General features: G+C 40.9%; 3 protein-coding genes across 3 annotated transcripts; 1 reads left to right on the top strand and 2 right to left on the bottom strand.

Annotated features, from left to right (window-relative positions):
* Positions 1 to 2,479: 2,479 nt before the first annotated feature.
* Positions 2,480 to 91,040, top strand: LOC308105759 (general transcription factor IIF subunit 2-like; the record flags this gene model as incomplete). Its single annotated transcript, XM_080456686.1, has 8 exons — positions 2,480 to 2,548; positions 4,340 to 4,410; positions 4,991 to 5,009; positions 12,206 to 12,353; positions 79,666 to 79,747; positions 83,975 to 84,074; positions 85,671 to 85,814; positions 90,882 to 91,040. The coding sequence occupies 8 exons, from the start codon at positions 2,480 to 2,482 to the stop codon at positions 91,038 to 91,040; spliced, it is 792 nt and encodes a 263-aa protein (XP_080312812.1).
* On the bottom strand, positions 54,519 to 56,390 carry kctd4 (potassium channel tetramerization domain containing 4; the record flags this gene model as incomplete). The annotated part of the gene is made up of 2 exons (XM_080412721.1): positions 56,253 to 56,390; positions 54,519 to 55,202 (listed from the first exon to the last, which is right to left on the bottom strand). Exons 1-2 carry the CDS (start codon positions 56,343 to 56,345, stop codon positions 54,519 to 54,521), a joined length of 777 nt encoding a protein of 258 aa, XP_080268847.1. The 5' UTR covers positions 56,346 to 56,390.
* Positions 91,041 to 93,594: 2,554 nt separating the features above from the next.
* Positions 93,595 to 98,815, bottom strand: LOC308105922 (claudin-14-like; the record flags this gene model as incomplete). The annotated part of the gene is made up of 3 exons (XM_080456888.1): positions 93,595 to 93,898; positions 94,852 to 95,078; positions 98,582 to 98,815. 3 exons carry the CDS (start codon positions 98,813 to 98,815, stop codon positions 93,595 to 93,597), a joined length of 765 nt encoding a protein of 254 aa, XP_080313014.1.
* Positions 98,816 to 102,406: the final 3,591 nt, after the last annotated feature.

Below are 102,406 nucleotides of genomic sequence, written 5' to 3' on the forward strand. Positions count from 1 at the left end.
CAAATATGGCAGCAGAAACAGCACTATACTTTGCCCCCCCCCATATAGTATTGTATATTTATTTGTCTGTCATTAAATGTTTCGATGAATTGAGTATGTAGGACCCCAATGGAAACAAGCCATAGGCTTTCTTTTAAATCCTCTTTTGAACTGTACTTTCCTGTTCCTTTTTTTCCCCACACACACACACACACTCCGACCCCAACCCCTAAACCTGACCTCTAAATGTCTAATCCTAACCTTAAGGCATGTCTCTTGTGAGGACCCAGAGAATTGTCCTCACCATGTCTATTACCCACATTCTACTAAACTTTGGGTACAGTTTGGCCCTCACAAATGCATACTGTAGTTGTTAATCACACTTACTACACTTACTACACGCACGCATACGCACACGCACACACGCACACACGCACACACACACACACACACACACACACACACACACACACACACACACACACACACACAGTGGTGTAAAAAGTACTCAAATTCTTTACTTAAGTAAAAGTACCAATACTGCAATATAAAAATACTCCGTAAAAGTCCAGAATTCAAAATTGACTTGAGTAAAAGTACAAAAGTATTGGCATCAAAATGTACTTAAAGTACCAAAAGTAAAAGTACAAAATATTTGAAAATAGCAGATCTACAAGCTCACAACGCGTCGCGATGCGACGCGTTGTGAGCTTGTAGATCGGCTATTTTCAAATAGCCTAGGTATAAAATAGGGCTAAAGTGGTTAATGTATGTTTCATAATGTAATAATTTATATCTGAAAAGTAACTAGTAACTAAAATCAGTTGAGTTTGTTTTTGTTGCAATTAGTGGGAGGTCAAGTGCCAATATTACTGGACTACTAGTGTAACAGAGTGGTTCACTACCTCAGCCTGATGGCCTGAAAGCGTGTGTGCGTGCGTGCGCTCAGTGGTGGAAAAAGTACTCTACCATTTTGTACACTCTCAGAGTATTTAACAAATAAACAGTGTGAGGAGTCTTTAACTTTTCACTGTAATTGCAATCAGATGCTGAACTGTCTTATACTATAATGTGACAAAGACAAATGTACAGGAATATGTTGTAGAATTGAATAGACATTTCTAAACTACAATATTACAGAATATATAATAAAAGTTATATCCCTGGCCTGGGCTGTAGCATGATGGTCCAGGCACCCTGGGCTGCAATGCCAAGCTGACAGCGTGCTGCGGGTTTGACTCCAGTTCCCGATGACCTTTACTGCGTGTCACCCTTATATTATACCTCTATGGTGTCACCCCCCCCCCCCCCCCCATCTCTCTCCCTGTTTCCTGTCGGCCTACTTTCCATATCCCTCTCTAAATAAAGGCATAAAAAGCCCCCCCCCCCCCAAAAAAAGTTTAAGTCTGCAGAACCTGATCCTAATACATACAGCCACACAGTATGAAGAAGACAGCAGGACTTTACATGCAAAAGCACAGTGTACACACATAGACAGTAGATCATGTATTTAAATGTATACTACAGTAAACATTCAAGTACTTTCACACATCATAGCACGATATAGATGCTATGCAGAAGCAGCTTCATTTCATCACTTTACAGGTGTACAGAAGTTGGTGAAATATTTGTTGTGTGCTCCATCATTTTGTAGTGCTCCAGGCCTATTTGTTGAGTCATGTTGCATGTTGACTCTTATGCTCAATTGACAATACTCTTGGACTAGAACATTGGTTCTCAAAGGGGTACTTGAGGGGGTTCCAGGGGGTCCCCAACTAAATGATGAATAGGAACCAAATGGACCCTTATGTGTCTGTAACTCTCAGAATTAAATTAACATTGATTTTACGATATGAATTGGGGTCCCAGAGATAGAAATGCCATTAAATGGGGGTCCGTAGCCTAATGCATGTCAAACCGGGGGTCCTTGAAATTAAAATGGTTGAGAATCACTGCTAGAGCCGTAAAAAATCTTCTCTTATGGGGTCCCTGGCTTATCTTTTCAAATGGGGGTCCGCGGGCTAAAAAGTGTCAATTTGGGGGTCCTTGACATGAAAAAGTTTGAGAACCACTGGACTAGAATAATAAGCCCTGGGTGACTTTTCGCCACTGGGTGGCAGTGTGAGCTGAACATTCTTTAATTGCCATGGACACAATCTACACACAGAGCTGTAGGAGGAGAGCACAGAGCGTCCTTAAGTAGGCTACATTTTGATACCAATACTTTTGTACTTTTACTACCGTACATTTTTAAATTCCGGACTTCTACTTCAAACAGAGTATTTCTTCATTGCAGTATTGATAAGTTTACTTATTAAGTAAAAAGTGTGAGTACTTTTTCCACCACAGCACAGAGTCGTCGTTAATGTAATTAGTTGCAGCTGTCTTGCGATAAGGGGTCACAGAATTCAACACGTCACCATTGTTGTGTAACACCTGCACGTCGTAGAGAAAGAGGAGAAAGGTCTTTCCCAAAGTGTGTAAACAAACCTATGTAAAAATGTCCAACAACAAGGCGGAGATTGATTTGAGTGGAATCAAACAAAGCACAGGTGTTTGGCTGGTGAAGGTTAGTATGAAGTAGAATTAAACAAACAAACAAACAAACACATTTTTATCAAAAAATATTGTTAAAGCCAGTGTTGGAAAAAGTACTCAATATGTTTTACTTGAGTAAAAGTATCAATACCGTAGCTACTCTGGAACAAGTAAAAGCCAGTATTCAAAATTCACTTGAGCAAAAGTACAAAAGTATTGGCATCAAAATGTACTTAAAGTACCAAAAGTAAAAGTACTAGTTGTGCAGAATATTCCCCCTCTAAAATGTGTAAGTCTTTTGAAAATAGCAGATCTACAAGCTCACAACATGTATCTGCTATTTTCAAATAGCCAAAGTTTAAATTGTGACTGAAAGTGGGTAATGTATGTTTTGTAATAATACAATTAAAATATATTATTTTAAAAATAAAATAGTTAAAATCTACAAAGTAACTAGTAACTAAAGTTTTCATATAATTGCAGTAGAGTAAAAAAGCATATTTGTCTCTGAGATGTAGTGGAGTAGAAGTAAAAGTATAGAAAAATGGAAATGCTCCAGTAAAGTAAAAAAAAATCCTCAAATTTGTAAATACAGTACTTGAGTACATGTACTTACACCACTGGTTCTCAAACATTATTTTTCATGTCAAGGACCCTCAAATTGATGTGTAGGCCTATTTGGCACAAATTAATTTACATAACACTGATGTTAGTGCTGTCAAACAAGTCTATGAAGCTATCTATGAAATCTATGAAAAAGTTTAACCTGCAACACAATTTTATACAATATGTATCTCTGTGGGAGTCCCTGCTTCAGGGGTCAATACTAGTGGCATGAGGGCATATTTTATATGGCCCTGTAGTATTATAATAAAATGTATTATTTATGGCTCTGGGCAGACAGGCAGAGAGGCTACTCAGTAGAATTAATAAAGCTTCCCAACTGCTTGTTCCTTATGTCAGTGGTTCTCAAACTTTTTCATGTCAAGGACCCCCAAATTGACAATGGGGGTCATTGACACTAAATGACCCCCATTTAATTGCATTTCTATCTCTGGGACCGCAATTTATGTTGTAAAGTCAATGTTAATTTAACTCTGAGAGTGTACAAATGGAACCGTTCCATTTGCACACTCTCTTGAGTTACAGACCCATAAGGGTCCATTTGGTTCCATTTGTACACATTACATTACATTACATTACATTACATTACAGTCATTTAGCAGACGCTTTTATCCAAAGCGACACTCTCTGAGTTACAGACCCATAAGGGTCTATTTGGTTCCTAACTATCCATCATTTAGCTGGGGACCCCCTGGAACTCCCTCAAGGACCCCTGGGGGTCCCCGGACCCAACTTTGAGAACCAATGCCTTGTATAGTCTCATTCTCAAGATGTAAAAGAAATGCTATTTTTTATTTTATTGTACAGTATATAGGCTACATTTTTGTAGAGACCGTCTCACACCTGGTTTGAACAAAAAGCAATTTATTGGAGTGTAAATATAATAGCAATGCAGTGCATGCACGTGAAATATAGACTGACTTGTTTTATTGTTCACAGTACAGATGAGCTACACTTGGCTACACTGCCAACAAAAGACTATGATATTGCACTGTAATTTAATAACATTGTTTGTAATGTGATGCATTTGTATATGACTTTGTTATGGTCCAAAGGTACAGTATGACAGGAGATACAGTCTGCCCTAATGTATTTTCATATTTACAAACATGACCTCCTTTTGGAAAAGGTTTGGACTCACCTGCTATAACCTCTCTCCATGTTTCACTTCTCTCTCTCTCTCTCTCATTCTCATCAGGTTCCCAAGTATCTCTCCCAGCAATGGACCAAATCTGCCGAGAGAGAAGTGGGGAAACTGAAAATTGGAAAGTAAGCATTGTCTTTACTCCTTTGTAGGCCTGTCCCCGACTAAGGATTTGTATTGTCAAATCTGATTGGCGACTAATTGCCAATAGTCGACTGGCAGTCCACTAAGGACACCCCCCCCCCCCCCCCAAAAAAAAAAGATTAGACTGAGATTGGCTGTCGAATCAGTCTGATTCGATGCCAATCTCTCAGTCAAATCATGCAAAAAATATGTTATGCAATAGAGGAACATTCCATTTGGGCTGTAGGGGTGCTTAGTGTCTGATTTAACATATACTATTGGTTTCTCCCAATAAATCATGATGTATATCCTATTTTTGGCAAACTATTAGTTAATTAATAAAAACTAGGCCAATCTCTCAGTCGAATAATAATAATAATAATATTTTTTATTTTTTTAAATAATTCGACTAAGAGATAATAATAAGTCTCAGACACCCCTCGACTAATTAGTCGACTATTCGACTACCAGAGGTCAGGCCTACTCCTTTGGATATTAAATCTTTGGTATAACATATAAATATGTTCATTTCAATGTATGGTTATGGTGGAAATGTAATGGCATTTCTTATTTTCTTCCCAGGAAAAATGGGAGAACAGAGGTGAGTCTTAATGATTACAGTTTTGTTGTGTTAAGTTAATATCATTTATATAGATATAAGAAGTGTTCAGGAGTGCTTTAATGCAGTGGTTCTCAACCTCTAGTCCGCTAGGCCGGCTAGGGTATCGTAAGTGGGCCCCCCAAATAATTGGCAAACACTATTTTATATATGTAACACAATGACAAAAATAGTTTTCATTGTGTTGCATATAAATAGCAACTTAAATGATACTATGTTCGTTCCATCGATCCAAGCCGGAACACAATCAATTGAATTATTATTCAAATAAAGAGGCTCTGAAAAAGCACACAGCCCACCCATCTGACCACTGGTCAAGTTGGTGGGCCGTGAACACTTTAAAGATGTTCAATTGGGCGCTGATCCAGAACCAAACCAATGCTTTAATACAGGGGTCTTCAACAGGGGGTCCGGGACCCCTAGGGGGTCCTCAGAGTTACTACAGGGGGTCCGACAAATCTTTGTGTGATATGATATATATTTTTTTACCTTAACCACTTGAACCCTAGCATCCCTATTCTGAGGAGAACTTTAGCCAAAAAATAGCAGATCTACAAGCTCACAACGCCTCGCAGCGCGAGGTGTTGTGAGCTTGTAGATCTGCTATTTTTTGTCAAAGAGGTGTTTGGTGTAGAGGGAAAAAAGAGCAGACCAATTTATACAATATAGAGGGGGGCCCTGCTTCATCTCTCTCTTAGCTAGGGGGTCCTTGGCCTGAACACGTTGAAGACCCCTGCTTTAAAGATTTTCAATTGGGCCCTGATCCAGAACCAAACCAATGCTTTAATACAACAGTGTACTGTATGCAGTATTTGAGTTCAGTTTCACCAACCAGTGAGACAAGATCACTGACATGGACTTTAAAACGGCTCACTTTGTTGACTGGGATGACAACTCCTAAAACATAGTCACCACTAGGTGTCACTGTAAACCTAAAATGACTGTAGATGCAATCTATGTACACCTAGAACACACACAACTCTCTCTCTCACTCACTCACTCACTCACTCACTCACTCACTCACTCACTCACTCACTCACTCACTCACTCACTCACTCACTCACTCACTCAAATGAATGACTCGTTATAGCTGCCAGGAATATGATTTGGTTTATTTGTGTCTGAAAATATGACCAGTCTGTACAGTTTTAAGAGGCCCCATCTAAAATAGCATCGTTCAACAGTATAGACTTTTAGTTTTTACGTGTTACAACACTATCTGATGAGATACGGCCAGCAGTAGGAATGTGCTGGGTTGTATCCTGACTGAGATGCAGGGTTTGATTTGTAGCCACTTAAGCCGTATGTACTCCTTCGTATGAGAAATATCGAAAATAACCGATCTACAAACTCATAACGCATAGTGACGTGTTGTGAGCTTGTAGGTCGGGCAGCGAATCCAACCCTGCTGAGATATATGATCAGATGACACTTATACTGCTATACGTCCCTCAGGGGAAATTAGCTGAGGTTACTGTAGCTTGCCAGGAACAGAGTGACCGTCCACAGTCAAGCCAGTAGTGATGTGTCGTTCATGATCGATTCGTTCAAAATAACTAGTTCATTTGCCATGAACGTGAACGAGCTCGTTCACTTTCTGAAACTGTTGCGTTCACTTAGTTGTGACATAAAAAAACGCCCCCGTGATGGTGTTTTACACACATTATAAAACATACATTAACCACTTTAGCCCTTTTTTATACCTAGGCTATTTGAAAATAGCAGATCTACAAGCTCACAACGCGTCGCATCGCGACGCGTTGTGAGCTTGTAGATCTGCTATTTTCAAATATGTTAGTACTTTTACTTTTGGTACTTTAAGTGTATATTTTGTGGCCAATACTTTTGTACTTTTACTCGAGTACATTTTGAACACTAGAAAATAGCGTTACTGAACGAGAACGTGAACGAATCATTTGAACGAATCATTGCCGCGAACGTGAACAAAATCATTCGTTCACTGAAATGAACTTTTTTTTCCCACCACTGCAAGCCAGTCTGTCAAAATGGCCATATGTCTGGAGTATGTGCAGAGTAGCCTGTATACAGTGACAGCATTATTTAGAGTGTTACAGTACAGTGTATGGAGTGCAGGTACTTTAGATCGGCCACAAGCTTCGGTGCCAAGAAAATAAAAGCTACTGGCATTCAACGCGGAGGACAGAACCGTTGCTTACTGCCAGTCAGTGGTGTAAAGTAACTAAGTACATTTACTCAAGTACTGTACCTAAGTACAATTTTGAGGTACTTTTACTTCCAGTTCAGTTGTCTATACTTTTACTTCTACTCAACTACATCTCAGAGGCAAATACTGCACTTTTACTCCACAATTTTCTTTTGAAAACTTTAGTTACTAGTTACTTTGCAGATATAAATTATGACGTTGTAAAACATACATTAACCACTCTAGCCTCATTTTATACCTAGGCTATTTTCAAACATTTTAGTACTTTTACTTTTGGTACTTTAAGTCCATTTTGATACCAATATTTTTGTTCTATTACTCAAGTCAATTTTTAATTCCGGACTTTTATTTGTAACAGAGTACTTCTACAGAGCAGTATTGATACTTTTACTTAAGTAAAACATTTGAGTACTTTTTCCACCACTGCTTACAGCCAGTGGTGCTCGAGGTTGTCTGCCTCGATGGAACAGGATCAGAAGGGCTCCGGAGGGCACTTGCCTGGAATACTTTATAGAGCTGTGGTTCTCAAAGTGGTGTCCGGGGACCCCCAGGGGTCCTTGGCTGTTTGCGAGCAAACTGACACTGTGGAAGAGGCACTCCGCCGTCTTACATAGACGCACTACGTTGTGGCAGCGGAGCTAACAACACTGCAGTGCCCCGCCCGAACCCCTGATGCTGGATAGGAGGGTGTGGTGGAGGGCAGCGATCCATAGGAGTCCCCCACTTGGCGTCGGCTAGTCCGTATCGCATCTCATCGCATCGTATACCAGTGGCCCTTAATATTAACCCATTAAGACCTGAAGCCGATTTCTACAAAATGTCTTCTAAATTCCAACAGTTTTCTGAAAAACCTATGTTTCTATATCAGTGGTGCTCAAACTTTTTCATGTCAAGGACCCCCAAAATGATATGTATTTGACCGCGGACCCCCATCTAAAATGTGTTGTTCCAGGGACCCCCCAGAAGCAAAGATTTGAGTTAAAAATGTTCGCTTTAAAATAATATAAATATATTAATTTACACACATTTTCTCGATTTAAAAAAAATAGCAGATCTACAAGCTCATAGCGCGGCACTCGGTGCCGCGCTATGAGCTTGTATATCTGCTATTTTTTAATAGCCAAAGTGTAAAATAATGCTTTTTAGCTCAAATGAAAAAGTGACACAGATACTTCTTCAGGTCTTAATGGGTTAAAGTGTGGGAGGGGGGGGGGGGTTCCAGGGGGTCCCCAGCTAAATGTGTTAATACAGCATCACAACCATTTTAACCACTTTATCCATATTTTGTACGTTGGCTATTTAAAAATAGCAGATGTACACGCTCTCAGCGCGTGACTTCGTGCCGCGCTTCAAGCTTGTCTGCTATTTAAAAAAAAAGAAAGTATTGGAAAAGTTTGAATAAATTTCCCTTATGTTTTAACACAAATCTTCTCTTCTGGGGGTCCCTGGCACAAAACATTTTCAGATATCAATTTGGTGGTCCTTGACATGAAAAGGTTGGAGAACCGCCGTTGTACACAGTTAACTTATTGGTGCAAATAGCGTAAATGTAATTGCAAGATTGTTAGTGTAGTGGAAGATATGACCCAACATAGGATACAGTATGTAGTAACCTCGCGTCACCAGTCTTTCCACCTCGGAGGAAAGCCTGGTATGCGTTACTAAAGACCCATATGATCCGGTCTAGGCCACGCCTACTGAAAAAAGAAAAAAAAATCTCTTTCCGGATTTTGCCCATCCGGTTTTGCGGTGCCGCTTTGTTTTGGTTCCCCAATTCCTATTTAAATGGAATAGAATTTCCCCTTGGGATAATACAGATGCTAAATAGTCTCCGGAAAGTTGGCAACCCTAACCTTGCCCTACCTTAGCTTTTGCTGAACTGATGCCACTGGACATACACACAAAATAAACAGGTACAGTGAAAAGAATATGAAAATGTACATTTTCTTATAACAATAACAATGTGTAGTGTGTGTTACAAAATCCAAAAATCCAAAATAGGACCGTCATTTTTAGCTTGCGGCCCTTGGACTTTTGGTATTTTGCTGAGTGGCCCCTGAGCCATCTTAAGTTGAGTAGCCCTGATGTAGTGGATATGTTACAGGGTGAATGGAGAACCAGGTAGATTGAAGAAGGCGCGCTCGTTTTTACCACCCACCCAGCAATTCTGTAGAAGCAACACTAGAGAGCCAGGCTTGTGCACAACATATATGGCCGCGAGCACACACACACACACACACACACACACACACACACACACACACACACACACACACACACACACACACGCGAGCGCGCACACGCTCATGCTTTCAATTTGTTTTAGTTTCTCCCTGACACACACACACACACACACACACACACACACACACACAGTGATCCATGAAAAGAACTATTCTGTCCCTATCGGTTTACAACTCAAACGGCGCTGAGTCGACTAGTAGAGCATCGGCCGGTCAGCGCGGGCACTCGCGCGCGCTTCCTCGGCCTCAAGCTCTACTGAGTCGGCGCGCCTCCGTCATGGACAAGCGTGTGCGTGTGAACGCGTGTTCAGCATTCCCCTAATAAACCCCCGCCTCGCAGCGCCGCGTCCTCCTTCTCGCGAGCCTCGCTAATAAACCCTGTCTCGAAAAGCCCCGCCTCGCACCGAAGCCCCGTGCCTAAAAACGAGCGCTCTGTCTTCAATCTACCTGGTTCTCCATTCACCCTGTGACAGATGTACAACAGAAACACACTGAAGCGGCATAGTGTATATATTGTGGCTGTAGCTTAGTGGGTAGAGAGGTGGTCTGGTCATCAGAAGGTCACCGGTTGGCTTCCCAGTCTGACCACTATACGTGTCATAATGTCACAGAGCAAGACACTTAACCCCTAACAGCTCTGCCGCCCCCAAGAGCCTCTGAGCAGCCAGTAGAACTCATGACTGACATTGTGGTCTACACCAGTGTTTCCCAAACTATGGGCTGGGACCCATCTTTGGGTCACAGACCCATTGTTATGGGTTGTGAGTAAATATCCCTTTTTTATGTTTCCTACAAAAGAAAATACATTCAAAAGCATTGATCAAAAATAATTTAAGGCACATTCCCCTATATCTTGGACTTGGTGCCTGGTCAAATAGCACAAACAGTGAAGTCATGTAGAAAGAAGGGCTCGCAACTCACTTTTATAATGCTCAAAACTTTATTATGGTGACAGCTAATATAATGAAGTTTGGACTGGAGCATTATAAAAGTGAGTTGCGAGCCCTTAGTTCTTTCTAAAGGAACTGGCAACAATGACTACATTTGGGAGAGTAGTCTCATAAACCAGCCCAAGAACTTTGAATATAAACTGGTGAAGCCCAAAGCTAAAACAATACCTTTTTAATATTACATCTGATCACTGCTCGCATTGCAAGCAGCTCAAAGACACTATAAAAATGAAATAATATTCCTTTAGCTGCTAAGAGATGTACGGTACCTACTAGCCGTAAGGTAGTCAAAGGAGACGAGATGGACTATAACAATTTACAGTGGTGGAAAGTAACTTAAGTACATTTACTCAAGTACTGTACTTAACTAAAATGTTGAGGTACTTTTACTTTACTGGAGTATTTCCGATTTTCAATACTTTTACTTCTACTCCACTACATCTCAGAGGCAAATATTTTATCCACTATTATTTGAAAACTTTAGTTACTTTTTAGTTTTTGATTATTATTACAAAACATACATAAACCACTTCAACCCTATACATTTCGGCCATTTGAAAATAGCCGATCTACAAGCTCACAATGCGTCGCGATGCGACGCATTGTGAGCTTGTAGATCGGCTATTTTCAAAATATTTTTTATACATTTGAAAACTAGTGAAATGGGCCATTCTGAACAATGAGTACTTCTGCTTTTGTACTTTTAAGTATATTTTAATACCAATACTTTTGTTCTTTGAGTCAAGTACATTTTGAATTCTGGACTTTTACTAACAGAGTATATTCTACATTGCAGTATTGATACTTTTACCTCATGTACTACAAATGTGAGTACTTTTTCCACCACTGACAATTTATACATTTTCAAAAGTTTAAACTGTGATAAAAAGAAAAAAAATATATATATATAGTATCTAGAACCAAATTGGTATTCCTGTTGTTTTTATTGTTGCAGGAAGAGCTTCTTACTCATCTAGGAATAATAATTCTCTACATCACTTAGCAGGCTTTTTTGATCCCTTGCCAGAGGCTTGTTTCCATGGTAACATGTTTACAAAGTTGTGTCATTTAGTCTTTAGTATATGGTGGTTGTCGGGCAGAATCTCAGTGGATCTCAGTGGACGCCTGATGGTGGACGACCATTGGCCAAATGAATGCCCTGTATGTACATCACTGCACAACAGTGTTGCACAAAAGTTGTGAAAACAGCTGATCTACAAGCTCACAATGCGTTGAAGATTTTTGAACATGAAAGTGATTAACCCTTTGAGACCGGGAACGCATCTGTGTCATTTTAAGATTTCTTTGGCTATATAAAAAATAGCAGATCTACAAGCTCATAGCGCGGCTGTAGATCTGCTTTTTTTATTTTATTGTGAAAATGTGTGCAAATCTTTAGGTTGAATTTATATATACTTTTTTAAAGTGGTTCAAGTGGTTAATGTAAAAAAGAAAATCATATCACACAAAGATTTGGCGGACCCCCTGTAGTAACTCTGACTGAGGACCCCCTAGGGGTCCCGGACCCCCTGTTGAAGACCCCTGAAGTAGGGCATTAATTTACGAAAAAACTAAAAAAGTTAGAATATGGAGATAAGAGGTTTCTGCCCGACGGCAAACATATATCATTTGGCCTCAAAGCTTCAGTACAAAATGGCATCAAACAAATGTTTTTTTTCTCTTTCTCATTTTTTAGCAAGGTGTGTTGAACATCATAGTGTCGTCCATATAAGAGCTCGTGTCTTGTCTTTAAGTGGATCAATGAAACGTTTTGTTCTGCTGTGTGTGTGTTTGCCATAGGAGGTGTCCTTCACCTTGAGCAAGGCATTGTCCACACTGAGCTCCCCGGGGGAGAAGAGCGAGACCCTGCAGGTTCCCAGAGACTACCCCTTCACCATGCACACCGCCCCCGGACAGAACCTGGCTGTCTTCACGCAGTCTCACACAGGTCAGTTACACTTTACAGTTTAGGCATTTAGCAGACGCTCTTAAAGGGACATTTCGCCGATCAAACCCCTATTTATATCTAGGTCTATGACCCATAAACATGATCCTGGTGTGTTTTTTGTGTTTTATCTGTGTTTTTTTATTTGTATCCATATCCTCAGAGACTATGAGTCATTTGACTCATAGTCTCTTTATCTCACCTTATTTCCTGACTACAATGTAGACTACACCCCCACGCAGCCTCCCCTCCCCACAAGGAAGGGCAGTGCCCCAAAGCATTATGGTCATTGTAGTAATGCAGCAGTCCAGTCAAACCACAGTCAAACACACAGACTTCTATATTTTTCTGGCCATAGTTTGCAAATTTCAAATTTTGCTACTGTTATCTACTACAAATATTATTAAAGGGATTGTAGGCGATTCAGAGATAAACAAAGAAAAAAACTCCAGCAGTTCGTTTCCCCGACCACCAGGGGTTGACGCATGGAGGACTTCCATAGAGTTAAGGGGACTTCTAAACGGACCATGCCGAATATAGGTTGCTTTATTCGGATACAATTCGCGGAACTGCCCGCCCCTGCCGGTTGTCTGAATTTTTATTTTTAAATAGGCTCTTTCATGACAAATTGACCACATATATGAAGTTACACAACTAAATTCTATCCAAACGCTTTTTGAAAAGTAAATTATGTGCCTCAAAAACGAAGTTTGAGAGCGTTTTCAAACTGAAAGTAAAAAGTTCACACGGACACGGACGCGCACGGTTGCGCACATGCGTGCGTTAATTTACGGCCCGACACAAACATAAACAGTAGGGAAATACGGATTTCAGAAAGAGGACTGTGTTTCAATGCAGGAAAACACCCCAGCATCATTATATAGTGGCTGATAGAGGGGAAAAAATGCAAAATATATATATATTTTTTTAATTTAGGCTTAATGTTGCCAACAATCCCTTTAACATTGAGTGACTGTAAGTTCTTCCAGGGGTGAAATGCTCCTTTAATCCAGAGCGATTTACAGTAAGCAACGACACAAGATAATACATCATAATACATCAATAATACATCAAATGCATAGAAATAGTAATCTGATAATAAAGTAATACATAAGTAAACCAATAATCTAATGATAACGAATACATGCGTAAACCAAGAACCTATCATCAGCCTGTACATTGAAACTAAACACACTATACTATAGGATGCCAGGTCAACAATGACCTGGCATCTGTCTACATAACATGCTATCTTAAGTTACATTTGAGCCTTTGCATAATCCTGCAAGGTCGTCAAGGCTAGGGCAAGTGCTACGGGCTGAGATGGAGTCTGAAGAGGTGAGTCCTCAGATTACAGCAGAAGATTGGGAGTGAGTCTGTGGTTCTAATTGCAAAGGGGATTTCATTCCATAGTTTGGGAGCCAGAAGGGAGAAGAGTCTGCGACGCATGGAGCGTTAACTTGTCCCGGATGTTTTAGGAAGGTTCTGACCGCTTCCCTGTGTTAGCTGATCTGAGAGAGCGGGAGGGGTTTTAGGGTTGGATCAGGCTTTGAAGATACGGGGGTGCCTTACCTTTGGTTGCTTTGTAGGCCAACATCAGTGTTTTGTATGTGTGGGCAGTAACTGCATGGGAGCCAATGGAGGGAGCGGAGAAGGGGGGTGTGTCAGTCTACACCTGTGAAGTTCTGTGATAGTTTTTTTTATTTTTATGTTATGTTATATACATCACAACCAGAGGGGAGAGGTATGTCATGAAACCTATGAAGAAAAGTGAAAATAGCTGATCTATAAGCTCACAGCGTGTTAGGTTGAGCTGTGTTGTGAGCTTGTAGATCACATTTGTAACTATTTTTTACATTCATGGTCCAAACAGGTTCTACATCAGAGGTGCCATATATCAGTGGTTCTCAAACTTTTTCATGCCAAGGACCCCCTAAATTGATATGTATTTGGCCGCGGACCCCCATCTGAAAAGGTTTTGTGCCAGGGAGAAGAGATGATTTGTGTAAAAAAAAAAGTTTTAATTAATATTTTTCAAATTTTCAAAAAATAGCAGATGTACAAGCTGCAGCGCGGCATGAAGTGATGCGCTGTGAGCTTGTAGATCTGCTATTTTTGAATAGCCAACATATGAATGGATAAAGTGGTTAAGAAGATTGTGATGCTATGTTAACTTCCTTTGCTGGGGACCCCCCCCCCCCCCCAAGGACCCCTGGGGGTCCCAGTCGGATCCCACTTTGAGAACCAATGCTATAGCACCTCAACCACCCCAAAGAACCACTGAAGAACCACCATTTTGTGTTTCTACTGGTGCTTTCGGCCACTGCTGCTTGTCAAGCTGTTGGCTGCCTGCCAGTTGTCATGTTTGCCAGGTTGACGGTGGGGATGTGATAATTAATTGGTTGCATGTTTTTACTGGTGTACTTGTCAAAGCATCGCCACAGCTCATCAAAACGACTGAAATAATGTTTTCATAAGTGAATCAGACAGTTTCAGCAAACAAAGATGGTGACTCACGAGTTGACTCACAAGTCACAGTAAGTGACTCGTGAATCTGTGACTCTGTGACTGAAATGAAACCGTATTGAATCAGAAAGCCTATAAGCAAAGCCTCACCATGTTTCGTTGCTAATGGAGAATATGCCATGTTTTCTCTACAGAGTACTTGACATTAGAGATGAGATTAAGACCCTTGTCCTGTATTAAACTGAAGTGAAATCTACCAGTAATAACATATTTTTTTATAAGATCATCTACAAAATGTAGTTTTGTCTACTACACTGTAGCTGTCATTGCGAACGCGGAAGGAGGCGCGGCAAAGCCACGCCTCCGACCAAGTGGAGCTTACTATGGGTGCGTTCGAAAATACAGCACTGAGCGCACTGGCCAATACAAACTAATAGGCGAGTGTGCTCCGGTGCGTAATTTTCGAACGCGCCCTATGACACCGTGCTCGGCTTGTGTCTCTGTGTGAGGCTCTGTGTGCACTGCCTGTGTGCAGCCGCGCCCCCATGTGACTCGCGCTTTCATTGGCTGCTGACAGAGTGGTATGAAACCAACCCGATCGCCCCCCAAACACGGTGAAATAGCACGGATTGCCAAACGCCAATTCCGTGCATAGATGACTAGGAACTCCGAAACTCTGTGCATAGGAGAACCATATCCCCCCCATTAACTTCAATACGAGGCGGAGGCAGTCACGTGACTTTCTCTCTACGCTCTCCCCATCACGGTGAAAGTCCGCAAATACACAACATAACAATTTCAAAAAGACAAAAAAATAAATAGGGCTGCGTTCGCTTCCAGCGTTCGCGCGTCTTACTTGTAATGTATAAACTCCTCTCTTATGCCTAAAGATCTCTTCTCCACTAGTCCCTCCCTGACATTTTTGTCATGTTTTTATTTGTTGACGAACTTGTGAACATATTTAGCTTAATTAGTTTTGATGTAGTTTTCATCAGTGAAAAGAAGTAGTTAAAAAAAAAATTGTTCTGTCCTTGGACCATGAATGGTGTGTCCTTTTCAGAAGCTGATGTAAGTCCTATGAAAGTGGGCTGATGTAAGTGACGCGTTCCAGTGTTTCATGTTGGATTTGTCCTTCAAGACAAGTCGTTATGCGTCATACATGCTGCTGCTGAGTGTGAGTGTGCCAGAACTGACTAGAGGAATTTCCACATCATTTGCCAGACATTAAAATGGCTGTTGTGCTTTAGCATAATAACAATAGAATTGCACTAAGCCTCTGTGCATTCTGTCTGAGACAGCATCTTTGTTTGGAACAGTGGTGGAAGAAGTACTTAAGCTGTCAAATAATTGCAGTGGAGTAAAAAGCACTTTGCTGCAAATTTGCCACTTGAGATGTATTGACACACACACACACACACACACACACACACACACACACACACACACACACACACACACACACACACACACACACACACACACACACACACACACACACACACACACACACACACACACACACACACGCACGCTCCATTCCAGTATTTCAGACATGTCATCACAGATTGATACATTCCTCCCTGGAATGTGAGCTCTGCTGTAGTAAGAACTGTTGGGAACATTGACACAGATTGTTTAGGTTTAGATGCAACAACTCATGTTATTATGTTTACTGAACACTGTATGGAAGTTATACAGTATTACAACTCTGTCCTATTTGTTCACATTAAGTATAGTCTAGATGGAAAGAGGGGTCCACCCGCATGGGGTGCATTTGAAGATTCTGCCAGGTACCAGGCTGAAATAATGTTCCATGGGGTTCATTTCTAACCCTTTGTTACACATATCCTGACCCCAAACCCGAAAATGAAAAAAGTAGAAAACTATTGAAATAAAAATTATACAGAGACAAATGAACACATTTCCCACACAATGTTGATCCAGGGAATTAATCAAAATGGTCATTATTAAGATTAAAGCACACCATGACACTATTTCAGGACAAACTGCAGGTAAAAGGGTTAAACAATGTCCCATGGGGTTAATGTGAACCCTTTCTCATATCCTGCAAACAAAACAAGCAGAACATGTTTAGATCACTCTAAATGTCTCCTTTTTTTTTTTACTAAATACTAGTTGAAGATACATTTGAAGTTATTAATTACAATAATAATCTAAACAAGCTGATGCCCCAAATATGTTATATGTGTTAAACTAGTCATTCCTAGTCAAACTAGTCAGTTTAAACATACACACATGAACACATTTTCCGCAGTAAAATGTTAATTGTGTATTGAAAAAAAAAATCACAAAAAGGGTGCAACACAATTATGTTTACGTTATACTCGGCTGACACACCATTCAAATCCTAACCTTTAATTTGATGAAACGATGTGCCCTAATTTCTCTAAACTACTACAACTAGAATAGAGATGCTGGGGTTTTAAGTGTTTTCTTAACCCATTTCATCCGGAAATGAATCTGTCATTTTAGATTTCTTTGGCTATTCAAAAATAGCTCCAAAGTATAAAATATCGCCGGGCTATGAGCTTGTAGATCAGATTTTTGGAAAATCTTGAATTTTTTTTGCAAATCTTTGAATATATGTTTTTTAATTTGTAACTCAAGTATTGCTTGAGTTGTCCCTGGAACAAAATATTTGACAATGTTCGCTTTATAAATATATATATTCAAAGATTTGCAGATTCTGCACACATTTTCACGATTTTTGAAATCGCACAAGCTCGAGCTTGTACATCTGCTATTTTTGAATAGCCAAAGAAATCTAAAAATGACAGTGATGGCGTTCCCGGTTTGAAAGGGTTATGTGCTGCTCTGCTCCATCAGGAAGCAAGGAGTTTAACCGAGGAGAACTCTACTTACAAAATGAGTGGAAATCTACAAGTGGCTTTTCAGCCATTTGCAAAAGACACACTGCTTAAACGCATGCATGTCTCCAGACTGCACTGAATGGCCAAATCGAATTAATTAGAGATAACAAAGTCATGCAAATAAGGAACTTATTAGATGGAAATTGAATATGAGCCGAGTTAACCCATTATGACCTGGAACTGTGTCATTTTTAGATTTGAGCTAAAAAGCATTATTTTACACTTTGGGCTATTTAAAAATAGCAGATATACAAGCTCATAGCGCGCTACGAGCTTGTAGATCTGCTATTTTTTAAAAATCGTGAAAATGTGTGCAAATCTTTGAATGTATATATTTTTAAAGCGAACATTTTTAACTCAAATCGCTGCTTCTGGGGGGTCCCTGGAACAACATATTTTGATGGGGGTCCGCGGCCAAATACATATAGTTTTGGGGGTCCTTGACATGAAAAAGATTGAGCACCACTGATATAGAAGCATACGTTTTTCAGAATACTGTTGAGATTTAGGAGACATGTAGAATTGGCTTCAGTTCTCAATGGGTTAACAGAGACGTCAATTAGAGACGGTGGAGGCAGCCAGGGCCATCTGAGTAGAGAAGGATTTCTGCTGGCGACACAGAGGCTCAGGAAATACATGCAGCTGAGACGCATTTAACATCTTCGTCTCTGTCGGGTGGAAACCTCATATGTACCAAACTGTTACTTTTTCAGGATTCAAATTCAAAAGTGTCAAAACACTGCCCGACAGCAACAATATGGTCACTGGGCAGAAACCTTGCATCTCCATATTGCATCTTTTTTTTTTATTCTATATTTTACATTTTGTCGTACGACAGTGTTGTGCAAAAATCGTCCAAAATAACAGAACTACAAGCTTGTAGATCAGGTAGATCTGCTATTTTATTTATTCACATTTTGTTAAAAATAATCATATTTGCCTATAATGACATGCCCAAAACAGGGAAGCCAAGTCTGTGGGTTTTATAAATATTTGACCAATGAGGGTTTTATAAATATTTTACCAATGAAAAGTATTAACAAAAAAAGGAAAAAATTAAAATTAGGTATTAACACATTCAATGCCAGAGGGTTTTTTTTTTTTTACTTCCCCCACTGCCAGCATTGTTTGCAATGTTAAAAAAACATTTTTTAAGTAGTCACAAAATATTTTCCGTGATCACCGTCCTCACGGTGATCCCCTCATTACACACACACAGGAGTCTCGTAGAATCGTGGAAAAAAATAATCCGATTGCGGTAATGTTATTACTGTCATAATTGCAGCCAGTTGAAAATAGCATGTTTTTCCCAAAATAACATGGTAAAAAAAAAAGTACACAGGAGCCGAGATACAGGGTTTTAAAGTAATAAGTTAACCAAGGAGTGAATGGAGCTAGAAATCTTTGGATCGTGATATCTCTGGTTCTGTGTGGATAAATTGAAAAAAAAAAGAAAAAAAGAAAACCTTAATTTTTTTTAACGGTTATACTCGTTGTTGGCAATAGCGGGTGTATTTTTCAACAACGGTTATACTCGTGTTTGGCAGGTAATGTGTAACAAGAACTTGTGACTAAATAAAAACCACATTGGATCCACTGGAACGCAGGTTTTTTTTTATTTCCTGGAAAAGTACTGGTTTTGGACATACCCCCGACAGAGACAATATGCAGAGGAAGTCATTACAGCAGTGTGTGAGTGCTGTCCAAACAACAAGGCGTTCCACTGGATATGAGCACATCCACAAATCTAATCAGGATCTTTCACACCATTATTATTGGTCTGCTCTGCTGCAGAGTGCAGAGTGCTGCTGTCATAAACACTTCCCCCGAACAACTCATACAAATATCCTTGCTGTCGGGCAGAAACCTTGTATCTCCGTATTTGTTTTTGTGAATTAATGTCCTATACTATGCCGTCGTACAACGGTGTTGCACAAAAGTATAGCGGAAGTAGCCAATCTACAAGCTCACAACACGTCGTTGTGTAGCTTGTAGATTGTACTGTATTTTGACTAGTGATGTGTCGTTCATGATTGATTCGTTCAAAAGAACTAGTTCATTTGTAAAACACCATCGCGCGACGAAAAAAAAAACGCTCCCGCGATGGTGTTTTACACACATTATAAAACATACATTAACCACTTTAGCCCTATTTTATACCTAGGCTATTTGAAAATAGCAGATCTACAAGCTCACAACGCGTCGCATCGCGACGCGTTGTGAGCTTGTAGATCGTCTATTTTCAAATATATTAGTACTTTTACTTTTGGTACTTTAAGTATATTTTGATGCCAATACTTTTGTACTTTTACTCGAGTACATTTTGAACACTAGAAAATAGCGCTACTGAACGAGAATGTGAACGAATCATTTGAACGAATCATTGCCGTGAACGTGAACGAAATCGTTCGTTCACTGAAATGAACGTTTTTTCCCACCACTAATTTTGACAAGTGAGCTTGTAGCCTACATTGTATTTACGTTTTTTTTTAGGGATGATTTTGAAAGTGGTTAAAAGGGAATACCACTCATTTTCAACATTGAACCACCATGTCATAATATATCTTGGAGCTGTTGTGTGGAAATAAGAAAAAAAGTCCCCCCCCTTCTATGTCACCTAGAACTGGAGAATTGATGGTTGGGGTCATGTGATCAGTGACATACGGAAGGTGTACTCTTTGGCCCGCCCTCTTGGCTGCCTCATTCACTAGAATAGACCATATTCACTCGGCGGCCATATTGCCATTAAGTCAATGAAATGCCACCCCAGTTGCCACTGCAACGCAATGTTAAATTCCAAAATGGCCGCCGTGTGAATATGGACTATGGGGAATCTCACTTCCAGTTCTCTAGTTCTAGGCGACATAGAAGGGGGAGGACTTTTTTCTTATTTCCACACAACAGCTCTAAGGTATATTATGACATGGTTCAATGCTGAAAAATTAGTGGTTTCTCCCTTTAAGCCTGTCTGTGGGTTTCATAACATTTATATTGAACCAATGAAAAGCATTAACAAGAGTTTGTGACTAAATAATGACTACATTGGATCCATTTGGAAGACAGAAGTAAGGGTTCAAGAGTTCCACCCGACGGTGACAAAATATATTTGTATTATAATAATATTATGTCCCTTCTTGTTTTGCATCACATTGTTTTGGTCCTCTTGTAGCAAATTGCATCTACAGTATAAAGGACAGTGTGAATGCTAATGTTCTGCTCTGTTGTTCTGGCTGTATTGAACACACACACACACACACACTGTTTACTCTCTAGTCTCTCTCTCATGTATGTACTGTATGCTGTGTACACCCACGCATGCATGCTGCATTAACCACATGAACTCTACTACCCTAGCATCCCTTTTCTGGGAATGTTGTCATAGTAGGCCAGCATTCGTTGAAAATAGCCGAGGCACAAGCTTTGTGAGCCTGTAGATTGGCAATTGTCAGCAAAGAGATTTTTTGTAGAGGGGGTAAAAAGGAGAGGACCGAGTACAGACCCCTTGTAGATCCCGGTCAACGAAGTATATAGGGTTGTTAATAACACCTTCTGTGTGTGTGTGTGTGTGTGTGTGTGTGTGTGTCTCGTTTTATTACAGTCAAAATCAAATAGAATTTTGAAATGTTGCTGGCTGTGATCAATTGAGCTGATCAAAAACAACCATCATTAACCATTACTGAGACAAAACATTTCTTCCCACATACTGTAGTGAGAATGATCTTTTATTCATCACGTCTTTTTCTTTGTTGGGTTTTATTTTTTTTAAATTATTGGCAATTTGGTTGCTTATGTCTTTTGGACACCGGACAATAATTTGTCTGCGACAGGTGCGTTGGTGGAGCATAAATGTATACAATTTATTTACAATTTAGGCCAGGGGGTCCGGGACCCCTTGGGGGTCCTCAGAGTTACTACAGGGTTCCAACAAATCTTTGTGTGATAGGATATATACTGTATATGTATTTACATTAACCACTTGAACCCTAGCATCCCTATTCTAAGGAGAACTTTAGCCCAAAATAGCAGATCTACAAGCTCACAATGCCTCGAGCTGCGAGGCTATTTTCGGCAAAGAGGTTTGGTGTAGAGGGAAAGAAGAGCAGACCTAAAACAGAACAGACCCCTGATTTAGGCATTTAGCAATGTTCTTATCTAGAGCGACTTACAAGGGCGACATCAAAATAAGCAGAATAAGGATGAACAATAGTCGATAACCAAGGCAAAACATCACATTATTAGAGAGAACAACAGCGCCTCAAAAAACTAAACAAAACAAAAAATAGGATGCCAGGTAAACGATGAACCGAGCATCAGACTAAACGACATGCTATCTAAATGACATTCTGTACATTTGTGGTCGAGAAATGCAAATCTAAGAAACGGGGAACAAGAAGTGACAAGAAGCCATATCTTGGTTAATCGCTGGAATCCATTGAAAGATCAAAGTATACAAGATGAAATTATGCAAGTCAATGAATAGAATCACCCAGACACCGTCTTCACTTGCTCAATAGAGAAAAGAATATTTACTGTCTGGGATGAAACCTTTCAGTCAAGGACCTTCTTCAGGCATCCTGAGCTTCTGTGCTTTTGTGTGACGCTGTAATTTGATTCATTATGATTAGTTAAAATATGGAGGCGGTCCTTGAAAGGAAAGTTTCAGAACCACAAGGCCAGTCCACACCAATGCAACTAGTCGCAACACATTTTTTCAAAAGATAAAAAATAACATTTATTTTAATGATGTCCATATACTGTAGGCCTATTTAAAATAGCTAATCTACAAGCTCTAAAGGCGTCGCATCTTAAGCTTAGTAGATTGGCTATTTTCACTAGTTTTTGTAAGTTTTGGGTCCCTGAGGAGGAAATTCTCTTCTGGGTCTTCTTGAGTGTGAAAGGTTAGAGAAGCACTGATCTAAATCAATGTGTGGAGATGTGAATGTTAAAGATCCACAGTGCAGAAACCTCTTATCTCCATATTCTATAACTTTGATGTGTTTTTTTCATAAATTAACACATTTAGATTTGAGCTATAACCATTATTTTGTACTTTGGCTGTTCAAAAATAGCAGATATACAAGCTCGTAGCGCGGCACCCGGTACCGTGCTATGAGCAAAAAACTCAAATCTTTGATTCTATGTATTCTTTTAAAGCGAAATTTTTTTAATCAAATCTTTGGTTCTGGGGGTCGTCCCTGGAACTAAATATTTTGAGATGGGGGTCTGCGGCCAAATACCTAACATTTTTGTTGATTGGTTGCTATCTCAGTGGTGCTCACACTTTTTCCATGTCAAGGACCCCCAAAATTATGTTCGCGGACCCCCATCTCAAAATATTTTGTCCCAGGGACCCCCATAAGCAAATATTGGAGTTAAAAATATTCGCTTTAAAAATGATACATATTCAAAGATTTGCACAAATTTAAGATATAAAGGAAAAAAAAGCAGATCTACAAGCTCATAGTGCGGCTACGGTGCCGTGCTATGAGCTTGTAGATCTGCTACTTTTGATGCTTTTGAATTTGAATCCTGAAAAGTAACCGTTTTGGACAGGTTTCCACCTCTGACAGTATATCAATGACTCAATGTCTGCATTCTATAGTGAGTGTGTGTCATGGTGTCTGGGTCGATGTGTGTGTGTGTGTGTGTGTGTGTGTGTGTGTGTGTGTGTGCTTGGAAGCATTATGTACTGTACATTCATGATTCATAGACTCTGTCTGCTGAGCTGTATAGGTCACTGCTCTCACTCTGAATCTGCGTCATGCCGTCAAAGTTCTAAGAACGGTAATGCAGAGTCCATAGAAGTGAAGGAGAACTGCAAATATGAAGGGTGAAAATAAATGACACATAGAATTGCGGGGTGAAATAAGCATTTGGGGTGCGTGTGTGTGAGTGCGTGCGTGTGTGTGAGTGCGTGCGTGTGTGTGAGTGTGGGTGTGGGTGTGGGTGTCGAGTATAATGGTGGACAAAGTACTCAACTCGAGTACTTGAGTAGAAGTATAGCTAGTACTGGTCAAATTTTTTAATTTCACTCGACTACAAGTGAACGTTTCTCTGTGAAATACTGAGAAACTGGAGTACTTGCTTTTAAAAAGGCTTAAAGGAGTAGTTCACCCAAAACATGACTGTTTGACTGAAAATGTTTTAGACATTGTCTTTCAAATGTTGTAGAATCAAAGTCCTAAGTATCCCAAAATACAAATACTCAGGTAAAGTACATATCGTCTCTGTCAGGTGGAAACCTCATACAGTATGTCCAAAACCTTTAACTTTTTTAAGGATTCAAATTCAAAAATAGCAAAAGTAGCAGATTTACAAGCTCAAAACACGTCGCTTCATGCTGCGTTTAGAGCTTGTAGATCTGCTACTTTAGATGCTTTTGTGTGACGCTGTAGTATGGTAGGGCGTTACTTTACGAAAAAACACAAAGAGTTAAAATATGGAGATGAGAGGTTTCTGCTCGACAGCAACGAGATACTCAAGTAAATGTACTTAGTTACTACTGTCCACCACTGGTCACGTGTAAATTTACAGTGCAAGTGAAGTGTGTGTGTGTGTGTGTGTGTGTGTGTGTGTGTGTGTGTGTGTGTGTGTGTGTGTGTGTGTGTGTGTGTGTGTGTGTGTGTGTGTGTGTGTGTGTGTGTGTGTGTGTGTGTGTGTGTGTGTGTGTGTGTGTGTGTGTGTGTGTGTGTGTGTGTGTGTGTGTGTGTGTGTGTGACTATACTTGTGAGGACTGAATGTCTCCACAAGTATACTGTAGTGCAGTGGTTTTCAAGCCAAGGACCCCTAAATTGATACACATTTGGTCACGGACCCCCATCTGAAAATGATTTTTTTCCAGGGACCCTCCGGAGCAAAGATTTGAGTAAAAAAATAATCGCTTTAAAAAATATATATATTCAAAGATATATGCACACATTTTCAAGATTTTTAAAAAATAGCAGATATACAAGCTCATAGTGTGGCACTCTGTGCCGCACTATGAGCCAGTGACGTGGACCGAAAAATAGCTGCGACGCGCTGTGAGCTTGTAGATCTGCCATTTTCCGGCTTTAGGCTTACGGTTAATTTGAAAACAAGGCCATTCATAAAACCACTGCGCTAAAATGTTGATGTCCTCACAAGCATAGTAATACGTGTGTGTGTGTGTGTTTGAGAGAAAACTGTGCGCACGTGTGTGTGTGTGTGTGTGTGTGAGAGTGACTGTGTGTGGGCATACCCTATTAAAGGGCTACCTGTGGGCAGGTTAAGGTGAGTGGACGGCAATTAAGTGCATTGATTTTAATTTTGTTGATATAGCATTAAAGTGGGCTCTGTTGATCCACCATGCTTGAGCTCCATTTTGTGCTTTTACACCCCAACACCAGAGGACTCATGTTTTACTCATCACTCCATTTATCCACTACAGTCTGTAACGAGCACATCGAGGCTTAAAGGTATCATGACATTCATTTTCACTTTTTTTATTTTCAATGTTTTATTTGGGGTTTTATGACCTCAATTACACCCAAAAAACCTGAACTTAAAACATTCAGTGGATTTTCTGTGGTCTGGGGTTTCTGAATAATTAGGCTGAAAAGTAATCTGAGCTTGGCCCTTCGACAGTGAGGTCACTGTCGAATAATCCCGCCCACTCTCCTCCTCGCCCCTCCCCTCCCCTATCCTTTCCTTTGGGGGGGGCGGAGCAGAGGCGATGATTGACAGGCAAAATCCCTCACCAGCGACACCCGCAGGCAAAGATTTCTTTTTTTATTGCAGTTGAAAAGGCTTTAGAAATGTGAGAGAAAAACACCTGCCATTGATCACTGGAATGGAATTTTCACTTAAAACTTTTTGTACACTTTTGAAGGACCAGGACAAAGACTTTGAATGTGGTGTAAAAGTGAATGTCATTAAACCTTTAACCCATTCAATCTCTGTCATTTTAGATTTCTTTGGCTATTCAAAAATAGCAGATATATACAAGCTTGTAGATCTGCCATTTTTGATGAATCGTGAAAATGTGTGCAAATTCTTTGAATATATATATTTTTAAAGCAAACATTTGTAACTCAAAATCTTTGCTTCTGGGTGGGTCCCTGTAACAAAAATATTTTACGAATGTTTGCTTAAAAATATATATATTCACAGATTTGCCAAAATGTTCAAGATTTTTCAAAAATAGCAGATCTACAAGCTCATTGCCGTGCTGTGCTTTTTTATGCTTTGATGAAATGATTGATTGATTGATTGGCCGTCCGTGGAATGATAACCTCGGAAACCCATTTTGTTACAAAAGAGTGGAATGACTGACGTGCGCAGATAAAATATGCGGAAGTTGCCGGCCCCACGGGGGGGAAAACAAACGAGAGACGACAAACCGTCAGGGAGTCCACGGGAGACCTGGTTCAGTTTGATTAATTATTCATCTCTTGTAAAGCTATCGGTGGAATATAGCTAAGGCCACAGTAACTGATTTATCACCGTTTAAAGGGAAGACGCTCAGGACGTATCTTTTAAACCAGTGGTTTTCAACCTTTTTCATGTCAAGGTCCATTATTTATTCGGCATTTGAGCCACGGAACCACCGTTTGATTTAGACTCTCAAATTTAGACACAACAGGCCAACGTTGATCAAAATAACAATTATTTAATTAAGTAATGCAGATGTTTAACAATAACGTAACTCTGGAGAGCGTAAAATGAAATCAAACGGACCCGTAAGGGTCCATTTGGTTTCATTTTACGCTCTCAAGAGTTAAAGATCTAATAAGGGTCCATTTGGTTACCAACTCTCCATCATTTAGCTGGGGACCACCTACAACCCCCTCAAGGACCACCGGTGGTCCCCGGACCACTGGTTGAGAACCACTGTTTTAAACTGATGAGACCATTTATATTTTATTTTTATACCCAGCAAGGGTTTTTGTCTTCTCCGTTGGAGTGAGTGAACTTACATTTGGATTATACTTTCGTTCTGGAGTGGATTTAGTTTTCTTTTGGATCTCCTTTGGATTGACTTTTTTTCTTTCTGTTTTGGGAGCGTTTGGGAGACGCGTGAACTCACTGAACTGTGATACACGGAACAGCGAGTGTGCGTGAGATGCGGACTTTACCATCGGCCGTGATTCATGATCTGTGTGTTTAACTAATGCGTGTATTATTATTTTGATTCAGTTAGATAAAGGGTTTAAAACAACAGCAACTTTTGATCGGTAGTTTCTCAAATTCTACCATACTTTTACTTACATTTGGCCTTCACAAGTATTCGGTTTTTAAGTCTGACGTCATTTTGTAGTCCGACGTCACTTCTGGGTCCAAGAGGCACCAAGCGATGTCCACTCTTCATTGTAAACAAACATGGCGGAATCCGTAAATCTTTTTACAATAACCTCCTTTTTCAGAAAGGAACCATTGAGGGTCAAAAAGGGTCTTAATGCTAAGCGGTAGAATGATAGTCGTTATTTTAGTCTCAGATCTGTTAAAGGACAACTTTGGTTTTTCACAACCAAGGTTTATATTTTAGCTTGTAATTAAAGTAAATGAAAGATGAGTGTAATTTTTTTTTCATTAACTGCTTTCTATAGTTTTTGCAATTTTCGCGATCTTTTTTTACAGTGGGCGGGGGCATTCTTTGCGTTGGCTAAATATGTATTTTTTTTACACAATAACCCGGCGTATTCTTTATTATTAATTACAGTAGCTCTTCTAGCCCTCAATAACTCACATCTGGCCATCAAAGACCATGGGACCTTTTTTATTGTGTAAACAAATACATATTTAGCCACCGGACAGAATGCCCCCGCCCACTGTAAAAAATATCGCGAAAATTGCTAAAACTATAGAAAGCAGTAAATAAAATAAAAAATAACACTCACACTTTGTTTACTTTAATTACAAGCTAAAATATAAACCTTGGTTGTAAAAAAAACAAAGTTGTCCTTTAAAACAGCGAGGGACGCAGCACTATGGCATATTGGCAAAACACATTGATTGATTGATTGATTGACATTTTTATTAGGCAAAAGAATGTAAAACAACACAGTTACATTTATAATACTTTTGTCTAAAAGGTCCGACCAAAAAAAGTCCTTGCGGACTTGTTTCCGTTGGGGTCCTTGAATAGTAACACACACACACATCACACGCAATGACACTTGCTGGCAATGGCCTCGCTAAATCTCAATCAAGTGAGATTTAGACCAAGTCCCTATTGATTGATCATTAAAATGTTCTGAAAATACACACGGATTTTCGAGCTAGTGCATTTTTGAGATTATCCAAGTGGGTCCTGATCCAGAAATGTTTGTAGAACCACTGTGCTAAAGAGTCCTCTATTGGAGACATGACTGTGATTGCACATGACTAGCTGCATGTGCTTTCATGCAGAACATAGAACATTATTATCAGTGGTGGAAAGTAACTAAGTACATTTACTTAAGTACTGTACTTTTTTTAAATTTTTTAATTTTGAGGTATTTGTACTTTACTTGAGTATTTCCAATTTCCAATACTTTTACTTCTACTCCACTACATCTCAGAGGCAAATATTGTACTTTTACTCCACTACAATTATTTGAAAACTTTAGTTACTAGTTACTTTTCAGATATAAACTATGATATAATGAAACATACATTAACCACTTTAGCCCTATTTTATACATAGGCTATTTGAAAATAGCAGATCTACAAGCTCACAACGCGTCGCTTTGCGACGCGTTGTGAGCTTGTAGATCGGCAATTTTCAAATATTTAGTACTTTTGCTTTTGGTACTTTAAGTACATTTTGATGCCAATACTTTTGTACTTTTACTCAAGTAAATTTTTTATTCTGGACTTTTACTTGTAAAAGAGTATTTTTATATTACAGAATTGGTACTTTTACTTAAGTAAAGAATTTGAGTACTTTTTCCACCACTGATATTATTGATTATATCAGTGCATATCAGCAGCCAGTGACCAGATACAGTAGATCAGTGCTAAAATAAAATGTCACAATTTAATTCAAGGTTATTTATTTATTTCACATCTGCAAGCTCACAATGTATCGCATTGCGTTGGTTAGTCATTTTATTCCTGTATGAATACATTTTAGCTGGCAACCCCCCTGGGACCTCATGAAGAACCCCTGGTGGTCCCCAGAGCCTAATTTGAGAACCTTTGCAGTGCATAGGAAAAATATATTAAAACAAACCTTCTTAAAATCAGGCAGAGACAAGTTCATGAAAACAAAAGACAAATGTCAGAAATTAAAGCAAACATGATTTTCAAGTATAGTTAATTACACAGTACATGAATGTGTGACACCGTTGTATTAGTGTTCCCATCATTATTATTATTATTATTATTATTATTATTATTATTATTATTATCATTATTATATTTTCCCTCTGGTTCTGCACCACTCTGAAAAGGCACATGTATTGATTACATGGTTGCCTGGCAACAGGCACTGTTGCCACAGAAGCTGCTAGAATGGACAACCTAAAGCTAGCAGCTGTAATTACTGTACCTGTCTGTTTGTCTACCTGTCTGTCTGTCTCTATTTCTGTCTGTCTGTCTGTCTGTCTGTCTGTCTGTTTGTCTCTATTTCTGTCTGTCTCTGCCTCTCTCTTTTTGTCTGCCACTCTCTTTTCTGTCTGCCTCTCTCTCTCTCTCTTTCTGTCCATCTGTCTGTCTGTCTATCTTTCTGTCTCTCTCCCACTCTTTCTTTCTCTCTCTACCTCTTACTCTCAGCCTCTCTCTGTCTCTCTGTCTCTCTCTGCCACTCACTATTTATTTTTCTCCTACTTTCTCTGTCTTTTGTCTGTCATTCTTTCCTTGTTTTTCCTCTTATTTTTCACCGTCTCTCTTTCTGGTTTATATGTCTAATGTTCTCTTTCTCACTCCTACACGCTCTCGCTCTGTCTGCCTAGTTCTTTCTCCATTTTTCAATCAATATGCTTTATTGGCATGAATGTTGCAAAGATAATATTTCCAAACTATTACGAAGTACCTCCTACTCTCTCTATGTCTCTCTCTATGTCTCTTTTTCTCTCTCTGAGTGGTTGTCACACCAAGTAATGAATTGAAATAGGGTCGCAGCACACAGAGCAGCAGCATGTTTCTGTATTTTACTGATTCTGTGGTGGAACATTTGCCAAAAATATGGGTTGTGAGCTTGTAGATCTGCTAGTTTTTGGCGTGTATGTGTATTTTCAAATGTGTATATTAAACCCTCAATACTTAGACAACTTGTCCTACTTTGTCTGCCCCCCCCCACACCAAACCTCTTTGACGAAAATATACGATCTACAAGCTCAAAACGCCTTGCAGCACGAGGCGTTGTGAGCATGTAGATCTCCCATCTTCAGTTAATGTTCCCCTCAGAGTAGTAGGGATAGGGTTCAAGTGGTTAATGTAAAAAAAAAGAAAGAAAAAAGGGTTCCAATCACACAACGATTTGGCGGCCCCCCTGTAGTAACTCCTCACATTATTTCTGAGGGTTGTTTGTTTTTGTATTTTTGTATTATTTTCACTTGTAAAGTAGCCATCTACATGACACACACATTTGTAGCCATCTACATTAGATATGACAGACACATTGTAAAGTAGCTATCTACATTAGATCTGACAGACACATTGGGGTGGGGATACAAGAGATTGATGATCACTTACACCAGTCCAGATGTAATACCATGGTGGTGTTTCCCTGCAGAAACACATTGCCCTCTCACTGTATTTGTATCTCACTGTTTGTCTTGGTAGCCCAGAAATGTCCCTGTCTACCAAAATAAACAGTGAAAACACCCGAATGCAGCAAGACTGCAATGTGGTGTCCAGGCTGACATTGATGAGTACACAATTCATAAGATTCCTCCGGAAGTGTGTAGAGGACTTTGTCGGCACAAAAACAGGGGGTTTCCAAGCTAGAAACCATGGATGAACAGTACAGTTTGTTAATTTACATGGTGTCTATCCTTTTTTTGTTAAGAGGCTATCGATGGCCAGGAGGCGATTCCTTCGTTCGTATTCTTACTTTGTCTTGGTACACTTCGTTTTTTCATTTTATAATTTTGTGTCTGAGCTATTTTCTTGTTGTTTGTTTTTATGTTTATATTTTGTATGTCTATACATACAATCTATGTCTGTCAATAAACATTGATAAATATTTTGCAAAAGAAATAAAAAAACGGTACAGTTCGAGATGCCCTCACCACACGAGATACTGCCGCCTTCACCTCCAGATCCATTACAATCTCGTAGAGTAAAGTGATCACGGAAGCCAAATGGGAACACAGCAACAAGATCGAAACACAGTTAAAATGGTATTGACTCATGTAGTACGTGGCACTGTGGCAGGGTTACTACACAGTCGGACTCCTCTCTGGATCTGGGCCCCCTGCAGCCATTTCTAAAACCGGTTCTCACTAACCTTGGTGTCAAATTGGACAGTGATGTTAAGTTTGATAAACAGATTAACTCTGTTGTTAAATCCTGCTTTTATCACCCTGAGGCTTTTAGCCAAAGTCAAGTCTGCTGTAACCATTTCTGATTTTGAACGTCTTACCATTGTACATTTCGGAGCTTCTACCTCCCAATAACTCTACAAGGGTCTTGAGGTCTACTGACCAGTCACTTCTTAAGGTCCCACCAACAAAACCCGGGGAGATGGATAATTTTCCGCCGTAGCGCCCAAACTGTGGAACGAGCTTCCACCCCATGTTAGAGCGTCTCAAACCCTGCCTGTGTTTAAATCACGTCTCGAAAATTCAGACTGAGAGTTGCTGTTTCCACTAGGCATCGTGTGTATACTGTAAGTTGTCCTGTTTATTGTGTATTGTGTTTTGCTCTTGTATATTTTAGTGTTCTTTTTGTTACTGAGTGTACAGACAGCACTTATGGTTCAACACTGTTGTTGTCTCCGCCAGGCCGAAAGGCATGGCGAGAGAGTATGTTTTCGCCCCTGTCCGTCCGTCCGTGTGTCCGTGTGTCCGTCCGTCCGTGTGTCCTGTCTGTGTGTTACCACCAAATCTCCGGCACCGTTGGCCCGGTCGTTGCGAAACTGTGCACACACACTCCCTGGATGCCAATTCAGAACCTCTGCCTCACATTTTTCACATGGGCCTGTTATAGCGCCACCAGGAGGCCGATTTGTGCAAAACCCATTTTTTCCCATTACTCCTACAGTTTTTAACCAAACCTCATGCAAATCGGTACACAGTATCTCTATAGTCATGTGATCAACCCTGATCTGTCTGCTTTCCCATATTCCATCCTCATTGGCTAAGGTTACCATCCAAAGTTTGCAGGATTGGTCCGTTTTCAACAAACTGCCTCAAATCATGAACGCAGCTTGCCATTTCCATAAAATTGCACACGCACATTCCCACTAGGCCGAGGAAGAAATGGCACTTAAAACTTTTCACATCAGCCTCATGGTGGCGCTATAACAGGCCGATTTGCATTTTTAACTATAACTGCACCGATCTGCGTAAAACTTTGCACGCCTACTCTCTAGAGGCCAAGGAAAAACATCTGCACTGCATTTTTCACATCTGCTTTTTACAGCGCCACCAGGAGGCCGACTTATGTCAAATACATTTTTGGATATTAATCCTTCAGATTTTATCCAAACATCACGCAAATCGGTACACAGTATCTCTATAGTCATGTGATCAAGACGCATCTGTCCGATATTTCATATTCCATCCTGATTGGCTAAGGTTGAATTCCAAAGTTTTCAGGATTGGTCCGTTTTGAACAAAATGTCTGAAATCATGAACGTGGCGTGCGATTTCCGTGAAAATTTGCACGCACATTCCCACTAGGCCGAGGAAGAAATGCCACCCTTTTCACATTGGCCTATTATAGCGCCACCAGGAGGCCACAATAACTAACCTGACCTGGCGGAGACCTGTGCGTAAATGTGCTCTATAAATAAAGTGGATTGGACTTTAAAGAGAGACCCAGCTGCACAAGTACGGTCACCGACTTCCTCCTCCACGAGCTGAATAGTTTTTAATGCCTGATTAGAGTTCAGTAACTCTCTAAACACTCAGCCACCGCCGAGCACGACCTGCATCATTTCCCAGAACGGTGTGTGCACCGCACAAGTATATAGTTCAAGCAGTTAGTCGACAGCCACAAAGAGGCTGGGCCAGACGTGGGCACGCATTGAGAATTCAGAGGCCCCCTGGGAATTTACCCTTTATTATTATTATTATCTGTTGGAAACACCTGGAGCTTTTACTCAGGATTACACTGACAGGCTGAAGCCTGTGATCAGCAGCACTAAGGACAACGTCAACAACTGTAGATACAGTATCTCTGTCATACAGGATTTATGTCATAGGATTTGTGAGGCATTACTTTTCCTGAGCCAGCGGCAACAATATCGATGCACTACTAGCCTACAGCAGACACACATAGCAGATGTACAAGCTTGAGCTTGTATATCTGATATTTTTGAATTGCCAAATGAACACCCGGTTTCAATGGGTTAAGCCAGGGGTCTTCAACAGGGGGTCCGGGACCCCTAGGGGGTCCTCAGAGCTAGTATAGGGGGTCCGCCAAATCTTTGTGTGATAGGATTTTGTTTTTTTACATTAACCACTTGAACCCTAGAATTCCTTTTCTGAGGAGAACATTAGCCGAAAATAGCCGATCTACAAGCTCTCAACGCCTCGCGCTGCGAGGCGTTGAGAGCTTGTAGATCGGCTATTTTTGGCAAAGAGGCTATAGGTGTAGAGGGAAAAAAGAGCAGACTAAGTAAAAAAAAAACTTCTGATACACAATTTTATACAATATAGAGTAGGGGGTCCCTGCTTCATCTCTCTCTCAGCTAGGGGGTCCTTGGCCTCAAAACGTTGAAGACCCCTGGGTTAAGCAATTGAATGATGGATGATTATGGTGACTCTTTCAAAATGTGATCAGTTTTACGCCGTAAAGTTATCAATATTAATGGTTACAAGAGCTGTAGTGAAAGGGAGACATGGTATGGAGATTGAGTTATACTTGTGAGCTTGCAGATCAAAATTTCAGCGAGCTTGCCTTGGCAGATCTATTTTCAGTGCACGACACCGCCGCACAAGTAAGCAGGGGCGTCAATTGGGTATGGCAAGGTATGGCAAGGTGCCATACCTTGACTCCAGAAAAAAATCAATTATGAATAGTAGCCTAATGCAGGTGGAAGGCCATTGTGTTTGTATCGTGTTATAGGTATAATGCATAGTTTTCTATGCATTTCGGGGGCTTTGCCGCGCGCCCCGGATAGGTGTCCCTTATTTTAACCCTTTAAGACCTGAGGCCGATTCTACATGTCTCCTAAATCCCAACAGTTTTCTGAAAAACCTATGTTTCTGTATCAGTGGGGCTCAATCTTTTTCATGTCTAGGACCCCCAAAATTATATGTATTTGGCCGCGGACCCCCATCAAAATATTTTGTAGAAGCAAAGATTTGAGTTACAAATGTTCGCTTTAAAAATATTTATATTCAAAGATTTGCACACATTTTCACGATTTTTCAAAAATAGCAGATCTACAAGCTCGTAGCGCGGCACTCGGTGCCGCGCTATGAGCTTGTAGATCTGCTATTTTTGAATAGCCCGAAGTGTAAAATAATGCTTTTTAGCTCAAATCTAAAAATGACACAGTTCCAGGTCTTAATGGGTTAATCTCTGGGAGTTGGCAGCCCTAACCTTGCCATACCTTTAGCTTTTGCTGAACTGACGCCACTGCAACCTAAGTATAAATCAGGCTTCACTTGTTTGTGTGTCAGATCAGTCACCCAGAGTATAAACGGACTGTGCACAGAGTGAGGTTAAAGACGGATGCTTTGTCTTTAGGTCTCTCTGCATTCCGCTTCTGTAATCCCTTATTTCAGAGAGGCTCATTATGTGCGCAAAGGCTTTTAAATAATTAAATTGTCAGGCAGTGGAATGGATCCCCGGGCAGAGGGTTGGTACCGTAGGTGTTTATAATATGAAAGGAAGTCCGTCTGGCTCAGCTTGTGGGCTCAGCGACCTCCTGAGGGTTTAAAGATGAACGTTTTCTCCACTGATAACCTTGTGAAAAGCTTCACTTTTCACAAGGTCATTCAATTGATTCCAAAAAGGCTCTGCAGGATTCTACAAGGTCTACGGGGTGTTGGCGTTCATGTCATGTCATTTTTTTTTTTTTTTTAAGCATCAGCTGTACATTCTAAGCGGTGTTATTCCCACATGATCTTGAGCTATTCTCGTCACTGACGTCAAGGAGGCTTCCTTGACGTCTATTGGGCTTTGGGCCATTGTGTTTCAGGATGGGAAGCCTTGTATATTCTGACACATACGTAATGCATACGTTGGCAGAGAGGTGGGTGGCATGGTGGCTCCATGCCGCTGGCTCTGAGAATCACAATTTATCGGCTTTATTGTCACATCACAGGTTTACAGTGTCCTGCCAGTGGTGGAAAAAGTACTCCCATTTTTTACTTAAGTAAAAGTATCAATACTGCAATATAAAAATACTCTGTTACAAGTAAAAGGCCTGTGTTCAAAATGGTACTTGAGTAAAAGTACAAAAGTATTGGCATCAAAATATACTTAAAGTACTAAAATGTTTGAAAATAGCCGATCTACAAGCTCACAATGCGTGGCTATTTTCAAATAGCCTATGTATTAAATAGGGCTAAAGTGGTTAATATGTGTTTTATAATGTAATTTATATCTGCAAAGTAACTAGTAACTAAAGTTTTCAAATAATTATAGTGGAGTAAAAGTACAATATTTGCCTCTGAGATGTAGTGGAGTAGAAGTGAAAGTACTGAAAACTGGAAATACTCCAGTAAAGCAAAACATACCTCAAAATTATACTTAAGTACAGTACTTGAGTAAATGTACTTAGTTACTTTACACCCCTGGTATGTGTACGTAATGCATACGTTGGCAGAGAGGTGGGTGGCATGGTGGCTCCATGCCACTGGCTCTGAGAATCAGAATTGATCAGCTTTATTGTCACATCACAGGTTTACAGTATCCTGCACACTCCATCATTTGGTAGTTTCCTGGGAAGAGAGAGGATGTAGGTAGAGTCAGAGCAGGAGAGATGAGAGAAAGCACAGGATACAAACCAGTCAAATAATCAAAAGATTTATACCTACAGTACTGTAGTAACTGTACTGTATATACAGATAGTGTATGTAGTGGCTAGAGCATGATAGTTAGAGCGTTAGACAATTTCTCTCAGAGTTGTGGTTTCTGCTATGTACAGTACAGCGTCATGTTCGTCTCTGCGAGAATTATGTGTAATGAGACGAGAGACCTGTCCTTTCTTAAACCATTTTGAGACGGACCTGCCCTTCACTAGCTCCTGTCATCGCAGTTGCCCTTCATTAAACCCTTATATATTAAGCCCTACATACTACGACAAATAGCTAAAATAGCTGATCTACAAGCATGAGCTTGTAGATCTAATCACGTGCCCTAAATGGCGACGATTCTGGGGGGAACGTTTGTCAAAAATAGCAGATCTACAAACTTGCGACGCATTGTGAGCTTTTATATCTGCTATTTTTGGCGCAAGAGATTTGGTGTAGATCGAAAAAAGAACACACAGTTGCAACTTTTTACCAATATATAGAGGGGTCTAAGTGGTTAAACTAGTGATATTGAAGTGATATTGATCAATTCCAAATATTATCTAAGTAAAGTATTCTCTCTTTGAGAAACCCTGCTGTAGGCACTAGGCCTCGTAATTATTTTGTATAAATCGTTTCCACGTTGAAAAGTGTTAATACATAAAAATAAAAAAAATAGCAGATCTATAAGCTTGTAAATCAGCCACTTCCGCTATTTTAAAAACATTTTGAAAGTATAAAATTATTAAATATGTCAGTCATTTGTATACGTATTACAAGAGTCATATCTGCCCTTTGCAATTTATTCATAATGTTTCAATGTTCTATGCCTAAAACACAATTAAATCGATACTTGCAAATTGTTGCAATCAATTGCGTGACAATGAATCGCCGACTTCGATTTCATAATCGTGACGGCCCTAGTAGGCGCTGGGGCGCTCGAGACAAAGGGGACACACGACACGACGCTATTGTGTGTCCTCTCTCCGTAACAATGTAGCATCGACGCCGTGGCGAGGAAAAACGGCTCCGTGGGGGGGGGGGCTACAGAACTCGTACAAAAGAGAACACGATGAAAAACTGTGGCTGTGAGAAATCTCATTTCCACTTTCTCTTGGATGTTCTATTGCATCACATCGCTTGGGAGATGGAAAGCAATTGGCTGCTCCTCTGATTCATTTGACCCTGTGTTCAATAAAAGTAATCACTGGTCTCACTCACACACTCAGTGTGTGTGGGGGTGTGTCTCTGGATGTCTTGTAGACCGCACCGCACACATTTCACTATTATTCTAAATCATGTCTTGTAAAACACTGGTTCTCATGACGACAAGGACCCACAAATTGATGTTTTCCTTTAAATATTTTCGAAAATAGCAGATCTGCCAGCTCGAGGTGAGCTTGTAGATTGGCTATTTTTGAATATCCGAAGTATAAAATATGGGGTTATTCATTTTGCTGGGGAGCCCCTGGGACAACCCTCAAGGACCCCCGCGGGTCCCTGGACCCCACTTTGAGAACCACTGTTGCAAAAAAACACTCCCCGATTTTTTTCTTTTTGGGTTCAGCTAGATCTAAAGTTCTGTCAGGACAACTCATGAAGGATAAGATATTTGTATTTAATATAAAATATTAATATATTTGTTATGGTTTGGATCTGCTTGTAGGTACTCTGATAAAGCGCATCTCCCAACCATAGGGACTCCGAATCCCCCGTAGATAAACAGCAGATCCAAAACGAATCAGCTAAAGCAAGCAGGGCTGAGTAGTGCAAACTTCCAGTTTAACCCATTAATACCTTGAACGCATCTGTGTCACTTTAGATTTCTTTGGCTATTCAAAAATAGCAGATCTACAAGCTCATAGCGCGGCACCGAGTGCCGCGCTATGAGCTTGTAGATCTGCTATTTTTGAAAAATCTTGAAACTTTTTTTCAAAAAACGTTAGGATTTAGAAAACATTTTTAAGAATCGCCTCAGGTCTTAAAGGGTTAAATAGAGCGGTCTGAGAACTAAATGAGTGTGAGTGGATGAGTGGATGTGAACGTGGAGCTGAGGCGGCCCAATGGTCGGCCGCTAACAACCGCACTGAGTTCCCTGACAGAACGTGTGCCAAGCGCGACGCCATGTGTCATTTTAGATTTTAGCGCTGGGCTATTAAAGGAAATAGCAGATCTACAAGCGTGTAGCGCGGCACGAAGTGACGCTTTACTTTACTTTACTACCTAAGCGTGGCTATTCTTCCTGTGGTCCTTCACACCCAAATACACATCGTACACAACAACATACTACAGACGCAATACACAGACGGTAGTTCCCCTACAAAGGTTAAGAAATACATTTCAGATATTTACAATTTTACAATATTTGTACATTTCATGATCAGAAGGAGAAAAGGGTTACCCATACCTCTTACAGTTTTGCAACAAATCATACATTTAATTTATTTATTTACTTTTATTCTTTCATTCTGACACGCTGTGCATCTGCTATTTTTTTTTAAATAAAAGAGAACTACTGATTTAGAAGGCATTTGCAGAATCGGCCTCAGGACTTATTGGGTAAAAACAAAATACAAAATTGTAGTTCTGAAATGGCCCCACTAGCAACAATATGAGTCCGTTTTCAAAGCTGCTTGCAATTTGTTCCAGATATTATGTGTGGGGGCACAAAAAGGAAAACGTCTGTTTCTAGATAAAATAAAAATAAAATAAAAATCATCTCCGGAACCTGGATACACAAAGCCAGTCCGGGGGCTACAGTATGTGATAAGTGGCAATGTTCCAGTGCAACAGGGAAGATGAATAACGAGGGGGGCAGCTTGTTAGCGGGGGGCTTTGAAGATAAACCATTCCAACACTGATCCCTCATCTCACACACAGAGCCAGGACCAGCCAACCTGTTCTTTACAGGACATAGTAATAATAATGGTACCATAACTCACCACCTGTAGCATAGTGTGGCATATGACAGGGATTCTCAACCTTTTTCCAACCCATTTAAAGGAGTAGTTCACCCAATTTAAACGTATTTTCTATCAATTACACACCCCATGAAGCCTTGAATTCATGGCGATTTTTTTGTTTTTAACGTAATCCTGAGCCAATAAGTAGGAGACTCAGTAGGAGACTCCAACGGTCATCAAATTATTGGCTCAGGAATGCAACAAAAACAAAACGATCTCCATGAAGCCAAGCCTTCATGGGGCGTGTAATTGAACGCTAAAATCCAAAATGACACGAATGCTTTCCTGGTTTTAATGGGTTAATTTCAACGACCACCCCACGTTGATATCCATTAGGCCACGGAAGCCCCGATATGATTTTTATCTCTGGGACTGGGACCCATACCTACACTGTAGAATCCTCAGTATTCGTTTGACTCTGAGAAGGGTTCAAATGGAACCAAATGGACCCGTTTTGGTTGCATTTGCACACTCAGAGTTACAGACCCGTTAAGGATGCATTTTGGACCCCTGGTGGTTCCCCAGGCAGACGTTGAGAAAGTCAAGATGTTTAAGGTTGGTAGTGTGGCTGCAGGTCTCATTCATATCTGCATAAAGACTGCTCCCCCTGCAGGCCATGCAGGGAAGTGCTGCATTAATCTGTACATTTTGACAGCAACCACAAGCATCTGCATCTAAAGGGAAATCCACAGAGGACTTCTTGGGGGTCTAAAACTGTGTTTCTCAGACATTTTCATGTCAAGGACCCCCAAATTGATATGTAAATACGATGGCTGCGAACCCCCATTTGAAAAGATTTTGTGCCAGGGACCCTCATTTAAAAAAGAAATTGCAGATCTTCAAACTCGCAACACGTTGCAGTGTGACGCGTGAGAGCTTATAGTTCTGCTATTTTTGGTCAGCCAAAAAAATTAATAGAGAGCAAGTGTTTAAACCGTTCCTCATTTTGCTGGGGACCCCCTGGAACACCTTCAAGGACCCCTGGCCTGGTGGTCTAAATTATATTCATGAATCTAAAGAAAGAACATGTACATTGCCCCAACATTATTCTTTATTCGGATCCCCATTAGCTTCCGTTGTCACTAGTCTTCCTGGGGTCCACACAAACAACACAACATAACATAACATAACAACACACAATATACAAACAAACAGCTGACACTCATCAGTCTAAACCTAAGTTACACTATTAAAATCCCAGTGATGATTACCAAACGATATAGGAACATAGGTTAAACATCATGTACAAAAACCTGTTGACATTATTCCAGTTGTGTGGTCTCTCTCATTAATAATTGTTTTAAGTGTTTTTAAGTGTTTTTCTTTTAATAAGTATTTGCTTCTCATTTGTTTAGTATTTACAGATAATGAGTTCCACTGGCTGGAGGCGCTATAAATAATTTAAGTGTGTTTAAACTGGTTTTGGAATATCCAAATAACCTAAGCTTACCCGTCTGCTTTGATAAACATGTTTTCCGATCTAAAGGTAGGGTAAGTGATTTTCTTTGGTTAAAATATAAGTGTTAAATAGCTCTATATTCGGATAGTACTCATTGCTATAGAGTGTGTGTTCAGTAAAAGGAGTCTCCTTGTCTCTCCAGCTCTTTATAAAACAGTAAATGCATTTCATTTCAGTTTCAGTTTCATTTCCAATTTTATCCAATCAGGACAGAGAACTCAATCAGGATATAGATTAAACAAGTGAAATTGGAAGTGATGACACTAAGAAATTAGCAGGCAAAATTGGAACTGGAACACTATAAAAGTGAAGCTTAAAAATGGGTACTTTCTCCTGATTGGCTGAGATTTTGACACCTACCGGAAAATGTATTTTCTGTTTATTAAAGAGCTGGAGAGACATGGAGACTCCTGTTACTGAACAAACACTCTATAGCAGTGATTACTATCAGAATATAGTGCTTTAACCTTTTAACAAAATACTTTTTGTTTTAACCAAAAAATATCACTTACCCTACCTTTAACTAATTGATCCCTGAAGAAATCTGGCTTCCCCTCAACTTTTAATTTGTTAATTTAGCCTCAAAAGTTAACCATGCCAAACTGTGGTGCATCCTTGCAACATTGGTTTTCAATGCGACTAAAACAATCCTAGGCAAAACTATTATGTGATACAGTTGATGCAAAAACAACGCTGTTGCTGTTGACAATGTCACCCTGTACATTTCTCCTAGCTCATAACACGGTCTAATAGTCTGTGTAGCTTCATTCAGTGAGGATCATTACCGTAGCATTTCCTCACTAACTTACTGTAATAAGATTTTCTCTCTGCATCGGTGTTCAGGGAATTCATTTGCAGGCTTATCCAAGTCTTATCCAATTTATTTTAAATGAGGGCTTTCATTATACAGCAGGAAGCCCATTTCGTGTTGAGAGCAGACACCCAAAACCTTGTTTTACACATCAGTGGTGGAAGAGGTACTCCGATTTCTTGTTGTTTTATGGTTAAAAAAAGATTTGTGGATTTAGCCTTACAATTAGGAAAATATTCAGAATGGGGTTAGTGTTAGGATTGGGGTTAGACTTTTCCCTACTTTATACTAAAAAAAATAGCCGATCACAGCGCGCGTTGTGAGCTTGTAGAGCGACTATTTCTGTTATTTTCAAAAGTCCTCACAAGTATACAATAGTAACAAAAACGTGTGTGTTCAAAGTAATCTCCCCCAGATGACTGAATGACAGACGACTGGCACTTAGGAGAGAAAGTCTCCTTCCGTTCCAGGTTCATATTCATTTAGGAAAGAAATCACATGGGGCAAGAGACACGCTGAAGACAGACACTGTGGTATCACAGGAATGTAAGTGTGCTGCCAAATATTTTAGAATAGAGAGTGCCGTGTCTGGTTGTCATGGTGCAGAAACCAACTGGAAAGGTGCGTTCCGCAGAGCGCAGATCTCCACCAGTCGTTCCTTTTTGAAGGAAGCTCGTAAATGAACTGTTCTTACTTGTGTCGCAAAGTGTCTGTGTGTGTGTGAGGGGGTTGTGCACATCTTTGCTTTTGGTTGATTGAATACTTTATTGAAGATTTTTAAAAAAAGTACAGGCAGTACAACAGGTTAAAAACATGCCAAATGGATGACACAACAAGCCAAAGGCCTGTTTCCATTGTGGTCTATAAAAAAATCAACACTCAACCAAATGGACGAAATATACAGTTTAAATTCATGATAACACACAAGGTGGTGGGCGGGCGGATAAGAGTCATGGAGGACTTCACTCACAAGGATAGTGCTGTTTACAACCCTGCGAAAAGGCGACCCTGCAGGTGCGGTCCTTGTCAAATCGTGATAAAAATCTCGGGTTTAACTGAGGTGGATTCGGGATGGCGTTATGATTTTTTTCTACTGTACCACTCTTCCTAGGATATAATAATATCATATAAAAGGTAAGAAAAACATAGTCTGGAATTCTCCTTTAAGTAAAATCTTTTTTTACTTCGTCCACCACTAGTAAAATCCTCAGTGTCTCATTCATTCATTCATTCTTAACTGAGTGTACCTATACAATACAACATGTCACACTCAGCGTTATATTATGACTGAGGATTATACGCCATAGAGTAATTGTATATGAACTATGCAGCCATGTAGGGCTGTATGTGAAGCTGTTCACTAGAGTGCCACTTAGTCTCAACTCTCAACAGGGTGGAGAGGAGAGGAGAGGAGAGGAGAGGAGAGGAGAGGAGAGGAGCAGAGAAGCTTGGCTCTCGTTCAGCTCCCCTCATTCTCTCTCTCTCTCTGTCTCCTCTCTTTTGAAACCTCCCTCCTCCTGTTACACTCTCAAGGGCACCGTGTTCTTTTAAAAAATCGTTCTGACTCAAGTGCATGGCAGAGTCCTCGCCACAACTATAATGATGGCTGCAGTGTGCCATATAAATTAGTTATATAACTATAGTGCTTGATGTGGAATGACCTTTTATCTGTCTGTCCTTATTGCTTCCTCTTGTCCCTTGATTTCTGTCTGGATTTCATGACCTGGGCCTGGGCGATATGGCTTCAAATCAGTATCATGATTATTTCAATACATTTTGCCTAGATTACAATAAAAAAAATTATATGAAAAAATGCCACTACTACACTGTACTGTACAGGGAAGAGATCAAGCATGAGAACCACTGATATAGCAACAGGATTAGGATTTGGAAGACATTCTTAGAATCGGCCTCAGGTTTTAATTCAGGGTTAATGAGAAACCGGTTAGCACTTAACAATAACCTGCTATGGACACTATTATGTTATATTACTATGGATAGCCCCAAGGCATTATGGTCCACGGCTCACTGGTACTCAAACTCAGGCCCGGGGCCACTTCCAGCCTGCAAAGGAATTTGGATTGGCCCCGAATCAATCAATACAAAAATATCATATTTTTTTATATACAGTAAGATAATGAAAAGCTATATAATCTTATCTTTAATTACATACATTAAAGTACTTTAATTAGATTTAATTACATTACTATTAATAATAATCACTCAGTAGCACCGCAAGTCATCTGACAGACCCCAAATTACAATTGACATTTGCAACAATGAGCGTCAGCAGGCACCGAAAGGTTGATGCCAAAACCTGTCACAACCCCAAACGGACAGATGATAGATTTATTTTTTTACCATCTCATGCCAATCATTTAGCACTGTGTGTGATTTGTCAACATACGGTGTCACCATTATGTCATTTTCCTAATGTGACCCTCAGGTTAATTTGAGTATCTAAAATCACAAAAATACTCTCCTTTTCCCCATTCATTCTCATTTTACCTAGTCTAGATATAACCCACCCACCCCCAATCACACTGTAATTTCCCCTTGTCCTGATGTATATTTAGAAACACCCCTTTCAACCAGCCATTGTTTCACTGGCACTTCCCCACTTAGTATCTGTACACTGTGTGTGTTCATGTACTGAGTACTGATGCATACAGTATGTGGGTTCATGTACTTACTGAGGCAATCTTACCGTGGACTAACGCAATCAGAATTTATTGTCTCAACTTTATTGTCACGTCACAGCTTTAAAAACAATAATCTAAGATATGATATCTACACACATACAGTACATACACATCGCATGAACCAGCAGGTACAGTACGATATGTATATGAGGCTAGACATATGTATATGAGGCTAGACATATGTATATGAGGCTAGACATATGTATATGAGGCTAGACATATGTATATGAGGCTAGACATATATGTGTATGAGGCTAGACATATGTATATGAGGCTAGACACGCTAGGTAACACTTCGGTAAACCTCATAATGTACAAAAACTGTTACTTCTCAGGATTCAAATTCAAAAGTAGCAGATCGACAAGCTCAAAGCGGGCTTGTAGATCTGCTATTTTTGATGCTTTTGTGTGACACTGTACAGTACTATGGTCAAGTAGGGCATTAATTTACGGAAAAATATATATAAAAAGTTAAAATATGGAGATAATAGGTTTCCTGCCCGACAGCAATGATTTGACCATGTCATCTCCTCCCTACAGTAATTCATTGCCTTCATCTTTCTTCTTGTTGTCGCTGAGTCAGAGCAGAAAAGCATCTCTGTCCCCCCCCTCTCTCTCTCTCATCCATCACTCCTCTCATGCCGTGGGTTCGGAGGCAGACAGCGCCGGTAGGCTTCAATCAGTCTTCCGTCAGAAATAAGATGGAGCTGATCTGAGGTTTAAAATAAAATAAAAACACCTGGTTTGATACCAAAACGCATAGTTACTGGTATCTGATAACTGGCAGTTATCAGTTGTGAAGGACAGGTGTGCTGCTGGCATGTTGTTGAGTTCATTCACACGTGTGTGTGTGTGGGTGGTTGGGTGGTTCTGTGTGTGTGTGTGTGTGTGTGTGTGTGTGGGGGTGGTTGGGTGGCTCTGTGTGTGTGTGTGTGTGTGTGTGGGGGGGGGGGGGGGGGTGGTTGGGTGTCTGTGTGTGTCTGTGTGTGTGCTTGTGACTTGCGAGGAGTGGGCTGGCCCTTTATCCCTTTCTATGTGATGTCGTGTGTGTGTGTGTGTGTGTGTGTGTGTGTGTGTGTGTGTGTGTGTGTGTGTGTGTGTGTGTGTGTGTGTGTGTGTGTGTGTGTGTGTGTGTGTGTGTGTGTGTGTGTGTGTGTGTGTGTGTGTGTGTGTGTGTGTGTGTGTGTGTGTGTGTGTGTGTGTGTGTCTGACTTGCGAGGGGTGGACTGATCTTTTATTCCACTGATGTGATGATGTAATGTCACCTGTGTGTGTGGGGAGAGGGGGGTTATGAGGGAGGGGCCTGGAGGTTTGACTGTGTCTACCCAACAGATGGATTTCTGGGATGTGAGAGAGAGACATGTTTTTTTTTTTTTATTTCTTTCAGCGAGAGGGAGAGAGAGAGATCAATCCAATGCATGCCCCATGGCCTACAGTAATAATAAGTATTTATTATTATTATTTTAGCATGAATCATTATCAGTTACATTTTAATGATAACTGCAAAGTGTTTAATATGTAAAGAGCAAATTGGACTTTGAGAGCAGCAGACCTAGGGATCTCTAGATGTATTAGTGTTGGTAATCTAAGACTCTGTTATTATGGTGACTGCTATGAGTATTAGATGAGAATTACTGGTGTCCTGTTGCACTTAGAAAGAACAAAAAAACAAAAGAAGTAGAGAACATGCTGTCTATTTTGGGCTTTGTTGTCATGAATGATGCCTGTATGATGACACACATCCGGAAATGAGAAATCAAAGAGTGCTGAAAACGAGGTCCACCTTGAGGGAACAAAACAGGGTTTTACTAATGGCTGGCCCACTTTCACAATGATAAGTGTCTCACTCCAACAGGGAGGGGGGAGAGAATAGAGGATGGAAGGACAAGAGAGAGAGATGGGGAGACTGCAGTGATTGTCAGCTGGATTCGCAACTATGGCCATTTTGCAATGTCAGTGCATTAAAGAGACAAACTATGAAACAAGATGTTGCTTTTATCAAAGTTGGTGTCTGTCTGCAACCCCTGATGAAACATCTTGAAACATTTCCCTAAGAACTTCTGGCTGTGAGATTTTGTAACAGAAACGCCTTTTTTACCCCCTTATCTTGTTTTAATTTTTCTCCAAATGTAGTCGTTATGCCAATTTCCTGTTCTCCCTTGTAGTTCCTGTCAGAATGTGTGTGAGAAGGAGGACAGTGGAACAGTGAGAAGGCAAGGAGTAGAGGAGGTGAAGGAGTTTAAAGAAATAGTTCACCCCAAAAAATACTTATTTTATATCTCACACCCCTTGAATTCATGGAATGTTTTTGACGCATTCCTGAGCCAATAATTTGATGACCGGGTGTATTTCCGGTAGGAGACTCAAAAGAGACTCCTTTGAGTCTCCTACCGGATACATTAGCATCTTTCCCGTTGGTCGAAACCGTTTTAGCTCGTTCATGCGTCTGGCCCCAGCAGTAATGAGCTGCAGTACCTATGCATAGTACAGCATGTCCAATGCGCTTCACTGCTCCCTCTGGGTTCTGGGGGCTTGGGTGTAACGGATGGAGGAAAGCGTCAGGAGTGATTTGTGACAGAAGGGTACCAGAGAGAGTGACTGGGTAGATGACGTATAGCCATGCTGTACGGCTAGGAAACGGTGGCACTGACGAAAAGTAGAGAATGGCCATACCTATTCTTAGAAGTTTTTTATTTTTGTGTAATATTTTGACATCATAATAACCAGCTTAGTTTCCACAACAGTGCCGAAACATTTCTGTTCCTGCCAAGGCTTTCTCCTTCCTAAAAGCAGAGTGAGCGAACATCTTCCCTCTTGTATGTTCTTTGTTCTTCACATCAATAGACAGTTTAGAAGGCACAGAGGCAGACAGGGGGCCGGGGTTTGACGCTAAGCCAGCTAGCAAGTATGTCTGGAGTTGGAGATCTTATTCTGTGATTTTTGTTTGTTTTGTTTGTTTTGTTTTTGCTTTTGCATTTATCCAGACACGTGGATTAAAGTGCTCATTCGACGCAAACGATTTCAGTCTTTATCTTGGCTTCTCAGGTCGCAACCCCCCAAAATAATCCTATTTGAAATGGGGACCCCCCACCCTGACAAGCACTTGTATTGTAGGCTTTACATTTAGTCTGACTCAGTTCCACAGATACATATTGTGAAAATAGCCGATCTACGAGCTTGTAGATCGGCTATTTTCACAATGTTTGCCTCTTTCTTACGTAATATTTGAGAATTTGGCCAATATGGTATTAAAAAGGTCTTAAAAGTCATTGAATTGTAACTTTAGAAATGTGCAGATACCCTGTATACATTTATGCTGTATGTTGGTTTGTTTACTGTTGAGTAAGAAATCAGTGTTGCACATTAAGCTAATCATTCTGGGGACCCTCCAAAATCATTTGAGGACACCCCTGGGGGTCCCGACCCACAGGTTGAGAACTACCGCTCTAAAGGATGATATTATACAGTACTTGCGCCGGCCTGAAACCAAGCATAAATCAGGCATAGCCACTAACCTATGTGGATGGTAAAGTCAAGCCCTACAGTAATAATACATATAGAGGTAATTTTAAAATGAAAGAGTATTTTTTGAATTGGTCAGATTCTGAATGTTCAGAAGCATCCTCCATAAACCCTAATGATTACCGTTTATGGAAGATATTTATGGTCTCGGATACTTCATTAAAAGCAAAGGTTAAAGCGTCAATCTGCAATTTCCAATGGTTGGCTTTATGTAGAATAGCAGGAATATAGGTTTAGAACGATAATGCCAAAGCCTCATCATTTTACATATCGTGCTTATTGTTTAGGAAACAGAGTGCTAGTGTGGGAGGGCTCCTTTCACGCTGTTTCACAAATCACAGATTGGCCCTTTTCACCCAACAAAACGTCTCAGTCGTGAGATTTGTACGAATCTTTTCTTCTCTTATTTTCATTAATCCCACCAGACAGGATGGTGTGTACTGTGTAGAGACCGGAAATTGAACCAGGGCAGAGAGAGGGTGAAAGACGGCCTGAATCAAAACCCTTGCAGACTTTCAGTGTTATCAACATTAACCCATTCGATCCGGTAACCGGTCATTTTAGATTTCTTTGGCTATTCAAAAATAGCAGATATACAAGCTCATAGCTTGTAGATCTGCTATTTTTGAAAAATATTGAAAATTTGTGCAAACCAGGGACTCCCAGAAGAAAAGATTTTAGTTACAAATGTTCACTTTAAAAAATATATATATTCAAAGATTTTCACACATTTTCACGATTCTTTCAAAAAAAAATAGCAGATATACAAGCTCATAGCATGGCACCGATTGCCGCGCTATGAGCTTGTATATCTGCTATTTTTGAATAGCCAAATAAATCTTAAAATGACACGGATGCGTTCCCGGATTGAACGGGTTAACAGGTAGACTTGCTTACTGTACATACACCCAGACATCCAAAATAATGATGTTCTCACTCAGAGACATGTTCCTGTCAGTGACCTTTATTTGAAAAACATTGAAAAGTAACGTCCATGGCGTGGTTTCTTAGATTCACACATAATAGGCTCACAGCACTAACAGAAGCACACATACTGTATATTTAACATGCATCATGCTAGATTCAAAGCCCTTTACAGTAGTCATTGTAACCGACCCCATCTCATACAACACGGTGAAATAGCACGGATTGACATTCCGTATACATAGACGACTAGAAAACCAGAAAAGACGTGCATTGGAGCTGCGAATCCCCTCCATTGACTTTGTTAAAGGGGTGGTGCCATGGTTTTGCACTTTTTCTGTTTTTCATGTATCTATGAGGTTGATAGAGCTTCATTAAGCCCCCTGGTGGTGTTTTTATGGTGTTTTATGTCTTCTCTGACTATTTTGAGTTTCTACCTGGAGGCTGAAACCTTGAGGGTCAAACGTGCCAATAGAGAAACAGCGCTTTAGTGACATAGTAAAAACATACCCTCCCCTCATTATCATAACACAACAGGTGTGGGCATGAGGAGGAGGAGGGACTAGGACAGGTGGGTGGTGCTAAGGTGGTGGAGGAGGTGCTAAGGTGAGAACCAGGTATACTTAATGAACTGGAGGCGTGTCCACATAAAAACATAATTTTAACAATTTCTGTACACTTTTTTGAAAAAAATCTTCCTCCTAGTATAACCATAATACCTGATGATTATGTTTTAGGGGGGGGGGGAATCACTGAAAATCACGGCACCCCGTCTTTAAGTTTTGGACCATGTCGGAGGCCGCGCAGTCTCAAGCGAACTGGAGCCACGAGAGGGACCACCGAGGGAGTTTCCGTCTCGAACGTTGCGACGTTTGCTTGAGACTACTCAGCGCCGTCCGCGTTATGTACCGATAGGCACAGAATGGTAAATCATGTTGTGGTGACTGCTCTGCTTCCGGGCTGCAATCCATGTTATTTCACCGTGGGATTCGCGGCTCCTATGCACGGATTTTCAGGGTTTTCTAGTCGTCTATTTACGGAATTGTCAATCCGTGCTATTTCTCCGTGTTCTGCGAGATCAGGCTGATTGTAACACACATACAGTAGGGGGGCTGCCAGGCATGTGAGAGAGAGAAGAGAACGCTTTCTTACTCCTGTTTGATTTGGCAGCTGGCTTACTATTCCGTCCTGTGCAACCGTTGCTATGCTTCCATCCAGTTGTCAAGCAAATGTTATGCCAGATTTTTTCAAATGAAATGCACTTTCAGTGGGTTTCCGCTTTTTCACGGGAAATACATTCACCAACCACTTAATTGGGTATGTCAGTCCAACTGCACGTTAACGCAAATTTCTATACGGCCAATTACATGGCCAATTAACAGCCAATTACATTTCTAAACAGCCAATTACGTGCATTCAGGCATGCACGTATGGCCATGTCAAATCTGCTGCGGTTCAAACCGAGCGTCAGAATGGTGGAAGAAAGGTGATTTAAGTGACTTTGAGCGTGGCATTGGTTGTTGGTGCCTGGTCGGTCTTCTTAATATTACAGAAACTGCTCATCTACTGCCATTTTCACGCACAGCTATCTCTAGGGCTTACAGAGAATGGCCAGAAATCATCCAGTGAGCAGCAACTAGTTCTTTGGGCAAAAAAAAAAAAAAAAGCCTTGTTGATGATGCCAGAGGTCTGATGAGACTGGCTCGGCTCAAGCTGACAGAAGGGCAACAGCAACTCGTTACAACCGAGGTATGCAGAAACGCATCTCTAGGAAGCACAACATGTTGAACATTGAGGCACATGGGCTACAGCACTGAACACCAAACTTTTGAGCTCGAGACCCATAAGAGACTTTTAATGTCTCCCCAGGACCCAAGTTAGTGAAAATAGCAGATCTACAAGTTCACAACGCGATGCGACGCGTGTTTTAAAATGTAGGTTATTTCTTAAAGTGAATCTATGACATTCTTTTGAAAAGTGTCTGAATTTGTTTTAAATGCATGAAAAATGTTGAATTTTTTTACAATCTTTTGAAATAATAATAATTAAAAGCAAAATGTTGGTTGACCCGAAAATGGGTACCAACCCACTGTTTGGGAACCACTGGGCTACAGCATCACAACACCACACTGAGTGCCACTCCTGTCGGCTAAGAACAGGAAACGGAGGCTACAATTAGCACAGCCTCGCTGAAATTGAACAATAGAGGCTTTGGAAAAAAACACTGCCTGGTGCTGACGAGACTCGGATTTCTGCTGCAACATTGGGATGGTAGGGTCAGAATTTGGGAGTCTACATCATGAGAGAATGGATCCGTCCTGCCTTGTATCAATGGTTCAGGCCAATTTCAAAGTCCCTTAAATGGCCTTTCTTCCCATTTCTAATGCTCGGTTTGAACCATGTGTGTTGCTGCCATGTACTGTAATTAGATGATTAGAAATGTGCATTAACGTGCAGGTGGACAGGCGTACCATATAAAGTGGTTGCGCTTACTGGTTGGCATACTGGTTGGTTTTGATCAATATTGGCAATTTCCTTTGAGCTTTTCTATAAAGTGCTACTGGAATGAAGTGTTTTTTGTTTTTGTTTGGCCAACCCGAAAGTTACCTCCACAATTCACACGTGTTGTTCAACAAGATAATCTCCACATATCAACACACACGCAATTAAGAAAAACACCACAGCTTCAAAATTGACGCTTGACATATCAGGTGTAATCCTACAGTATGTCATAGAATAAAATATGAAACCCTCTTAGGCTTATCTCAACCACAGGCAAAGCCTTTGGGAAAACAACCCAGTGGAAATCAGGTGACGAGACCCATTGTGAGCTCACCTCTGGATATTAGGAATACAAACAATCTATTGGGGGGACGATATGGACAAAATCAAATATCAGGATATTTTTCCACAAATACCTCAATATTGATATTGTGACGATAATATAATTTGAAATTACAAAATAAGGCTGAAAAGAAAACACTTGATATGCCATATCAAGATATTATGATATACAAAAGCTCAGACGATATCTAGTCTTATATCACAATATCAATATAATATCGATATATTGCCCAGCCCTAGGGTAAATTATGAGACTTGGATGAAGGCAGAGCTTATTACATGTGGCATGGCTTTCCCTTCAGGCTCCATAGAGCAGTGGTTCTTGTATATTTGCCCCCCCCCCCCACCTTCAGATGGGGATCTGAAAGGATTTTGTGCCAGGGACCCCATAAGTGATCTACAAGCTCACAACGACAAAGTATAAAATAGGGTGTGTAAACTGTCGCTCGTTTTGCTGGGATCTCCTCAAGGACCCCTGGGGGTCCTCAGACCCCACGTTAAGAACAATGCCGTTGAGCAGAGGTCTTCAATGTTTGGCTGTTGAAGACCCCTAGCCATAGAGAGAGATGCACTGGGTCCTGGAAATCAGGTACAGCAGGTAGATACTACACCAAATACTCACAGTGTACATAGAGTACAACAATATGACACACAAACACTCACAGTAATAAAAGCTCACTGGCACAACGGTGCACATCAAGGCTGTTCGTGGAGGCTTTCACGGGTCGGGTTTGACAAAGCGATAGAAGCAGTTATGCTGCAGGACAAATGCACTTGTACAGCTGTGTGTGTGTGTGTGTGTGTGTGTGTGTGTGCGTGTGCGTGTGTGTGGCTGCGTGCGAGATTGCAATGCTATGTATGTAAATGCAGTTCATAAAATGTATAAACCATAGCCATCATCATCTGCACTTGGAATCTGCTGACCCTTTCATAGGCATCCGTTGTTTGTGTGTGTGCATGTGTTTGCATGTGCACGTACAACTACGTGTGTGTGTGTGTGTGTGTGTGTGTGTGTGTGTGTGTGTGTCTGTGTAGTAGTAATATTTAATCATTTAAAAATATCTTTGTTATGTTCAGTGAGGAATTCACTGCACTAGACATTTCTTCCTGTATGACGTAGTATTCTTTGCTGTCTGGCAGAAACCAGCTAACTCAATTTTTGAGCTTTTTTTTTTTTTCATAAATCGGTACTATGTCTGTGTGTTGGCTAAACAAATATTGAACCAATGAAAAGTATAAAAAAGCGCTTCTGATCAAACCAGCTAAGTCCATTGGATTCTCAAACTTTATGCTGAACCAGCTAACTCCACCAAAGAGGGGTGGAGTTAGCTGGTTTTGCTGACTCCACACCCTTTTTGACCTCCAACCTCATTGTGAGCTTGGAGGTCCATTCAGCTGTTCTTATCAATGATGAACAAAACCTCCTACCTCCACTTTTTGATTCGTTTTTTCATTTCCTGAAAAATGAACACTGTTTGGTTTCCGCCTGACAGCAGAGATATTGTACTTTGGGGCATTGGCTTCATAAGACACATGATAGATCCTGTACTGTGTGTGTGTGTGTGTGCTGAGTGACTGAATTCTACAGAAACTAGACGACACAGAGCTTCAGACACTGATGTCAGAATGTCAGTGTGTTGAGGATCGTCGTAGAGGAGACCCAAGCGACAGAACTGATTGGTGCGTCACCACACACCGGCCCCTTTCCACCTGGGTTGAACAGGTTTCCTTCTTTTTTTTTCTGCCTAATTTTGAACCAGTTCAGAGTGTTGAAAATGAATTGGTTCAGAACCCTAAAAGTTGGTTCAGAACTGGAACCAAAAATGACTTGGTTTTTCTTGCCCTGAACTGGGAACCAAACTGGGCGTGTCACTATTCTACAGGTTGGACATAAACAATGGCCGAAGCAAGCGAAGAATCATTATTTAAAAAGAAAACCGCCATTGACAATTGAAACTAACACTTTGACCGGTCATATTCGACACATTGCTGGCCAGGCCTGGAATCGAACCTGGGACAACCGAGGGACTCCTGCTCCGCAGGGGGCTCTCTAACCATTCAGCTATGCCAACTAGAACGGAACCAGTTCTAGAACCAAAGTTCTTTTGGTGGAAAAGGGGCCACTGCGCAATAACGAACGATTCCCTCTGCAAGACAACAAGCGAGCACAGCTCAGCGCACGTTATAGGACCTTTTAAAGGGAGCACTTCAATCTTCATATAGTTGGCCCTCTCTAATGCTCATTATAAACTGGCGCTATTTCCGTCTGCTCACTCTGCGTCTCATTGGTGGACTATGAACGGTTCAGAAACCTGCCTACCAATGACGATCGTCGATTAGTATTACAAATTGCTAGAAACTACAGCCTTTCTCTACCTGGAAAGCATACAGAAGCATTAGCATGCTGAAATAGACACCATTGTATTTGTAATAAGTAGGGGTGTGCCGATATATCGTCCCGCGATATATCGCGATACGTTTTCGTGACGATATGTATCGTTTTGGGGAAAAAAAATATCGTTTTAAAAAAAAAAAATTGTAATAATCAGGCATGCAAACAGCCCCGAGGTGAAAAAATGACAAAATGTTGTTTTTTTTCGGGTCAGGTGTCACACTATTGCCCTATTTGGATTCAAAACGGCTATTGTAGCTGAAAAGCTACAAGTTCGCATATCTGAATAATGCAAAAACTGAATTATTTTTTTGCATTTGCTTTTTTTCTCCCCCATATCTTTTTCATAATAAAAAAAGTGCGTATCGTATCGAAATCGTATCGAAGTTGTGAGCCAAATATCGTATCGTATCGTTTGGTGAAATTAGTGTATCGGCACACCCCTAGTAATAAGAAATAAAAACACTTTCATTTAAAAGGAGAAATAAAAGAAATAAAAACACTTTGAAATCTTGTTTGAAATGACCAAACCTGCCTACTGATGATGTCACTGGTAGACAGGTTTCTGAACTGTCCACAGTCCTCCTCTGAGACAGAAATGGTGACGTCATATAACAAGCTTTTGTGAGGATCAATTATATGAAGATGGCTTGAAAATGGGTGAAAAGTGCTCCTTTAACCACTTAAACCCCGGCATCCGTATTGTGGGAATAGCAGATCGAGCTTGTCGATTGGCTATTTTCAGCGAAAGCTTTCCCCACAATAACAGAAATTAAGTGGTTAAAGCCAATACCTTGATGTTAGTGATGAGCATGAATGAATCAGGCACTACTCTCTCCTTTTAACCCATTGATACCTGGAACGCATCTGTGTCACTTTAGATGTCTTTGGCTATTCAAAAATAGCAGATCTACAAGCTCGTAGCGCGGCACCGAGTGCCGCGCTACGAGCTTGTAGATCTGCTATTTTTGAAAAATCTTGAATTTTAATTTTTTAGATTTTTTTTCTCCAAAAAACTGTTAGGATTTAGATTTTTTTTAAAGAATCGCCTCAGGTCTTAATGGGTTAATCTCCTTGTCTCCTCCTCGTCTCCTCGCTCCTTCCCTCCGTCCTATAACTACTTGACAAAGTGCAGGGCTTCGGCGGCCACGACGGAGCCCTTATTGCTGTCGAGGCTGGTGATGAGCTGGAAGCCCGCCCGCAGCGCCAGCATCACCGTCTCCAGCTTCAGGCAGTCCAGCGTGCACAGGAAGGTGCTGTCCTCCTTCAGCACCAGCCGCGAGCCCGGCTCCGACTTGATGAAGTGGCGGAACTGGATGACGTTGGACGACACCTCGAACTCCTCGGGGAAGCCGTCCAGCCGGCTCTTGGAGATCTGCACCAGGCGGCCCTTCACCTTGCTGATGAAGGCGGGGTCGCTGCAGTACACCTTGAGCCCCTGCGAGCGCTCGTGGCTGTCCGTCATCTCCAGGAAGGCGGGGTCGCGCCGGGCGGCCCGCGTCGCCGCCCACTCGGCCACGGCGTCCGACAGCTGGCCCAGGCGGTAGAAGTCGGCCTCGCGCCGCAGCAGGCCGGCCTCGCGGAAGTCGTCGGGCAGCTGCAGCTCGCCGACGCGCAGGTAGTTGAGCACGTGGCGGAACGCGGGGCCGTCGCGGTCCACGAAGGCGTTGCCCACGTTGTCCGTGTGCTGCACGGCCTTCTTGCCGCTCGCCAGCTCCTCCAGGTAGGAGCCCTGGTACTTGACGAGGGTGGAGCGGTGCGCCGCGTACAGGAACCCGCCCACGTTGAGGGTGATGGTTCCCTGTGAGGTATAGGGAGCAACAGTTGATCCAACTAATCGAGTTAATAGATTATTATAAAACAATCAATAATTTTATCAAATTATCGCTTAAAGGACGACTTCACCGCTTTTCAACCTATCTTCATATAATTGGTCCTCACTAATACTCATGATAAAATGGTAAAAAAAAAATCTACTTGGTCTGTGTCTCATAGGAGGGCTGTGGACAGTCCAGAAACCTGTCTACCAGTGACATCATCATTAGGCATGATTTTTTTTTCCAACAAGATTTCACATTTCTTATTTAGATTTTTATTAACACGAGAACAATGGCTTCTTTTATTGCATTGCAACTTTCCAGGAATAGAAAGCCTGCAGTTTCTATTAGCTTGGATTCCCCATTGATGATGTCACTGGTAGACGGGACTCTGAACTGTCCACAGCCCTCCTCTGAGACACAGACCGAGTAGAAAAAAATGGTACCATTTTATCATGAGTATTAGTGAGGACCAATTATATGAAGATAGGTTGAAAAGCGGTGAAGTCGTCCTTTAATAATCAATCCCTATTTTGGGCATATGTATAGGTGAAAATGGGCATAAATAGTGACAATAGCAGATCTACAAGTTCAAAGCACGACAGTGTCGCGCACAATTTTTGCACGACACTGTTGTGTGACGAAGTACATTCAATCCGGGAACGCATCTCTGTCATTTTAGATTTTTTGGGCTATTTTTGGAAAATTGTGAAATTTTGTGCAAATATTTGAATATATTTTTTATATATATTTTACAAATGTTCGCTTTAAAAAATATATATTCCCAAGATTTGCACAAATTTTCAAGATTTTTCAAAAATAGCAGATCTAGCGCGGCACTTGGTGCTGCGCTATGAGCTTGTAGATCTGCTATTTTTATTTTTTAATGACACAAATGATGCTTTCCCGGTCTTAGAGAGTTAAGTGGTTCATCATTTCGTTGAAAAGTTACATTCAAAACCTTGCTTCTCGATTCTTTGATTAATCACAAAAAAAATAAAATCTAGTAAGTGTATAGTTTGCAGCCCTTTTACCTGCGAGGTCTTCTTGAAGCTCTTGCTGGGCTGCAGCAGGTCCGGGTTGATCTGTCTCAGTTCACTCTCCATGCTTCTGAGGTTCCATTCCATGCTCCGCTCACCTTGCCTGCGCCCGCCACCACCTCCTCAGCCCAGCCTCCTCAAAGTTGGAGAGCACGTTTGTGTGCGCACGCTTTTGTGTGTAAAGGAAGAGGAGAAAAAAAAGATAATAATTCCTCGCCTGCGTACAGTATATGTGGCCCCCGGGGGATGTGGTCGCTGTGGTATCTGAGCCCTGAGCTGTGTGTCGTTGTCAGCCTGTCGCCCAGCGAGTGTGAGAGTCAGAGGAGAGCAGACGAGAGATGGCTTCACCAAGAGTGCCACCGCGAACTGAGAGCAGAGGGAAAAAACTGCCTCTCTGTGCATCTTTTGTCCCTATAACCCCCCACCCACTTCTCTCTCTCTCTCTCTCTCTCTCTCTCTCTCTCTCTCTCTCTCTCTCTCTCTCTCTCTCTCTCTCGTTCTCTCTCTCTCTCTCTTTCTCTCTCTCTCTCTCTCTCTTTCTCTCTCTCTGTCTCTCTCTCTCTCTCTCTCTCTGCTTCTCAGAAGGGGATGGGCGCACTTCGTCACAGAGGAGGTGGAGAGTGGGAATACGATTAGAAAGCAACAGTGTATAGGTTTCTTGGTACTTAACTCTTCTCTGTTTCTCTCTCACTCTCACTCTCTCTCTTGTTCTTTTTCTCTCGCCCTCCCTATCCCTCTCCCTATAATTGCCGTTGATGAAAAGGTTATTGTCTGAGCTACAGCGTTTGAGTCCATTTGAAGTGGTATCTATTGGTTGTATCAAGTGGAATTTATACTGTAGGTTTACTATATTGTATAGAGTACATACTGTACAGGGTTACAGCTTCACATTCTATGGTTTTGCCGATGATATTTTATTTTATTCTATTTTGCTAAATATTCTTATTTGTGATTATTTTTTATTTTGACTATGTAGAATCCATTCTGTAAAAAAAAAGATTTTTTACATTATTTTTCCTTTGTTTTTGCCTCTGGGGGCAACACTTCCTATTTGGTGTAGAAAAAGGAACTCGGTTTGGCTCCTCCCCTTTCTTAGCCCACTTCCTCCCAGGGTGCTTGTGTTTATTCCTACCAGCAGCAACACTGCATGTTTAAGGCTGTGGTGCTGACAGATTCTGGTGTCAGCAGAATCTGTCTTGAGAGATTAGTCCAAAGGCAATCTACATCAAGCACTATAATGATTGATTGATTGATTGATTGATTGATTTTGAAATTTGTATTTACAAATCGCGTGTATGTACAAGTAAAGACGGATACACACAATGGTCAAAAGCATGGACACAAGAAAGCTCAAAAGCTTTTGTCCAATTGTTGGTCCTTTGACTTTTACTATATAACCATAATCGTCCACCACTCTCATCCACTTGAATTAGAACGATTTTGAAAACAATATATTTATAGTTATAGTGCTTTGGCCCTTCACTCTTACACACACACACACACACACACACACACACACACACACACACACACAGTGACGGAGCAGCCCCCATTCTCCAGATGGAAGAGGGGGCTGTGGTACTGTACTGTGGTCGGTGTGAAAGTGTCTTGGCTCGCTGGCGAGCGTGTAAAATCCCCCATCTTCCAACAGCTCAACCTATGCTGCGAAAACGCCATCTGTTGACTGTATAGGAATAGCTGGTGTATCAGAATGGCAACGTTTATAGGAATGCCCATTTTGAATGTGGTGGTGTGTCCCTCTGGTTTGTTGGCACCGCGTCGCATCTCATCTCTCTGAACGGTACAATTTCAACTCCGACGAGTGTACAAATGGAACCAAATGGACCCTGTCGGGTCCACTTGGTTCCCTCTGTGCACTCGCCGGAGTTGAATAAACACGGAGGATTTTACTGTGTGGATATGACAAGAGGACAGCAACAAGTGGTCATAATGGCCGGGCGTTTATGTAAATGACGGGTAATGGCAATTGTATTTATGTAAATGTCCGCTTCCCTCTCTCGCCGAGGTAACGAGCAGCTGGCAGCGAGCTCTGTCATTAACCCACTCAAACCGGGAAAGCGTCTGTGTCATTTTAGATTTTAGCTATATATATATATATATATTTAGAGCAGCATACGTTTTTCAGAAAGCTCTTAGTTTTTAGAACAGTGGTTCTCAAAAATGGCTGATATTCAAGCTCACAGCACATCACTTTGTGCCGTGCTGCAAGCTAGTGTAGCAGACCTGAGCCTGATGGCCTGAAAGTCTAATATCTCCCCCGAGCTATAGGGAATTCCCTATGTCTTAGTGGTTAAGATGTTGGCTTTCCACGCTTGTGCATCTGCTGTTTTAGATTTTTTTGAATGTGTTTGAAAATATTTTTAATATTTTTGAATTATCACACACAAATCTTCTGTTCTGTGGGTCCCTGGCACTAAACATTTTCAGATGGGGGGGGGGGGGGGGGGGCCGTGGCCAATTGGCTCGAAAAAGTTTGAGAACTACTTATTTAGAAGGCACTTGTAGAATCGGCCTCAGGTCTTAATGGGTTAAAAGACAAAAAGGGGCTGTGTGTGTGTGTGTGTGTGTGTGTGTGTGTGTGTGTGTGTGTGTGTGTGTGTGTGTGTGTGTGTGTGTGTGTGTGTGTGTGTGTGTGTGTGTGTGTGTGTGTGTGTGTGAAAAATATGGTTAGTGTTAATTTAAGTGTGAGCAAATTGCAATGAGCGGATAAGGTTTCAGTGGTTTATTTAGAGGGGGTGCAAGTGTTTTTGTAAAAAGAAAAAATATATATATATACGGTATATTCTGTATGTGCAGTATATCTCTAAACTCAAAGCTCTGTTTTCTGATAGTAATGGTTTGTTCAGTAACAGGGTCTCTCCCCATCTCTCCAGCTCTTTAGAAAACAGAAAATCCAATTTTATCCAGTCAGTAAAGAGAACCTCTCAAAGATAATGTATCAGCTTTAATGTTATAGTACTCCAGTTCCAATTTTCTCTGCTGCTTTTCTATCCTACCAGGACCTCTAGTACTGCTGGTTTTATATCCTACCAGGACCTCTAGTACTGCGGATTTATCATCCTACCAGGACCTCTAGTACTGCTGGTTTTATATCCTACCAGGACCTCTAGTACTGCTGGTTTTATATCCTACCAGGACCTCTAGTACTGCTGGTTTTCTACCCTACCAGGACCTCTAGTACTGCTGGTTTTATATCCTACCAGGACCTCTAGTACTGCTGGTTTTCTACCCTACCAGGACCTCTAGTACTGCTGGTTTTCTACCCTACCAGGACCTCTAGTACTGCTGGTTTATCATCCTACCAGGACCTCTAGTACTGCTGGTTTTATATCCTACCAGGACCTCTAGTACTGCTGGTTTTATATCCTACCAGGACCTCTAGTACTGCTGGTTTTCTATCCTACCAGGACCTCTAGTACTGCTGGTTTTATATCCTACCAGGACCTCTAGTACTGCTGGTTTTCTACCCTACCAGGACCTCTAGTACTGCTGGTTTTATATCCTACCAGGACCTCTAGTACTGCTGGTTTTATATCCTACCAGGACCTCTAGTACTGCTGGTTTTCTATCCTACCAGGACCTCTAGTACTGCTGGTTTTCTATCCTACCAGGACCTCTAGTACTGCTGGTTTTCTATCCTACCACGACCTCTAGTACTGCTGGTTTTATATCCTACCAGGACCTCTAGTACTGCTGGTTTTCTATCCTACCAGGACCTGTAGTACTGCTGGTTTTATATCCTACCAGGACCTGTAGTACTGCTGGTTTTATATCCTACCAGGACCTCTAGTACTGCTGGTTTTATATCCTACCAGGACCTCTAGTACTGCTGGTTTTCTATCCTACCAGGACCTCTAGTACTGCTGGTTTTATATCCTACCAGGACCTCTAGTACTGCTGGTTTTCTACCCTACCAGGACCTCTAGTACTGCTGGTTTTATATCCTACCAGGACCTCTAGTACTGCTGGTTTTATATCCTACCAGGACCTCTAGTACTGCTGGTTTTCTATCCTACCAGGACCTCTAGTACTGCTGGTTTTCTATCCTACCACGACCTCTAGTACTGCTGGTTTTATATCCTACCAGGACCTCTAGTACTGCTGGTTTTCTATCCTACCAGGACCTGTAGTACTGCTGGTTTTATATCCTACCAGGACCTGTAGTACTGCTGGTTTTATATCCTACCAGGACCTCTAGTACTGCTGGTTTTATATCCTACCAGGACCTCTAGTACTGCTGGTTTTATATCCTACCAGGACCTGTAGTACTGCTGGTTTTCTATCCTATACCAGGACCTCTAATACTGCTTGTTTTCTACCCTTTACTATCCATATCCGTGATGAGCAACAACACTGACGTGGAGACCATTTGGAATACAATTAACGTCCTGGTTTCAGTGATATCCTCTCTTATGTTGTGATGGTGTGCAGGTGCACACGGTGGCCATACTGTTGTGTTGTGAATCAGGTTCATCCAGACCAGAGCCAGCCGTTCTGTAGGGGTTGTTTACACCTACGAGGACCCAACATCGGTCACTATGTATAATTGAACAGTACCGGCTCTTAGAGCCTGACACTGACAAACTGCCTGGGACTCTGGCAGCATTTGTCACTCTAGGAGAGTGAGACGCGGTGTGCATCGGTCGATAGTGACGCACGCGTGTGAGCTATTATCGTCCCTGTCGGGTGGAAACCTCACAAGTTAAAAACAGTCACTTTTTCAGGATTCAAAAAAAAAATGGCAAAAGTAGCAGATCCACAAGCACAAAACGCGTCGCTTCGCGCCGCGTTTTGAGCTTGTGGATCTGCTACTTTTGATGCTTTTTGTGTGACACTGGAGGATGATCAAATAGCGCGTTAATTTGCAAAAAAAAACACAAAAACTTCAAATGTGGAGATAAGAGGTTTCTGCTTGACAGTAACGATATGAACGAGTATACCGTGTGTCCCTCTAAACCCCACCCACTGGTGCGCGTGATGAAGTAAGGTTGAGGTTTGTTTTTCAACCCAGACATCGTCATTGAAATTGTCAGGCAAATGTCAATGCAGTTTTTGGAGAAGTAAAAACTCCTGACTAGACACATAACTTCAACATGGGTGAGAAAACTTTTCCGTGTGAACCTCAGAATGGTGAAGTAGAGCAGGGTGTTCTTCACAGCTTTCATGACATCTGACAATTCAGCACTAATGTCTTTGGCAACGTTACGAGTGACTCCCTAGTCCATGTGTAGCATGCAGTTAAACCTGTGACCTGTGTGTAGTAGGGCTTTCACGACTAGAGAGTTTTACAGGTCGACTAATTTGACCCAGTGGTAGTCGACTAGTCGACTAGTCAAGATTTACATTTTTACATTACATTTATTTTTTAGGGGGGGCATTGTTTTAATGCCATCCTACTACTATATTATTATTATCCTCCTGCCTTGTTATTATGGCGTTTTAAGGGAAGCGCTTCTGGCACAGCAGCACAGCACCACAGCAGCGTCTCCAAGGATCCCCATTGCCCAATAATAGGCTTTTATTGGGCATACTTTTGACCCCCTTTTGATAAAAAATTAAGTCAGGAGGATAATAATAATAGTAAGATGGGCCATTACTATGGCATTAAAACAAAAAATAAATAAATAAATAAACTCTTTTTTTTCAACTATTCGACTAGTACCAACAAGGTCGACTAGTGGTTATACTAGTCGACTAGTCGACTAGTTGGTGAAAGCCCTAGTGTGTAGCATGAAATTGCCCTTCTCTTATTTAAATATCGGTCTTGCTGAACGACAGTTCACCCTGCTCTCATTCAATACAATGTAGGTTAGGTTACTTTGTTTTCTAATCGTGATAAGTCTGAAAACGTTTTAGTTGAGCATGGCAGTCTCCATGTTTCTTGCGTATGAAAATAGCAAATTAAGTTGTCAGCACTCGCTATGCAACACTTTTAAAAACACGCAGCAGAAGAAGGAAATGTTCTCTGACATATGTGGGTGTGAAGTGTGGTTTACATTTAGACTATGCAAGTAACACTCAAACGTGTGAACTTGCTACAGTAGGTTCTGTTGACAGGGTTTTTTATTAGGGCTTATCTATGAATCATTATCATTGATATTTGTAATATATGAAGTATGTACACTTTTGGGGTCTATATTGTTTAACTTATCTGTTGCCTAAATTGCTACTGTCCTTCACACCGTGGGGGTTGGGGGTATAGCTGGGTAGTCTTACTTACTATTTATATTTGATTCATGCATATTTTCAGACATTAAAACAAAACAAAAAAAAGTATCAGGAAAAGAAAATGGGTGGCCTCCAAGGACTGCCTAGGGGTCACGGACCCCCTGTTGAATACCCATGACGTAGATCCCAGTGGGGAGTGTGTAAGTACTGTTTGCTTCTTGGAACACAGCTTGTGGCCAATTGCATTTTAGAAGGGAAAAGAAGAAAGGAAAAAAACTAACAAGAACAGCCAACCTAAAAGTAACTAGTACTTCACAGCCTTCCTAGAAATGTACTTGAGTAAAAGTGAAATATTTGTCTTGGAAATGTACTTGAGTGAAAGTAAAAAGTATTTAAAAAATCTAATGCTCAAGTAAAGTACAAATACTCAAAATCTGTACTTAAGTACAGTACTCAAGTAAATTTACTCTTTTACTGTCCACCACTGAGTATAATCAATCCTTTTTCCCCATTTGTTCTCAAAAATCTCTTTTCTTCATCCTCAAGTTAGCAGTCATCCTCCATGTCAAAAATCTCAGACTATTTTAAGCCAATATTCTGCAGATGGAGATCCAGTCTGTATAGCCATTTACTAGTAATGGCTTTTTCCCCTGCAGCCGTGAATATTTTCACAAGATATCTGTCACTTCCTGTCATTTCATCTGGTAAATCTCCCAGACAGTAATAGACAGGACATTGATATTTGCATACCTAGAGTAATGAGTTGTATTATGGTACGATCTCCATGCATTCGTCTGTTAACATTTTTCTTGTCACTTAATATTGCGATGTACTGCCTGGAAAATTATTACAATTATGGAAACACTATCTGGCTAACGTTTCATCGTCTCGGCATCGAGGTCAAATGGTACATTAATAGTGAGTCGTCTGGATTCCTGTGGCGTGTGAAGTCCATGCAACACATGCCACAAATGACACTACACATTAAATTCAGTGTTACAATACCTATTTTTCAGTTACATGAAAATTTTAATATAATTGAAAAGCGGCGGCTATAGGTACATCATAGCATACATACACGTCACGTAGATATTAACATCTACGTGTATGTAACCTAATACCTTTTTTAAGTTTGTGACACCTGCATTTTGCAGTAGCTCTGTCATTTACCCCCAGAATCAGGTTTGAATTTATCTAAAGTTAACCCATCAAGACCTGTGGCCTGTGCTAAATTTTTCCATGTCAAGGACCCCCAAAATTACATATTTGGCCGCCGACCCCATCTCAAAATAGTTCGTTCCAGGGACCCCAGAAGCAAAGATTTGAGTAAAAAAAAAACATTCGCCTTAAAGGCATACTAGGTAACGTTTTAAACAAAACTAAAGTTAAATTGTATATCTTTTGTGAGTGGCAAAAGTTTCACAACACCCACTCCATGAATTTCACCCCCGGAAGCCTTTTATTTATATATTTTATATTGAACGTGGACTGGGGGGACTTTCCTGGGGAAATGACGTCATCTGGCCGGAAAACGGAGGTGGAAATGCACTGGTTTCCTGTTTGGCCAGGAACTACCGCAACGGTTTCCTGTTTGGCCAGGAACTATCGCGCTAATAACAAAAATGAACCTCACGCTGATTTTAAGAGAATGTAGGATTAGAAGATCGAAAAAGAACAGAAAAAGAAAGCACAGCTCATGGTAACTAATGCTCCACTGGCTAAGAGAAACGATCCGTAGATAGTATAAAACAATTAAAAGATCGCTTTTTGAAACGCTTCCGGCTTCCGGTGAAAACGAATGGAATTCTGGGTAATCGAGGAATACGGAAATTGTATGCAGTGACGGTAGTGACCAGCAGAGGTTGCTAAAAATCTTTAGTTGTGAATTTGCATTGTACAACTTTAACAATATAGGCTATATTCAAAGATTTGCATAAATCTTCATGATTTTTCAAAATTAGCAGATCTACAAGCTCATAGTGCGGTACGAAGTGGCACGCTATAAGCTTGTATATCTGCTATTTTTCAATAGCCAACCAATGTGCTATATATTGTGACGACCAAACCAACACACCAGAGACGGTAAAAGGCAAGTAGGGCATTTATTTAGGGATAATTGCACAGTGTTGGGAATGGGGGAAATGCAAACCAAGCTAAGTAAACAATATCAACATAAATTCTTCCCGGTCCGGGGTTTAGTCCATGCACATTTCACAATGTATCCAGTCAAAGTCCTAATGTGGCCTATAATAACCCATTTTGGGCGGGAACCCCTATTTGTAACTATAGCTTTCAGGGCGGGAATCCCTTTTGGGGTTCTTGTTGCTACAGTATGTACAGTATATAGCAACATACATTTGTTGTAATTTTTGAATAAATATTTGAAGTTTTTCTGAAAACTTAGGTCAGGATTTAGAAGGCGTTTTTAGAATCGGCCTCAGGTCTAAATGGGATAAAAAAAAGAGAGGAAATTTTTCAGTAATGTATTATTTCACCATTATAACAAAATATGGAGGAATAAAGGAAGCACCCGTCCATCCAACGAGGAGAGCCAGTGAACACTGAGGCAGAGTGAGGGCTTTTTACAGAGAGGCCTGATCAGCACCGACTCAGCGCAGCTTGTCCTCATCAAGTCAGACAGAGGGCAGGTGTCATCACCTCAGGTTGAGCTAGAACAGGGTTTCTCAAAGTGGGTCCAGGGGTGCTTTGATAATATTTGAAATAGTATCAATGTCCCTTGCACTGTACTTGGTGCGTTCTTTTTCAGTCTACAGTACACCAAGTCTCTTCACCAAAAATAGGGCGCTGAACTCTGCCTGTTCCACTGTCTCGCATCGCTGGGATGCTTATACCTGTCTGGCGGCCCAGCGAGACTCCACAATATATATATATAGCTAAAATCTAAAATGACACAGATGAGACTTAGTTTGAAGTACATCAAACTTTCATTATATAAACACCCCCACAGCACCATGTCTTTTCACAATCACAAGCAGTCCCAAAACATGTATTGTCACCGGGTGAATAGTTGTGACTGTATTGCCCTCTGAACAGTAAAAGGCCTCAATTATGAATGCACTTACAGTACAGTCTATATGGAACGCGCTCTGGCGAAAGAACACCATGATTCATAATATGACAGAAAGACAAGGAGATGACAAGTGGGTGTCTGTTGTATAGCTGATAATTAACAGTGATCGTTGGAGCTTTCCAGCCGTGTATTACGCACGCAGTGAAGTCCACGTACGTAGGTAGTGAATTTCACTCACAGGCTGTACACACACACACACTCACACACTCACACACACACACACACACACACACACACACACAAAACTAGTAATCAGAACATAATCAGACTGTCGCTCAAAACAGCATGAGCACACACTGTGCAGAGTGTTCACACAGAACAGTAAAGGTGCCAGCTGGAACCCAAACTGGTTCCTCACAGTGATGCCACAGAAGAACCATTTTTGGTTCTTCTAAAACCCACTAAAAGCCGGGAAAGCATGTGTCATTTTCGAGCTTGTACATCTGCTATTTTTTCTACTTAAAACAACGACATTTTGAAAGTGTGAGAACTACTGATTTAGAAGGCATTTGTAGAATCGGCCTCAGGTCTTAATGGGTTAAAGAACCATTTAATTTAATGGTTCTATAAAAACCCTATTATTCGATTTCACTTTTGCAGTCTGGACTTGTGACGTACAGTAATAGGTAGAGAGAGCAAATAAGGATGTTTGTAAAAGTACTGTATGTAACGTAGGAAAACATGAGAGAGAGAAGTGAATACAAACAGGAGAGGGATAGCTAGAGAGAGATGGTCTCGGGGTGAAGAGGTCTTTCTTCCGCCCCCTCATCCTCCTCTCCTATCAACTCTGCCCTCCATCATTCCATCCCCTCCATCCTCTCCATAGACCTTCTTCCACTCAGTAAACATCCAACCGCCGCCCACCCTGCCACCCACCACTCAACTCTCACTGTCCCTGGATAGTACCTCCTCCCTCTACCACACACACACACACACACACACACACACACAGTGATGCTTTGAAAAAGGTGTGTGTTGGTCACTAGCAAATACATGAATATACATTTCATGAAATACATGAAAGGGAGGATACATGAATAGTATGTGTTGTGGCCTTAAGGGAAAATACATGGATAGGAGAGAGAGAGAGCATGGGAGGCCATCTGCAGTGTACAGAAAAAGCTACGCAAAGCAATGCAGTACATGTGTGGCAACAAGGACTACTATTTAATATTTAATTGATAATTTATTTTCTATGGGGTGAATGATTGTTTTCACTGAGGAATAACCACTTTAACCCCATATGGTTCTAGTGACTTTTGTGTTTTCTGTTATTGTGGGGAAAGCTTTTGCAGAAAGTAGCCGGTCGACAAATGTGAGCTTGTCGATCGGCTATTTTCTGTGAAAGCCTTCCCCACAATAAGGATGCTGGGGTTTAAATCCCATAGGCCTATGTATTATTGTGTATTATTATTGGTTAAAATCTTCCAACGATTTGGAAATCTGGTACAGTAGCATCACTGTACCAGAACACGGAGAGTGTGGAGTTGAGAATCTTATAAGGTTCTCCTATAAAGTTCTCTTAAACATGAACCGCTCCGGGCGAGTGGTCCTCGAAAAAAATGTGTGTTTTGGGTCGAGCGTTCCGGTAACCTCTGGGAAGATGAAGGCTGTTGTGTTCTTTCGTAACAAACAAACCTCAGCTGTCCAAAGTGCCCATAATTGTTTTGACCGGTCGTAATGTCAGAAGTCCTCTCATTCACTGCGTCTGTCTGCTTCTCTCTCTCTCTCTCTCTCTCTCTCTCTCTCTCTCTCTCTCTCTCTCTCTCTCTCTCTCTCTCTCTCTCTCTCTCTCTCTCTCTCTCTCTCTCTCTCTCTCTCTCGGTCGGGCGTGACTCCCTCTGACAGGAGTGATCATCCAGATGGATATATTTCAAACATGTTTGAAAATGATCGGGACGCCCCTATCGTCTGTGAGCCAATTGGCTTAAGATTGGATCTTTGAACCACTCACACTAGTCCGGCAGCCCCTGAGGTGTGAAGCAGAATTCACCAAGCGTTGGATTGTTCACCCACTAATAGGGAACGTGAGCTGGGTTTAGACCGTCGTGAGACAGGTTAGTTTGACCCATACTGATGATGTGTTGTTGCAATAGTAATCCCGCTCGGTACGAGGAGTTCAGACATTTGGTATGAAATTAGGTATATTGTTTCTTTTATTGGCCTAAGATATTTTCTACATACATTCATGAAACCACCTGCTGACCGACTGTCAGCATGGAACAATTATTTTTATAGGGTGGTATAGTCCAGGCAAACTAGCTCATTTTGGAACTCAAAATCTAAATAATTGTAACCGATTTTTTTTCTTCACAGACCATTTCTATTAAGTCACCAGAACAACATACTAAAAGTCCTAAGAAATCCTAGTTGCGGAATTGGCATCAATCCAGAATGGTTGCCACATTGTCAAAAAGCCATATAAAATGGAGATTTATTTTGACTGCCAAATACATTTTGAGGTAAGGAATTCAGATAAAATATTAAAATATTATATTTGAATCAATATAACAGAACTACTGGATGTTATTACCAGATAGTCTAGCAAACTAGCATTTCACATCAAAGTAATTTTAACATAATTCTTTTCACTTTTTCATCATTTCTATGAGGTGTCCAGAACATCATACTAAAGAAACTACTAAAGAAATCCTAGTTACTGAAATATGTTTAACTGGCATCAATGTAAGATGGTCACCAATTATTGTCCAATTTTTTTTATTGGGAGTCCAATTTTCATTCCTGACCAGAGCAAACTTCACGTGTCCAATTTCAGGGCTTTCTATAAAACAACACATACCTCTTAACAAGAGCTGCAAAGTGTTCAGAGGGGTGCTTGTCTGGCACAGACAGCAGGTGCCAAATGTATTTGGTTCAAACAAATACAGTATGAAAACCAAAAATGGGATATTATATAAATATGGAACGGTTCACCCGATGTTGCCTTTCATGCAGTATATTTTGCAGTCCCTCCTTTGGGGAATAAAGTCAGAAAGGGCAGTGATAGTATCATGTCAATATGATTTTGACTGAACTGAAAAAATGGATGAGAAATGGGGGAGTTTGGGCCAAATCGCTGACATGATCTCCAGATATAAATTTCCATCACTGCTCATGTTCAACATGGCCCAGAGGGAGGCCCTGTCTGTGAGGAAGTCAGAATCATTCTCATTAAAGGGATCAATTAATTCTCAACATCGCTTACCGTAATTTAGCCAACCCATCAAGCATTCTAAAGTGGGTTGGCGCCCATCTAACCACCCATATGCCCCGATTAGAAATCCGCCATGAAGCCCATATCTCCGCCAGGCTGGGTTGCCCTAGCCAGTGCTGTGTAAGTGGTGCATTGCAGCAGTGGATTTAGAACAAGAGGGTATACTGTGGAACAGTGTTTCTCAAAAAGAGCAGATGTACAAGCTCACAGCGCGTCACTTGGTGCCACGCTGCGAGCTTGTACATCTGCTATTTTTTCATATTTTTTTAAAAACTTTTAATCATTTAGATTTTTCTTTTTACACAAATCTTCTGGGGGGGTCCCTGGCACAAAAAAAAAAAGATGGGGGGGGGGGGGGTTCCACAGCCAAATATATATCATTTTGGGGGGATTGGGGGATTTGAACTACTGAAATTTGTAGAATCTGCCACAGGTCTTAACTCATTCTGTGCCATTGACGTCGCCGACGTCCATTTTGAAAAACGTCCAGAACCCAAAATATCGTGATCCGAAGATGTACTGCTCCATTCACTTCTTGGTTAACTTATTACTTAAAAATCCCGTATCTCGCCATCTCGGCTCCTGTGTCCTTTTTTTTTTTTACTATGTATTTTTGGCCGAGACATGCTATTTTCTGATAATAAAGGGGAATAAAGGGAACGGGAGGTCGCAATGACATTTTTTTTCTTTCTGCGGAAGCACAGTATAACCCTCTGTGATTAGCAACCATCAGGGGATCGATCACACTGGAGATAAATATTCTGTGACTACTTGAAAATCTAAGAAAAATCTAAAAATCTCTGGCACTGGGGCAAACACAGCGTTGGTTGAGTTAATGGGTTAAACAGGTTGCCAGGTAGCTGAGACTGGAACAAGAGGGTCGAGGGGGAGAAAAAAAGTGATTGACGTGCAGTTGGCTCTCAGCACATACAGTACATGACTATTTTAAGTGGTTGCCATGCCAGCTTCACAGCAGTCCGTCTGACGCTGACTCGCATTACGCCACAAGCTAGCTCTGAGGATGAAGATGATGGGCGCATGCATAATTCAGCGCCTCCAAATGAAAGGAGAGTCCTTGCCATTAGCGTGTAAGTAAGGGGGAAATGTATTTCCATGGCCAAGCTGGGGGGGGGGGGGGGGGGGAGGAGAGAGAGAGAGAGAGAGAAAACTAAGGCATAAGTGAAGAGATTTTCTAACATCTAATTTGGAGATAAAGAACGTTGTTGATTAATTTCGGGAGAGAGGTATAGAAAGGCAAAAGTGAAAAGATTGGAGATAATGAGCGTTGTTGATTAATCGGGTAGTAAGAGCAGAGTAGAAAACAGACCTCCTGCTATTTTACGCAGCGGTTTCGCCTCGTTTGCAAGTGTAATGTGGACGCCGTGGTTGTTGATACTGGTAATCTTGTTATAATGAGAAAAACACCAGAGAGACGGAGAGAGCTGTCAATCTGAGAAGCACATAATCACAAGGGCGCACACACACACACACACACACACACACACACACACACACGATCTAACATCACATCACAAACCACATCCAGCACAGTAATTAGTTTAGCTGTCATTGAATTTAAATGGTGCCGTACTTTAAATTAACCCATTAACACCTGAGGCCAATTCTACAAAATCGAATCGAAAATCGAATCCTAACAGTTTGTTTTTTTTTTTAAAGTACTGAGTAAAAAATATAAAATATATATTCAAAGATTTGCACAAATATTCACGATTTTTTCTAATATAGCAGATCTACAAGCTCGTAGCGTGGCACTCGGTGCTCCGCTATGAGCTTGTATATCTGATATTTTTGAATAGCCCAAAGAAATCTAAACATTTTAGATGCGTTCCCGGTCTAAAAGGGTTAAATTATCCTGCGTGCCGCACTTCTTCTGTATTATCGCGTTCGTTACAAACACGACGCTGCAGCTGTGTGACCTTTGGAACACGCCTGCAGCACACCTATAGTAAAACAGATGCGCGTTAATTTAACTGAGAGTTGCAAATGGATAAATTAACACTTGAATGCACAGCTAGCATTTAGGTATATCTGTTGGCCCAATATATTCACTTCAGACTCTGATGCTTTGAAACTGGTGTATTATTTGTGTACAAAAGAGGGGGAAAAGCATCCTTCTCCCTCCAAACCATAACCCTTCATCAGCTATTTTCATTTTTGCCTACAGGGCATAGCAGTGGCAGCCATTTTGTGATTCCACAGATATATAGAGCCCTCAAATGTTTTATGGTCATGCTTCAAGCCTGGATGGCTTGGTTCCAGGCTTAAAATAATATCAATATTTTCGGAAAATCTCTTTGGGAAAACTTAATGGGCTTTCTATCTGTGGAACCACAACATGGCTGCCACTGCTATGCCCTATAATGACATGCCCAAAATAGGGATAACGATTATCATTAATCGGTTGATTTATATACTTGTAGACATTGACACTTTCTCCCTTGCAAAAATATCTTTACATAGTTTTAACACTGAGAATTTTCTTGTGTACAGGCAACTGTAAACTGGGGGTCGAGGAGATGAGAGTGTATTTCGTCTCTGTCGGGTGGAAACTTATGAAATATGTCCAAAGCTGTTACTTTCAGCATTCATTCTAAACTAGCAAAAGTAGCAGATCTCCAGCTGAAAACGCGAAGTGTTGCGCCACGTTTTTGAGCTTGTAGATCTGCTGCTTTCGATACTTTTGTGTGACGCTGTAGCATGATCAAATAGGGCATTAATTTACAAAAAAATAATTAAAGTTTGCATGTTCTCCCCCGTGTCCCCTAGGGTAGGTACTGCCTCCCCCTGGTCAGGCGGGGGGGGCGCCTGATGGAGGGGAAAGGAAACCGGTTGGAATAACGTGTTCCTTCCACGCGCTACGTCCTACCGGGGAAACCCCCCCCTGTCAGGTGATAAGAAGCGGCTTGCTAGCTTGCATTGCGTTGAAGGAGGCATGAGCTCAGTTCTGGGCTCTCCCCAGGCTGGCAGAGGGAGAGTAGCGCCCAGGATCACAAGCTTAGGCAATTGGCACTGGGTGAAAAAATGTCGTAGAGTATGGAGATATTTTTTTCTGCCCGACAGCAACGATTTTGTACTTTTCTCCACAATCCAGAGAAAGACTCCACAACACAGGGTTCAAGGAGGAGATACCTAGGGAGGAGAGAGCGAGAGAGAGGGAAAGGTCAGAACATAGAATGTCAACAGAAAGCAGAATACTTCAAGGCTTGTGTGTGTGGAGGTGGGGATGTTTTAACCCATTCAAACCGGGAACGCATTACTTTGTCATTTTAGATTTATTTTTGCCATTTTTACCATTATTTCATACTTTGGGCTAGATTAAAAAAATAGCAGATCTACAAGCTCATAGCGTGGCACAGAGTACCGCGCTACGAGCTTGTAGATCTGCTATTATTTTTTTTATCGTGACATTTTTGAAAAATTTTGAATATGTAATTTTCAAGCCAACTTAATTATGTAAAATATTTTGTTCCAGGGATGGGACGGGACCCCCCCCCCCCCCCCCCCCAGAAGCAAAGATTTGAGTTACAAATGTTCGCTTTCATAAGAAATATATATTCAAAGATTTGCACAACTTTTACACGATTTTCTACAAGCTCTTAGCGCTATATCTATGCTATTTTTGAATAGCCAAAGAAATCTAAAATGACACAGATAAGATGCGTTCCCGGTTTTAATGGTAGATTTTGGGGCGGGAACCCCTTTTTGTAACTATACCTTTCAGGACGGGAACCCCTTTTGGGGTTCCTGTTGCTATGTACAGTATATAGCAACATACTTTTTTTTCCAAAGTTTTGAATAAATATTTGAAGTTTTTCAGAAAAAAGGTCAGGATTTAGACGTTTCTAGAATGGGCCTCAGGTCTAAATGTGTTAACATCACTTTATAAAACATAGAAATAGCTGTGCCTACAGTGCAACCCGAGGCCATTGTTCGACTTCTTGGTTTATTTACTGATCGATTTCCCTTTGGGAGACGGTGTGACAAATATTTGCACCGTATTGCTCTCTGTTGGAGACGGTTCTTACTTCTTTGTGTTCAAAATTCATGTTTCTTGTCTCTGAAATGCCAAAACCGAATGGAACGTCCCCGACCCGCTCGCCTCAAGCGCCAAGAGCTATTGATTGAAGGTCGATCGCTGTGAGCAGTCGCATTGAGGAAGAAAAAAAACATTCAGCTTCATTTAATTATTCATTCTTGCCACAAAATGTTTTCGACCATCTGGCCTTCATCTGTGATAAAAATGTTTTGTGGCATGAATAATAGATAAATATATTTTTCGGAGTGAGACGAATGGAATAAAGCACCAGACAGTCGGGGCACAGTGGTATCTGCCAGAGTACTTAAGTACTGTACTTAAGTACAATTTTGAGGTACTTTTACTGTTACTGGAGTGTTTCCAATTTGTTAAAATTTAGCTTTTACTCCACTACATCTCAGAGGCAAATATTGTACTTTTACTCCACTACAATTATTTGAAAACTTTACTAGATTTAGATTATTATTACAAAACACACATTAACCACTTCTTGAAACTTGAAACGGGACATTCTGCATAATGAGTTCTTTTACTTTTGGTACTTCAAGTACATTTTGATGCCAATACTTTTGTACTTTTACTCAAGTAAATTTTGAATTCCGGACTTTTACTTGTAACAGAGTATTTCTACATTGCAGTATTGATACTTTTACTTAAGTAGAGCAATTGAGTACTTTTTCCACCACTATCCATTTGTGTGTAAAAGACAGAGATGAATGTAAGATTCATCTATTAAACCATGCTGTAAAAGTGTGGATTTATAGCATCAGGGTTTTGTCTAGTGTGTGTGTGTGTGCTTGTATTGCTATACTTGTGAGGGCCAAAGGACCACGCAAGTTTAGAAGAATTGGAGAAATGGACATTGTCCTCACAAGAAATATGGTTGTTTTATGGAAATAAAACATTTGTAGAGTTTAGGCTTACAATTAGGAAATGTTTCTGGTTAAAGGGTTAGGATTTGGCATTTCGAGGTTAGGGTTAGGGGTTAGGGTAGGAGTTATGGCCGAATTATCATTAGTTGCACGCGAGAGTTTTGCACGGAAAATAGCAGATCTATAAGTTCACAATGCAGTTCACAACGCAGATTGTAGATTTTCTATTTTCGGCTTTACTGTAGGTTTAAAAATGACAACAAAAAGAAATAGGCAAATAAAAATGACATCGACAAATCGCCCCCTAAAATGTTAATCTTCTTGGAAGTATAGGTGTGTGTGTGTGTGTGTGTGTGTGTGTGTGTGTGTGTGTGTGTGTGTGTGTGTGTGTGTGTGTGTGTGTGTGTGTGTGTGTGTGTGTGTGTGTGTGTGTGTGTGTGTGTGTGTGTGTGTGTGTTTCCTACAGCATTTCCATGACAAATATTTGCGTCCCAGTCTGGACAAATTGCAGCAGTACAATAATATGTGATGGATTTCCCCAGTGAAATAGCTTTATCAAGCATTTATATGATTCCCTCCATACGAGAACAAAACTCATTCAGCGGAAAAACAAGAACTATTTGACTGGAGGCGTTTCACAGACTTGGAAATATGAACTTAAAAAGAAAATCTGAGTGTTCTCCTCTCCGGTTCCACCATCATCATCAGCAGTAGTCTGGCTCTCTGTCAGTCATCCACTGAAGGTCCTTCTGTTGACTTCTACAGCTGCTTGTGTAGGTGTGGAAGAACCTCTCTCTCTCTCTCTCTCTCTCTCTCTCTCTCTCTCTCTCTCTCTCTCTCTCTCTCTCTCTCTCTCTCTCTCTCTCTTCCCCCCCCCCCCCCCCACAGAAACAAGCTGCCAGGTTCATGGAAAACGAGCCCAAAAGAAGCAACCAGTTTGAGCCGACTATTTTGAAAATAGCAGATGTACATGCTCACAACGCGTCGCAAGCTTGCAAAATATCTCTGCGTAGATATTAGTCTGGAATCTCTTTAGAAACAAGCCTAAATAAGCAACTACACTTTAGAAAAAGCCCAAATAAGCAACTACACTTTAGAAACAAGCCCAAATAAGCAACTACACTTTAGAAACAAGCCCAAATAAGCAACTACACTTTAGAAACAAGCCCAAATAAGCAACTACACTTTAGAAACAAGCCCAATTATGCAACTACACTTTAGAAACGAGCCCAAATAAGCAACTACACTTTAGAAACAAGCCTAAATAAGCAACTACACTTTAGAAACAAGCCCAAATAAGCAACTACATTTTAGAAACAAGCCTAATTATGCAAATACACGTTAGAAACAAGCCCAAAGAAATACAAATATTTACAAGCAACTTTACAGAAAAACTGAAAAGCAAGCCCAAAGTCGCTTATAGTAAGCAGACTTGGCAACACTGTCTCTCTCACCCTCTCTCTCTCCTCTTTTAGATATGTATTTTTTTCTTTAATAATTGGTACAGTATGACACATCGGCAGCATTAATGCCCCCGCTCGCCATCTGGACTCCATGGTGGCGTGGTGGACCCATGATTCAAAATGTACCAAAAAAGAAAAGTCAACGGTACAATATGACAGTTGGCTATTAACAATAAACAAGGTTTCACGCTTGGTAACGGAGAGAGTTACTTTATACCACTGTCCAAGACCTCTCTCTAAGTACATCAATTTTGAGGTACTTTTACTTTACTGGAATATTTCCAATTTTTTGTACATACAGTACTATATACTGTACTATTTTCTACTCCACTACATATCAGAGGCAAATATTGTACTTTTACTCCACTACAATAATTTGAATACTTTAGTCACTAGTTACTTTGCATTATTTGCATTATTTACTTTGCATCATTATTACAAAACATACATTAACCACTTCAGCCCTATGTAGGCCTACATTTCAGCAATTTGAAAATAGCCGAAATGAAGAAAAAATAAACATTTCACAACAATCACAACAATAAGACGGTAATATTAATAGGAAAATGGTAGGATGAAAGACTTAATAAATCTGTGGGGAACGTTCTCCAAAAATAGCAGATCTACAAGCTCACAACTGATTCCGAGGGTGAGACCAATTGCATTCCAGATGTTCTTCTGGTATATTTTGATTGGCTGCCACTGTCAGTGTTTCTATCGTTCATGAAATCGCTGAAAGTGATCCGGACGATATCGTTTACAACTATCGTGGTCGTTATAGTTGTGGTGTGCCGGCCACTTGAGCTAGAACGACTTTAAAACAACATATTTATAGTTATTTATTGTTATAGTTATCGTTCTTTTTTCTTTTTTACATTAACCACTTGAACCCTAGCATTCCTATTCTGGTGGGAACCTTCACTGAAAATAGCAGATCTACAAGCTCTCAATGCATTGCGAGCTTGTAGATCTGGCTATTTTCAGCGAAGAGGTTTGATGTACAGGGGAAAAAGAGCAGAGCCTGTAAGGTCAAGTCTAAGTATTGAGGGTTCAAGCGGTTAAATGTCTGAAAATACACTGATGATATTGCTGTCAAACAAGTCTACGAAGCCATCTATGGAAACTGTTGAATCTGCAATACAATCTTTGGCCTGAGAAACGTTGGAGGACCCCTGCTCTAGCTTCCTCAGCACGTTGGTCCAACGTGTAGGTGGTCCTGGTTCTGACAGGGTGGTCTGTGTAGGTAGGGGGTCCCTGGCGGTGTCAGTCTCCAGCCTGGTGCTTAATTGGACCAGCTCTCATACTGCAGGCTGCACACTGGCCTCTACAGGGTTAAAATGAGAAGGAAAAAGGCAAACAGAAAGCAGGTGGTTCAGGAAACATTTGAAAATGTCAACTTGCTATTTCAGATACAGTAAGTGCTGAGAGTGCGTGTGTGTGCATGTGTCCACAAGTATGGTTGCATGTGAGAGTCGGTGGCCCCTCATTTAGCAATGGAACGTACAAACCAGCTTCAATTCGAGCCCAGGAATCGGCGTACGTCCACGACCACGTGTGATTTATCAAGCAGGTGTACCCTGTCAATCACAGCCAGAAAAGTAGACAGATATCTTGTAACCAGTGGTGGAAAGTAACTAAGTACATTTACTTAAGTACTGTACTTAAGTACAATTTTGAGGTATTTGTACTTTACTTGAGTATTTCCAATTTCCAATACTTTTACTTCTACTCCACTACATCTCAGAGGCAAATATTGTACTTTTACTCCACTACATTTACTTGAAAACTTTAGTTACTAGTTACTTTTCAGATATAAAGTATGATATAATGAAACATACATTAACCACTTTAGCCCTATTTTATACCTAGGCTATTTGAAAATAGCAGATCTACAAGCTCACAACGCGTCGCATCGCGACGCGTTGTGGGCTTGTAGATCGGCTATTTTCAAATATTTAGTACTTTTACTTTTGGTACTTCAAGTACATTTTGATGCCAATACTTTTGTACTTTTACTCAAGAACATTTTTCATTCTGGACCTTTACTTGTAACAGAGTATTTTTACATTGCAGTATTGGTACTTTTACTTAAGTAAAGAATTTGAGTACTTTTTCCACCACTGCTTGTAACCCTGAGGCTGGTGTTAGACAGCAGCATAACGATGGATTTCTGAGACTCATTCAGTCGACACATACATTTGTACATCGGGTTTCTCAATAGGGCAGGAATAGTGTTGACTGACTCCCACATTGCAGAACAACCCACTTGCACTGCACCACCTTGGTGTTCTCAGTAGTATACGCATGCAATCATTATAAGCAACCTGAAGCTGAACTTAACCCACAGGGGGGCGCTAGGTTTACCTTCACATCAATTGAACATGAGCAGCGGTGTAAAGTAACTAAGTACATTTACTTAAGTACTGTACTTAAGTACAATTTTGAGGTATTTGTACTTTACTTGAGTATTTCCAATTTCCAGTACTTTTACTTCTACTCCACTACATCTCAGAGGCAAATATTGTACTTTTACTCCACTACAATTATTTGAAAACTTTAGTTACTAGTTACTTTTCAGATATAAACTATGATATAATGATGAAACATACATTAACCACTTAAAACCTATTTTAAACCTAGGGCTATTTTAAAATAGCAGATAAGCTCACAACACGTCGCATCGCGACGCGTTGTGAGCTTGTAGATCGGCTATTTTCAAATATTTTGTACTTTTACTTTTGGTACTTTAAGTACATTTTGATGCCAATACTTTTGTACTTTTACTCAAGTAAATTTTGAATTCTGGACTTTTACTTGTAACAAAGTATTTCTATAAATGCAGTATTGATACTTTTACTTAAGTAAAACATTTGAGTACTTTTTCCACCACTGAACATGAGTAGAATTTCCTCCCCAGCATGTTAGCTTGAGCATTTAATACACGGCGCTGCCTATACAGCAGTGGTTATCAAACTTTTTCATGTCAAGGACCCCCAAATTGACACTTATTAGCCCGCGGACCCCCATTTCAAAAGACATGCCAGGGACCCCCATAAGAGAAGATTTTTTACGGCTCTAGCAGTGATTCTCAACCATTTTAATTTCAAGGACCCCCAGTTTGACATGCAGCATTAGTGCTACAGACCCCCATTTAATGGCATTTCTATCACTTGGACCGCAATTTATATTGTAAAATCTATGTCAATTTAACTCTCAGAGTGTACAAATGCCTAATCTATCATTTAGCTGGGGACCCCCTGGAACTCTCTCAAGGACCCCTGGGGGTCCCCGGACCCCACTTTGAGAACCAATGCTATACAGATCATCATCAGTCAGTTGGTCTGTTATAAAATGTTAAACTGTTGTACCCAAAGCCTACACGTCCTCAGACCAGACGTGAGATTTGAGTGTGCCATAAACGCTCAAATCAAAGTCACGATAGATTGATGAATCCGGAAAGTGGCTGTGATTTTAGGTCTGCGCAAGCTTGATAAATGAGGGCCATTCTGAGGACAATTTTCCTGGTATATGGTCTGGTATACTTAGTTATGCAGCGATCTCACACACCCAAAATAGCAGATATCTACAAATACAAGCTCACACCGTGTAACAGCGGGAAACGCGTGTGAACTTGTAGATCTGATAATTTTCAGCAATTCTCCGGCAACCTTCAGCTATTTTCAGTGCCGTCTCATCCTAAAAGTTTGATGTCCTCACAACTGTAGTAATACAAATGTGTGTTTGTGTGGAGCCGTCTGCCACTGCCACACAGACTTTTCTGTGTGTATTGATTTCAGGCTGACTAGAGATGAGCTGAGGTTTGATACTGAACAGCTTGAATAACAAGCTTCTGCCCTCTGGTCAATTTCACACTGCGTTCAAATGAATCACATCACAATTTGAAAACGGTTGATATTCCATGGCGCGCGCGCGCGTGCGTGCGTGCGTGCGTGCGTGCGTGCGTGCGTGCGTGCGTGCGTGTGGTCGAAAAAGTACTCAAATGTTTTACTTAAGTAAAAGTATTGTAGAAATACCGCTATGTAGAAATACTCTGTTACAATTAAAAGTCCGGAATTGTAAATTTACTTGTAAAAGTACCAAAAAATTGTTGTTATGGTTAAAAAGTTTACAATTATGAAAAGATTCACGTTGGGGTTAAGATTATAGGATTAGACATTTAGATGTTAGGTTTAGGGGTTTATGGTAATTGGAGTAAAACATGATTTATACTTGGTTTGCGTGCTAGTGTCGTGCACGGCTTTAGGCTTCACGGTTAAAAATGGCAAAATGTATTAAAAATAGCATTCGTAAAAATCGCTGTCCAGTTGATGTCCTCACACGAGTATAGTAATACAAACGTGTGTGTGTGTGTGTGTGTGTGTGTGTGTGTGTGTGTGTGTGTGTGTGTGTGTGTGTGTGTGTGTGTGTGTGTGTGTGTGTGTGTGTGTGTGTGTGTGTGTGTGTGTGTGTGTGTGTGTGTGTGTGTGTGTGTGTGTGTGTGTGTGTGTGTGTGTGTTGTAGATGAGATTGCCCTGGAGGGCGTGGTGGTTCAGAGAGGGGAATGCAGGCCTGCTGCCACTGACAACTACATGAAGCTGAAGAAGTGAGTGATGCACGTCAACTTTTCATGCTTTCTGCCAGTCTAGCCGTTTTCTTTTCCCCCTATTGATATTGTGGCATTTATTATTATCAAATCAGAAATAGTGAAAATACTAGCTCACACACGCGATGCGTTGTGAGCTAGTAGATCGCCTATTTTCGGCTATTGATTCATGAAAAACAAAAAAAACTAAGTTAAAATACGGAGAAAGCGATAACTTTGTCTCTGTCGGATGGAAACCTTGTGTCCAAAACTCGTACTTTTCAGGATTCGTGCCGCGTTTGGAGCTTGCAGATCTGCTACTTTTGATGCTTTTCTGTGACACTCATAGTTAGGGCATTAATTTACGAAAAAAACACAAAATGGTGAAATATGGAGATGAGAGGTTTCTGCCGACGGCAACGACTTGCAAGTAGCGTGAGTGAATTGCTAAATGATTAAAATGATGGATGTTATTAAATCATACACGACAACAGCCAAAGCAGGGACACTGCCAACTGTATGACTCAGGTATCTCTGAGCAGATACACGCTCCCAGCCGGCTTCCAGCAGAGAAGCAAACCAGGGTGGGAATCGTATTTTTTTTATCCCATTTGTAACCCCTATTTTTTCACCCTAGTGCCAATGCCTAAGCGTGTAATCCTGGGCACTACCTTCCCTCTGCCAACCTAGGGAGGCCAGGGCCGAGCTCATGCCTCCTTCAATGCATGAGAGCCGTCTGACCTTCTTATCACCTGACAGGGGAGAGTTTCCCTGGTTGGACGTAGCGCGTGGAAGGAACACGTTATTCCAACCAGTTCCTTTCCCCTCCATCAGGCGCCCCGGCTGGCCAGGGGGAGGCAGTATAGTGACCAGGATTACTGCATGTTTTTGTGAGGGTACCTACCCTAGGAGACACGGGGAGAACATGCAAACTCCACACAGAAAGGCCCTTTCGCCAACCCCACCTAGGGTGTGGGCACTGATGACACGGAGGAGAGAACACGCCCCCAGCACCCACAGCGTCCCCGGCGGGAATCGAACCCAGGACCTTCTAGCTGTGAGGCGACAGCGCTACCGACTCCGCCACTGTGCCCCCTGGGAATCGTTCTTTAGTACAGTTTACTTTTTCATATCAAGGATCCCCAAAATGATATGCATTTTTTGGCTGCGGAACCCCCATCGGAACCCCCATCTCACCCGCGTTTCGAGCTTGTGGATCTGCTACTTTTGATGCTTTTTTGTGTGACGCTGTAGTATATGATCAAGTAAGACGTTCCTTTATGAGAAGACACCAAAAAGAATATGGAGAATAAGAGGTTTCTGCCCGACAGTGACGCTATAATGTGCCCTATGATGGCTGCAGAGTTGATTGATGGTATCGCTATAGCAACAGCATCACTGTGTGCAGAGGAGATGCTGTGCTCAGGGGGGGGGGAGGGTCATGAACGATTCGTTTGAAATCATTCGGTCTTTAGCATAGATTTAGAAGCCTAGATACCTCTTTGGCCGCTGCAGTTCATTGGAGCAACCTGTCTCCGTTCTAATGCAGGGGTCTTCAACAGGGGGTCCGGGACCCCTAGGGGGTCCTCAGAGTTACCACAGGGGGTCCGCCAAATCTTTGTGTGTTATGATTTTCTTATTTTTTTTACATTAACTTGAATCCCTTTTCTGAGGAGAACTTCAGCGAAGAATAGCAGATCTACAAGCTCACAACGCCTTGCGCTGCGAGGCGTTGTGAGCTTGTAGATCGGCTATTTTTGGGAAAGAGTTATAGGTGTGTAGAGGGAAAAAAGAGCAGCAAAAGTTGATCTGAAACACAATTTTATACAATATAGAGGGGGTCCCTGCTTCATCTCTCTCTCAGCTAGGGGGTCCTTGGCCTGAAAACGTTGAAAACCCCTGATCTAATGCATTCATGTCCATTGAAGCGGGCGGTCTCTCCACTGTTGAAATCATCGCAACTCCCAGAATTTTCAACTGATTTTCAAACAGTTAATTTTGTAACAAATGCCAGACATGGAGTTATGGATCCAGTAGGCCTATCTATGCTTGGTTACATCTAAAATGCATATTTACGTGTCAAGATATTTGTATCTATCTAACAGTAATAGTCACAAAGCATTTCTGTCAGTCCAGGCAGTCACTGAAATAGACAATATACATGAAATATGCAGGCCACATTGCAGAATTGTCGATAGCAATGAGCTTGTAGATCTGCTATTTTCTTTTTTTATCTTGACATTTTAAACTCAAATATTTGCTTCTGGGGGTCCCTGGAATAAAATATTTTGAGATGTGGCCAAATACATAATAAAAATAATAAATGTTGACATGAAACCTTTTTTCAGAAAACAGAATCGGCCTCAGGTCTTAATGGGTTAATAATACTTTGTTAATAACTTTCATCGGTTCAATATCTCTAGAAAGCCACACAGACACTTGACCCCCTTTTTTTTTTATAGCCGATAGCTTGTGACTAAATAATAACTACATTTGAGCACAGGTTATTTTTTTCACCCATTACCTGAATAGTAACAGTTTTGGGGACACACAGTCTCCGTGCGACAGTGCAGACATTCAATATTGCTGTGCACGATTCAGCAAAAAGCACAGATTGTGCAAAGGACAGAGGAGTGTGGGAGAGGTTTGGCATAGGATAGTGGTGGTGGTACAGGTTTACCACTAAAGGAAAATACAGAAAAAAATTAGAAAATTATTGAAATGTTGGGTTTAGGGCAGTGGTTTTCAACCTTTTTCATGCCAAGGACCCCTAAATTGATATACATTTGGCCGCGGACCACCATCTGAAAATGTTTTGTGCCAGGGACCCCCAGAATCAAAGATTTGAGTTAAAAATGTTCTCTTTGAAAAATTATAATATCCAAAGATATGCACACATTTTCAAGATTTTTCAAAAATAGCAGATCTACAAGCTCATAGCGCGGCACTCGGTGCCGCGCTATGAGCTTGTATATCTGTTATTTTTGAATAGCCAAAGCTAAGTGGTTAAAATGATTCTGAGGCTATGTTAACTCATTTAACTGGGGACCCCCTGGTAGCCCCCCAAGGACCACTGGTGGTCCCCGGACCACTGGTTGAAAACCACTGGTCCTAAATTGGTCCAGAATTTCACACGTTTTCAAATGTATAATTGGCTCTTAACAGGAGTAATACTCCATTACCTTGCATCTAATAGAGGGTGTCTCTGGAACTGACAATATAGCAGAGCTGTGGAGGCAGCGTTACTCTGCTCTATTTAACTGTGTAAAGAGTGACCCCTATAAAGTAGACAACATTCATTTTATAACAGACCAACTGACTGATGATGATGATCTGTATAGGCAGCGCCGTGTATTAAATGCTCAAGCTAACATGCTGGGGAGGAAATTCTACTCATGTTCAATTGATGTGGAGGTAAACCTCTTCAGAGCGTAATGTACTCCTCCGTATAGCGCCCCCCTGTGGGGTTAAGTTCAGGAAGGCAAGCATGTATAAGCTTCAGGTTGCTTATAATGATTGCATGCGTATACTACTGAGAACACCGAGGTGGTGCAGTGCAAGTGGGTTGTTCTGCAATGTGGGAGTCAGTCAACACTATTCATGGCCTATTGAGAAACCTGATGTACAAATGTATGTGTCGACTGAATGAGTCTCAGAAATCCATCGTTATGCTGCTGTCTAACACCAGCCTCAGTGTTACAAGATATCTGTCTACTTCTCTGGTATGGTTGTCTCTTGTAATAGCTGAAGTTTTTTTTTATGGTATAGGGGGTGTTCTTTTGTATGTACATGTATAGCGTTTTTTCATGTTTGTTTTTAATGGACCCCTGAGTCTATTGATGTTGATTGATGTATAAAAATCCTTTGAAAATAGCAGATCTACAAGCTCACAACGCGTCGCTGTGCGACGCGTTGTGAGCTTGTAGATCGGCTATTTTCAAATTGCCAAAGTATAGGTCTGAAGTGGTTTTGTAATAATAATCAAAATCTATAAAGTAACTAGTAACTAAAGTTTTCAAATAATTATAGAGGAGTAAAAGTACAATATTTGCCTCTGAGATGTAGAGTAGAAGTAAAATTATTGAAAATTGGAAATACTCCAGTAAAGTCCAGTAAAAAAACAAAAAAAAACAAATTGTACTTAAGTACAGTACTTGAGTAATGTACTTAATTACTTTCCACCACTGCTAATAGTGTCCACACTGTTACTGAACTGTTGGTTGTCATCCTTATACTGTGACGTGTCAGGAGGTTCATCGAAGAGTCCATCAAGCCTCACCGTGTGTCCCAGCAGCTGGAGAAAGCTGTCACCACCGTCTACAAGCCTGTGGCCAACCACGTCGTTAATGTAAGCACACGTACACGATGTATGTACTTAGAGAAAGAACGTCATGTTCAGTAGTACACAGTACAGTGTTCATTTCGTCTTACTAAAACTATGACACAAAAAAAAAACATCCTTTTTTTCCACTGACGAAAAATAAATAAAAACTAAGCTATGATGACTAAAACTATGACTAAATATATTGACCATTTCGTCAACAAATTAAAACTAGACCCAAATATTAGGGAGGGGCTAGTGGAGAAGAGATCCAGTAGAACCATAGACTGTATAAAAGAGATTGACAAAGCCAGACCGCTGGTTTCTACAGACCGAAAATGAAGCCGATTGTTCAGGAATTTGAAATCTGCCATCTCTAATACAAGCCAAAAAGCGGGGAATGAATGCTATTGGTTGTGTAGCTTGTCAATCAAATCATCCCGCCCCTCCTAGAGAATAGCCTACTTTATCGTCAATTCTAAAATAAATGGGACCATAATTTAGCAAAACGCATATCATGATGATTGAAAGGAGACTTTAAACTAGCGACTGGAAGCATATAGAATTTATGGCAATTTTTATTAAGGTAAGAAAAATCTAGTCTAAAGTTTGTCAAAAACCCACCCACTTGCATTAAAATAAATTCTTTCTGACACCAGCAGGGGTAAAACAGCGAAACTACCGACCATTCATATGAACTGTCTCTTCCGTATTGGAGTCAATAAATCTCAAGCTAGCCCCTTGAGTAGAACTAAGACAAGTCATTTTATGCTTGGTTGTGCGCGGGGGCAGCGCTCCGGAAACAGCCGACAAGCTCCCAACGCGGCGGGGGCTTGTAGATCGGCACAAAGCCAAGTATAAATCGGGCATTGCGGCGCCATCACGGCCTGACAAAATATTATTTTAGTTGACTAAATCGACTGTAGATTTGGTTGACAAAAATCTAAACGATATTTAGTCTAGACTAAAACATGTCAGATGACAACATTTGACAAAAAAACTAAATTGAAGTTTATTGAAAAGACTATTACTAAATAGAGACTTGCTGTCAAAATGAACACTGGTACGGTACAGTTTTCTGTGATGTGGCAAATGGCAGTGGTGGAAAAAGTACTCAAATTCTTTACTTAAGTAAAAGTACCAATACTGCAATATAAAAATACTCTGTTACAAGTAAAAGTCCAGAATTAAAAATGTACTTGAGTAAAAGTACAAAAGTATTGGCATCAAAATGTACTTGAAGTACCAAAAGTAAAAGTACTAAATATTTGAAAATAGCAGATCTACAAGCTCACAACGCGTCGCGATGCGACGCGTTGTGAGCTTGTAGATCTGCTATTTTCAAATAGCCTAGGTATAAAATAGGTTTAAAGTGGTTAATGTATGTTTCATAATGTAATAATTTATATAAAAGTAACTAGTAACTAAAGTTTTCAAATCATTGTAGTGGAGTAAAAGTACAATATTTGCCTCTGAGATGTAGTGGAGTAGAAGTAAAAATATTGGAAATTGGAAATACTCAAGTAAAGTATGAATACCTCAAAATTGTACTTAAGTACAGTACTTAAGTAAATGTACTTAGTTACTTTACACCACTGCTGCGCGTCCATACTGTACATGCAGGTGGAGTATGAGAAGAAGCGTAAGGCGGAGGGGAGGATGGTGCGGGCGGAGCGTCAGGTGGTTCTGGACATGCTGTTCTCTGCCTTTGAGAAACACCAGTACTACAACATCAAGGACCTGGTGGACGTCACCAAGCAGCCTGTGGTTAGTGGCGCACAATGGGCCATATGGATATTAGACCCATATCGTGATGTTGTTGGTGTCGGCATATCTTTTTTTTGTAAATTAACACCCTACTGCCTACCTGATCATACTAGCTAAGTAGCAGCAGGGGCCTGTTGCACCACCTCACACCTCAAACCTAGCCTAGTTATAGCTTAAATCAGAGGTCTTCAACAGGGGGTCCGCGACCCCTAGGGGGTCCGCGGAGTTACTGCAGGGGGTCCGCGAAATTGTTGTTTGATTAAACAATTTTTTTTTGAAAAACTTTTTTTTTCTTTTTTTTTTTTCTTCAAAATGTCATTGTCTTTAAACATAACATGAATCCATAGCAAACAGATAAATGGAGGCACAATGCACAATAACATGGTATGTTTATACATATTTTGTAGAGAATTTTTTATGTTGCACACCTACTGGGGCAGGTGCGTATAGGAGCAGGCAATATAAAACACAATTGTATACATACATTTACAATATATGTGTAGCCCCCCCTACCTTACGAGGTAGGGGGTCCCTGCGCCATCTCCCCATCAGTTTGGGGGTCCCTGGCCTGAAAAGGTTGAAGACCCCTGGCTTAAATGGGGCGGCCATAGCTGAGTGGTTAGTGAGCCCGCCTAGGGAACCAGAGGCCCTGGTTGCCCCAGGTTCGATTCCAGGCTATCCCAGCATATGTGCCGATGATATAAAATTTGTCCCTGAGCAAGACTCTTAACCCCTAATTGCTCACAGGTTCTCATTGGAAACAAGACCGCAAGGACTTTCATGAACGACCTGTTAAAAGGAATTATCCTTATCCTTATCCTTAAATGGCTTTTAAAAAGCCATTTAGACCGGGAAAGTATTGGTGTCATTTTTAGATTTCTTTGGCTATTCAAAAATAGCAGATCTACAAGCTCATAGCGCGGCACCGAGTGCCGCGCTATGAGCTTGTATATCTGCTATTTTTTTGAAAAATCGTGAAAATGTGTACAAATCTTTAAAAATATATTCTTTTAAGCGAACATTTGTAAAATATTTTTGTTCCAGGGACCCCCCAGAAGCAAAGATTTGAGTTGCAAATGTTCGCTTTAAAAATATATATTCAAGGATTTGCACACATTTTCACGATTTTTCAAAAAATAGCAGATCTACAAGCTCATAGCGCGGCACTCGGTGCCGCGCTATGAGCTTGTATATCTGCTATTTTTTAATATCCAAAGAAATCTAAAAAATGACACAGATACTTTCCCAGATTGAATGTGGTTAAGCCATAACTAGGCTAAGTTTGAACTTAGTGTGAGGTGGTGCAACTGGCCCCCTGATCCGCAGGCGTGTAGATCTGCTACTTTTGCGGCTTTTGAATTTGAATCCCGAGAAGTAACAGTTTTGGACATATTTCTAGCCGACAGAGACGATATGAGACGAGCATGCAGAGACGCCAAAGTTCAACCCAGTTCAATAGGCTCTATGCACAGCAGCCGTGTTGGCAAGAAATTGTGCCCCTTCCTTACTTCCTTCACACAGGGTCCCCACGGTCATGAAATTCCTGGAAATATTTTGAAATAAAAATTTAAAAAATCCAGTACTGGAAAAGGTTTGGAATTGATCAAAGGTCCTGGAATTTATCAAGGGTCCTGGAAAAATATTTGGCTATGCATTGTTTTTGGCTATTGATTTTTTTTAATACAAAACATTTTCATAAACATGTATAACATTACACAAAATATGTAACATAAGTAGTTTTTCGCCGAACGGGCTGTGTAACACCCCATCCGCACTGCCAGCGATGGGACGTGACGCGAAGCGAGCGGGCGATGAAATCACATTAAAATACATGTTTTTGAATGAGACCGTCCTGACCTACCGCGAGCGACAACGAACCGTGCAACGACGTCGTCCACCCCTCCTATTTTCGCTCGCAGGGTCACTATGCCCTAATTTTGCATGAAATGTTGAATGAAATTTTACTATTTTATATTCTATGCTTTATTTTTGCTACACTGCCTATCTTTGGGCATTGTACATAAGAGTAAGAGACACATTATTGCGCTGAATGATTGTTTTATAGGCCTGGAAATTGGGCTAAATATTCTGGAAAAGTTTTGGAAATTCATTGCTAAAAATGTGTGGGGACCCTGTTCACAGGTCTTACCCAATGATGCCGATGATCCATTTGCTGATTTCTGTACGTTCCATTTAGTGTAGCACAGTCAAAATGACCCCCATAACTCTGAGAGTGTACAACCGTTTGGGTCCGTTTGTACACTCTCAGAGTTGCACGCCCATAAGGGGCCATTTGGAACCCCCTCCAGGAACCGCGAGGGTCCCTGGACCACACTTTGAGACCCACTGGTGTAGCAGAGTCTTTCCTCTGAGCCAACATGCACATTAGCAGCACCCTGACTCTGTAGGACCAATATGGAACAGCCTTCATTATTGCCATTGGAGCTTTGCACAAAATAATAAACACATAAATAATAAATGAATAAATAATAAATTAACCCGCTGTTTTACACCTGTAAACCGGCGATGATTCTGAGAAAACAAGGGGGCCAAGTGCAGACCCCTGGGGGACTGCACTTCATTGAGTCAATGAAGTATATATAGGGTTTAAGTAGTTCAAATGCATCTTTGGCTAAAAAGCGTCACTGATAGGATTTGTTAAGTCTTTTTTCTTGGAAGTAAAAAGCAGTGGTGGAAAGTAACTAAGTACATTTACTTAAGTACTCTACTTAAGTAAAACTTTGAGGTATTTGTACTTTACTTGAGTATTTCCAATTTCCAGTACTTTCACTTCTACTCCACTACATCTCAGAGGCAAATATTGTACTTTTACTCCACTACAATTATTTGAAAACTTTAGTTACTAGTTACTTTTCAGATATGAATTATGATATTATGAAACATACATTTACCACTTTAGCCCCGTTTTATACACAGGCTATTTGAAAATAGCCGATCTACAAGCTCACAACGTGTCTCATAGCGACGCGTTGTGAGCTTGTAGATCTGCTATTTTCAAATATTTAGTACTTTTACTTTTGATACTTTAAGTACATTTTGATACCAATACTTTTGTACTTTTACTCAAGTAAATTTTGAATTCTGGACTATTACTTGTAACAGAGTATTTTTATATTGCTGTATTGGTACTTTTACTTAAGTAAAGAATTTGAGTACTTTTTCCACCACTGCGTATACACACACACACACACACGCTCACACACACATACTCACACACTCACACACAGCCCAGATGGATCAATAGTGTGGTGGATCCATGCCAGGCCAACAGAGAATAGCAGTGTGTAGGTGCTGAGCCCTGCAGGTCTCGCTTCATGTGATTGGCTCTGATTGCATAACGGACGGCCGAGTAGGAGTTAAGCTGTAACGCACCATCATTGCATCATTGCTCTCTTAACCCATTCAATCAGGGAACGCATCTGTGTCATTTTGTATTTCCTTGGCTATTCATAAATAGCAGATATACAGTACAAGCTCATAGCGCGGCACCGAGTGAGCTATGAGCTATACTATAGCTCATAGCTCACTCGGTGCCGCGCTATGACGCAGTGTATATCAACCCTGGCAAACGTCCCAATTTTGGGCCGGGGCTACTGCTGAGGTGTGCCGCGCCGTTTGAAGGAGGTTTGAAAAAAAATCCTTTTGAAAAAAAAAAAAAAAAAGATTTTTTTTTTTTTTTTTTTTTTTTAAACAATAATAATAATCAGGCATGCAAACAGCCCCGAGGTGAAAAGGGTGACAACATGCTGTTTTTTTTCGGGTCAGGTGTCACACTATTGCCCTATTTGGATTCAAAACGGCTAGTGGAAGCTGAAAAGCTACAAGTTTGCATGTCTGAATAATGCAAAAACAGAAATATTTGTTTGCATTTGCTTTTTTTCTCCCCCATATATTTTCACGATAAAAAAGTGCGTATCGTATCGAAATCGTATCGTATCGTTTCGTGAAATGTGAAAATCGGCACACCCCTAGTGTGTGTATATAGATATACCGTATATATATATATAATTATATATACCGGATATCTAGGTGTGCCCTGGGATTTTTTGGCTATGCCAGGTGTGCCTTGGCACAAAAAAGGTTGATAGACACTGAGCTATAGTACATCTGCTATTTTTGAAAAATTGTGCAAATCTTTGAATACACATATTTTCTAAGCAAACATTTTTAACTCAAATCTTTGCTTCTGGGGATTCTACAAATGTCTTCTAAATCCTGAATTATAATAACAATATATATATATATTTTTTACTATATCAGGACCCCCATATCAAAATATTTTGTTCCAGGGACCCACCCAGAAACAAACATTTGAGTTAAAAGTGTATATATATTCAAAGATTTGCACACATTTTTCAGCTTCACAACGTTGTGTGAGCTTGTAGTTCGGCTATTTCCGGCAAAGAGGTTTGGCGTAGAGGGAAAGAAAAGAGCAAACCAGGCACGCGTTTTAAGTATTGTGGGTTTAAGTGGTTAAATGTCTGAAAATACGCATTATCATGAATCCAGCACAACGCTAACATGAGTCTGTGAAGCTATCTATGAGATCAATGAAAAAGTTTAATTTCATACAATATGGAGGGGGGGGGTCCCCTGCAGCAGAAATAGCAGATCTACAAGCTGCTATTTTTACATGTATGAAATGATTAAATATGTCAATAATTTCTTTGTATATTTAAGTTATTTGTCATATATATGCATATAAGCCTAAAAAAACAAACAAAAATGTAAAGTTGTATTCATATGTTCCAATGTTCAATGCCAAAAACATAAATTGTAAATTATTTGTGACAATTAACCCATTAATACCTGGAACGCATCTGTGTCACTTTAGATTTCTTTGGCTATTCAAAAATAGCAGGCACTCGGTGCCGCGCTATGAGCTTGTAGATCTGCTATTTTTGAAAAATGGACTTTTTAGATTTTTTTTTCTCCAAAAAACATTTTAAAGAATGGCTTCAGGTCTTAAAGGGTTAATCGTCAACTTAAATGTGTAACGGTGACACAGCCCTAAGTGCATCCGTGCTTTTGCTTTTGTCCCTCTAGATGTACCTGAAGGAGATCATGAGGGAGATCGGGGTGTACAACACCAAGGGAGCTCATAAGAGCACGTGGGAGCTGAAGCCAGAGTACAGCCACTACAAGCAGACCGGTGAGAGGTCTGACGAGGAAGAGGCGCCGAAGAGCAACCGGCTAGACCCATAGGAGAAAGGTCTCTCTGCTATGACCTGGATGGGTGCTGCTTTCCCTCCCTTTCATCCTTTGTCTGGCCCCTCCACGCAGTGTTGCCGGGTGGGTGAGGGCACGGGTTTGGTTGGACCATCGGGCGTGAAAACATGGTCCCTAGTGCCAATGTTCAATTTCAGAACTGTATCTTTTTTTTTCTTCTTCGAAACGGGGGTTTTGTTGAAATGCTTTCTAACCCCCAGTATTGTCTAATCTTTTGGTTCTTTTTTACCGGCGATGGGTTAAGCCAGAACCTTCCAGAACCCGAGAGAGAGAGAAAGAAAGAAAGAAAGAAAATCTCATAAAAAAGCTAAAATAGCTGATCTACAGGCAATTTTTTGCTACTTTTGAAAACAATTGAAAGTATACACCCTCAGTTCAAGTACAGTACTACATTCTGAGCAAATTGAGCCATATGGTATGGAAACAAATCCAGAACCTGCATGGTGTGCTTAGTTCTTATGGTGGAAAAGAGCTGTTTGAGTGTCTTTGTAGTGGTATTGTTGGTAAGATGATTAGTACCGTACCTCACTATTTTAGCGGCAGATTGCTGTGAATAATTTCATGCTAACCCAGCTGCTATGGTCGACAGCCCTGAAGTACCTGTTGCACCACTTTTTTGTTTAGTTTTTTTGAAATTTGATTTGTACAGTAATTGAACATTAAAATAACCCACCACACTTGTGTTCTATAATGTTTTTTTTTTTTTTTTTTTAATAAGTCAAACATGATCTTCATCGTGCTTTCTGGTGAAGGTCCTATAGGTCGGGGGTTCTCAAAGTGGGACCCCCAGGGGTTCTTTGGGGGGGGTTCCAGGGGGTTCCCCAGCTAAATGTGTTAATATAGCATCATATTCACTTCAACCCCTTAAACGTGAGTATTTTTTAATTTTTTGCCACTTATGACTTTAATTCCACTACATTTCAAAAACATACAGTAGTAATTCTACTGACTACTACATTTCTAGCCTAGAATCCAGACTGATTCGATCGCGCTGTTCAGTGGATAAAACAAGAAAGGCGCGAACAGATGAGTGGGCCATGAGAGATTTCCAAGCTTGTGAATAGTGTTTTATAAGCAATAAAAGCAAGACACAATCTTCTAACTCTTTTGAGGTGCACAAGATGAACGTACAAGCAGCATTAAGAGCAGCACACCAGACAAACAATGGCTGCATAATTATGCTCCAGTGCAACGGCGTAGTTATACACTTGATCCTGTAGGCTCAGTCCAACAGCCTACCTGCCACACACTTGGCAAAGAATGAACTGGTCTCCACAGTTGGATATCTATAAGGTATATATACAGTTATACTGCCACCTTCTGGCCATTTGTTTCATTGTCTGTTCTTCATCCACATGCAGTACAATCAACTTGCTGACGATTGTTCAAAGGAACAGTGTGCAGTACGGTATATCGTTTTTTCAGGTTATTCCTTTAGTTTCCCCCATTATCTCCCACACTCTTTCATTAACAATCCCCCCTTAATGCCAGATGTTGAACTTCATCATGACCCACATTTACAATTTTCCATGTATGGCCAGATTTGGACTTGGCTGCACACGGGGTCCAAGAAATTCACCAACCCACGTGGGCCGAGCCCCACCCAGTGGAGAAGCAGCCAATCAGGTCCATGTTGTGGATTACCCATTCCTGGCCAATAAGGCCAGAGTTGCCAGATCTGCTTATTATAATTCCCCCGCAATATTTTATTTGAAAATAGCCGATCTTCAAGCTCACAACGCGTCGCATCGCGGCGCGTTGTGAGCTTGTAGATATGCTATTTTTCAAATAGCTGATGTATATGTTAAAGTGCTCATGTGGCCCATAGTCGCTTCTTTTGGGCTGGTTTTCCTAGACCTGGTTGCTTGTTTCTCTCACAGAATCTGGCAACACTGAATAAGGCATCCAGAGAGGCTCACATTTCAATTTCATGACTTTTATATAGACCTTATATATCATAATGTCTCATAAAGGCCTTTTCCAGGTTTTCTAGTAGAGTGGACTGGGGGAATCCTGTTAGACGTGACGGGGTGCAGTGATTGTCCTTTTAAAGCCTGCGGGGGAACTTTTTAGCTCATTGTTTTTTCATAAAGGATCCAGGCCTGGAAAATGGGATTTTGAAAATCTATGACTTTTCCCTGGTTTTCCATTAGAGTGGACTGGGAATCCTGTTTCTTTCTCTATTTGACTTACGAAGCCTTCCAGTAATACAAAATAAAAAAAAGATGATCTACAACCTCGCAACGTGTCACGTTGCGAAGCGTTGTGACCTTGTAGATTTGCGATTTCCGAAAAGAAATTCAATCATTTTTAGTTTAAGCTTTGTTTTTAAGTATTAAGGGTTCCCAGAACTCGGGGTTAGTAGTACCACCTCCTGAGCAGCTGGAGCTCCAAATTAGGTCCTCAGAACCCTATATGAATCCCAGCCGTAACGTAACGGACACAAATCCAGAACCCTGTGAAATAACCTTTTCACGGCACACACACCGTCACGGTCTCTCGTAGTTCCTCTAAGTCAAAAAGAGCCATTTCAGACGTAGTCACTGAGCCTGTAGCCGCTGCTGGACGTTGACATCCGTGACGACAGAATGCGGTGGTTGTCCTTCAGAGCCTCCGCGGGACGGTACGGAGGTGCGGGGCGGTGCATGGCGTTGAAGGGAGGAGGAGGAGGAGCAGGAGGAGATGACGGGTAATATCTGGGCACACGGAGGCGGTTCCTGACCGGCCTGGCGCCGCCCCCACAGCTCCAGCACAGCACCAGACCTCCGGCTATGCTGAGGAAGGCCGAGGCGAAACCCAGGTACACGGCCATGCCGATCTCGTACTTCATCCCGCTGCATGGGGGAGGAGGAGGAGGAAACGGGGAATTATTTTAGTTAAAGATGCACTATGTAACTTTCCTCTTCTACCACGGATATGATCGTGGTTTCCATGCGAAAGTGCTGACATTTTTTACCATTGAGCTAATGGAGCCTGCATGCTTGCTCAGGGGATAAATTTAACTTATTGTTTTCATTAATATGTTTATTAGAAGTCTGCACATATTAAGCTTATTCAGGTACACATGGACTTCCCATCATCAACACAGGATTGATTGCCTTGCTTACTTCCTTTAATGTTTGGGATAAATTTAATCTTGACCATCAGGTCAAAATTTCGTGTCAGATCCTGTGTCTAGGTGAGACATGACCTTTGACACGATCTAAAAGTCTCAATAGAAGAGCAGGGAGACCATACAACCACCCCAATTGTATAAATTATATTGTATTATATGGTATTCCATACCATACAGATTGGAAACGATAACTAACTGAAACTGCATATTGTGTGTGTAAAAAACAAACTAAAACCAACAGAATAAAAATAAATTAAAAGAGAGCTTGTTGACTACCCCATATTACAATAAAAAAAAAAAAATACAACTAATGATAAAACAAATAGAAATTAAACTTAAAAAACTAAGCCTTTTCAAAACAATTAAAACTAACTCAAAACGAAATCAAAATCAAAAACACTGATCGGGTGGAAACCTCATAATTATGTCCAAAACTGTTACTTTTCAGGATTCAAATTCAAAAACAGTTAAAGTAGCAGATCTACAAGCTCAAAACGCATCTCTTTGCGCCCCGTTTAGAGCTTGTAGATCTGCTACTTTTTCTGTTTTTGTGTGACGCTGTAGTATGATCAAGAAGGGCGTTAAATTTACGACAAAACACGAAAACTTAGGATGTGGAGATATGGAGGTTTCTGCCCGACAGCAACGATATAGCAAAACTGTGACCACAACCTCGGGAGGAAGGGGTCGTAGAAGTCGAGGATGACGTCGTTGGTGGTCCAGCAGACGGTGACGAGGCACAGCAGCCCGGCGCAGAGGAAGCACACGCCTCCGCTCAGCGCCAGGGCGGGCTTGGTGTTGGAGGCGCGGGCGAAGCGGGTGCACTTCATCCCCATGATGGCCACCAGGACGGCCAACGTGGAGGTGACGCAGGACAGGACCATGAGGGCACGGGCCGCCTATGGGGATGAAACGGGCACAGAGAGGAAACACTTTGGTTCTGGACAGTGGTGGAAAGTGACTAAGTACATTTACTCAAGTACTGTACTTAAGTACAAATTTGAGGTATTTGTACTTTACTTGAGTATTTCCAATTTCCAATACTTTTACTTCTACTCCACTACATCTCAGAGGCAAATATTCTACTTTTACTCCACTACAATTATTTGAAAACTTTAGTTACTAGTTACTTTTCAGATATAAATTATGATATAATGAAACATACATTAACCACTTTAGCCCTATTTTATACATAGGCTATTTGAAAATAGCAGATCTACAAGCTCACAACGCGTCGCATCGCGACGCGTTGTGAGCTTGTAGATCGGCTATTTTCAAATATTTAGTACTTTTACTTTTGTTACTTTAAGTACATTTTGATGCCAATACTTTTGTACTTTTACTCGAGTACATTTTTAATTCTGGACTTTTACTTGTAACAGAGTATTTTTATATTGCAGTATTGGTACTTTTACTTAAGTAAAGAATTGTAGTACTTTTTCCACCACTGTTCTGGAGCATGTGGACTTATAAACGGTAGAATGAGATGAATGGATGAACCTAAAGCAGTGGTTCTCAACCTTTTCAGACTGAGACCCCCAGAATAATCGCGTTTGAACTGGGGACCCCCGAAAATAAACATATTTGAACTAGGGGCCCCACCACCTTGACAAGCACTTGGAATTGAGATATTACATTTAGTTTGACTCGGTTCCGCAAATAAATATTGTGAAAATAGCAGATTGTGAGGTAGATCTGCTATTTTCAATTTCTTTTGCCTCTTTCTCAGGTAATACAGTCCCAATTTGGCCAATGTTTGAATATTTTTTATAGCATAATATGTTGATTACTTTTGATGCAGTAATGGTCTTATTTTTTAATTTATTTTTTTAGCTGTATGAAAAAGGTTTTAAAAGTCCTTTAGAAATATGCAGATACCCTGTATACACTTAAACCGTATGTTGGTTTGTTTACTGTTGAGTGAGAAAACCATGTTGCACATTAAGCAAATCATCTGGGACCCACCAAATTCCCACCACTGACCTAAAGCATGTAAATGGTAACTAAATGGTAAATGGTGCATTCATATAGCGCCTTTATCCAGAGCGCTGTACAATGTGCATCACATTCACCCATTCACACAAACAGTCGCACTCCCATTCTCACACACACATTCACACACCCAACGGTGGAGGAAACCATGCAAGGCACAACCTGCTCATTGGGAGCAGTTGGGGGTTCAGTGTCTTGCTCGATGCATTGTAGATGAAGTGGAATAGAGGAAAAGAGTGGAGTCACAAAAGTAAGAGGAAATATCTTGAAATATCTTGATCACCTATTTTGTTGCCTTTCTGCTTTTTTTTTCGATAGCGACAGTGAGAGAGACAAGAAAGGCGGACAGAGAGCGTGGGGAATGGCATTACAGCAAACCGTTCCAGGCGACCAAGCAGGGTTTTACTATCTTGTCCTGAAATAACTCAAACTAGACCGTTGTAGATTAACCCATTGAAACCGGGAAATGATCTGTGTCATTTTAGATAGTTATTTTAGAGCTATAAGCAAAATACCTTTTTCAGAAAACAGTATAGCAGATATACAAGCTAACAGCACGTCACTTTGTGATGCGCTGCGAGCTTGTACATCTGCTATTTTTTAACTTTAAAAAAAAAAAACATTTTAGATTTTTTTTTCACATTTCTTTTACACATATCTTCTCTTCTGGGTGTCCCGGCACAAAACAAATTCAGGTGGGGGGTCTGTGGCCAAATACAGGCCAATTATTGTTTTATTTTTATGTAGGAAACAAAAAAAAATTGATATTTACTCGCGACTCATAAGAATTGGTCTGCGACCCAAACATGGGTCCCCGACCCCCAGTTTGGGAACCACTGCTCTAGAGCAAGGGTTCCCAAACTTTTCAGGCCGCGACCCCCCAACGTAATCATATTTGAACCCCACCACCCTGGCAAGCACTTCTAATTGTAGGCAATAGTTTGACTCGGTTCCACTGATAAATATTATGAAAATAGCCGATCTACAAGCTCACAGGCGTTGTGAGCTTGTAGATCGGCTATTTTCACAATGTCTGCCTCTTTCTTACGTAGTATTTGATCATTTGGTATTAAAAAGTTCTTAAAGGTCATTAAATTGTAACTTTAGAAATGTGCAGATACCCTGCATACACTTATACTGTATGTTGGTTTGTTTACTGTTGAGCGAGAAAACAATGTTGCACATTAAGCTAATCCTCTGGGGACCACCCCCCCCCCCCCCATAATTTGGGGTCCCGACCCCCAGTTTGGAAACCACCAGTGCCCTATAGCATTGGTTCTCAAAGTGGGGTCCGGGGACCCCCAGGGGTACTTGAGGGTGTTCCAGGGGGTACCCAGAAAAATGTGTAAATATAGCATCAGAATAATTATGACCTTTTATACTTTGGCTATTCAAAAATAGCAGATATACAAGCTCATAGCGCGGCACCGAGTGCCGCGCTATGAGCTTGTAGATCTGCTATTTTTGAAAAATCTTGAAAGTTTTGCAAATCTTTGAATATATATTTTTTAAAGCGAACATTTGTAACTCAAATCTTTGCTTCTGGGGGGTCCCTGGAACAAAATATTTTTAGATGGGGGTCCGCTGCCAAATACATATCATTTTGGGGGTCCTTGGCATGAAAAAGTTTGAGAACCAGTGCCCTATAGAGGGGCTCTCTCTACTAGCATACCTGCAGGTCAGGCGGCAGCGCCAGCAGGGAGCGGTGCATTTCACACTGGTAGATGCCGGTGCTGTGCCACCTTGTAGATCGGCTATTTTCACAATGTCTGCCTCTTTCTTACGTAGTATTTGATCATTTGGTATTAAAAAGTTCTTAAAGGTCATTAAATTGTAACTTTAGAAATGTGCAGATACCCTGCATACACTTATACTGTATGTTGGTTTGTTTACTGTTGAGCGAGAAAACAATGTTGCACATTAAGCTAATCCTCTGGGGACCACCCCCCCCCCCCCCCCATAATTTGGGGTCCCGACCCCCAGTTTGGAAACCACCAGTGCCCTATAGCATTGGTTCTCAAAGTGGGGTCCGGGGACCCCCAGGGGTACTTGAGGGTGTTCCAGGGGGTACCCAGAAAAATGTGTAAATATAGCATCAGAATAATTATGACCTTTTATACTTTGGCTATTCAAAAATAGCAGATATACAAGCTCATAGCGCGGCACCGAGTGCCGCGCTATGAGCTTGTAGATCTGCTATTTTTGAAAAATCTTGAAAGTTTTGCAAATCTTTGAATATATATTTTTTAAAGCGAACATTTGTAACTCAAATCTTTGCTTCTGGGGGGTCCCTGGAACAAAATATTTTTAGATGGGGGTCCGCTGCCAAATACATATCATTTTGGGGGTCCTTGGCATGAAAAAGTTTGAGAACCAGTGCCCTATAGAGGGGCTCTCTCTACTAGCATACCTGCAGGTCAGGCGGCAGCGCCAGCAGGGAGCGGTGCATTTCACACTGGTAGATGCCGGTGCTGTGCCACACGCACTCCATCCACAGGCCCTTCATGTAGGAGGTGGCGGTGATGATGTTGGAGCCCACGTAGGCCGTCCGCCGCCAGTGGGGGAGACACGTCGCCACCACGGTGCCCACGAAGCCCAGCAGAGCCAGGAAGAAGCCCAGGAGCTGGACAGCCATGCTGGCCATGATTTTAGGCCCTCGCTGCTGCGCGACCGTGTGACCAGACAGCCACACGCGAATATCTACACGTTAGTGTGGCGTGTTCATTGTGTTGACCGAGACTAAAAGACTAAGATTTAGATATTTAGTCGACTAAGACTAGACTAAGACTAAACAATTTCAGATGACTAAAACTAAATGGTGTGTTATTCAAAAGACTAAGACTCAGAGTTTGCTGTCAAAGTTAACACTGGTATTGTGGGAATTCAAATTTCTTCGACCTTTTTTTGATGATCGACTTGGAGCAAAAGAAAAATGTGCTTTTCATTCCTCTGATATGCCAAGAAGAACCCCTCCCACCCCCCCCCAAAAAAAACACGTACAGTTTAGGCCCAAAAACCCAGGCCAGCGATAATCATAATTCACTCCACAAACCAGATCACATCAGATGGAACCACGCACAGAAGAAGAGCTTGAGCTGGAGAATAGATGGAGGATCTCTCTCTCTCTCTCTCTTTTAGCTGCATAATCCCCGGCAGTAAAGTATAGTAAACTCCATTGAGTTTGGAGGCAGCATACAGAGCAGTTGTTTTTGTTCTCGCTCTCTCTCTCTCTCTCTGGGGTGTTTGTTGGCAGTGAAGTCTCTCAGTCCTCGGTTAAAGACGGCTGCCTGAATGTGTTACTAAAGAGAAGCTGAGTTCAGCTTCACCTGTTCCAACGTTCCCCTTCCGGGGGCGAGCCGCCTGCATTGCCAACCAGAGAGAGAGAGAGAGAGAGAGAGAGAGGGGTAGAGAGAGACAGAGCAAGAAGGAGAGAGGCAGAGGGAGAGGGCGAGAGAGAGATAAAGGAAATCAAACATTGACAGAAAACACCCCAGCTGAGATTAAGGTTACAAGTCACTAACTTAGAAATGACAAAGCTTTTTCACAGCTCTGTGAGACCCAGAGGACAACACAACGCTCTAAGCTGTTAGGCCAAAGTGTGACAGAAACAGAAATACAACAGAGATACAAGGCACAAAAAAAAGTGTTTGTTTTTCCATCTTTTCCACCTTTTTCAACTGATGCTACTTCCTACTATTTACTACTGTATCTATCTACTGTTATCTATGTTTGTATGTTATTCTGTTGTCCATGCATTCATGGACAGCAGGGACGTGCAGAGAATCTTAGGGGGAGAGCTAGGGGCTGAAATGGCACTTTTGCCCAGATACAGCGCGGCACTTTGTGAGCTTGTAGAGTTGATCTACAAGCTCACAACGTGTCGTGCTGTGTCACGTTGTGAGCTTGTAGATCGGATATTTAATTGTCCTAGTCCCTCCTCCTCCTCATGCCCACACCTGTTGTGTTATGATATTGAGGGGGAGGGTATGTTTTTACTATGTCAATAAAGCGCTGCTTTTCTATTGGCACGTTTGACCCTCAAGGTTTCAGCCTCCAGGTAGAAACTCAAAATAGTCAGAGAAGTCTGTAGCCTCTGCCAGGGTTTTGACCGATTTTGGTACCTTTTCGCATAGCCACAAAATATTTTTCTCCAGTATGATTGATCCCAGATAATTTCTAATCACAGATGAGATTCAGGTGTGGTTTCACAAATGTCAACGAGGTCAATTTGACCTTGTTGTCATGTGTTGTTTGATGTTTGAAAATAGCTCAAAACCAGTAGTTTCAAACCAAAAAACATTGTGAATTGTTTGTCCGTTTCAATTTTAACATTGAAGTGGATGGAGCAGCAAATATTTGGGAATTGTTATCTCCTTATTCGTTTGGAATATCGAAAAGGTGTCAATCTTAAATAATTAGAGAATCTTTTTAGAATTTTTTTTTTTTTGAAAAAAGTTTTTTTTTTTTTTTTTTAAAGACGTTTTTAAACGTCTTTGGCAGGCAATAGCTGAAGGCCCAAAGACGTTTATAAACGTCTTTGGCAGTTATAGAGTTAATGAAGTTCTATCAACCTCATAGACACATGAAAAACTGAAAAAGTGCAAAACCATGGCACCTTTAACAAATTAACAGTGCCATTACAGGTCTCCCTAAGCCGTCCATCAGAAGACTGCAGGTGATTCAGAACGCTGCTGCCTCAGTTCTTACTAATACGATAGTAGATCATATCACTGCAGTTCTCAGAGAAATCAAAGACTTCATTTCAAAATCCTCTCTGTCGGGTGGAAATGTCCAAAACTGTTACTTTTCAGGATTCAAATTCAAAAACGGCAAAAGTAGCAGATCTACAAGTTCAAAACGTGTCGCTTCGCACCTCTCAGGTGCTCTGGGACAGGTCTGCTTGCTGAACCCAGATTCAGACTTAAGCAGCGTTCTGTTTTTTATTCATTACATAATCTGGAACAAACTCCCAGAGAGCTGCAGGTCTACTTGCTACAACTCTCAGTTCTTTTAAATCAAAGCTGAAGACTTTTCTGTTTGCCACTGCCTGTTATTGAGGGTTTTATTTTAAATAATTTCTAATGAACAGTAATTTTACTTCCTATTGTTCATTCAAATGTCCTTTCACGACGTGTTTATAAATGCTCTGTGTCAACGCTTTAAGCATGCTTTGAATTGCATTGAAATGTGTGCTATAATGAACAAATGAACTTGCCTCGCCTTTTATTACGTTATTAAATGTCATGTTTATGCCCTCATAAACACCCCAGCAAGAATTATGCAAATCCCAAGGGTAGTTAAACATTGACCACAGTTCAGTTTACTGCACCTCTCTGTTGCTTCCTCCTTGGTATAGTTTTGTAGAGTTGTATATTTTTAGAGTGGTTTTATAGGGATCAATGTCTGTTCTTTGCAGTGGTGGAAAAAGTGCTCAAATTATTTACTTAAGTAAAAGTACCAATACTGCAATGTAGAAGTACTCCGTTACAAGTAAAAGTCCGGAATTAAAAATGTACTTGAATAAAAGTACAAAAGTATTGGCATCAAAATGTACTTAAAGTACCAAAAGTAAAAGTACTAAAATGTTTGAAAATAGCAGATCTACAAGCTCACAACTTGTAGATCGGCTATTTTCAAACAGCCTCGGTCTAAAATAGGGTTAAAGTGGTTAATGTATGTTTCATAATATAATAATTTATATCTGAAAAGTAACTAGTAACTAAAGTTTTCAAATAATTGTAGTGGAGTAAAAGTACAATATTTGCCTCTGAGATGTAGTGGAGTAGAAGTAAAAGTATTGGAAATTGGAAATACTCAAGTAAAGTACAAATACCTCAAAATTGTATTTAAGTACAGTACTTAAGTAAATGTACTTAGTTACTTTACACCACTGGTTCTTTGTTGTTACTGTATGTCTGTTTGTGTTTTCTCATCCATGACGTGTTATTCCAGTGAATGCATTGTACTTGTATTTCCCTTTTTCAGCATAACATTTAAATAAATCAACCATCATCAATCTGCTGTTGAACTAAGCCCTACCGAAGAAATGATCTCAAATCATCCACTTCCTTTTTAAAAGAAGTTTGACGGGCCAGACCCTCCCCTTTACTTCACCGATGGCCTTATCTATCTGTTCAAACAGTGGCAGACATGACACATCACTCAGTAGATATTCAGTATAGGAGACTCCTTGTAAACTCTGCTAATGGACCACAATGGAAACACGCCCCTGTAC

This window comes from Gymnoscopelus braueri (genome assembly GCF_963280865.1).
Source record: "Gymnoscopelus braueri genome assembly, chromosome: 18".
NCBI lineage: Eukaryota > Metazoa > Chordata > Actinopteri > Myctophiformes > Myctophidae > Gymnoscopelus > Gymnoscopelus braueri.